The following is a 144,179-nucleotide window of genomic DNA, read 5'->3' on the forward strand; positions in this document are numbered from 1 at the left end:
GGGGGCAGCAACCTAAGTATATTGATTGGCACACCACTTTTGCCTTCAAAGAGTTTGACCCTAGTTGGAAATTAAAGTTACAACTTTAGATTACATTAAATATTATAAATACAAGCGTTGTAGGAGGGTTTAGAAAACTGAGTTCTGGAGACATGACCGACGTTTCTGGAATTACAATCTTGAAAGCTAGTGGGTCTGAACATGCGCAGTGCGAACAAGCACCCAAGTACTTTTGCCAAACATTGTATAAATACTGATAACGTCAGGAACTCATTTTTTTTTGCTTTATCTAGTACTTTCTCCACTCTTTAGAGCACAAAGGGGAGATCGTTGCTTGATAGCAAATTTTTTATTAAATCTACAATTTTTAGAAAGGCCACTGAAATTTAAACTTGGCGAATTTTCCACTCGTGACTTCCTTGTTTCGCCTGTAGCCAGTGAAAGTTGTTATAATTCCTTATGAAACGAATTTTCTCTTGTATTGATTTTAGCAACATCTCACACTCAAAAGTCACCTCGTTTTCTTAATACCAACAACAGAAGGAATGCAGAAAGCCTGAAAAATAACCTGCCAGCTCTGATCCTGGACTCGTATTTACCCGTAAGCAAGATGGAGGGCTGCTTTGCACTTGCGCAGAAGGAAAGCTGGGCGGGGAGTTCCGGCGCGCCGGGTTACGCTCCAGGCAACGATTGGCGCCGCTGGGGGTGAGAGGCGGAACCGGAAGCGCCCGTGTTTTGGGACTCAGCTGGTTGATTCCCGGCTTTTTCCAGCGCCTTACTTCCAGCGGTAGGCTCTCCTTTTGCAGAGGTGCAATGGGGGAAGCGGAGAAGTTTCACTATATCTACAGTTGTGACTTGGATATCAACGTGCAGCTTAAGATGTAAGAGAATCTGGGCACAGGGACTGGCATTGCTGAAATTTAGAGACGGGTAGGCAGGGACCTATGGGTTAGGGAGAGAGGGTGGTTAGTAGTCTGAAGGCCGTCTTGGGGCCAGCTGGGAGGGTTGTGGCCGGGGTTGCGAAGGAAAACGGGAGCGTGGACAGGGGTGCTGTAGAGGAAGGATTTGAGGACGTGCTTTCTGGGAGAAGGACAGCTATTAAGAATAAACCCTTAAGTCTCACGGTGTTTTACTTTCTTAAAAGCAATTTGGTGTGCCCAGCAACTTTTGAGGGATTATCCAGTTTTACGTATGAAGAAATCAAGTCTCCCTAAAGTCGTCCCCCAGTTAATGGGAAGATCTTTGCTTTAGAACGGGGCTTGAAGGTGCAGCGCAGGCTGCAGTTATGGAGAGGTAGACACAGTTAGGTATAGATGCTGAAAATGAGATGACCACGTGGATGTACAGTAGTATTAGAAGCACTGAAAGTGGTAGAGGGTTGGGAAGAATCTTTGGACCGTCTGACATTGTTTCGCCAGGGAAATCGGGAATGAGTCAAAGAGGGTGCCAGTTACGAAGAAGATAGACAACAGCCTTGAAGGAGAATCTTAGGGCATCACTAAAGGCCAAGGGCATGACATCTTGAGTAAGAATAATGGAACTGAGGTGGGGCACAGGTAGGACGGAGTTGGAAATTATGTCCATTTTAAGACAGTTTTAGAGGAGTATTTTATATGCAAAAGTTATCACAAATTATTAATCACAACAGCATTCATGATGAGTCAATATTCCACAAATGCTTCTCAGGCAAAAGGCTGCATACCTGCAATAAATACATTTTCTCAGTTGTCAGGTGCACCTGAAAATTAATTTACTATTCATTTTGGATGATGGTAAAAATAATATGTCAACAACCATACTGTCCATTTTTAAAAATACTTTATATACCCAGTTAAAGTAATTTCTACATCATACTCCTCTAGATGTGTGTGCAGGACCTATATGCCATCTTCTGGTACAGGGCTTTCCATCAGTTTCATTCCTCCCACTATTTCTTGGACATATGAGTGTATTTTTGAAACCTTTGAACATTAAATGGAAAGAAAATGGTCCATTATTAACATACTACCTTGAATATTTTGAAGCAAAGATAGAGCATTAATCAGAAACTTAGTAAAATTTACTACTATTATTTAGCTTCTCAGATTATTGGGTTGGGGGACTGGAAATATCAATGTAGAATCGTAAAAATCAGGGAGTAGTAAATTCTTTAATTCTGTTTATTCTCTCCATGGCATCTTAATCTATTTCTATGGTTTTAGTAATGACCTGCACTTTGATGTCTCTTTTCTTAGTACCATAATTGAATACCAAACTGCCCACAGGACACATACACTTTGCATGTCCCAAAGCATTAAACTTTAAAAGTAACTTGTCCAAAATTGAACACCTCATTAGACTTCCCCTCTGGACTTCCTGTATTGTCTCACCCTACTTTGCTGATGGTCAAAGCATTCACTGCGTTTGTTCAGACAGGGAATTTTGCATTGTACAGACACTGTCTCTTAACTTCTCTGTTTGATCATTCACAAGTTGTCTTGAACCTAACTTGCTAAATATCTTTTCTACCCCACTTCTTTAGCCTTATCCTCCTACCTTTTCCTGTCTAAGTTTGACTGAAAATCAAACTAATCTTGCCTTTGGTTCCACCTCTCCATTATGTTCTTATACTCCTGTCAAAGGTTTCATAAATACAAATTAGACTGTATTTATTATCACTTCAGGTAATTCAATTAACAGTTTCAGATATTCATTGTGTAAGGCACTGGACTGAATTTGGTGGCCACTTAGCTTCATTGTCCCCCTACTTTTAACTCTAGCTTCTTCTCGACATGAGCCTTATGCTTTTGCTATACGAAACACCTTGCAGTTTCTCAGACCTACCATCTTTCTCTTTGCCGTTGTACAAGACCTGTCCACAAAGTATCCAGCCATGTAATATGAAAAGTGGAGACACTGAAGAAGATAAAGATATAAGAAACATTATGCATAGGGCAATGATGCCTCAGTCTCCTTCAAAGTAGGCGCCTTGGGACCTCGCACGGTTCTCCTAATTGCCATCAGCTGCCCCATAGTATTTTTCTGAATCTCATCGATGGTCTGAAATCGCTTCTGTTTCAAAGGTGATTTTAATTTTGGGAAAAGCCAGAAGTCACAGGGTGCCAAATCTGGGCTATAAGGGGGCTGACTCACCTGGGTGATTTTGTTTTTCCGAGAAAACTCTACATGAGATGTGATGCATGAGTGGGTAGTGTTGTCATGGTGAAGTTGCCAGTCACTGGTTGTCTATAGCTGTGACCTTTTTAATCATCCAAGTAGTTTCCTCAGAGGAATGTTCAAACTTAACATAAAACTTGCAGATTTTGTTGCTGTACTTGCTCAGTCATTTTGAATGGTGGCCACACAGTGCACATGCTCACTCAGTGGAACCTACCACCCCACGGACTAGTACAGTGAAGTCGTCATTGTACATGCATGTGCATTCCAGTCCACTCTCCTGGCTGCCAGGTCACATCGATGTTGCACAGACTGTTCTTGATACATTAACAGTGGCTGGACTTTTTCTGGACAGACCATGTATATGCTGCTGTTTTTTGTTTTTTGTTTGTTTTCTGGTATGACTCCCTACCTTTTTGCCTTTCGTTTTTCAGATATTGTTCAGGCTCACTTCAGACATCTTTCTGGGACTCAGAGTCCCCAGCTCCAGTATCTTTCTGTGGTGGGAAGAGTTGGCTTTGGCCTTTTCTGCCTGGGGTTTTAGTCTCATCTCTGTTACTTGGTGATCCCTGATCTCTGAGTCTCTGCTTCATCATTTATAAAACGAGCATATGGTGAAAAATAAATAAGAAAGAGTACATAAAGCGCTCAGTACAATATCTGACACAATCTTGATTTCCAGTTGACGTTTCTACCTCTTTTATCGTTTTCTGGGTTTATCTTTAATGGTTTATAACACTGTATTTTTTAATTTAAATAAATGATCAGATAATACATCTATATAGAAAAAAATGAAAAAGAATATGCAGTTAAAAGTAAATTTTCTCCACAGAAGCAAGGACTTAGCATTTTCTTGTAATGTGGTGTTGTTTATCTTATCTTTCATTTCTGGGCCTCTGTGCCTAGTACAGAAATAGTTTGAAAGTGTAGATAAATAAGTGCTCAGTTTGGAATTAATAAAAATGAAATCAAAGCCTGGAAAGCGGGTGATGTCTAGAAGGTAGACTAAGAGTTAATGATAGGGTTTAAAGTTAAGAAGATAGAGGAATATGTTGATAAAGATAGAAATGATTTTAGGGAAAGATACCTTTATTACATGTAAAAGTAACTTTAATGTCATATACAGGAAAATGTTTAGGTCGGGGTCCCCCAACCTCTGGGCTACACACTTGGTGCTGGTCCAGGCCTGTTAGGAACGGGGCCGCACAGCGTGAGGTGAGATTGCATGTAATGCGCTCAGATCATCCCGAAACCATCCCCCCAACCCCAGTCTGGAAAAATTGTCTTCCACGAAACCAGTCCCTGGTGCCAAAAAGGCTGGCTGCTGGTTTAAGTAATATAAATTTGTTATAATAGCCATAAAGTCTTTAGTGTTTGTTATCTATGTGCTTTGTCTGAACATTATTGTTTTATGCTTCCAGAGGCAGTTTGGAAGGCAAGAGAGAACAAAAGAGTTACAAAGCTGTTCTAGAAGACCCGATGTTGAAGTTTTCAGGACTGTACCAAGAGACGTGCTCTGACCTTTATGTTACTTGTCAAGTTTTCGCAGAAGGGAAGCCTCTGGCCTTGCCAGTGAGAACATCTTACAAGGCATTTAGTACAAGATGGAAGTAAGTCGTTGTCTTGCATATGGTGGGTTCCAGACTATTCTTCCGCTTCTTTATATGTGTTGTTAACTATGTTTGGTAGTGGTTACAGGGAACCTTAAAAAAATTCTTTAATATTTAGAAGCATTGGTTGTATAGTTTAAAGCAGTGACCTACTCACATAGGATAAACTATTAAACGTAATTAAGATGGAAGTGAGTTTGTTTCTATTTAGTATATTGACATGTTTTTATACGAACTTGATTGATTGACAAAATGACCCAATCAAAACCACATGTAGCATCTTTAAATTCTATGTTCTATGTCTTTGAACACAGAAGCACTTCTTGATGGTCTTAAATGTTGTCCAGTCAGATGTTTGGAGCTCCAGTTTGTAAAGAGAGATCTACTGTCATCTGTTCAGATCATATTTTTGTTACACAAAACTTTTTTTAAGTTCATGGTTTATTGAGCATGGCACATTAGCAAACCATTGTCAGGATGCAAGGTAAATACAAAGGAATGTGAAGTTCCTGATTTTCTAGAACAATACTATGGGTCCTTATTTAACCTCTTGATACTTCCTTTTGATAGGTTACCTAGGGCAGTTTTAATGCTCTGTCTGTGCTATTCAGTACCCTGGTAGGCTAGCTGCCCCTGCTCCAGGAAAGAGCTTATGCTCACAGTGTTCATGGGAGGTAAGGTGTGGCCACGCAGACTGCCAGGCTCTGCTGTTAAGGGTATAGCCCCAAGTTTACCTAGTGGGACCCAGCAGGCTGGAGGGGTTTTTCAGAGAGCAGAAGCCTGAGCTCTGGTAATTGGCTGCATTGAATCCAGCTCCTTAAATGGTGTAATTTCTTCAGTAGTCTTTTTGTGAATAGACATTCACACACAGAAGTATATGTTTGTACATATATTTGTTACTCTGGACATTTTCAGACCCATTGAAGTAGAGAGAATAATATAGTGAATTTCCAAGGCTCCATCACCTAGCTTTCATAATTATTAACTCAAGGCCAGTTTTGTTTTTTCTATACCCACCATTGTTTTAAAGCAAATTCCGAATGTATTTTCCTAATTGCAGATATTTTTGTATATCTCTTTATAAAACATAGCTACAGGATCATCATTACACCTAAAACAACAGACAACAAATTTCTTCATTGTAGCAGAAGTGAGTTTGTGAGTTTGAATAGTGAATTCATTCAAAATTTATCCAAGTTTATTCTATCATATTTTATCCTGTCCTGTCCTATAATGAGATAGTGCATAGTGAAGGATATCTGTACTTTCTTTAGTTACGTTTAAGGTAAAACTCTAATTGTAGATGTGGAATTCTGCAAATTTTCAGGTTTTATACATGAAAATTATTCTGTAGGCAAGTGATTAAAATTTTTTTTAAAAAAATTATGTCTTTTCCTATAATGGATTTTAAATGGCTTTAGAGAGAAGCATGTACTAACAGTCTAATATAGCTTAAAAATTAGAACGTCAAGATTTAGGAGTACACTAATCAGACAAGAGAATTAGTACAATGGTGTTTGAGGGGGGAGGTGCGTGTTGGGGATCAGACCGTCCAGAATCCAGCTTTATGACTGTGCAGTGTTGTGAAAGCTGCCGGTTGAATTTAGTGTTGAACTTAAGAAAGGTTGGGAAGGGGATGGTGGAGAACAAAATGGTGTTCAGAACACACAGCTTTTTGATGTCTGACGAGATCTTTCCAGAATTTCTAAAATATCTAGAGCAGTTTGCAAGCTATTTTTGTAGCTGCAGATTCGTTTTCTTCTAGAGAATTCTCCTGAAGCAGCCCAGCATATAAAACAGGTTAAAGAACAGTCGCTTTGATTAAAAGTGTAGGAGGCCTTGTTGGAATGCAGAAGACTTAAAAAAGGCAGATCCTTCCATGGTCGTATGTATCGTCTCTGTCCCAGGACAGAAAATGGAGTGAGAATCTTCACAGTTCACTTTGGATGCTGGCTGACTTTTCTGTCTGACTTTAGCAGTGTTACCTCTGTGGTTTGTTCACTGGCAGAAGCTGATACTGCTTAGTATTTACCTTTTTAGCCTGGCCCACCAAATGGTGAGTAATTAAATAAATTCATTTAGTTCCTCAAGCTTATCTGTTTTGGAGAATGGCATTTTTAGGCATGTGATTTATCTTTCCAAGATCTCTATAGAAGAAAAGGATTTTATGGCTTTGATTCTCCTTTAAATTGATGGCCATATCTAATTTTCCTGTAGGTCTTTGAACTTATGTGGCGGGTATAAATGATTTGTCCTTTAAGCTTTTGAAAGTTCTATTCAATTTCTTACCGATAACACATGTATTTGACCTAGACTGGTATGTGCCCCTTTGCAAATTGTTCTGAGTAAACAATACTTTTGAGAAAAGAGAGGGACAATTCTGTGTATCTGTTGGGTATTACTTTGTGTATTGTTTGCATACTTTTCTTTTTCTTTTTTTGCATAGTTTTCTTTTGGAATTTTAAAACCCAGCTGTGGATTAAGGGAGTTGAAATTATCAAATACATACGGTGTGAAGTTTTAATACAGAAGGAAACTTGCAGAGATAAATAAAGAGCAAAAAAAAAAGAGTTATTTTGTCATTACTGTACATTAAGAACAAATGTTCCTTAGGGAAAATGTGTATACAAACATGCATTATAAGCATTAAAAAACCAATATCTAGGCATTATCAGTATTAATGAAATAACTTGAGGAAGAGAAAAACCTCAGCTCAAAAAATGTTACATCTGTCCAGAGCTGTCCCGTAACTTCATATTACAAAGGCAGTAGATCATCCACTTCCGTCTTTTCAAGGTTTTGGTTGTTTTCTGCTTTGTTGAGGTACATTATAGGACCCTGTTATCCTCAGCAATGTTTTGAACGTAATGTGAGTAATTCTGATTTTTTTTTCATGCTATAAAACCTGTGTTCTGGGGAATGCTTATAGAAAAATCACAGTTTGGTTCAAAACAAGTTTGCTTATAAACAGGTTCAAGTGTTTTCCCAGGTTATTATTAGCCATTATCATCTCTCATGTGTTTTAGTGATAATTGTCTGAGTGTTTTGATTAAAGGCCTTACCAGTGTTATGTTTTATGAACTTTATTTTTTCAAAAAATTTTTTTCATGTGTTCTGTATTTAAAATTGAAATTGCCTAGAGCAAAATTAAGGTAACTATCAATATTTTTTGTAATGTTAACTTAATCTTTTGGGATATTTTCTCTGGCTGAACCTTCTCATATGGTTTGCTAATTTAAAATAAAATTATGCATATGTTAACCTTATTTCCATAGCTGGAATGAGTGGCTAAAACTGCCTGTGAAGTACCCTGACCTGCCCAGGAATGCCCAAGTGGCCCTGACTGTATGGGATGTGTATGGACCAGGAAAGGCAGTGCCTGTCGGTGGGACAACAGTGTCACTCTTTGGAAAATACGGGTGAGCATTCTACTCTCCCAATCTATAGAGATGTTGTCATTTTCTGGTCCTTTTCTTTCTGGGAAGCTTCCGTAGTTTGTGCCCAGTCAGGTTCTCCTTGCTGGCACAGTAAAGAATTACATATTAGCAAATCTGTTAGCATGCAAGCAAAGTTTCTTAGTGATACCTTCTCATGGCAGAAGAGTAGGCCTTGCCGAGGTGGGGGTGAGAGGCGTAGGCCTCAGTGGCAACAAGCAAGGACAGCAAGAGCAAGTGGGGGAAGCATCAGGCCCTTTGTCCGGAGGAAGTGTACAGTTGGTGGGATGGCGGTGGAAAAGTCACATATTGATTGGTGGGTAAATGTGGTACCAGTTTCCCCTGGGGGACGTGATTTCCCAAATGTAGGTATGTAGGGGGGTCTGTTAGCCCAGATTCTTATCTCGTTCTGAACACCATTTGTTCATTTTGTTGTAAAGCAGATATATGACAGGAGGCAGTTAAAGTTGGGGCAGTTACTCAAAGCTATTTATGGGCTCTCTCTGTCAGCATTAGGGACACCTATGTGAAACAGATAGTGACCAGAGGTTGGCAATTAGCCAAAGCTGTTTAATGAACAAACTTCTTTAGGCTCTGAGGACCTCTTCCTCTTCCCCCTTCTAGACCTTGGGATGAAAGCACACTTTCAAAGGCTTTCTCCCACATAGTGGAAACCATACATAGAACTTCAAGGACTCTCCTCCTCCCATGCTAGCATGGTATTTCCTGTGATGTTGGATCACCTGGCAATATTATCAGACCAGGCTTGGTACTGCTGAGTCAGTGGGTGAGACGTGTCTCCCCCCTCTTCCCTGCCTTGGTTTACTATCTATCCTACCTAACAGTACATTGTTCTGTCATTCTAGAGACTGAATTTGACGCATTTCCTATAAGATAGGCAAATAGATTAATAAAGAAACACAATTATGGTATTTTGCTTTTAGTGATTGGTAATGTGATTCCCATTAGAAAATAGTCACTGGAAATTAGTGTCTTGCTTTCAGGAAAAAATGCTGTATGGTATATACTGTAATGGCTTTGTTTTTTTCTGCTTTGTTATAATAGTGATAAAAAGGGTAATAAGCAGGGTTAAAAAGCACTAATTTGCTAATAATGGTAGTGATTATGAAAGAAAAGTTGTTAGCACAGTTTCTAAAAATTTATGAATAATAGAAGTTTATTGTGGAAAAAACAAAACCGTATTTCTATCACTTATCTTCTGGAATAGAGGAATTGCTTTTGATCTTTAGAGAATTATTGATATTCTGTTATTCTTTCTGTGCATGTTAAGTGGAATTTTTCTTTAAAGAACTCCATAAAGATCATTTATCAAGTATTGAATTACTTTATATACACTTCCTGTAGGAAAGACAGGTGTATGTTTTATTTTTTCAACTTTGCTTTGTTATAAGAGTGTGGTAGTGAAAGGTGGTTTTTCACTACCTGGTAACCTGATGGTTTTGGGGTTTTGTCTTTAAGTTTTGTCATGAGCTTTTAGTCTTAAGCACGTTTGAAATATTTCCATTGCCATCTTTATTCTCTGTAATGCTCGGTAGGAGCCCCTTCAAGTCCAGCCCATGTCCTTTTGACAGCACCCCAGTGATCATTGGTAGCTTTGTGCTTTCTGGTAGACAAGCTATTCCAGACTTGTTGGCAGTTTTCTGCCCCAGACCTGATTTTCTTCCACCTTCCATTAAAAATCATGCCATGCGCTTCCATATCCTCATGACTTAGGGAAACAGTAGTTTCCTTAAATGCTTCTTAAGCAATGAAATAATATCAGATGCTCCCCAGTTGTTCCCTAAATAGTTCTGGTATGGACTTAGTAGGTTTTAAATAGTGGTCCTCAAAGCATCTATAGTTGCATTATAGTGTTGGGAATCTTGTAATCAGCCCTTGCTATCTGCAAGTATCTGTTTTTCATACTTGAGTCAGTGTGAAGCAGTACTTCTTGAATAATAATGTTATTAATAATTGAAAAACCATATCTGTTAGGATATGGCTAGAATAACTGATGGCTCTCATTTTGAAAATCTAGCTTGTGAGACTCCTAAGTAGGTAAGGAATGGATTGATCATTAGATTGGATTGGCAAAGAACCATAGGCAAGCTGCTGATTTCTCCTGCAGATGTCTTTTCCAAATGTGAATTCTGAAGTCAGGGCAGTTGCTGCTGTGGTGGCTTGGCACGGGGAGCTGGAGCAGCGGCGGCAGCTGTTGCTGGGGCCTCCGCTGGCGTCTGAAGTGGGGCCTGCTGTGCTGTTTCTTTTGTCTTGCCTGCTTGGCTTTAATTTCCCAAGTGGACGTGATGCTCTTGAGCATCTTCTGGCTTGCCTCCTGGAGGCTGTGTAACTCTACAAAGTTTCCATTAGTGTCAGAAAATAATATGTTTACTTGATCATTTGAGTCACTTGCTGTCACCCCTGCCCTCCATGTCCCTTGTCCTTAAATCTTCTCTCCAGATCTGTCCCAAGGCACCTAAATCATTTAGTAAACTGACTTCCTGCCAAATGTACTTATTTTTGATTTAGTCAAGTTCAGCCAGTCGGAGTAGTCACTGGAGTGTAGGGAGGTGGAGAAAAGGGAGGGAGACCTTCTGAGGCTTCTGAAGGTAAATTTAAGGATATTCATTTGAAGTGATGTTGTTACCTCAGTTTCTTAGAGACTATGCCTGATGTTGGATCTATATCTCATTTGAATTGGAAGGAAATGAACTTTCTGAAAGGCTTGTGTATGTGCTTTTTTTGTAATGCAACTTTTATTTTTGATCTTGAACGTGGCAAATACTAAAAATTTTGGTTCTTCACAGCCAGTCAGTACATTTGTATTGGGCTTACAAGTAAAGCTTTTGCAGACGTGGTTGCTGCGTATTACCTGTTTATTGCCCACCTTGGAGACTTTGCAACAGAGATGGTCTTTAATCTTATTTTGCTCAGGAGCTTCTAACAATCTTTTACAGTTCCCAAACTAAATGTTTAGGGCATCATTACTTTGTACAATGTTTAGTAAAAATCCTCTTTGTTACTCCAGAAAAATCTATGAAGAAATTTTCCATTAGTCAGAACATGATAATAACAGTTTTAAAGATTCATGTAAAACTTTTACAGTTAAGTGCAATGTTTTTAAAGGTTGGAAAAGTGTGTGTGTATATATATATACAACATGTACCTTATTTTTAAAAATGTTTAATGACAGTGTGCAAAGTGCTTTGGACTTGCCTATTCTTTGGCAGCTTGCTTTTTCAGCTTTAGGGGATACTATTTGAGTAGACTTTATGTTGACTGAGTGGGTTTTTTTTGTTTTTTTTTTAAATATATTTTATTGATTATACCATTACAGTTGTTCTATTCCCCCCCTTCATTCCCCTCCACCCACACACTCCCTCCCCCACCATTCTCCCCCCCTTAGTTTATAACCACATGTCTCAAGTTCTTTAGATTCTGTATTTCCCCCACTATTCTCGCCCTCCCCCCTATCTATTTTCTACCTACCCTCTATGCTATTTTCTGTGCCTTCTCCCCCCTTGTCCTCCTCCCACTCCCCTGTTGCTAACCCTCCATGTGTTCTTCATTTCTATGGTTCCACTCCTGATCTAGCTGTCCTCTTGGTTTGCTTTTGTTTTAGGTGTGGTTGTTAATAACTGTGAGATTGCTGTCCTTTCACTGTTAATATTTTTCATCTTCTTTTTCTTATATAAGTCCCTTTAGCATTTCATATAATAAGGGCTTGGTGATGATGAACTCCTTGAACTTGCCCTTATCTGAGAAGCACTTTATCTGTCCTTCCATTCTAAATGAAAGTTTTGCTGGATAAAGCAATCTTGGCTGTAGGTCTTTGGATTTCATGACTTGGAATACTTCTTTCCAGCCCCTTCTTGCCTGTAAGGTCTCTATTGAGAAATCCACTGACAGTCTGATGGGTACTCCTTTGTAGGTGATTGTCCCCTTATCCCTTGATGCTTCTAGGATTCTCTCCTTCATTTTAGTCTTGGCTAATGTAATTATGATGTGCCTTGGTGTGTTCCTTCTTGGGTCCAGCTTCTTTGGGACTTGGCTTCCTGGTTTCCTGGAAGTCTATTTCCTTTCCCAGACTGGGGAAGTTCTCCTTTATTATTTGTTCAAATACGTTTTCCACTGGTGGCTGTTTCTTTCCCCCTTCTGGTACCCCTATAATCCGGATGTTGGAACGTTTAAAGATGTCCTGGAGGTTCCTAAGCCTCTCCTCATTTTTTTGAATTCTCATTTCTTCGTTCCTTTCTGCTTGGATGTTTCGTTCTTCCTTCGGATCCATTCCATTGATTTGAGTCCCAGTTTCCTTTCCATCACTATTGGTTTCCTGGACATCTCCCTTCATTTCAATTAGTTTAGCCTTCATATGTTCCTCTAATTTGTGACTATAATCTCCCAGTTCTGTGAGCATCCTGATAAATAGTGTCTTGAATTGTGCTTCTGAGAGGCTGGCAATTTGTCAGTCACTTAGAGTTATCGGCTCTGGGACTTTGAGTTCTTCTTGCGCCATCTTTTGGGCTGTTCGTGCCTGTTATGTAGCAGGATGGGAGCCCTAGGTGTTCACCAGAGCAGGGCAACTCAGTCGCTGGGTTGTGATGCTGTATGTGGGGGCGGGGTTAACGAGGAGCAATGGCGTCCTGTCTGCCGCCTCCTGCTGCGGCCCCACAGGTGCTGCAGCTGCCACTTTCACTGGGCCCACGCGTTTCGTCCCACTGCACTCGAGTGTGCCACCGCCGTCAGCCCTCGCCCCCTGGGGCCTGCATGGTCCGTCTCACTGTGCGCGAATGTGCGACCGTGGTCAGTCTGCCCTGCACCCCAACTGGTTCCGGGCTGTCTGCGGGCCTAGGTCGGGGGACCTGTCCTGCCTGACCCTGTTCGCTGCTGGCTCTGCCCCTCTTACCATCCCCGTTGAACGGTTAGTGGTTGTCGGACTTCCGTATAATTCAGTTTTCTATTTTGTGGCTGTGTCTTTGTTCTCCAAACCTTTGTTGTATTCAAACTGGGTTGTGGGAGAAGGCACAGGGTTTCCACCTATGCCTCCATCTTGGCGGAAGTCCGTTGACTGAATGGTTTTGTTAAAACAAAAACACTGAAACAGGGAGGACACGCTAACAGAAAACTCCATTTACCTTTAACCCCCTCTGTAAAACAAAACAAAGAAGCTTAATGGTAGTGTGTCTAAAAAAGGGTAGCTGTCATGAGTCCCTCAATGAGTTTGTTCAGCTTGTATTCTGGATCTTCTTGGTCGTTTTTTGAAGGAAACATGACAATCAAAGGTCATTACTTGTTTCACTTTAAAGTAGGATCACCAAGATCAGGTAGAATTTCTCACTATAGGTTTTGTAGACGTGGGAATTTTCCCCATATGGATCCACTATTTTATTTCCTATTAGACATTGCTCTTATAGAAAACAGGAAAAGAGTCAACCTGTGCCTAGTGAAAGGGGTAATAGTTAGCATTTACTGAATACCCATTTGGTGGCAGTTAACACTGTATGTACTTCTTACTTGTGCTGATTGATTTATTTTTCTAACAGCCCTATGAGATACAGGTACTCTTCACAGTCACACGTTATAGTTGAGGAGGCTGAGGCACAGAGCAGTGAAGCAGTTTACCCACGGTCACATGGGTAGTAGATGGCACAACTGGGCGTTGGACCCCAACAGTTGGATGGGACGGCTTACTATGCCGACTCATCACCTAAAGCAGACAGTTACGTAATTATTTAGATTTTGTTTCCGTTGTAAATACGACATTTTTTCACTGGGCAGGAATCTGGTCTCTGTTACTTCTAAGATCTCCACTGAAGTGTTGAGGGTGTGTGGTCTATTATTGATCTCTCTGTTTGTCCAGTCTACCCTTAGAATCTCTGTAATAGTTCTGACTGCTTGGAGGAGGAAAGAATGGCATGTGAAAAACAGCGTTTTACATGGATCAAAGTTGCTTAGTTGCTTTACAACCCACTGGAGGTTTAAAACTTGGCAGAAGAGACACGTATTTCCTAGCATGAGATTCTCTGTTTAGGAATCTAACACTTCCTATAATGAACGGCATTAATTTACTTCTACCCTGAACTTTCTCTTTTTGCCTAGCATGTTTCGCCAAGGGATGCATGATTTGAAAGTCTGGCCTAATGTAGAAGCAGATGGATCAGAACCCACGAAAACTCCTGGCAGAACAAGTAGCACCGTCTCGGAGGATCAGATGAGCCGCCTTGCCAAGGTGAAAAGAACTGTTGGAATAGGTGGAAAGCTCTGAATGATGTCTGTTGTAGTATAAATTAACATGATCATTTCGGTCATATTATTTTTTAATTTAGATTTAATTTTTTAATAGTTTTATTGAAATATTTATGTGTCATAAAACTCACTCTTGGAAAGTGTACAGAGCATTGAGTTTTGGTAGATTGACAGAGTTTCACCATCATCACCACTATTTAATGTCAGGGCATTTTCATGAAAAATGTAATCGTGTACCCGTTAGCAGTCATTCCTTACTCCCTCCTCCCTTCAGCTACGGGCAACTACTAATCTGCTTTCTGTCTTCATGGATTTTCCCGTTCTGGATATTTCATATAAATGGAATTGTATATTATAGGGCCTTTTGTGTCTGTAATTCCATCAGATTTGAAAATGTGGAGCTTTTGGTGATATTTTCAAGATGACCACCAACATTTTTTGTGACATAGTCTTGAAGATGCCAAGCATTACATGCTAGAGATTCTTCATGTCTGGAAGTGAAGGTTCCATTTACTATTAGTTAATCTAGTTTTGTAAGCAGACTGAGTTACTACCTTTTCGCCTCAAAGTTGTTTTAACGAAGTGTTTTCATTTAGGAATACAAAAGCTAAGCTCAAATCTGTGCTTAAATCAGAACAATGCAGCTTATTTTATCAAAATCTTTTCACAAAGCATTATGCTAAATAGATCCTTTTACAATCCTTAAAAGACTTTCTTTTCATTCTTACGCGTAATTTTTCTTTGCGATCTTACTAGTATAGATGACCCTTTCATGTGAGAAGAAAGTTTTGATCCCAAGAATTTTGCAGCTTGTTGGCTCAACCCTATATATGGAAGAAATATTAATTATAGAGAATAAGTACTTGTATTGACTAAGCTTTGTGCTTCAACCTAAAGGTTTTGCTGTGAAGTTCATTCTGTGTCTTTTTGTATAGTTCTGTTATGGAAAAATGATGTCATGGCTTTCTAACCAAATCACTATTACCACCATCCTCCTCTGTAATTAAATAAATGAAATGTAATTCTCAATTCAGCTGCTTATTCTAAGATTTTATTTACATTCTTACGTGGAATATAGGAAGGTTCTCAAACTTTTCACATGTCTATCTACTTTTTAAGGTTTTATCTGAGTGGTGAGCTTTCATTTAATGTGCTCTATGACTTTTATAAATCTTGAATAGTTAATAGAAATTTTGTAGCATGAATTAAAGAAGCAAACACTCTTAAATGGCTTTATTAGAACAGCATTATGATTCATATTATGGTTAAAATACTAAGTTTGAGGGGGAATGGGCAGAGTGAAGAAATAGAATGATATATAGTTGTATGGTTTATCCATTTGCTTCTCATTAAATGAATTATTTAGGTTTCTGTTCATATGTTTTTAATTTTTCCCAATTATTTTTGATGAAAGGGTCAAAAAAATTTTATGGTGACTTACTATGACTTCTTTCAGTTGCAATGTATACAGCATTGGAATTTGTTTGAACTGGACTTCTAGCTTCCTAATGTAGCAAAGTGTCATAGCACACATTTCTCATTTTTACCTTTTAAATTTTATAGTTGGAAAACAGATCTGTGACTTGATAATGATCAGCTCTTAATGACTGATGAATAACCCTTAAAAATCGTGTGGCTTCGTAGTTATTTTTTTGTTATCAGCGCACATTTGCAACTCTAGAAACGACGACTGAACATGCACACTACATGAGGGATTAGGAAGAGGCCTTCTTCACCCTTTTGTTAATTAGCAGCTATCACCATCAGCAATCTGCATTTTTTATACTTGAGAGTATGGCGAGTTGGGCCCTCCTTTTTTCAAGAGAGAGTTATTGAAATGTATATGCTGCCTGCATTGCCCAGAGTGATTAACTGTTTTCAGGTCAGTCTTTATGTATCGGTTTCTAAATTTTTAAAATAAGACTGAAAATTAATGAGAATATGCATCTTCTAGTCTTTATGATGCTAATTGGAGATGAGCATTTTTCAAAGGTCTTTGTCCCTAAAAGAATCATGCTTTTTACTTGAGTGGAGACTTCAGAGCTTGCTATACTGTGACAGCTTGCATTTCTGTTAACTCGTGTTCCCCAGAAATTAAATGGAAACTGTTAAAACCAGTGATCACATTTCTCAAAGGGAAGAATGCATCATGTTTGCAGCATTGTTGAAGTAACTGCTCCTTCTTTGGAAGAAGCTTTTTATTTCTTGGCACTTTGGGCCAGTCACATTCTTCTCTAAGCAACAGTTGGCATGTTCTTTGAGGTTGCAAACCTGAGATATCCCTACTGCCATCGAAGAAGAATGGGTTTTAAAAGTGATGTCTTAGGTTTGATGAAAGTGGGGGCTCAGACACTTGGGAGCACTGCGCAGTGGGAAGAGCACTGTAGTGTGAGTCAGCGATTTGCTATCCTGCTGACTCAGGAAAAATTGCTCATGTGCCTGTAAAATCCGAAATTCAGAATGAATGATTTCTCAGGTTCTACGTAGCTGTGCATATCCTGTGATTCTACAAGCGCTGAAATAGTAGATCATTGGGATTATTCATCTACCTGGATTTTACCTTAATAGAGAATGAACCTGTGGTCGTGAGTTTGCATTTGTGAATGTGTTGTGTTCGCGTCACTTTTTTTCTTCAATGACTATGCCTGCAGCGAAGTGTTACTCGGGGCCTGTCTAATGTGAGAGCTGCGGCTGTGCGCTCAGATTTTGTCGTTGTTGTTACTGGATGAGCGCCTGCTTCCTCCCTTGAATTTTTCAGACTGGATTCCTGAGCCTGTTTGCCTTGCCTTGTACCAAAGAAGGTGTGCTTTGGTGTTTGTTGTGGTCTTAATGTCCACACTTATCATAAAGAGGATATACTTCGCTATTTGTTATGTTCTGAAATTAAAATTACTCTTTTGCTTAAAACTGTGCCAGAATAGCTCTCTTTTTCCTCCATCACTGTCACTCACCTTTCCTCCCCCACCTCACATGTTTCTGGTTCTACGTTAAAAGATTTGTTCGGTTAGATTACTATTTTCTTCAGCAAAACATTTGAAACTTGTTTTTACTATAACATACTTTTAAAAACTGGGAAAGAATTTATAGACTCATGTTTGTATTTTCATATAATAGGAATAGAAAATTTCAATGTAAAACTCCTGTTTTTCAAGAAATGAATGAATGAGTATTCAAAAAGATGAGGTTTAAGTGGTTAGGCGGAATGGTTTATTTTTTGTTGCACTTTGATTTTCCAGCCAGTGAACTTACTGTGATGGTTTCTAATTGTTGAGAAGGAAGTTGGCTTAAGCATAAAAAGGTATACATAAATCTTAATAGTAGGACAGCACAGTTACCATGGATTGTACCCATGAGCCAAAGTAAATAGCAGAGTGACAGTTTTCAAGCCGCAGTATTAGAAATGCTGAAGTCTTGGCTGCCTGGGGACGACGGGACAAGAGGACTGGGAAATAAAGGTGAGCTGTTTAAATGGCCTTTAGAAAGGTGAGCCACGTAATTATTAAACAGGCCTCTGAAACCCAAGCTAGGTTAAATATTCTTATTCTGCTGTGTGGCTCAGCTAGGAAAGTAGAATTATAACTGCAATTTGACTGAAGTTTAAAAACCTTATTTCTAGGTTTAACATTTTAAAAAATCAAGTCCTTTCAGAAGAATTTTGGTGGAATTAACCTCTAATGATTTGACATCATTTTGCAAACGTGTAGTTTTTCTTTGAGGAAAAATGAGTGTGAAAAAGGGAACAATTGAATATTTTATGTAATTGGATTTCTTAGACTTAGTAGGGAACAGGAAGAAGTAGATGTACTAAAATATACTCTTTTCCCCTGTCTTCCTCATTATCTTCTCTTTTCCATCTCTAAATTTCCCTAATTAATTTTTAGTGATATAGTATTTTTTTGTTTGAATTTATTTGTGAAAATAATCAAAGGACAGATTTCTGGGGCATTTATTACACTTCCATTGTCTATGACCCAGCCTTTTAATGATTGTGGCCTTGAGCAAATTTGCCCATTGTTCCCATCTGCTCTGTTTTTCAGCTTGTCATATTTTAAGAATTTTATGACTAGGATGCATATCCACCTGGGGCTTTGGATGTGACTACCAAGCTTTAGTGTTTGATTTATATTTCAATCCATGCCTTTAGACATGAAAGGTTAGTACAAAAGCATGCTTCTTTACTGTCTCCTTTTCATTTTAGCATCTCTGCTTGATGCCTTTGGAATGTGCTTTAGTTTCTGTCAATTTGATTAAGTGGCGGCAAAGAGAGAGTAACGACTACGTGAAAAATGTTTTGTGGTCTGAGTGACGCAGATAGGTTAGGGAATGTTGAACCGTGCGTGGGTATTGGGACAGTGAAGTGCTGGTAAGATGTAATGTTCTAGACTGAGCTTCCAACTGCCTGCATGGGGTCGCTGTGGTTCAGGGGCCTTGGGTGGATAGGAGTAGGAACTAGATTTTTCCAATTCATCCAAGAATAACTTATGTCTTGAGAACAGGTTCATGTCAATCAATTCAAAGGGTTATTTATAATCTAGAGCTGTAGTGTTTAAGATAATAGTCACAAATCACATATGGCAATTCAAGTTTCAGTTAATTGAAACTAAAAAAAATTCAGAACTTTATGTTACCATAATTATTTTGCCATATCACGTTTCAGGTGCTCAGTACCCATAAGTCCCTTGCAGCTACTTGTTGGACAGTGCGAATATGGAATGTTCTCGTTATTCCTGAGAGTTCAGTTAGATGGCACTGGTCTAGAGCGCTAGTTTACTAATTTGTAATGGATGAGTCACCGTATCATTGCCTTCCTGGTAGTCACAATACTTGCATCAGCTGTCTAGAACAGTTTCCAAGGTACCTTGGAAATTAAATTAGTCTTCAGGAGATTGTTGATTTCTTAGTGAGCTGTGAAGGAACTAGAAAGTTTTGTGGGATATTTCTCTCATTTGGAGGGAAATCTTAAAAGAAGAGGACTTTCTCTCTTGACATTATCTTTCTAGTTGCAGGATTACGTGAATATGCTAGCCACACCACATCTTTTGAATAAACATTGACAAATTATCATGTTCACAAACAATTTTTTAAAGTTGAGAGTAAGGTAGCAAGAAATTTTTTTTGTCACATAATTTAGTGAAGTGGGATTGAGACTCCTAGAGTTAAATTATTGTATAGTACTATTTGACCTGCTGAAACATTTGCCCTTGAAAGAAAATACTTTGCACTGAATGCGTTGCATTGAATGAGTACTTGTCTTGAGGCGTTAATTAGAGTTCACTGAGATTTTTAGTTTTAGGATGTGGACAAGCCCTCTTACTCTCCGCCATCATCACCTGCTATATGCGGAAGGCACACTTTTAAATGTTGGAAACAAAGTGTATTACCAGGTTCACGCTGTCATTAGTAGTAGTAACATTATGAGGAATAATAACTTAATAGAATAATAACTTAATAATAAGCATCTTGCGTGTATAAAGTGCTTTAATACCTAATCTAGTGCTTTAGCATAGATTGAGAAGTAAAATGGAGAAATGGTTAAAATCATGGCTTTGGAGACCATTTCTCATTCAGATTCCAGTTGTGTCTCTTGCTTAAATGTGAAAAATCATTTAATTTATGTGGTTCTTCAGTTGGATCTATTTGAAGGGCCTTGGAAGAAATAATTTGAGAGCAGTTATGTTAGTACCTGGTTTTTATTTCAGATGGTGAAGTTACATTAATCAAATGGGCTTTTACTTTTTCAGTTTTTATTATGAGGTAAGATCACTTTAGTTAGCTTATCTTAAATGCTGACTTCGATGGTTTTCTCAACAGATTTTTGCACAATGAATTGTTTTTAAAAGAGCTTTAGTATTTAAATAACATTATTTTTTCTCATTATAAAGATAGTATACATCTTCTATCATGGTAGAACCTTGTTGAAGTAGAAAAACTATAAAAATCACCTCTGACCCTTTACCCAGAAATAACCATCATTTAGTATTTTAATTGACATGCTTTCCGTAAATTAATGTGTTATAATGAATGTATTTATAGATACTTTTAAATTGGGATCATATTGTGTGTGTTTAATTGAATCCTGCTTTCACACTTAATGGTGTCTTGAAATTGTTTCAGGTCATTTAGGATACAGCAGATCCTCCAATGATGCCATTTTCTTGCAATGTTGATCAGATGCCATAGGAACTTAACTCTTGTTCGTATCAGTTAGCCTATGGTAACAGTGGTTTTGTTACAGATCACGTTGCTTACAGTCACTGAACCTATCAAGAATGTTAAGTGAGGAGTTACTGTACTAATACAACATGTTTGTAAAGACCTCAGGATTTTGCATAGCATAGAGATACCATAATTCACTTCATCAGTCCTCAGTGGTTGGATATTCAAAATGTTTGCAATTCTGTGCTTGGTAAAGCCATTGACCACTTTACATTTTCTATTGGTTTGGAAATTTAAAAAAAAAATGAGACTTGGTTCTTTTGAGTTGTTTTTAGATAACTTATTTGACTTGCTCCTATACTGTATAAAGAAGTTATCAGACGTAGTTTTATAAGTGGTATCTGGGTGCTTTAAATCAGAATCTAACTTTTGTATATATATCTCTGACTTTTTATATTCATAAGTTATATATTTCTGTTTTCATCTTGTTTTCACAGCTGGATATTAAACTCCTTAAGCAATTATGTCATTAGTTAATATGCAAACAAAAGTAATCCACCTTTCACAGCATCAGTGAATTTGGGCCACATTATCTGACTTTGCGTGGTAAATACATGGTCATTGATGTCTTTTGTAAAGACAGAGTAGCATATGAATATGGGAGAAACTGGCTGAGGAGCATTTGTAAAGCAAGGGTCATTTCTGTTCAGTTTCATTTGCTTCTCTACAGATTCCTGGGCAGACTTGAAGTGGTAAACATTGAGTTTTTCAGTGTTTCTCACCCTCTCCTTTACCCCATCAGGCTTTTTAAGTGTAATGTCTACAATAAAGAAAAATTTAGATCCTGAGGACCTCAAGAAAGTTGATTACCAGTAAGCATCTCATGTATGTATAGAACTTCCTACTTTCCACCTTTGAAGAGAACTTGATTTATTTAGTTAAATGTTTACTGAGGTCTATTATGCTGATTTTTCTTTAATGCCTGGGCACATCATGCTGACAGACAAGCTCCTCTGCCTGGAAGATTTCATCTTGTATGTTTGGCTGATTCCTTATCCTTTAAGCCTCCACTCAAATGTCACATGCCTGAGAGGCCTTCCCAAGACCCCCGTTAATTTCTGTCACAACACTCTGTTCACTGCTTTCATACTGTTTCATTTTTAGTGACTCGTTTAGGCATTTACCATGAAAGTGACTTATTCCCTCCTAATTTAAAGTTTTGTGAGGGCAGGCTACCTCCTTTTTACGTTTTTGATTATCCAGAGCACAGGTCCTGATGGAAGTTTGAAACTTGCAACTAAGTATTACATATTTATGTTGAGAGTACAGGCATACCTTGCAGATGTTGCAGGTTCGATTCTAGAGCACGGCAATAAAGACAGTTTGTTCTTTGTTTTTGCTGGTGAAGGGTTTTGCCTTCAGTTTGTAAGAACCCACATCTGAGTTACAGTAAAGCGAAGTGCGATGAATTGAGGTATGTCTCCATGTAGATACTAGGGAAAAGGGCAGAGTGGTTCTTTTTCCAGCTTCCTGTTTTCAGTCTCACATCCCTCTCCCATCAGTTCCCCCAAGCTCTTGAGCAGAAATTCCAAATGCACAAACACTTGTTTTCCATCCTGTCACCTTTCCACGTTAAAATGACTTTCAGTACATGCAAGTATTCACTGAATAAATAAATGCTCGATTTTGTCAGCCATTCATAGCTCTAGCACCCAAGAACCTTATAGTCCAATAGGACAGATGTGAATAAGGAGCAGTGAGTTGTGAGTCGTGGTGATCATGGAAATCTCTCTGTTCCCAGGGGTCACTGTTTGGTTTGACATCTGTTTTCCTTGCTGTTCGTAGCCTATATCCAGTGTAGAAAGTTGGTCTACTTGTAATTCTGACCCCGGTGCTTTTATTTAACACCTGCTAATCTGTGACATTTTTCTTGGCCTCTCATTAAATCTGATAGTACACCATTGTGTTTCAGCCATTTGCCTAGGCATGTTGTTATTTGTTCTTACAGATTATTCTAGTTAAGTAGCTTTTAAAACCTCTTGCTGTTTAGTTCTCGGAGAAGTTAGAGCTCAGTGACTATGTTACTATGTCTGTTACTGTGGGCTTCTCCTTCAAGCTCTACGTGGCTCTTCGTGAATCTGTGGGAACCTGTGCTCCTTGAAGAAGAGAGAATGACACTGTCTGATTGACCCACCTTCTTCCTGGGGTGGGTCCCCTGGTGAGGACAGTTCTTCACATGCAGCTTGAAACAGATTGTACTAGTTTTACCCTGCTGTTTAACAAAATGCACATTTTCTCTCTTGAAAGATTTCGGTCACTGACATTTCAGACCCAAAAGGAAATATATATTGTTAAAGTTCATTTTGGTCTTTATTATCCGTAGACATTCCCAGCCCGGAGAGAACTAGAAGCTGCTCAGGACTGATGAAAACACCCCCGTCTGTGTACAGTGTCATCAGCACCATAGGAGATGAAGTGACACAGATTATTGGGCTAATTATACTGGCTGCTCACAATTTACACAGTGCTTTATATAGTTCAATACATTTTTTATAAATTTTAGTAAAATATTTTCACCCAATATTTAATTATTTAATCAGCATTAAGTCATAAAAGTGAAAGCCTTTATGGTTTGAGGAACTGAAAAGGGTGGAGGGAGTGTAGTATGTCAGGTGGAGAACTGTCGGATATTGTTTTGGAGAGGGAGGCAAGGGCCAATCATTTAGGAATCATGGTAGCTAATTCTTGACTTTCCCTGCTGACCAAGGTCCAGCCAAGAGATGACTCCATTCTCTTTGCCCTTTTGCGACAGAGCAGTCAGTTATATTGTATGCTTGGACTTCCCAATAAGTACACGCTCTGCTTCTTAGTCTCCAAAGATGGTCCTCAGTGAAACACGCCTCCCGATACTCACATCATTCTGTATTTGATCTTCACTAGCCCTGTGACTCACGTTAACCACCGTGGTGCAGCTGGAGTGATGCTGTGCCTGTTTCTTAAGAGAGCTTGACAACTTCTGGTTTTGCACTTTGGGGAACAACGAGCTACCATGTAAAAGGTCCCACTGCTATGTTGGAAAGACCCCTTGGAGAGGGAGCAACACTGGGAGTACCAGCAGAAACAGAAAGGCCCACCACCCTGGTTTCCTAGCTGAGCCCACTCTTTTAAACAAAGGTGTTAGGAATGTGAGTAAAGCTTCAGTCACCAAGTGACAGCAGTTTCATGAGAGACTGTTATGCCAGTAGAAAAAAAATCCAAACGTCCCTCAAAAAATAACCTCGTGACTTCTCCAAGAGTTGTGAGAAATAATGAGATGAATGTTGTTTTGAGGCACTGAGGTTTGGGTGCTTTATTATGCAGTAGTGGGTAATAGCACAGGTGGCTAGGGGACATGTCGAGTGGTAACTCTCCAGCCCTGCAGAAAGTATAAAATTAATTCAAGTAGAGAAATAGTAATATTAATTCAAGTCTAGAAATTCTGCTCTTAGTGTCAGGAGTCTGGTGCAGGAGGCAGATTTGTAAACAGTCATAGCACGAGGCGTACCTCTCATTTTGCAGCTGATTTTGCATTCAGCTGCGCTGCACTGATCTTTCCCTGCCGGGGTTTATTAATATTCCTTTCCCTTTGATTGCAGTATTTTATAGTGTGTGTGTGCTGTAGTGTACTTACAGTGCCCAGTGTTGATGGGCATTCACATTCTTTTATGTATAAATTTTCAGTATTGCAAATAGCGATGCACAAATGGGACCCTACCCAGGACCATTTAAACTTCTCCAAAGTGGCTTTGCCAGTTGATGATTCCACTGTCCTGACCGTATGTTCTTTGGTTGCTATTAATAAGATTGAGAATGGTCGCCTAGCATTCATATAGGAAAGCTAGAAATATGGTATACAGGAAGTAATGTGTGTTAGCAACAAACATGGATTCTGGGACAAGTGAAAATGACTTTTCAAGCATGTTTAGGTGGCAAATTGTGGGCATTTAACATTTTTAAAAAATTGTTTGTGTTTAAGAAAACACAATGATGACTCACTCACCCAGTTTGTCTTATCCTGATACTGTGCATGGTTTCTGTGTGTATATGGGAATGTGTCAAATGTGGAGGTGACATAACCACTGTGGAGCAGTTTCAGGTTCACAGCAACGTCTAGAGGAAGGTACGGAGATGTCCTGTACACTTGCCCCCAGGTATGCATAGCTTCTCCCACTTTCAGCATTCCCCACCAGAGGGCGCATTGGTTACAGCTGATGAGCCCACGCCGACGCACCATTATCACTCAGTGTCCCCAGTTTATTCCAGAGTTCACTCCTTGTGCTGTACGATCTGTGGGCTCAGACACATGTAAAATGACATGTACCCATCACCATGGTGTCATGCAAAGCAGCTTTAGGGTCCTAAAAATCTTCTGTGCTTCCCCTATTCAATCTTCCTTCCCCTCTTAACCTTGAGCTACCAGGTATCTTTTTATTGCTTCTATGGCTTTATCTTTTTCTGAATGTCATAGAGTTGGGATTATACAGTGTGTAGCTTTTTCAGATAGGTAGAATTCCTTCACTTAGTAACATGCATTTAAGGTTCCTCCATGGCTTTTCTTTTTTTTCTTCTCCATGTCTTTTTGTGGTTTGGTAGCTCATTTCATTTTAGTGCTAAATAATATTCCATTGTCTGGATGGAGCACAGTATCCATTCATCTACTGAAGGACATCTTAGTTGTTTCCAATTTTTTTCAATTATGCATAAACATGTATATGTGGGCTTTGTGTGGACAAAATTTTTTAACTTATTTTGATAAATATCAAGGAGTGCAATGCCTGAATCATATAGTAAAATTATGTTTAGTTTTGTAGGAAACCGTCACAAAATTGTTGTACCAGTTTACATTCCTATCAGCAGTGAATAAGAGTTTCTATCCCACACCCTCACCTGCATTTAGTATTGTCAGTATTTCAGCTTTGGGCTATTCTAATAGATGTCTAGGGATATCTTGTTTTAATGTGCATTTGTCTGAATCATATGATGTGGAATTCCTTTTCATATGCAGTTTGTCATCTGTATATCTTCTTTGGTGAGTTGTCTATTAAGGATCTGTTATTTAATCCAGTTATTATTATTATTATTATTATTATTATTGAGTTTTAATAGTTCTTTATATATTTTAGATAGCAGTCCTTTATTAAATGTGTCTTTTGCAAGTATTTCCTCAGTGGCTTGTCTTTATCTCTTGGCAGTGTCTTTTATAGAGCAAAAGTTTTTAATTTTAATGAAGCCCAACTTAATCAATGATTTATTTCATGGATCACGTCTGTGGCATTGCATCTAAAAAGTCATCACTACGTCCAAAGTCATCTAGGTTTTCTTCTCTGTTATCTTATTGGAAGTTTATAGTTTTGCATTATACATTTATGTCTGTGGTTCATTTTTAGTTAGCATTTGAAGGGTGTAAGTCCTGTTTCTTGATTCTTTTTTTTTTCTGCATGGATGTCTAGTTAGTCCATTTGTTGAAGGTGCTCTCTGCTCCACTGTATTATCTCTGCTTTGTCAAAGATCAGTTGGCTATATTTATGTCAGTCTGTTTCCGGAATATCTATTCTGTTCCATTAATATATTTGTCTGTTCTTTTGCCAGTGCCAACTTTTCTCGATTATCATAGCTTTATAATAATAATTCTTGGTGTTGGGTAGTCACCCCCCCCCAGTTTTGTTCCTCTCCTTCCATGTTTTGTTGACTGTCGTGGATCTTTTGCCTCTCCACATAAATTTTAAAATCGTGTTGTTATCTACAAAATAACTTGCTGGGATTTTCATTGAGATGATGTTAAATCTGTAGATCAGGTTGGGACAAAACGAGATCTTAGCAGTCTTGAGTCTTCCTATCTATGAACTGAAATATCTCTCCATTTGTTTAGGTTTTTCATTTTGTTTTTCGGAGTCTTGAGTTTTCCTCATATAGATATTTTATATATCTTGTTAGATATATACCAATTTTATTTTTGTGGGTGTTAATATAAATAATGCTTTAAAAATAAGGGTTTGATTGAGATGCCATTTACATCATTTATATACCTCTGTGTTTTTAATTTCTAATTCCAGTTGTTTATTGCTGGTACACAGGAAAGTAATTGACTTTTGTGTATTAACCTTGTATTCTGCAACCTTGCTATAATTGCTATTAGTTCTGGGAGAGTTTTTCAAATATTCTTTCATATTTTCATCATAGATGGTCATATCATCTGTGAGCAAAGACAGTTTTATCTCTTTCTTCCCAATCTCTCTTATTGTATTAGTTAGTTCCTTCTGTATGGTGCTGAGAGGGAGTGATGGGCATCACTGTTGTCTCCCTCCTTTCTGCGAGATCTGTGTTAAAGTTTTTTGCTATGTTTGTTCTGCAGCTCACCAAAGCTCATCGACAAGGACACATGGTGAAAGTGGATTGGCTGGACAGATTGACGTTTAGAGAAATTGAAATGATAAATGAGGTGGGTTGTATCCCCTTTTTAAAAGATTTTATTTACTTATTTATTTTTAGAGAGAGGGGAGGGAGAAGGAGAGGAAAAGAAAGATAGATGTGCGAGAGAAACATGGATCAGTTGACTCTTGAATGTCACTAACCGAGGCCCTGGCCTGCTACCCAGATGTGCCCTGACCGGGGATCAAACCGGTGGACAACACCCGATCCACTGAGCCACTCCAGTTAGGACTTCCTTTTTCAAAATTTCCAAATATTTTTTTCTCAAGTATCTAAATCAAGAAGAATTGTTTATTGCCAGGTTTCTCACTGATGTGATGTTTTGGGGATACCATGTAGTTTAGGAGTTCTGTGCTAATAAGTGGAAAACGTGGGGTATCTACCTTTCTTTTATCTTAATGTTATGTCCAGCCATAAAGTAGGTGATGAATACTTTAAGTGTACTAAACATATAAGTGAAGCCTGTGGGAGTTCGATGCCTCACTTGTGTGTTCTCTCTCCCTCCATATGGCAGCTCATGTTCAAGTTCAAGTCAGTATTAGATAAATCTATCAATAGTGCTACCTCTTCACTTCAGTTACCATAAATCACCTTTAGCAAGTCCTCTCCCTGATGAAGATACTTCTTATGTCCTGCATGTAGGACTCTGTACCCTTAATAAAGTTGCATGGTTCAAGTATTTATTTCTTGATCCTGTGTATTAATCTAGAATATGGTTAATTAAAAATGACTTCGGTGAACCTTTCTAAAAGTTGGAATGTAGTTTGTTTTCTTTTTTATCTATTTACACTGAAATACTAGTTGTTTGACCTAATATTTGGCATTAGAGAACATAAAGAACAATTATGTGAATCACATTAAGAAAGAGGATTATTAATTTTGTGATGTGCCTAACTTATAGAGACCATCACAGATCACTGTTCTTTAAAAAGTTTTGAGGAGATAGAGAAATTATTTTATTTTTACAGTGAACACTTGTAAATGTTATATTCTGGTATCCTTTAAAAAAAGCCAAATTAGTGGTGTTTAACACCATTTATATTTGATATGAATGCTGGGCATCTTTTCTAAATTTATTTATAGCACATTCTCATATTTTCACATTGGAAGAAAAATGTCCTGTTTTGAATTTTTATAATAGTCACATTTTAAAAATAGTTTAATCAAAATGCTTTGCTATTATTATTTTTTCTTTAACTAGTTTCCCATGTGATAGAAAAAGTAATGTTAGGGCTCCTTTGCCCAGCCTTTCCCACATTGCCCACCCCAGCTCATTAAAAGATAGGATACCATTACTTACCATGGTGGACTGTGATATGCTTTATAAAGCTGAACAACTTAAGTGACCTGTTTAGATTTTTCTGTGGTTTTATACATATAGATTTAAAACCATTTTAAAAGGTGTGTTGGGTCGAGACTAATCATCCTTTTAGACTTCATTTGATTTTCACTTTTTTAACATAGTATTTGTTGTTGTTTTTTAAGGGACAAATATATACACAGAATGAGATTTTTTTTATGTTGAGAAGGAAGTAACTGTTTCCCAGTATATTTAAAAAACTGGCCCTGAGTGGTGTGGCTTAGCGGATTGAGTGTTGGCCTGCGAACCAAAAGGTCAGTAGTTTGATTCCCAGTCAAGAGCACATGCCTGGTACCGGCGGGTTCCTAGTTGGGTTGTGTGAGAGACAACCGATTCAATGTATCTCTTGCACATTGATGTTTCTCTCCCTCCCTTCCCTTCTCTCTAAGAGTAAATAAATAAAATCTTAAAACTAATTAAAATTTTACAAATGACTGCACATAATCTCAAGACCATTTATAAATTTTGAAAAACATATAAAGGTTATATCTGTTAAGCTTAAAAGGCCTTAGTACTTAAGTTATAAACTTTGCTTTAGTTTTCGTCACACTTATATGAACTGTTATAGTTAGATTAATCATATGGTTTAAGGGTGAGCTGTTCTTTACCTGAAATTGTAAAAGTATAAAACATTTTTATTTTTGAAGTTAAATAGTTCTTATGCAATGTATATAAAAACACTATCAAGATTTTATGTAATAAAATCCAAACTTCTGAATAAACCAACAATGTCATTAAGTTTTAGGAGTTGTAAGTGGCTGGTAGACACTACTGGATGAAAGCATAGTGCTGTATGTAAGATGGTAGAGCTGTATAAAACAGTGCATTTATAATCATGAAATGAAAATGTGTTACATTTGAACTTGTACCTGATAGGTCCATGTGTAACTAACTGAATTGGGAATAATGATACATACTTATCCTTTAAGAGAATATTAAAGATGATTATTTTTCATAGAAATCCTCTTCTTTTTCAGAGTGAAAAACGAAGTTCAAATTTCATGTACCTGATGGTTGAGTTTCGGTGTGTCAAGTGTGACGATAAGGAATATGGTATTGTTTATTATGAAAAGGTATTTGCCTCGGGACTGTTACAGTCTCTAAAGTAGAGGAGGGGGAAATGTTAAAAAAGATTATTGCTGTGCCTGTTTTGATGAATTATTTGGTTGTAGGAGAGGATCGGACAGCTGTCATCAGCAGCTGTTTATGTATGCACAAATCAAGTCACATAGATACAACAATATTACAAAAGCCAATCATTTGTAGAATGTAGTTCTGGGTTACAGAATATGCAAGAGATTAAATTTTTTTTAATTTTTCTGAAAATTGGCGAGAGGATATTAAAGCAATAGCTTTATTAACAGTTAATATTCATTCGAAAAATAAAAATTGAGGATCTTGTTTTTTAAGTGGTAAGCTATTGAAAGTAAAGGATTGTTTATTTGTATATATATGAGGAGGTCTGTCCAGAAAGTTTCTAGCTGTATCCTATGAAAAACAGAGGCATTCATCGAAGAAGATACAAGAAATATTACGCATAAGACAATGATGCCTCAGTCCCCTTCAAAATAGGCACCTTGGGACCTCACACAGTTCTCCCAGTTGCCATTTGCTGCCCCATAGTATTTTCTTGAATCTTATCAATGATCTGAAATCTCTTCCCTTTCAAAAGTTATTCCAGTTTTTGGAAAAGCCAGAGGTCGCAGGGCGGCATATCTGGGCTGTAGGGGTGCTGAGTCACCTGGGTGATTTGATAGTTTGCCAAAAACCTCTGCATGAAACGTGATGCAAGAGCAGGTGTGTTCTCATAATGAAGCTGCCAATCACCAGTTGCCCATAGCTGTGGCCTTCTGAATCGACTGAATAACTTCCATGGAGGAATGTTCAAGGTATCTCACCGAAGTGATGTTTTGGGTTTTTAATTTTTGTGTTTTTAACACAAAATTTAATGCAGATTCCTTGCTCTGCTCACTCATTTTGAACGCCACATCCATGCAGTACATGGGCTCACTCAGTGGCATCTACCACCCCCACGGAGTAGTACAGTGAAGTCATCATCGTTCATGTATGTGCATTCCAGTCCACTCTCCTTGACTGCCAGGTTACATTGATGTCATGGAGGTGTTCTCGTAATATTAACAATGGTTGGACTTTTACTGGACAAGATAATAAAATTTTGTATGTACACATATAGAGTACTGAAATTTTATATGCGATCCAACCATATATACGTTTATGAAACCCTTCACAAATCTGCATTTATTTGTACAGTATGTACAGAATTAAGAAATTATGTTATCAGGCTAAGTGATAACACATATGGTTCTGCCCCCCCACGGTTTGCTCGCTGTGCTAAGGGCGGGGAATGCTCGACATGCAGCTGCCGGAAGTGTCTGTGCCTCGAGTGCTCGCCGCAGTTTGTATGACAACTAATGTTGCATAGTTCAAAACAGGGTAAACCAGGTCCCTGCTGGTTTTGTAGAAACCCTTAGACAGGCTCTGAAATCAGTGCGAATGAGGACAGACTTTGATTCATGGCATCACTGAGTAATGCGTTCTCTAGCGTGTGGCCAAGCTTATAGGCAGTGCATTTGTTCATTAGACGCAGCATTTTAAGTCGCATTTTAACTTTAGTGTGATTTGTTAAAGTCACAAGTGATTTTAAAATACATTTATAACTACAAATTATTATTTGAAGGGTGTTTTCATAATGCAAGTATAGGGTTTGTACAGTTAATTTATTACCACTTTTTTGGTATTTCTCAAGTTAATATTTGCATTTTTCTCTTGAGCTTATATCATTTCCTTTTAGTAAACGATAAAGAGACATTCATTTCTTTCAGCTTTTTTATTTTATAAGTGATATTTCCTGGTGAAAAAAAAGGAGCTAGAAAGGTAGACTAATGTTGTTCATTAATTTATTAGAATTTGTGACACGAGTGATTCAGAAGATGAACAGCCGGGTGTGGGAGAGCGAGGCTGAGGTAGTGCTCCCCGAGCCCAGGGTCTGGGTAACCCCCTTGCCGGTGGGGGTTGGACCCAGGAAGAGGGTGGTAGGACCTGGAGCGGGAGGTCAGGCCGCGCCTGCCAAACCAAGCAGAGAGGAAGGAAGACTGGTGTTAGGAAAACGACCTTGTAAAGAAAGGGAAATGTAGGGGAGCGAAATTTGCCACCAATACATTTTAATAAAATTATGTTTTACCTTTTGTACCATATGTAATTTCATGAAAAGCAGTAGTCCCCGCCCATATGGAGCTTATATTGCAAAAAACATGCTAATGGAGGTGACAATTTGTAACATTGAAGATGTGAAGGATCTTTCAAAAGACACTTCTGATTATAAATGAAATAACAACAGAATAGAAATTAGAAGAATTTTGAGTGATTTTGGAAAGGTTCTTGCCCTCTTTCTACTGCTTCTTGAGCGATTGCCCGTAAATTAATGCCTGCGTACCTACCCTGTCATATTTCCACTTCGTGTGAAGGCTGCTGGGCCAGTGCGTTGAATCTAATGGAAATAGAGTTTCCTGTCACCTGTCTTTTGTGACAGATCGCCTTAGTGAAGATTACTTGTCACAGTGGGGCTGATGAATGTGTTTGCTGTTGTTGCGACCGAGAATCAGCCTGTTCAACAGCAGCCGTGGGAATTTGTGGTTTTCTCTTAAGACGCAATTACTGCACTGAAGTCAAGTCACAGTGCTTCCCCTTTTCCGTCTCCTGGTTTTGTTGCGCATATCTAAACTGGAAAAGGGAGTAGCATGTGGAAACTCAGGAGAACTTGAGTCTAGGTGTACACTTGTGAGGAAATGAATTTCGACCTTAATTAGTTTAGCCTTTTCTGGTATGTATGCAGTGACATTTTATTATGCTGAATTACCTTTCTTGCCTGAATTGGATAAAAATAAAAGTCACCACTCTTCAAAAATGATAATACCGACAACCCAAGACAGCTTTATTTCTTAAGAAATGATAGACGGATTCTCATTATTCAGATTCACGTGGAAGCAGTGTTTCCGAGTCTAAGCTGTGTATAAACTTAAGCAGCATTAACCGCATTCTTAAAATTCTGCTTCTGTGAGTGGAGCTCATTTGTGACAATTTGAAGTTACCAACATCTACTTAATAGTTTTTGCAAGGGATGTAACATACCCATTGTAACATAATTAGTTCTGTGGTTTCTTATTCTGAATTTAACAATTAGGACACGTTATTTTTGACCTACTGTCATTATAAACACAGTTTAAAAAAAAGACAAAAACCATCTGCTGATTTCCAGACCTCATATCTCTAAAACTATATTATAAATTTTTATTGTCAGATTTTACTTTTCTTAAAATATTTCATCAGCAATAAAAGGTAAAAAATAATGTATTCTAAAATATAGTTGAAAGAAGATTAATTTTTGAAAGAAAGGAATGATGTTCATTAAATAGAATTAAAAAACATTGGAGTATACATTATTATGTTGTTACAGAACCGAGGTCCAAGGCGGGGGCAATTATTTGGCCCACCCAGGGATGCCAAAAACTGTTACAGAACAAAGCCCCCCCCCCCCAACTGCCCAGGATGGTATACTAATACTGAAAGGACCCCCTACTGGGCTTGACTATCTGTCGCCAATAGGAAAGACATCTCTCAATGCCAGAGATTTGTGAAAAGGAAAGGAAAGGTTTATTTAAGGCTATACAGACTTAAAGTAGTGACCCAGTCTCTCCTTTAAAATATCAAAGTCCTTTTGGATACCCACAGAAACCCACAGTGCTTCCTTCTCCCCCTGCCCTAATTTGGGGTACCGTAACTCAGAAAAAGAAGCACACGTCCATGTTATAGGCCACTGGCACCGTCAGGTGTGTGTCACCGTCTGGTGTGTCACCGTCCAGGCAGGATCTCTGATTAATCCAAAACCCTGTGGCACTTTCTCATGCCTTACTGGTAAAGAGCTCTTTCACCCTCCTTCCAGACAAAGTCTCTCCTGCTTCCCAGGCCACGAGACCAAAGGGAGCACCCCAAAGCCATGTGGTCCTCTTCTACCAAAGCTGTGGGGGTCCCCACTCTGGCCAGAAGTACATGGTTCTTCTTCTCTCCACCAAAGCTGTGGAGAGGGGGGGCGTCACCACTCTGGCCAAAAGCCGAGTGGCGATTCTCTGCTAAAGCCGCATGGTGATTCTCTCTTACATGTCTGCAGGGTCCCCACTCTGCCAGAAGTGCCTGTCTCTCTCCTCAATGGCTGCCAAGTCTGGGTTTTTAATCCCCGAGCCAGTCCTGCTGTGCAGCCCCGTTTCCGACTCCTACAATTGGCTACACTAGCCAGCACACCCGTATCCTTCCAGCTTTACCAGGCTGCCGTTGTGAGTCTGTGCAGGTGTGGCCTTATGTCACGGAGCCTAACTTTTCCAAGCTCCCATGCAGGCATTGTAACTCGGGGACCTGCCCCCCAGTTACATCTTGTGGGGGAGGTCCCCTTCCATCCCCCTGGCTCAAAGCATGGCCACAGCTATTTAACATGTCCATGAAACCAGTTAAAGGTTATAGATATGTTAAATGGCTGTGGCTGAACAAAACAGCTCTCAATGGCCCTGCTCCCTTTGTCCCTTCCCCCAACTCACACCTGTGGTGGGGAAGGGGTGAGGGCATCTTACATGTCTTTCTAATATTTGCTAGACACCTAGAGTTCTGGACCCCATTCCAAATCCCTTTTTGGGGTCATCCCTTTCTGGNCAGCTATTTAACATGTCCATGAAACCAGTTAAAGGTTATAGATATGTTAAACGGCTGTGGCTGTACAAAACAGCTCTCAATGGCCCTGCTCCCTTTGTCCCTTCCCCCAACTCACACCTGTGGTGGGGAAGGGGTGAGGGCATCTTACATGTCTTTCTAATATTTGCTAGACACCTAGAGTTCTGGACCCCATTCCAAATCCCTTTTTGGGGTCATCCCTTTCTGGACCCCTCTTGGCTGCACCCTGTTACATGTGTTGCCTCTTACCAGTTGGTTAAATTTTAACTTGTCTATCTATTTATTTATTTTAATTTATTGCACTGTAACACAGGATGGTGATGAATCATCTCCAATTTTAACAAGCTTTGAGATAGTGAAAGTTCCTGACCCTCAGATGTCTATGGTGAGTTACTGTCAAATCACTCCAGAGTGATTATTACTTAGATTGATATGCATTTTCATTTTAAAAAGTGTATCTGTAAAGTACCTCAGCTATCTAAAAGTGATTGTAACCTACTTCAGCTGTCTGGAATCAAGTTCAGATGGGATTTTTACAAGAAGTATTAACATGTAAGAACAAGGTCAGGATGGTGCCATGGGGGGAAACCACTGTATTCGGGTTATTGAGAGAGTGAGGGGAGGTGGTCATGGAGTGAGCGCTGTCGGGGACAGGTCTCGGCAGGCCTCAGTGTCACCGCGTGGTTGGTTCCACACTACTGCAATGAGGCAAATGTCGCAGCAAAGCAAGTCATGCAGACTTTTTGGTTCCCCACCTCTGCTAGCTTCAGGCTTTTCTTTTACAGCTTCCTCACCTCTTTCAACTTTCATAGAGTTGAAGAGAGTTAGGGCCTTGCTCTGGATTAGACTTTGGTATAAGGAAATGTTGTGGCTGGTTTGATCTTCTGTCCAGTCCACTAAAACTCTGTATCAGCAATAAGGCTGCTACTGCTTTCTTATCACTTGTGTGTTCACTACTGTAGCCCTTTTAATAATGTTTTTCAAGAACTTTCCCTTCACATTCGCAACTTAGCTACCAGGTGTAAGATGCCTGGCTTTTGGCCTCTCTCAGCTTTTGACATGTCCTCCTCACTAAGCTTAATCTTTTCTGGCTTTCAATTTAAAGTGAGGGTGTGTGACTCTTCTTTTCATTTAAACTCCTAGAGGCTGTTGTATGGTTATTAATTGACCTAACTTCAATATTATTGTGCTGCAGGGAAGAGGGAGGCCCGAGGAGAGGGGGAGAGACAAGGAAGAGCTGCCCAGGGGGCAGTCAGAACACACACATTTATCCCTGAAGTTCGAGGTCTTGAATGTGTCTGTGTGTGGTACCCCGAAACAATGGCAGTAGCTGCATCAGACATCACTGACCACAGAGCACCGTAGCAAATACAACAGTGACAAAAAGTGTGAAATACTGGGAGAATTACTAAAATGTAACACAGAGGCACAAAGTAGGCAGATGCTATTAGAAAATGGTGCCTACAGACTTATTTGACTCAGGGTTGCTACAGACCTTTAGTTAGTTTAAAAATGCAGTATCTGGGAAATTCAGTAAAGTGAAAACGCCTGTATGTGAAGGATTGTCATCATACATAAGGGTACTTGGTTTATACCAGGATGTGATAGGATCAGTGGATGAAAATTGAGGGGGACTGGGTTAGTTGCAAAACACGGAGGGTCATTGTGGTTATTAGAAGGGTTCAGTTTGAGCCGTGGTGTCTCGATTTCCAGATGCCTCCCTGTTGAATTTGTGAGATGATAGCTCTTTCGTGGATGTGAACAGTAAGAATGGGGGGGATCCTTTTAACAGCATAGTAGATATTTTGATATTCATACTTAGAACTCATGTACATCACTCTAAACCATTTCATTCTTTATGCATTTCTAATTAGATTAGTTACCTTGCTAATTAGGCCAAAATAGGTTGAAAGGAGCACAATGGAAGATTTGAAAACACAATGACTAAGGTAAATGCAGATCATTGAAGCCAAGAGGTAATGGCTGATGACCCAACATCAGAAGAAAAGGTAGATACGGAAAGAGAGTTTAAAAGGTTAGTAAAAAAGGTCACTTTTGGGAATCTTAGACAAAAACACCCTAAATGCCTTCATGGAGCCTATTCACGACATAATAAAATCGAGTCAGTAGATCTTCATTTGAAATTGAATTTTCATGATAAAATCAGATTGTACTTTGCATTCTGGATAGTTGAAACACGTGAGTGGGGGTAGCCTGTGGTTACCTTCAGAGTGGCCAAGAATAAACAAGTTTTGTCAAACTGGCATCTTAAGTGTTACTTCTGTGTCACTCCTGCCAAGGTGTCAGGTAGACGAGATGTCTGTATATCGAGTGTGTTCTTTTCTAAACAAAATCTCAACAATTATAGCTTAAACATTATAGATGATGTAATCATTTTTTAAAACAAAGAACTAAGGCTCCTGTTAAATTTTTTTTAATTTTTTAAAAATTTTTAAATGAAGCAAGCAGGCACAAAAGAGAAGTTTTTTTTTTAAAAAAAAGCAATTACTCTCCTCACCCTCTGTGCTCAAAAAAGTCAGTTCAGTTTGAAGCCGTGATTACTTAGTAAAAAGAGGAGTATATTTTGACACAATACCTGGACTGCCACTGAGCTGGTGTACCGGGTCTCAAACAGAACGGACTATGAATCTTCTATAACTTCAGGTGTAGCACTTGCACTTGCACTTGCACAGACAGATTGGTGGAACCGATTAAAAAGCCCAGAAGTAGATCTAAGTAAATATGAGTATGAAGGTTAGTATATGATAAAAGTGGCATTTTCTTCCTGAAGCATAGTGCTGGGGAACTGATTAGCCATTTGGAAAAGATAAAATTAGATCCATACGTCATATATCCCATTCATAAGGAAAAATTCCATATGAATCAGGGATTTAAGTGTTAAACATGAAACTGTACTGGTACTTTACCTTGGTGTGGGGAAGAAAACTTTCTAATGATGGCTCAAATCCAGAGGCAGGGAAAGGTATGATTAATAAATTTGACTGCATTAAAAAAATTGACCACATAACAGAAACACCAAAAACAAAGCCAAAAGACGATCGATAAATTGGGAGAAACTCTGCGACTTACATCACAGACAAAGGGGCACATATGTAATATAAGGAGAACTATGAAAAACTAAAGAACAAAGGTCCAGAAAGCCAGTTGAAAATTAGGCAAAAAACATGAACAGACAATTTGCAAATGCAAAAACAAAATAAAAAGTCTCTTAAGCAAAGACAGTATGTTTAAAACAAATTATTTCAGCCATAGGTAAAAGAATCAAAACCAAGTAAGTATATTTAATGAAATAGGGTCATTGTCCCTACCCTCAAGTTACCACTGGAAGTTAAACTGCTAAGATGATGGTACTACAAGGCATCGCAAGGTGTTGGTAGCCGATTGGAAGAGGTGACGCATTAGTCTGGGCTGTCAGGGAAGTGCTTAGAGAGAAGGAGTGTTTGAGCGGAGAGAGGGTATACAAACCTTGCTACCTGGGGGATGGGGGCAGGTGTTTGAAAGAGCGGGGATGGCATGTGCGTGTTACGGCACGCGTGAAGTGTAGAACAAGCTTAGTCTCCTCATCTCAGAATGGTGATGTATTTTGAAAACATAGGAGACTAAAGTTGTAACTGAAATAAAACATTAAGTATGGTAAAATGATCTTAGGTAACTATTTACTTTTCTATTTCTAACTGGCTTTTGAAACTTCCCTTTGGTGATGTTTACATTGTTGATTAATATTTTTAAATATTTAATAGGAGAACCTGGTTGAGAGTAAACATCACAAACTTGCCCGGAGTTTAAGAAGTGGACCTTCTGACCATGATCTCAAACCTAATGCTGCCACAAGAGATCAACTAAATGTAAGAATTTCTAAACTATTAATGTAAAAATAATTAAATGAGTATTTTGGTTACAAGTTGTGATACCACTTCACTTAAATGTGATTCACATGTTTTTTCCCCCAATTTAATGAACCCAGAGTAATTTCAAAAATTGCAAATTTCTGTCGTTTTATTATTATTTGGGGGCCTTCAGTAAGTGTGTTTGTCCTGCAGACAGACATGGCGCTGTTAGAAACTGGCCCCGGGTATGCAGCCGAGGGGGTGTTGGTGTGCACACTGTGTCGCTGTGCGGCTGACTCGACAGGAGAAACATTTATTGTTCAGACTATTCCTGTTTGAGGGGGGAGGTTGTAGCTAGTTTGGTTGAATTAAGTTAGCTCTGTTGATACATTCTTTCATACAGAGTTTGAGTTTTTCATCTTATCTTTTTCTCCCCTTTACAACCTAGTAGTAATCCTTTTCAGACTGGTAGGTATGGTAAACTGAAGCCATACTAGGCTACGTGCACATTCTTCTTGGCTCTATAGTAGTTCTAGAATAGAAGTATTTAGATCAATGAAAAGTGTTAAGTGAAATGGAAATATATAGGAAGAACGTTTGACAAAAGTAGTTCTTCTTTTTCTTGGTTGCAGATCATTGTGAGTTATCCACCAACCAAGCAGCTTACATATGAAGAACAAGATCTTGTTTGGAAGTTTAGATACTACCTTACTAACCAAGAAAAAGTAAGTTTCTTCAATGTTCACATGTCAAATTATCTACCAAGTTTGTCGCTGATGAAGATGAGGCAAAACTGTGAGAGAAATAGAGTTCTTGTCACAGAACAATATGTATGACACTCCATTTTACAGAATTACAGAGAGCGCCACACAAAGGCATGTGCGCCTCCTGTTGATGTGTGGACAGCAACCGAACAGGTTGGGTCAGAGAGGCGCGGGTTTAGAGTCTGGCCCTCCACCTTCTTACTAGGCAAGGTGAGGCGGAGAGCTTTGGAAACGTGGTCTCCTCCATTCTTTACAGGTGAGCTAATGCAGGTGAATAACCTGGCCGAAGAGTAGGTTCAGAGTAAATGTTGATTTGCTTTTTTCTTCTCCTCTCTTTGAGCCTGGGTTCACTGGCAAAATGTCTGCATCATTATAGGAAATACAGAACCTAGAGCAGTGTGACCGGGGAGAACATGAGGAATGTAATCTGAAACTTGTAAATTGAGTTGGTAGAGTGACCGCCCGCTTGGAGTGTAGGATGAGACTAGGTCAGAACTAGATACTTGCTTTCCACAGTGAAACCGTGGATTTGAAGAGGCTGAATTGTGATGAGGGACTCAGCTAAACTGGGTTGAGTCTGCAGACTTGGTTTGGTTCTTAGTGCTGCCACCAAGAAGCTTTTTACTGCAGGCAGGTATTTCACCTGTCTAAGCTTTAATTTCCTCACGTATAATGAGTTGATTAAATAATAGTGAACATCAAGTTTCTTCCACTTCTTAAAATAGTCTGTGAATTCTTAGAACGTTTCAGGGTTCAAGGACTAACTCTGAAGTGCAATACTAACAGTCAGTGTCTGTTAAATAGCCGTTCACGACATGGGTCTTCGTATCCCGCAGCCACCTCCCAGTGTTGGTATCGTCGCTGCTGTTCCGCGGGTGAGGACAGTTGCAGCTGAGATTAGGGAACCTGTGCAGAATCCCAGAGTTCATCAGTGCTGCTCCTTGATGTGCTCACCTTCGTGAGTTCAAATGAAGGTAGTCAGTGAAGACAGAAAAGGGGATTGGAGAGAAAATACGTACGTATTTGCAGCATTGTACACACGCGTTGGCAGGGATTAGGAAATGCCCTGGGGGCAAAACAGAGAAGCATCAGGACAATTATACCTTTCAGAAAGCTATTCTGTATTTATGTGAGAATGAATGTGTTTTACAGTCTCATGATTTGGTCTTTAGCTGCTTTAACTTGTTTTTCTGAAACAGTAATATTTTCTTAACCACAAAAATAAAGATAAAAATCCAGCGGCAACTCATCTTCACTCTTTAGCTTTTCCTCTTTATCTTTTATTGAGGCCTTTGAAAATTTGTTGTAGTCAGATATCCATAATAAGAATAAGAGAAGAATCTTCAATTTACTACAGCTTTGAGTGTTGTTTTCTCTGTCACAAAAAAGGAAATAGTCATTGGTAGAATCACAGGGTTGTGATTTTGTGTTTAAAAATTTTGATTTAGGATATGATACTCTGTTAAATGAAGAATAACGCTGGTCGCAGAAATTGCCTTGAATGCAGCAGTCTTGTCTAAAATACACAGCAAGAAATTGGATTGAACTGTTAGAATGTATAGACTCAAGGAGCATGGAATAAATTTACAGAGCAGAACTGCCTTAGACAGAAAGGCTTACAAGAAAAATTGTTTGTTTAAAAAGTAGTCACTTCCTACTGAAATTCAATTACTTCTAGGTATGTGTAAAAGAAATAAAATGCTCAAGTGATATTAAGTGTGTGACAAGTTTCATTTAACTAGTTCATTTCAAGTTTTCAGAAAGTGGCTGATGGAACTTTAATTCTCAGGACATATTACAGGGTTCTTTTGATCACTTGGGTCTAGTGAACAGTATTTTTTAATGTTAGGAAGCACTTTTTAATATATTGGCCTTGATGTGACCAGAGAAATTATTCACACAGCCACATTTGTATCTTTGCAATAATTTTAAATGGCTCTCGTAGAAAACGAATGCACTTGGACCCTGGTCCCTTAATTTGTTTTTCTCGGTGTCAGTTCCCAGGAGCAGTGCTTTAGGTGAGTTGGCGCTTGGGCCCTGAGGCTGAAAAGATTTTTCTGGAGAGAAAGCTGCTCATAAAACAGATTGGTGGAAATTGCTTCTTACAAAGTTTTACTTATTTATTTTTTAATTAAATTTGGCCTTTCCACCTATTTTTTTCCTACATGGCTGTGTGCCAGGGCCTGCTGGCAAACACAGCCTTCAGTACTTCGGTCGAGAACTCTCTAGTTTAAACTCTTTGCACTAAAAAGTTCACGGTAATAGCTTTGTCCAACAAAACCAGTAAAATTTATGGAGTATTTTAAAATTCATCATTCGTAGCTTTAAAGAAGTGACTCATTTTTATAGAACCCAAAATGTGAATATTGTAACCTTTCAGAACCAGCTTTTACCATGGAAATGGCCTTTTTCTTCTTATAAAAATATTAACTAAAAGATTACTGGTATACTTACTTAATGCCTTTTCACTGTGTTTGGGGAAAGTGTGGTAGGAAGAGCCCTACATGTGAGGGTGAGAGTGACACTCTGCATGGGTTCAAGAGGCTGCCGCTGGGCTTGCTGCCAGGACAGTGACATCAGGACTGCCAGGTCACGGTCTGGTTTTGTCTCCTGACAAGAAGTTGTTGGTGAACCACAAGGGGGAGGAATTCACTTCAGCAAGCATTTGTTTTCAACTCTTGGCCTAGTATTATTTGGAAGTCTGGGCTTAAGATATCATTTCTCTGTCTTCATATAAACCTAAACTGTTTCAGGGAAATATCATTTATAAAGACAATCAGAATGGAGAAGTGGAAGATAGTAGATTGAGGGTTATTCTCTAGTAAATATTGAGGTAGCCACTGTAATAGAAATGTGGAGTAAAACAAGGTCAGTGGGCTGTGTTATGAAGCAGTTTTCACAGAGCAAAGACTGGTCTTAACAATTTGAGTAAGCTTTTGTGGTATTTTTTATTTGGTGATTATGTCTCATGGGAGAGAAAAGCAAGAGTTAGGCACTGTGTTAGGTTTAGAGGCAGTCTCTGAACCTTCATGAATGGATAGAAAGGGGGAAAGATGGAGTCCGTTTGTGGTGAGCCTTGAATTCTGTGCTCAGGGGTTGGGTTTCACTGGCAGTAGAAAACCACTAGAGCAACAGAATGTGTCTTTACAAGAGATGTTTTGAGGAAGACAAACCAGGGCAGATTGGAGCAAAGCTGAGGGTGGGGAAAAAAGGGACGTAATTACAACATTCAGTGTGCTGGTTTTAAAATGGGAAGTATTCTTGTGGGACTAGCCCCTTAGCTCTTGGAGTCTGCGGTGATTCCAGGGAGTTAGTGCCAGGGTTGAGTTCCGCTGTAGGACACCTGCTGGGTGTCCTCCGAGAATTAGGGGCTGAATGGTGTGGCAAACCCACATGTTTGTATCAGATGTGTCTTCGGTAGAGAAATAGGTTTCCCTTTAACAATAAAGTGGAAGTTTCTAAGAACTGAGTTGGTAGAAGTTAAAATTAGAAGTGTGTATGGTAAATACAGTGTATTCAACTCTAATGGGATTGTGCTTAGGATTGGATTTAGAATAGGAGGTACCAGTGAGGTGATTCTAAGATCAAAGGGAGGTAAACAAAAATATTTATTGCTGTTAATGTAAAACATGGTAATGAATGCAGCAATGTTAACATTTAACTTGGATTCAATGTCAGATATAAAATAACAATAATATTGGACAATAAAATTAACACATCAAGAATTTATTATGTATAAGTTACTGTCTTAGAAATTTATTTTTAAATTAAATTTGGCCTCTCCACCTATTTTTTTCCTACATGACTGTGTAGGGGCATGCTGGCAAACACAACTTTCAGTGCTTCGGTTGAAAACTCAACCGATAAATTAGTTAAATTCAATAACTAATTTAATTGTCACCAAAAGCTTAGGAGATAAGTTCCTTAAAACTTGGATAATATGCTCCAGCTAATATTTGGAGCCAGGCATTAGGATTTGAACCCCAGCACACTGGCTCTAAAGCTGTGTGTGCGCTCTAGTTATCTGTGGAGGCTCTAGGGATGACATTGCATTTGAATGCTGAACCTTTACATAGGATTTAAGACGAAGTATCATTAGTACTGCTATTTTCAGATTCCTATACTTTTATCTCCCTCATTCCTCTTGTCTCTTTCTTCATTCTGCTCTCTCCTTGTTCACGTTTGTAGCACTGAGCATTGTAAAGCTGTGGCATTGGTTCTATCATGCCCAAAGTTTCTTGGCAGTAGTGTATGTCGTAAATCGTACTAATAAGTCTATAAGACTGAGAATCTTGGAGCTAGATCGTTACGGTTATTGAACTGAGGGTATCGGCATGCTGCAAGATTTGCTTATAGTAAGCACACAGCCACGTGTTTCTATTACTGCTGCTGATGTGCTATGAAGTGGAGAACCTTTTGCTGTGGTTATTTAAGAAGGATTACTTTGTTCCCACATTCAACCTAGAAATACATTTTAGAAGTGAGAACAATTGCGTGGATTGTTACTAGGGCCAAAGTTTGTGTTCTTCCATGGACATGGAACACGGTATGAGCAGTGCACAGCGTGTGCAGGAGAAACGGGTCGCTGTCCTTGGGGATGCAGGGCAGTCGTGGAGATCAGGCTGTCCTCAAAGGCGTTCAGCAGGAAGAAGAGCGGCATTTAAATGACGGTGGTAAGATCGAGGCAACTACTAAAGGAAGAGCCGAAAGTGCGGGAAACTTCCAGAATCGTTGAACTGTTGACAAGTATGCACCTTTCTTTAAAGAGCGTTTATTAGCCATGAGTGATGTTTTCCAAGGCAATGTACTTAACTGACAGTCTGGTGAAAACTTCAGGATGCCACCTGTGTAAAGAAGTGAGGTTCCGGAAGGATGCCACAGACAGCTAAGTGAAATCATAAAGTATTTGCTACTGCTTCTGTGTTTGTTTGTTTGTTTTTATTCTTGTTTCTGTGGAGTCTGTATTGGATTGTCTTTTTAAATACTTACTTTGTGAAGAGAGACAGAATAATTTTTTTTGTCTTCACGCCTGTGAGCATCGAGGAAACCCAGAGACTGGAGAAGTATTCAGGAGTGGGGTTAGTAGTTCCTCGTGTGCTTTGGACCTTTTCATTCATTGGCTCCTTTTTGTCACGCCTAAATGCTGTAAAGTGAAGGCACCTCAGAGTTTGTAAGACATACATGCTTCAACTGTTTCCAGGCCACAGGATTTTAAAGTAACAAATGTGTATTGAAGAAAAGCCAAAGGAAATTTTAGAATTTACAGTGCTATGAAAGTAGTTTGGTCTGTGAAGTTATAGGCATATAGGCATCATGCATTTTCCTCGTTCTGCGCTGCATTGTTTTTCTGGGATAGAATGTGAACCCTTAGTGTTTACATAAGGAGTCTCTTGTTTACTCTTTGTCTCTTCCATCTGGACCGCCTGGAACTCTGCCTAGCCATCCTTGACCTCCCCTACCCCAGGTAATAGGCTGTTGTTTCTAACTTAAAAATCTTTCCTGATCTTAGGCTCTGACAAAGTTCTTGAAATGTGTTAATTGGGATCTACCTCAGGAGGCCAAACAGGCTTTGGAACTTCTGGGCAAGTGGAAGCCAATGGACGTGGAGGACTCCTTGGAACTGCTGTCCTCCCATTACACCAACCCAACAGTGAGGTGCTACGCCGTGGCCCGGCTGAGGCAGGCAGATGACGAGGTGCGTTACTGTTCCTCATTCCTCTTCGGGTGCCGTTTAGACTAGAGCCTGTTGTAGAGTCTGAGTGTGTGTGTGTAAGAAAGGAGGGGTGGGGAGGTTTTTTTAGAGGGAAGAGGATATACTAGGTGTGTTTTCAGAAGTAAAATTAAAATATCCTCCAGGGACTCCTCGGTGAAATGAAAATTTACTTCCTGATCTGTTTCATGATAGGACAATCTCTCCCAGGACATTTCGCCGGCAGCAGAGCTTGCATCGCTCTGTCTGGAAACAGGAATTCTAATGAAAAATGGCTTCTTGCAGCACCAGCTGGGGAATAATTCAGATCCCTCTATTAGTCAGTATACAACAAGCCATATTTAATGGTAGCCTTGAAAAGCCCTTGTGGCCTTTAAAGCATAGAGATGCCTGAGCATCTTGCTCTCCTTCAAACTCCTTTAAACTTGCACTTGCTGACAATTATATGTAGATTTCTGAGGACGGTTTTGAATCCTCTGCAGAGCAAAGATCTCAGACTTTATATGGGCTATTTTTATGCACCAAAGGCCACTAGGAAGGAGGAAGATTCTGTGTGGTCACAAACTATTGCTGGATTTTGAATTTTAGTAATTCAGAATACTTCTAAAAATTTTAGTATTTTTTTCACTTATTAGTTTTTATAGGGTGAATGTGCTCTCAAACATAACCTAACCTGCTAGCCTGCAGGGCTTATCGGGTATGGGATAACTCTTCTCAAGTCTGTATGTATATAGGAATGCTGGTCCCACAGAACAGCTATTGTCAGAGACCTTTATTGAAAAGTAATTAAATCTTTTTGAATTTGTAATGGTGTTTGAATTACAAGAAGCAACACAGCGTTTATTAAGATTGATATTTGTACATACGTATTATAGCAGAATGTCAACACTGACGTAAGTGGTGGGCTGGGTGCTCACACGTAAGTCACCCATCCTGAACAGCTGTGACTCATAGGCCTTCTCGTTTCGTCTGTAACATTTCTCGCCGTCTTCCCCGTTCCCTGCCCTCCATTAGATTACTTGGAGGACAATTTCAGATGTATGATTTTATCAGAACGGGATGTTATTTACCCTCCTGTCAAAGAGCAATCGTAAGCAATGTGTTTCATCATATTACCTTCTTCTTCCTAATTGTGTTTACTGTAGCACAAGTAAAAAATGTATTTCAATATTTATTTGAAATATCAAAATATTTATTTTGAAATTCATTAGAAATTTCACTCAAGTCATTAATTCTCTCTCGCTGTTTGACACGAGTCACAGAATTCAGATGAAGGCCTCTGGGGTATAGTCAACTCAGTCCCTCAGGGTGGGTTCAGAATTTAAATAGAAAAATTGTAAATCATTCATGACTGTCTGGCTTAGTTCCTTCAAGCTTAGAGGCTAAGTGTTTGTGTCTGGAGTCATCAGTGCTTGTGTAGATACTGAGCTATTTCTAGACCATTTTGTAGCTTTAGTTGTGACGTAGAGGATAGAAATATTGTATGCATCCGAAACTGCAAAGTGTGGTTCAGTTATTGAGTGTTTGTTTTTTGAGGTTTTAAAGATTCAGCATAACTGGTATGTGCTTAAGTTAGCTCATGATTTCTCCTCTGAATTTAGTTAAGTAATAAATTACATTTACTCAGCTAAAAAAACTCTTTAATTCTGTTACTACTGGTTTGTTAGATGTACTGTATATTAAGATCTGAATTTTGCCTTTTTTCTGACTCAGTATAGCTATATATGTCTTTGGGAACACTGTGTACAGGAGTGGGCAGAAGTAGGTTTGTATGGAAAATAATACGATAAATAATAATGCAGGAATAAACTGTGTTTTGCTTACATACAGCTGCCAGCTTACTTTTGCCCACCCCTGTATTATTCTCACCTCAGTTTCCTATCCAATTAAAAGAGACAGAATAGTTGCTTGTGTCACTTGATAATTATGAAGAAAAAAATTATGTGGGGCAAAGTTTTGAAGTGTATTTATGCACATGTCCATAAAGATTGCACATTTATATTATGTCAGTTTTACTCTGAAATCATGCAAATTGTGTCTTTCATTTATAATTGGTTTAAAATTTCCCCTTGACTTTTGCTGTATCTATGGAGTACATTATAGTTTATAAACTTCAAAAAAAATTGGTATTAAAAACGATGATAGAACCATAAATCATAGCATCAAAAAGTACATCAAAGGTCATCATGTCTAAATATCCGCACCTTGGACAACTGGATGTTTCATGTGTGGACAGTTGGCCTAAGGCCTCGAACGTGCCGCAGCCTCTCCCGTAGCGGTGCCTCCCTCCGCCTGTGTTTCTGCAGGGCCCCGCTGTCTTTCTCTGTCCGTCCTTCCAGCTGGAGCGCAGGGCTCGCTGCCTCTGAGAAGCTTCCCTTAGCCGTCTCAGGAGCAAGCAGCATTTGCGCTGGTTTCTGTTTAGTGCCCGCAGTATTTGGTTTATTCCTTTGCTGTGACGTTAAATTTTTTTCTCTGATTTACTCTGCTTTTTAATTGTGAAAGAAATAATGTAGGACCCACTCCTGCAACAATTTCTTACCTCCAGAAGGGTCGCACTCCTATATCAATGTTTTCATATATTCCCGTGCTGTGCAAATTACAAGCATATGTATGTATGTACAGTATATGTACTTTTTATAAATTAATATAAATATGTATATCCTATGAATATATTGTTAGAAACTTGCCTCACTCTTACCAGTATAATCTTGGACACTTTCTCACTATCAACACATGCATTTGGTATCTGTAAAGTCTGGAAACAGACTAATGAATATAAAGTCAAATGATGTCGAAGTCATGTGTAATTTGTAAAAAAACAAACAAACTGTGTTTCTAGATTTTATGAATACCTGGAAATCTACTTATATACTTTTTGCACATTTATTCTTCTCAAGAATTTAAAAATAATTTTGTCATTTTCTTAAAACTCCACCAAAATCTTAAGTAAAATTACATTTAAAAAGTTTTTTTAAAGATTTTATTCATTTATTTTTAGAGGGGAAGGGAAGGAGAGAGGAAGAGAAACATCAGTGTATGGTTGCCTCTCGTATGTCCCCCTCTGGGAACTGGCCTGCAACCCAGGCACGTGCCCTGACTGGGAATCAAACCGCGATCCTCTGGCTCACAGGCCTGTGCTCAATTCACTGAGCTACAGCAGCCAGGGCTAAAATTTTATATTAATTAAGGAAAATTTGGTATATTTATAATACTAAATCTTTCCTCTTGGAGATAGGATTTTTTAAAATTTGGCTGTGATTTTATAAAAATTTAACATGTTTTTTTAATTAGGTTTATTCAGTGACAGTTATTGTTATGAATTACTTTACCCATTTTATATCTTATTTTTGTTAGTTAAATGGAAAGCTGTGTTTTTGTTTAATATTTGTATTTTACCTTGTTGGTTTAGTGGTTTATCTCATTAGTTCTAATAGGTGTTAGGTGGGTTCCTGTTTTTTGTCTGTGTAGCATCATACTATCTGAAAGACATCAGTATATAGTATAGATATGGAATCTATGCTTATAGTTTTTCTAATACTATACTAGCTGTACATTTGTAAAATAAATCTTAATCTTTTAATACCTTTCTGAATTTGACTTGCTAATATTCTACTTAGGAAATTTTTAAAAAATATTTTATGTAATTTTAGAGAGTAGAAGGAAGGGAGAAAGAGAGGGAGAAAAACATCAATGTGTGGCTGCCTCTCATGTGTCCCCTATGGGGACCTGGCCTGTAGCCCAGGCATATGCCCTAGACTGGGATTCGAACTGGTAACCCTTCGGTACTCAATCCACTGAGCCACACCAGCCAGAGCTACTAAGAAGATTTTTAAAAACACATTTTTTTATTGCTGTGTGGCTCAAAAGGAGAGATTCCCTATTAGAATGTGAGAAGGAAGTAGCATTTGAGAGGAATTGAAGGAAGAATAGAATTTTCACAGTTGGACAAGAGTTTACATTCCAAGTGAGGAGAGCAATGTGAGCAGAGTCAAGGTGATTGAAAAGTGCAGGAAAAATAGAAAGTATTTCACTTTAACAGGTATGTGGGTTGTATGTAGCTATGAGTCAGGATCCAAACCCATGTCTCTGACCGTAAATGTAGAGTTATCCTCACTTCGGTACGAAATGAGAAGTCAGGGAGTGATTTTGATTGAAGACTTTGCATTCGCACCCCGAAACATTACAGTTAACTTTTTCTTGAGAAAAATGGTGATCACTATCTAGATAATATTTCATAGCTCTTGGGAAATTCTTCCTGAATTGTCTGAGATAGAAACCCGATTTCTTTTTTTCTTTGTTTCACTTGTATGCTGTGTCCTTCATGCTTGAAGGAACTTGATGTTTTTCAAGATGGGACTGTATAATGAGCAAACAGTCTTTGTATTTTCTGTTGAAGTTAATTCATTTCCATACAAATGAAGGGAAGTGTAGTTTGAATATAGAATACCAGATGACCAACAGATCAGATGGTGATGAGTTACTTAAAAAGAGTAAAGTTTTGTCTGAATTTCTCCTTCCTGGGGAATTTAATAACAAGGCTGCTTTTTAAATTTCATATGATAAGTCTTTTCTGCAATTAGGAAAGTACAATACACCCAGTGATACAATCAGCAACATTTCCAAAGCATGCCTTGGTAATGAAGACTCTCAGTGCAACTGAATTACTTCTACCTCCTAAGAAGGTTACCTGTCATTGAATATATAAATCAATTTTCTGTTACGTAATTCACTTTTTTTTCTTAGAAAAAGCATGGAACCATACCTATTGCTGTTAGATGCCATAAATTTTAAATAAAACAGTAGTAAATCAGATGTTTATTGCTCCAATTAAAATAGTTTTTAGAAACCACAGTACACTGTAGAGGTACTTTGTACACTCACTTGATTTCCCTGGCCATTGACATCGATTAATGTATTTGAATAGGAAATCAATAAGCCAGTTCAGCACTCATTTAATTTTCTTGTGAAAAAATCCTTTAGTGGTGAAATCCTGGGTATTACTCTGTTAGTATTTGGCTAATGATAAAAATTTTGGGTATATCAATGTAAGAAAACAGTAGTGAGAAAACATATTATGGTATTAAGGGAGGGGAAATAGGTTGTTGGAAAGTGGTCTCTGTCCCCTTGGAGTTTATAATACAGTGGGAAAGGCAAAGAGCAAAGCAAGTAACTACAAATGCTATCGGTACATTACAGACAGGAAAGGGAAGGGGGCCTCGTGACGCCTTTACAGGAGGGTGACCTGGTTTGTGGGCTGAAGGGACAAAATTGAATTGGTAGTTACACGTTCAGAGGAGCTGACTGGGTGAGTGACAGTTGGAACTGGAAGATAATAGGTACTTGAAAAAGTCATCGGGAAGGGCTAGGAACTACATTTACAGAGTGGGACAGGAAATATTTCTATCCTAAATATTAAACCTAAAGAGTATTTTTACGTCAGGGGAACACTCAGAAAAGTAAAACCTATGTTATCGATGTTTATAGACCTAATTATCCAATTGATAGTCAATAGACATATGGGAAATTTAGGCTTTGGGATTTTCTTCAGATTGTTATTGGGAGTTGTTGGGAAAGTAATATTTTGCTTAACCACAAATGTTAAAATATCTATTTTGTAGGACTTGACGAAGCAACCCAAATTCTTTAAAACTTGAGTTTTCAGGAAAATAAAAAGAATGCCAGGTTTTTAAAAATCCTAACCAGAAAAGATTATGAAACAAAGCCTTAAAAAACTTGGAAATTTGGAGTTGCTTGTGTGATCTTAGGTGTAAAACACTGTTACATGATTTACAGCTGTAAAAGGGATCCTGTCTTAGTTTCTTAGTTGAATGTGAACCGTCTCAGTCCTTTTCTTGCTTGGTTTTCGCTTTTCGCTTTGCTTTGTGATACTGCTTTAAACCAGGCATTTACTGGCCACGTACTCTGTGCCAGGCTCTTCTTTTAACTGATTAAATCTTCGTACCTCATCTCTGATGCTTGTGTGATTATGTCCGTTTTCTGGATGAGCACCCAGTGAGACGCCAGGAGGTTAGGTACCCCAGTGACCGGTCAAAGGTAACACAGCCGGTAAGTGATTAAGTGAATCGTTAGCTTGGTATTTAGGAGTAAACTGTGTCTGTAACACACTGCATTTGTTTTTCTAATATTACCTTCTTTTTTGTTTGTTTTCCAGGACTTGTTGATGTACCTATTACAGCTGGTCCAGGCTCTCAAATATGAAAATTTTGACGATATAAAGAATGGATTGGAACCTACCAAGAAAGATAGTCAGGGCTCATTGTCGGAGAGCGGGTCAAGTGCTGGAATAGACTCTGCAGAAATCGATAGGTATGAGCGTCCGGGGAGACCGCGTGGTCAGGTCTGACAGTGTCCCTCCTTCTCAGACTGTCTTCTTTCATTTTCCCCAGGTGGGCCCAGTCCTAGTTGGTACTGAGTTTGAGGCTTTACCAGTGAATATGTGCATTCACAAAACACAGGGCAATGTTTGCAGGCTCTGAAGTCAAACTGCCTGAATTAAAATCTTAACTCTGCCACTTACTATCTGTGTACATTTGTGTAAGTTCCATATTCTCTCCATGGCCCCAATTACTCATCTTAAAAATGGGGATATAAATAATAACTGATCCTTAAGGGTTGTTGAAAGATCAAATGAGTTAATACACATATAGCATTTAGGAAAGCATCTGACATACAGTGCTCAGTGAGTGGTTTGTTTGTTTTTTTTTAAGATTTTATTTATTTATCTTTAGAGGGAAAGGGAAGGAGAGAGGTAGAGAAATATCAGTGTACAGTTGCCTCTCATGTGTCCCCTTCTAGGAATTGGCCTGCAACCCAGGCATGTGCCCTGACAGGGAATCGAATCAGTGAGTGTTAAATACTGTTTGTTATTAGTGCAAAAATAAAATGAAGGACAGGGCACCTCAGCAAACTCCAGTATTTTATTGTAAATTATATTTTTTAGTAGTTATACTAAGGGAATGGCATATTACTCTAGTTAAATCAGCAGGTAGCAATAATTAACAGTTAAGAACTAACCTCTTCAGCAGACACTGTGAAGTGTCTACATGAATCACAGTAATCCACTGAGCTGGTATTCATACCCCGTGTTTAGGTGTCAAAGACGTAAGTAGGAGATAAGTAAGTGGCCCAAACTCTGTATAACTTGCAGATGGTGGAGTTGACTCCAGATTCCCTGCTCTTTATACTTTGCCATTGTGCTTTCTATAAAAATAATAAGATTTTTGAGATGAAGAGGAACATTTGGGTGAGAACTTTGAGGCCCAGTGGTATCAAGTGTTTTGTGACAGGTCACGAGAGTTGTCAAGGACCAAATGAAATCTGGAAGTCCGAATCTCAGAATCAGTCCAATTATTTCAGTTATCACATGGGTTCAAGATTGTATTTCTTTTTTAAATATATTTTATTGATTATACCATTACAGTTGTTCTATTCCCCCCCCTTCATTCCCCTCCACCCGCACACTCCTTCCCCCACCATTCTCCCCACCTTAGTTTATAACCACGTGTCTCAAGTTCTTTAGATTCCCTATTTCCCCCACTATTCTTGCCCTCCCCCCTATCTATTTTCTACCTACCCTCTATGCTATTTTCTGTGCCTTCTCCCCCCTTGTCCTCCTCCCACTCCCCTGTTGCTAACCCTCCATGTGTTCTTCATTTCTATGGTTCCACTCCTGATCTAGCTGTCCTCTTGGTTTGCTTTTGTTTTAGGTGTGGTTGTTAATAACTGTGAGATTGCTGTCCTTTCACTGTTCATATTTTTCATCTTCTTTTTCTTATATAAGTCCCTTTAGCATTTCATATAATAAGGGCTTGGTGATGATGAACTCCTTGAACTTGACCTTATCTGAGAAGCACTTTATCTGTCCTTCCATTCTAAATGAAAGTTTTGCTGGATAAAGCAATCTTGGCTGTAGGTCTTTGGATTTCATGACTTGGAATACTTCTTTCCAGCCCCTTCTTGCCTGTAAGGTCTCTTTTGAGAAATCCGCTGACAGTCTGATGGGTACTCCTTTGTAGGTGACTGTCCCCTTATCTCTTGATGCTTCTAGGATTCTCTCCTTCATTTTAGTCTTGGCTAATGTAATTATGATGTGCCTTGGTGTGTTCCTTCTTGGGTCCAACTTCTTTGGGACTCTCTGAGCTTCCTGGATTTCCTGGAAGTCTATTTCCTTTGCCAGACTGGGGAAGTTCTCCTTTATTATTTGTTCAAATAAGTTTTCCACTGGTGGCTGTTTCTTTCCCCCTTCTGGTACCCCTATAATCCGGATGTTGGAATGTTTAAAGATGTCCTGGAGGTTCCTAAGCCTCTCCTCATTGTTTTGAATTCTCATTTCTTCATTCCTTTCTGGTTGGATGTTTTGTTCTTCCTTCTGTTCCATTCCATTGATTTGAGTCCCAGTTTCCTTTCTATCACTATTGGTTTCCTGGACATCTCCCTTCATTTCAATTAGTTTAGCCTTCATATGTTCCTCTAATTTGTGATTATAATCTACCAGTTCTGTGAGCATCCTGATAAACAGTGTTTTGAACTGTGCTTCTGAGAGGCTGGCAATTTCTCAGTCGCTGAGAGTTATTGACTCTGGGACTTTGAGTTCTTCTTGCGCCATCTTTTGGGCTGTTCGTGCCTGTTCTGTAGCAGGATCGGAGCCCTAGGTGTTCACTAGAGCAGGGCAACTAAGTCGCTGGGTTGTGAGACTGTATGTGGGGGCGGGGTCAACGAGGAACTATGGCGTCCCGTCTGCCGCCGCGGCCCCCACCGGCGCCGCAGCCACCACCGTCACCAGGCCCACGCGTTTCGTTCCACTGCACGCGAGTGTGCCACCACCGTCAGCCCTCCACCCCTGGGTTTGCCCCCTGGGGCCTGCGTGGTCCATCTCACTGTGCGCGAATGTGCGACCGCGGTCAGTCTGCCCCGCACCCTGACTGGATCCGGGCTGCCTTCGCGCCTAGGTCGGGGGATCTGTTCTTCCCCACCCAGCTCTGCTGCTGGTTCCGTCCCTCTTACCGTCCCGGTTGAATGGTTCGTCGTCGTCGGACTTCCGTATAATTCAGTTTTCTGTTTTGTGGCTGTGTCTTTGTTCTCCAAACCTTTGTTGTATTCAAACTTGGTTGTGGGAGAAGGCACAGTGTTTCCACCTATGCCTCCATCTTGGCGGAAGTCTCCTCAAGATTGTATTTCTGAATTTTTTTTTGATAATGCTGTTTTTGTCTTTTGTGTTTTATTTGGGGGAGAACTGAAAAACAGTAGAAAGCAATTTTTTTCTTCCCTAGGCCACACTTTATATTTTTGTTGTTAAGAGACCCCTTGCGTGTTCTCCTCCTGTCCAGTGGAGGCCTTCAGTCTGTAGTCACACTCACTTACCCTCCTCCTTACTTCATGCCACACAGGATGGTGTTTAGGAGTCTGCTTAAGATTTTAGGGTAGGGGCCCTGGCTGGTGTAGCTCAGTGGATTGAGCGCAGGCCTGCGAACCAGACGATCGCGGTTCGATTCCCAGTCAGGGCACATGCTTGGGTTGCAGGCCAGTTCCCAGCAGGGGTCAGTTCCCTGCAGGGGATGCACCAGAAGCAACCATACATTGATGTTTCCTTCCCCTCTCCTTCCCTTCCCCTCTAAAGATAAATAAATAAAATATTAAAAAAAAAAGATTTTAGGGTAGGGTATAAACTGTAACCCAATATTTCCCAAATCATGGTTTGCTCGTCACTAATTTGTATATTTTTTTAAAGATAATCAAGTAGGTAGGGGTGGTCTTTTGGACAGATTTAAGAAATGCTGAAATGCTCATTTAAAGTAAAGTGGGCTTAAAAAAGTATGCTGTCAATATGCAGACTTGCACATACATCCCCTACATTCTTCCCTACATTCTTCCCTACATTCTCCCCTACGCTCTTCCCTACATTCTTTGACTGTGGAGCTTCGTTTCCAACGAGCAATATGACTAGTGTAGCACAGAACACACTTTAGGAAGTTACACATTACCCTGACACAGTTGAGGTGAACTGTGCTTTAAAAAAAAGTGTGTCTTCTCTTCCATACAGAATATTTTGCATATCAGTGACATCTCCTATTACTTTTTCAGCTCCCAAATTATAACCAGTCCTCTGCCTCCAGTGTCTTCTCCTCCTCCTGCATCTAAAACGAAGGAAGGTTCAGACAGTGAAAATTTGGAGGTGAGTACAGAGCTTTTCAAGTTTCCTGGAGGCAAAATCCTACCAGATACACAATTTATGGTGGTTTTTAAAATACTGATTTTGATTAATAAACCAAATATTGCAAACTTTATTAAATAACTTGTTTTATGATGCATATTTATGACTTTTCCTCTCAGCAAAAAGTGCCAGATGATCATCAATTTGAGGCATTTTATCGGTGCTTTGGGTATATAAATGGATTCATGTGCAATGTGAAAATAAACTGGCTTCAATCTTTTATTAAAGAAACTCAGAATATTTGTTGTTAACATATCCATGAATGTTACTGTAATTGGTGGTGTTGGTGATTACATTGTGGAAATGTATGACTTTGATTCTGAGGCTAATACATTACAAAACTGTTTCTAACTCATAGAAGAATTAAATCCTTTTAGATAAATAGGCTAACTTTTGAGGTAAAACAGGACTATTTGTTTGGCTGGTGCTGCTCTGAAACGTGTATTTGGAACTGCGTTTGCAGAAGCATTAGTGTGTTCTGTTGAATTTCTAAGGCTTCTAATTTGAGAAAAATCCTCCTGTTTAAAACACATTTGACATTAGAAAGGTCAGTTGATTTTTTTAACGTATTCGATATACCTATTACATTTAGTTAAAATGTATAAGTTACTGTTGCTGATTGAAAAACTCTTGTTTTCACTAGCAACTGTTAACCAGAGTTTGTATGCTGTCTTAACCTTTTGGTGTAATAGAAAATACCGAAACAGGACTTTTAAACTACAGGGTCCTAGGATGCTTGGCGGGGCCCTCTAAACAACCACTCAGCTCCACGTTAGTTGTTTTGCCCTTGCAGAGAGCTAAGGTGCTGATGAATTGATTCAGTAATTCACTCGTTCACACTTATTTTTTGAGCTGTTATTATTTACCAGAAATTATTTCTAGGTCCTGGGGATGGTATAATGATAATCTTTGTTTTCATATGACTTACATTCTTGTGTTTGGGCAGATGATAGTCAGTAATATTTATATATAATGTAAGAGATAATACTTATTTTCTGTAGAGAAAAATTAATCAGAGAAGGATAACAGGGAGTGTTAGGGTCGGGTTAGTTGCAATTTCAAAAAGATTAGTCAGTAAAGGCGTGTCTAGGGAAGTACCATCTTTATAAATATGAGGCAGGGGAGGAAACAGCCGTGTGGTAATCTGGGAAGAGCATTTCAGGCACAGGGAGCAGCGAGGATGGAGGCCCTAAGCCCAGAGCTTAAGTGTTGACCTGGCTCTGTGGACTGAGCACATGTGACCATGGCAAAAGAATGACTGAGAGAAAGAGCAGGAGACAGTCATGCTGGGCCCTCTAGGCCGTGGTCTCAAATGACTTCTACTTGGAAGTCCTTGAAACAACCCAGTGAGATTTATTGGTGGCTTGAACCAGTGTGGTTTACATTGAAAATGGTAAAGAGGTGACTGGATTCTGAAATCCAGTGTTTAGAATAGAGTTTTGCATGCTACCTATCACTCAACATTTTTAGGCTAAAAATAAAAATAGGCTTTATATACTTTTTGAGATGTTATTTATTTTTTAGAGAGGGGGAAGGGAGTGAGAAAGATAGGAAGAGAAACATCAATGTGCTAGAGAAACATTTATTGGTTGCCTCTCACACTCCCCCCAGCTGGGGCCTCAGCCGGGAACTAAACCTGTGACCCTTTGGTTCACAAGCTGGTGCTCAATCCACTGAACCACCAGCCAGGGAAGTTTTTATATATTTCCAATACTGTATTTCTGTTTTGACTGATGATCATTTCTGTTTATGTATCACTGACTCTGCCGTTTAAGTTGTTTTACCTTTTTTCAGCTCAATAGTTCCTTACTGGGTGCAGGTAATCCAAGCTATTCCAGAAATCAGTAGGATTATTATTATTATTATGTTAAAATATTTTATTATTTATGCTTTTACAATTGTCCCAATTTTCCCCCCTTTACTCCCTTCCACCAGTTAGTTGCACCCCTCTTCCCTTTCCCCTTCCTCGGATAGACCGATAATACGGCGACCGCAGGTATCACCTTTAAGCTATCTGTAAGCAGTTTTTAGGGATATCAGGGTGATACCCAGCAAAGCTGAATTCCCTCTTGTTATCTTTACAGATAACTTTCTTGTCTCCTCCCCCACACCTGAGGAGTGTCTGTCTTGATTGCTTAACTTTTCCTTCCCTGTTTCTCTTGGAGTTTCAGGAAACCACTAAGCATGTTTGGCCAAATGTTGAAAAATAGAAACTCAGTTAAGCTCATTGCCCAAATATGGTCGTTTTTCATAAATTCCATGGAATCTTGAATAGAGGGCATATTCCCCACTTTTGGAGTACATCATTGTTTATATGTCACTTGAGTAAGCTTCTGTACCCTTCCTGATTTTTTTTAATGCCTTGATCTGTTAAAGAATTAGGATAAAATTCTTCCTTATATAATGGTGAAATTATCAAATTCTCTCTATATTTCTGTAGGTGTTTGCTTTAAATACTTTGAGGCTATTTTGTAGGGACGTTCAAGTAATGAATCTTTTCTTACTGTTTAGTAGCCCTCTTTATATCTAGTTATGATTTTTGTCTTAAAGTCTGATTTCTCTGATATTAATAGAGCTTTGTATTGATTAGTATTCACTGCTATGCTTTTTAGTTCTTTCCTTTCAATATTTTGTGCCTTTATTTTTTAGGTTTTTCTCTTAAAAATGTATTACTAGCTTTTATTGTTTTAGTCAAGTTTAACACTCTTGTCTTTTAACTAGAATTTTTTACCCCATTTATTTTTATTGTTATTAGAATTATAGTTGTATTATTTCATTATGTGGTACTTTTAATTTTTTATATCTTTTTTTTTTCTTTTCTGTGTTTGGCTGGATCTCTTCCTTCCATCTCTACCCCCAGCTTAGGGATCTATATCAATTCTTTTGCTGGTTATCATAGACATTTTAATATCTATTCTTAACTTTAAGTCACATAATCAGTATCGCCCTTTTCTAAAACTGTACTCTACTTGTATGTAATTTTTATTCATTGATTTAGTTCTATCTTATTTAAACTCTAAATTGGATAATATAATTGTTCACAATCAGTAATTATTTAGAGGCACTTACTTGTATCCTTATTCACCATTTTTAGTATCTCTGAACTTCATTATGAGATCATTTTTGCCTAAAGAACATTGTTTTGTTTTAAAATTTTAAAATATTGTTCATCCAAAATGAGTTAAAAATTTTACAGTATGTGTTTTCTGTTTCACAACTGTTTTTAAATGTAAGACTTCCCTATTTATGCTATGTAAATAATTTTTAATGAAAAAAACATAGTGTCAAATACATGTTTTCTATTTAAATTTTACATCACTGTATGAAAGTATAGTATCTTTCTCTTATATAGTCAAAGAAAAACGTTAGGCCTAGATTCATTCTGCTTGTTAAATTCATGGATTCAACATTACATACTGGCTTTATAATTGAGGAGTTTTCTTACTGGGCTCTTACATGTAGCACTTTTATACCAAAGTGCTCAGGTTTTTAGCTCTGAAATTGGAGGTAAGATTCTTGCCACCTCTGAAAGTACTGACATGTCTGCTTTGTAATAACAACCTCTTATTAGCTCTACTTTAACTTTCGTAAGTACCACTATTGCATCGAAACTTCTAATGCATCGATTTCTACCCTTTGTTTATCAGCCCCCTTTAATATTTGCTTTTCTCTGAATATAGCTTTTATTCCATGCCACATTATTTCGATCATTCTTTTATTAATACTTTCAGTTCTCCCAGTCTCCAGATGACAGTCTGCCTCAGCCTTAATATAAACAAGTAGAGACCACTAGGCAAAAATTGCCCCAACTTCTCGTCACCAGATTTCCAGACATGACTCGCTTCCCGTCCTCTCTTTATGTTTTCTTACCCAGCAGAAAAATAACTCTCTCTAAAGGTATGCTGTCTTCTTTTCCTGGTAGAAGTGTTCAAATATGTGTTAATATCTCCCATCTTAAACATTCAGAAAGGAAAACACAAAACAGATTCTTCCTTGACACCCCACCCCTCGAAATAGCACCTTATTTTTTTACTTCCCTTCGTGATCGAGTTTCTCCCAGGAGTTCTTTGCACCCTGACTCTCTCCTTCCTTTCCACTTGTCTTCGGGTCTTTAGCACACTGTTCTGGCTTCGCACCACATCACTATGTTAAAACGTACTTTGCTAAACTCAAAAAGGACCTTGATGTTTGTGGTTGTACGTAGTTTTTCATTCGTCTCAGCAGTGTTCAGCAAAGTAAACCACTCCCTCAAAAAACTCGCTGCTCTTGTGGTTTACACAACTGCACACATCCCTTTGCTGTTCCTTCTCTTTCCTTTGCACTTTTTCTCCACTGCTCGATACCTGAATGTTCCTCGGGGTCTTCTTCTATTCTCAATGTATACCCTTGCCCTAGGAAGTAATGAGAAATGTAAATTTATATTTCTAGTGCATTTCTCTCACCTGAAGTTTGAGATTCATATATCCAAACGATCAACTTAATTGATGCCCCTTGCATATCTGACAGTCATTTCAAAATATAACTCCCTTTCCCCACACTCTTGCCCATTTTCATCTGTGATGTAGCAAATCAACCCATTAATTTGGGAGTCACTGCCAATTCCATTTTTTTCCTTCTTCCTCTTTATCAGCAATTCCTAGTAATTATACTTCTGATGTATTTTAAAAATCTGTCTACTTTATCCACTTTCACCATTCAGTCTTCTAAACTTCTGATGTCAGGGCTGTAACTGAAGTCATTTTCATAAAATGTAAATCGGGTCATCTCACTCTCTTAAGACTTTTTGTTGAGTATCCATTGCTTTGAAAAAGAAATCATACTCAGTACTTTGACCCTAAAGGTCTTGCACAGCCTGTCCTTTACCCGTCTTTTCAGCCTCTTGTACTTAGAGCCCACTCTGTTCTAGCCACATTGGGCCTTTGTAAAGAAACAGTGTCATTTTGGTCTCGCCTAAATATCAGAGCCGCAGTGCCTTTGCTCACTTCCCAATCTGTATTATTTCTGTGACCGTTTTGTGTAACGTCTGTCTTCTACACTAAATGTTAAGCTTTCAGTAGACGAGGAACCCTGAACCATGGCACCCTTACCTCTTAGTATAGCCTGGGTGAGAATAAATATTTGATGGAGGGGTAGAGGGATACATGGATGCCTGGAATCAGATCTGTGACCTAAGATGTTTAGATGAAAACTGATGGGCCGATGTAGATTCTCTCTTATTTTCTCCTTGCTAATAGCAGATGGTAATTTAACATATAAACATTTCTTTGAATTCTTTCAGCAAGATCTCTGCACCTTCTTGATATCAAGAGCCTGCAAAAACTCAACACTGGCTAATTATTTATACTGGTATGTGAGAATAATTTTTTTGTTTATTTTCTTACCAATCTTGAGAACATTTTCCCCCTACGCTATAAACATATAAAGTCAGTTTAAATTAAGATATGAGCAGTCATACCTTATATATCTAGCAAGCTGTTTTCCTTACAGTTGTGTTCATGGAAATGTTTGTTAGCACCACTGTTTCTCTTCCTTTTACTAACTTTTCCAGCATCTAAGATGAAATTGGGTAAAGTAATGGGATTTTTTCAATTTGGTATCTGTTTGCTTTTTGTGTTATCTAAGCAGTTTGATACTTCCCACACCCTTACCAGTGTGTATTTCTCACTATTTACAAAAAACATTGGAATCACACAGAAATGAGGAGTGGGGATTTGAAGTTATTTATTTTATAGATGAAACTGAGGCAGAGGCATGAAATGATTGAACTTGATACAACCAGCACTAGGATTAGATCAGTTTTCTAGTACTTTGCCATTTGAAGAGTATTTTCAGTGACCTTTTCTCATCTGTCCCTGTGCAGTTAAGTAGGGCAAGCATAAATACCTGTGTTTTACGGGTCTCTCGAGTTGAAGGAAAGAAACTAAGGCACAGGGAGGCTACTTGACTGTTTGAGACACAATTAATATGAAGCATGGCTCCCTTTATCTGTCACAGAATTCTACATTGTAAAGGGCGAGAAACTTAAGCCACAGGGAAATATTGTAGTTCAATTAAAAAAACTAGCAGTGTGATTAAACACCATGACAAGGAAGCCTTTCCCGGTTTTACCGGGGACAAGCCAGCTGCTCAGCCCCACCTGGAGCCCGCTGTACATCGGGGAGAACATTGAGAACTTCTTGACATATGTGATATTTTTTAACCATTGAAGTGATTTCTGATCGTGTCTTACTGCTCAATTTACTATGTTTACCTAAACAGTACAAGTGAGTAGATACTCATTCTGAAAGCGCATTATTTTTTGAGAAAAAAATGAAGCATTTTGAGCTCAATAACAACATTTTTTTTAAATGCTTTTTTGTTTTGCACTGATTTTTAAAAAAATGTCCAATTGGTCAGATTAAGCCTTAACTTCATTCTCGCACTTTCCAGACCTACTGTTATTGTAGATACTGTCCCAGTAGCCAGTAAATAGGTAACTGAATGAAAGGGCTCTTTACAAACACAGGTTTATGTCCTTTACATAAACAACAAATTGTTTAGTTGCAGCCTTTACGGTTCTCTTTACAAATAATAAAACTGCTATCAGTTATCTTAACTAAATCTGTCATTTTTACCCCCTTTGGGCCCTGTGGTTTTTTTCTTCCTGTTGGCCTTAGTGGGAAGAAAAATAGTTCTTGCTTTTACTTTAGCAGTTCAATGTAATAAAACGATATTTCCCTCACAGTAAATTTCAGTATGCCTTTGAAAATGTGCCCACAAAATTTCTTGGCTGGTTGTTAATCACCATTTTTACTTTGAAATATTTACTTGGAAGTTCTCATATTACCAAAATAGCGACTATTTCCTTTTAATGCGGCCTTTTGCTTCCTAATGTTCTCCATATTCCAGTCTGAATTCTTAACTGCATGTCTGCTCACTGGTGTTATGAAAAATATTTTCTCATGCAAATGTAGGTAAATATTTAAAAGGATATAAAAAATATGGGCATGTTGTCGTGTTTTTGAGTAAGTTCTTGTAAGCATCTTAGGTATTTTAAATTTATATTTTATATTATATCATTTACTAAGAATTTCTTTATAGGTATTTTTATTTTGCAAAAATATTTTCTGGCTCAGAATTTGTAGTCTAGAGTAGTTACTATTATAAGAGCTCTGTGGATATACTGATTTGTGGTGTTTTAAAATTATGTATTCTTTAGATTTGACTGTAGAACAGATTTCACTGTAAGACACAAAATAAGCTGTGATAGAATCTTTGATCTCTTATTTCAAGTAGGAAGAGATTTCAAACAATTCTGAAAGCAACTGAACAGTAGGAAATCTAATAGATGAGCAATTTCTAACAAGACAACAGTTTCTGTTCAGAAAGGCCAATTTGTTCTCTTCGTAGATAATAAACAAAGCGCAGCGCCAGCTCCCAGTCTTATAAACATTCCATCAAACTTAGATTTGATTTGTGGTTTTCCACTGTATCTCTGATTTATTGAAGCAATAGTGTGTTGTGTCTATTCTCTGAGGAGTAATTGTTTTTCCCATATTTACAGTCTGCATATTACATACTCAGAAATACTTGTGGGGGGAAAGCTATTGATGTGGACTTCTGACTTTGGTAGACAGTGATTTTGTGACTCTAGGTGTGGATATGGGAGATAATTTCAAATAGTTGGTTAACAATGATTATTCTCTCCCTTTGAGTAGTGATAGAATAGTATAAAGGTATTAATCAAATGTAACAATTTAAATGTCACTGTAAGCTTAGTCTATTATAGCAAATGCATTAAGATACAAATTTTAATTGATTGTTCTGTTTTCTTTGAACATTTTGAATTTCCTTTTTCATTTGTTCCCTTTCCAGTGATTCAAATGGGATTTTGCTGTAGCTGAATCCTTCGGGGCCTGTTGTTGTGCAGACAGTCCTCATAAAATGAATAGTGTCAACCTTTTAAGCCACAGAGGGGAGTAGTCTGGGATCTGTAAAGTGTCAGGCATCAAGATCTATAAATTTCTATAAGTTTCAGTGTTTTATTTTTACAGCTGTTCCAACGTGTTGAAATTAAAAGTAAACTTTGGATGCTTTGACATGTTTTTCAGTAACATTTACGACCTTTCAAAGTAATAAAGTTTATCTACCCCACAAAACAAAATCACCAGGAAACAGGTAGCCCACTGATACCATCTTACAAGTGGGTGCCCGACAGTTTGTGGGCCTTTCTGCTTTGAGATGACAGATGACAAGGGAATACCTTGGAATGCTCTGTGGAATCTAGCTTTCAACTCTGAACGAGAATGGAGAAGTGATTCCAATCTATATTTCTTGCCTTGATTTAAATGTTTCCTTCATATTTGGAAATGGCACTGCTATTTTCATTCTCTTTGACACAGAACGTTGGCTTGAGCGACTTTGAGAGAGTGTGATACTCAAACCTGTATCCTGAGCGTGGGTCTGTACTGTCAGTCACTCCGACTCTGTAGCCACTGTGGTTACCCGATGGTCAGGAAAACCTGAGCAGAGCAAAGGAGCCTGTGCAATGTGGTCACCTGTGTTGCTCATTTGGAAATACGTTTGTTGCATAAACACACAGGAAAATATGACGAAGGTAGTGAGGTCATACAGATAGTCAAGGATTTTAAAGGGAGAAGGATATAGATTGGATTTGAACAGGGCCATATTGACAGTTTTATAGTTTTGAATTACTGTCTGGCATTCTTAGGTGGTGTCCTGAAATGACCAAACATTGTGGTTGCTGTGAATAGGAAATAAGAGTTTATCTTAACTGTTCTTAGCCTATTCACCTAGAACAGAGCTGTCCAATGAAACTTTCTGCAATGCTGGAAGTAATTTACAATGTTGCGTATATGTTCCCTGAGCAGTTGAAATGTATATAGTATGACCGAGAAACTGACTTTTTAATTTAATTTAATCGTAATTACTTTTATTTTAACTAGTCATATGTTTCCTGTGACTCTAGAAAGCTTTCTTGATTCGAGAATGCCTTCTTGAATTTTGGGTTTAGAACTCTTGTTGGGAATGTGAGGTGGTGCATGTAGTGTCATAGTGTAGTTCCTCTTACCTCTTTACAGAAAATTCTGGGTTATAAAACTGGGAACTATTTCTGTCAGGTAGTGATAAGATAAAATGATCCACACAAGGTGTGTGAAAGGCTGCGGCTATTCTAGGAGAAGAAGGGGGTTGTTAAGCCTCTGGAGACTTCCTGAAGGAGATAGATGTGTCGGAAGGATGGGTTGGCCGTGTGACGGCGGAGTTAGGAGGGGGTTTCTGGACAGTTCTGCAGCGTGACCCAAAGCACGGATGGCCATTAGGGGGTCGACCGGACTGGAGTGTGAATGCGGACAGTTGGGCGTGGAGCAAGTATGAACCAGGAGTTTGGGCCAGAAACTTTTAAAATAGTGGAAAAGAGGGAGCCATTGATGCTTTTGTAAATATAAGTGGGACATGATAAAGGTAGTTTAAAAAAGAAAAATTTAGAGTGATTGTATTGGGCAATATGGAGGTTTCTTTTCGGAGGTGAAGAGGCCAGGTGAGAGAGGTCTGCTGGTGGAATCCAGACGGGCTGGCTGTGCAGAACCATCGTAAGAGGCATTTTGTAGGGAGGAGGCAGCAGGGCCTGATGACAAGTGGAGGATGGGTGGGGGGTGTGAGCGAGGTTTGGCTCCCAGTGCGCAGACCACAGATTGCACACAAAGTGTCGGTGACAGCTTTAGTTAGAACTCGTGCTCTCTGGTTTGTTTACAACCTCATCTCTCTTTTCCTATATTCAGAAGATGATGCATACGTTTATATTCCCACCTGACCTTTGAGAAAACTTGCATTTACAAATCCTGCTACATGAGAATTCACAGCCCAGGTGCCTGGAATATTCGTATTATCTTCAGTAGGGATAGGAAAATAACTCATTTAGTATGGTAATCTCAGTTTTATGCAGATTTGTTGAAAAATGACAAGCAATGCCTTTGAAAGGAGGCCTGCTGCTTGAAAATTAGGGTTGGTGAACGTAGAAGCAGGCCGCCTAATGAAATAGAAAATTAAACTGTGGGTGTGTTAAAAGGAATATATATTCATATTTGAAAATTATCAACTTTGCGATAATGGTTAAACCCATGAGATTAGAGTCATGTATTCAGTCAACAATAATATATTAAATATTATGAGCTGGGCATGAAAGTGTAGAGGGTACAGTGTGAACCAGCAGGTAAGCTCTTGGCTCTCATGAAATTTACCTTCTACATGGCCAAACATAACTTGTTCCCAGAAATAGTACAAAGGAAATAGGTGCCTGTGACTTGAGATTTGTGAACCACTATCAGTGAACAAGGTTGAAAAGTTTCATGTAGCCTTTAAAATAAAACAATATGATAAGAATGAGCTTCATAAAGCCGAAAGAATTCTGACCTAGAGGCCTAGACTCCTGTGTTCTGATTTTAGCTCTAAAGTTAACTAATTGTACCACTATGGGCAAGACATAACCCCTCTTAAGTTTCACTGTTGATAAAACCAGCAGGTTGTTCCAGATCTGTGATTTTCAAACTGTGGGTTTGGCCAAAAAGTTTGTTTAGTTTTTTCCAAACTAGGACTCTAGAAGCATTTAGTTGTCTTTAACTTCCCTTCAAACAATTTCATTAGGTTGTATTGTGACAGCTATATCAGAGTGCAATAGAGAAGGTGAATTTTTGTGTAGCCATTTTAATATTAAAGATGGAAGAAGGTACAAACATTTTTAGTGTATTATACTTTCATATTTCAAAAAAGGAAAAATGCAACTAAAACACAAAGATTTGTGCTGTGTATGGAGAAGGTGCTGTGACTGATCCAATATGTCAAAAGTGGTTTGCGAAGTTTTGTGGTACTATTGATATTTGGCCAAATAATTCTTTGCTGTGGGGCTGTCTTAGTCATTAGAAGATGTTTAGCAGCACCCCTGGCCTCTACCCACTAGAAGCCAATAGTGAGAGACAGCCAATATACTCAAAATATCCAAATCAATAAAAAATAAAAACAGTTTGCATGACATTGAAATAACCTGGTAACCAAGGAGAGTGGACTGGGATGCACATGAGTGTACAATGACAATTTCACTGTTATGGTCAGTGAGGATTGTAGACACCACTGAATGGGCCTGTGTACTGTGTGGCCGTCACATTCAAGATGACTGAGCTAATAAAGCAACACACGTGCGTCAAATTTTGCATTAAGCTTGAACATTCCTCTGTGGAAACTATTCATACGATTCAGAAGGATTTCGGGGACCCTGCAATGAGTGCAGTGTAAAGAGAAGTGTGGCATAAACAATCACAGATGGTCGAGAATCTGTTGAAAGTGACACACGTTCTGGAAGAACAAGCAGAACACTTGAGTAGGTTGAGTGTGTAGAGGCTGCAGTCAACAAAGATCTAGATGCTAGTCTGGGAATTCCAGAAACTAATATGTCCATGATTTTGATGCAGGATCTTGGCATGAAACATGTTGTGGCAAAATTTATATTGCAGCTTCTGCTACCAAAGCAGAAGGAACATTGTACTTTAATTGCTAATGACATGATTTAAACCACTATCAATGAACCATATTTCCTCAAGAAGGTCATCACTTTGTAGGGGACTGAGGCGTCATAGTCCTACGTGCAGTGTTTCTTATATCTGATATCTTCTTCAATAAATGTCTCTGTTTTTCATAGTACATGGTTGGATGTTTTCTGGAAAGACCTTGTACATTACAATCCATTGAAATCAACTTAAAGGTTTACAGTCTAGCATTTGTCATTTAAAGAAAAAAATGGGAAACTGATTTTGTGGTATGGACCTGTGTGCATTTATATGGCCATGTGTACAGAGTTGTGGTGGGACCTCGGAGCACTACTAGTGGGATTGCTGATTGGTGCGGCCACTATAGGAAACATTGTGGAGGTTTGTCAAAAAAACTACTTCTGGGTATTTATCCAAAAATCAAAAACACTAATTAGAAAAGATATATGCACCCCTGTGTTCATTATGTTATTTACAGTAGCTAAGATATGGAAGCAGCCAAGATGTTCATCAACAGATGAATGGATTCAGAAATTGTTTATCTGTAGAGATAGAGACAGAGACACAGACACAATGGAATATTACTAGGCCACAAAAAGAACGAATCTTTCCTATTTGCAATACATGGATAAATTTATAGCAGGGGTCCCCAATCCCCAGTGCTTGGACCAGTACCTTTCTGTGGCCTGTTAGGAACCTGGCCTCCAGGGAAGCTTGCCTGAGCTCCTCCACCTGTCTCCACCCATTCCTCTCCCCCATCCCCAGCCCACACAGCAGGAGGTGAGAGGTGGTGAGCAATTGAAGCTTGCCTGAGGAGCTCCACTTCCTGACCCCGTGCCTCAGCTCCATCTCTTGCTCCCTCCAACCCCCATCCTTGGAAAAACTGGTGCCGGCAAGGTTGGCAACTGCTGACTTAGAGAGTATTATGCTAGGTGAACTAAGTCAAAGAAAGACAAACACCAAAGAAAGACAAAAACATATGATTTCATTTCTATGTGAAATCCAAAGGTCAAAACAAGTGAGCCAGCAAAACAGACTCATAGATACAGAGACTACACTGACAACTGGCAGGGGGGAAGAGGATGGAGGGATGGGTGAAAAAGGTGAGGGGGATTATGAGGTACCAATGTCCAGTTATAAATGTCGTAGGGATGCACTCTTCAGCTCAGGGAATATAGGCATTAATACTGAAGTACTGTACGGTGGTGTGTTGCTAGAATTGTCATCGTGATCACTTTGTTGAATTGCTGTGCTGTACACTTGAAACAAATCTAGTACACTGTGTTGACTATACTTTAAAAAAAAACCAGAAACATTGGAGTAGAGGAGCTCTAAAATGCAATCTTTGAGTATTGCTTATATGATTGATTAATATCTTTATCTCTCTAGGACCACAATGTTGTTATGATAGAAAAATTTAAGGTTATATATAGACTCTTGAGAAATGGGGAGTTTGGAAGGGAAAGGAAAACTCAATTTCAAATTTTATTCATCTTTCAGAAAAATGTTAATGAAGGAAATACCTTCAGATGGTAACGTGGATTGTGTAAATATTCTTGATCTTGAGTTACTTGGTAGAGGTGTGAGCTTAGATGATTTCTGAAGGTATGAAGGCTGTGTGTCAGCGATTCTCAACCTCTTTCAATCTTGTGGCATGGGCAAACTAACTACCATAATTCTGCAGCACACCAAAAATATATTTTTTGCTGATTAGACAAAAAAAATAGGTATAATTTTGATTTTCATTTACACCAGATGACTTATTGTTGTGTTGGCTGTTGCCATATTTTTATTTACAGTCTAAGGGAAAAGAGGTCAGTGCCCCTGACCAAATAGGTACTGCATGTTTTAAAATTTCTTGTGGCACACCAGTTGAAAATTAATGCTGTCTATACTTTATTAAAAAATAGAAAATGTTTTGATACCAAAATTTTTAGAAAATCTAGGGTATTGTGCACCTTAAAACACTACTGTTACTGATTTACCTTTTGTAGATAGTTGTATGTGTTGTTCTATTTCTGCTTTTAAAGAGTGATGATAACACATCTCATTTCTCCCACTTAATTATTTGTGCAAATGTGAATTAATCTCTTAATGGAAAGGCATAAATGTTTACAAAATGAATCTGAGCTTCATTTCACATCATCTGTATGACTGAACGTATTTTTAAGGTATGTGATAGTGGAATGTGAAGATCAAGATACTCAGCAGAGAGATCCAAAGACTCATGAGATGTACTTGAATGTAATGAGACGATTCAGCCAAGCTTTGCTGAAGGTAATCATTTAATGTAGGGATTGACAAACCGTGAATGGCCCAAATATAACCTATTGCCTCTTTTGGTATGTCCTCTGAACTAAAAATGGTTTTTATATTTTCAAATGGTTGAAAAAAGTCAAAAGAAAAATAATATTTTGTTGTGATAGAGGAAAATTATGTAAAATTCAAACTTCAGTGTTAATAAGTAAAGTGGTACTGGGACCTAGTCATGCTTTTTGTTTCCATATTGTTTATGGGCAGTTTTGCTCCACGGTAGCAATTGAACAGTTGGACCCCAGAGGTCAACAGGACTAAAGAATTTATTTATTGGCCCTTTATGGAAAGTTTGTTGATCCCTGATTTAATGAAGTAAACTTATCCATGGAACAAAAAAACCTCAAAGCTTTGCCTTTTTATTTCTAGCTCTGTTTACTATTATTATTTTCAAAACTAGTCACATTCCTAGAATTTGGCAGTGGTTTTATTACAGCTAATGGTCCTACTGCAGATACGTTGTATGTAACATATATTTTCCTTTATTAAACAATTTTTAGAGGTAAGTAAAGCCACTTTTTTCTTGGTGTTTATGTGACTCTTAAAGCAGTGTCACAGTTCAGCCAGCAGAGGGTGTGTGGACAAAAAGAAAGCTCACATTAATCTGTGGTTTATGGAAATATTTCACTTGATAGCATCTTTTATCTTTGTTTAATGCTTCATGTTATTAAATATTTAAAGCATCTCTCATTGAACTCTTGGAGACTAAACTTTTATGTAGCTCTCAGAGCTCAGATTGTCTCTACATCAAACTGATTAGCAAATAAGCAGTTAGTTGGTCCTCCTCTCTAATCCTCAATCCTGTCACTTGCATTTGTCACTTTGAAGAACTCTCAGTTCCTCTGAACTCAAACTTTCTCATCTTCAAAATGAGGGTACTGATATTTGCCCAGCTATAAATATTAGAAGATTAAATGAGAAAAGGTATTTTATAATATATTATGAACTAGAAATCTCTAACCTAAGTCTTTATAGCATTTTGTTCTTATGACTTTTATTAAGCAAGCATGCAATACATTGCTGTTTGAGGACTTTACCCTTTTGGGGTATATTTTTAGTTTTTGGAGATAATATTGTTTCTTCCATATCCTTAGCAAATTTCTGAAGACATAAATAAGTGTCCAGATATTTATTGAATCAATGAGTGAATGCATTTTGGGAGAATGAATTCTATCTTGTCACATGGTTATATGTGGAAAAAAGTGCTGTTTTTGGTAGACTCTGGTATTTGCTGAAGACTCATTTCAACTATAGAAGAGTTGCTTGTGTTTAAGATAACAGGAAGAGTTAGTAGTATTTAACTAGGATAACAGGTTTCTCATTTCCGAATCAAGATAATAAATCTTTTTCAGTTACAGTTTGTATTGAAGTTAGAGGCTGTTAGAATAAATGAAGATTGCCCATGCTATTAAAGAGACCCTGGTCATTATGCTACGTACAACTGATTTTCCTTTCTGGTGAATCCCTTCAGGGTGATAAGTCGGTCAGAGTGATGCGCTCTTTGCTGGCGGCACAGCAGACGTTTGTGGACCGGCTGGTGCATCTAATGAAGGCGGTGCAGCGTGAAAGCGGGAATCGTAAGAAGAAGGTAAACCTGTAGGCTTTGCTTTCTGTTCATGACTAATAGTGTCTTGGTATCATAAAATTCTGAGGTTTGGTTCTTTCCTTTTGGATTGATACCTTTTATCAAAATCTTACATAATTTATACACCAAAATAAATTTAAGGTGGATAAAAGACTTAAATATAAGCTGTGAAACCATTAAAGTCCTAGAGGAGAGCATTGGCAGGAAAATCTCAGATATTTCATGCAGCAACATTTTTACTGATATGTCCCCTAGAGCAAGGGACATAAAGGAAAGAATAAACAAATGGGATCTCATCAAAATAAAAAGCTTCTGCATGGCTAAAGAAAACAGTATTAAAATAAAAAGCAAACCAACTATAAGGGAAAACATATTTGCCAATGATACCTCAGACAAGGGTTTAATCTCCAATAAAATATACAAAGAACTTACACAACTCCACTCTGAGAAGACAAGCAATCCAATTAAAAAGTGGGCAAAGGACTTGAACAGACACTTCTCCAAGGAGGACATACAGAGGATCCAGAGACACATGAAAAGATGCTCAATATTGCTGGCTGTCAGAGAGATGCAAATTAGAACCAGAATGAGATACCACTTTACACCTATCAAAATGGCCATCATAAACAAAGCAACAAACAACAAATGTTGGAGAGGTTGTGGGGAAAAGGGAACCCTAGTTCACTGTTGGTGGGACTGCAGACTGGTACAACCACTATGGAAAACAGTATGGAATTTTTCTAAGAAAACTAAAAATGAATTTGTCTTTTGACCCAGCAATTCCACTGCTAGGATTATATCCTAAGAACCCTGAAACACCACTCCCAAAGAACCTATGCACCCCAATGTTCATAGCAGCACAATTTACAATAGCCAAGAGTTGGAAGCAAGCTAGGAGTCCATCAGTAAATAAATGGATCAAAAAACTATGGTACATTTACACAATGGAATTCTATGCAGCAGAAAGAAAGAAGGAGCTCCTACCCTTTGCAATAGCATGGGTGGAACTGGAAAGTATTATGCTGAGTGAAATAAGCCAGGTAGTGAAAGACAAATACCATATGATCTCACCTTTAACAGGAATGTAAAAAACAAAACAAACAAACAAACAAAATATAAACAAAGACACTGAAATAGAGAACAGGCTGACAGGGACCAGAGGGGAGGGAATTTCAGGGGAAAACAGGAAGCATTTACAGGAACAAGTATAAAGGACACATGGACAAAAACTAAGGGGGGTGGAAATGGGAGGGAGGTGGGGAGCACTGTAGGGAGTGGGCTGAGATGGGAGTAAAAGACAGAGAACTGTACTTGAACAATAAGTAAATAAAATTATTTTAAAAAATTTTACGTAATTCTAGAAATAGGAACACTTAAAAGTACTGATTATGTATGAGATACTGTTTTATTATGCATTTATGTATATTGATTTAATCCTCACAGCAACCCTGTTACTTAGGTATTGGTATCCCAATTGAAAGGAGAAGTAGGAATAGAGAGGTTGTATTAACTTGTCCAGTGTTCTTAGCAAGTGTTGGCCCTGGGATTGGTACCCAGACCTCTGAGTCCATATTTTTATCTACAGTGTTTTAATTGGCTCTTATTTTAGAGTCTTGGCATCCTAGAATAGAGTCCATTTGACATGGAAAGGACCTCTAGGGGTCATTTTGATTGAAATCCTTCAGTAAAAATGAAGGTTTAGAGTGACTAGCTGTACCTGCATCGGCTTTGAGTCTGTTTCCAGGGCTGGTACATTGATCTTTCTCTCAGCAGTGAGGTTTCTGCTTGATGAGAACAGATGGGTATCTCTTCTTCACATGTCATTTTTTCCCTAACCAATAGCCTAAATTGTGAAGGACTCGCTTGATGCCTTCTCTTTACCCAATCCCGGGAGAGACAGGTCTTTCTCAGTGCCCTTGGTTAAACAACAAACACATGTTACTATTGCTCTCCAGGCTGTGAGGTGTGGGTGGGGGAAGGAAAGCAAAAACACTGAGTTGGAGCTCAGAGGTAGGGATCAGGCCTGAGGAGAGCTGCTAGGAGAGATATGTACATGGGATAATGTTGACAGGGTTAAGAGGGAGAAAACAGGATAAAGAGAAATGGGTTTTAATGTGTCAAATGAGTAAAACAAATGATACTGTTGTTGCTGTCCTCTTTCCGTCTGGACCTCTAGTTTAGGAGACACTCTTATTAGAAGAGGCCTCTGAGGGGATGTTTTGAGTTCTAATAAAAATAAATGTTCCACTGATGGTTATTAAAAGGTGAAGCTTTTAAAGTCCCTACCCTGATGGAGCTTACATTCCTATTGGAGGAAAAAGTAAAATCAGTAAGTAAGACGTATAGTATGCAACATACAAGGTCGTGTGCTGTGGAGAAAAAGAAAGCAGGAAACGGAATCGGAAGGGCTGGGTTCTTCTCAGTAGAACTTTGGTCAGGGAAGGCTGCACTGAGAAGTCGACATTTGAACGAAGCCCTGAAGCAGGTGAGGGAACAAACCATGCAAATATCTAGGGAAGACTCCTCCAGCCAGAGGAACAGCGGGAACAAGGGCTCTGGTGTCCCTGCTGGGAACACCAGCTCCGGGAAGTAGTGTGACGTGCTTGAGACACAGGAAGAAGCCCAGCGTTCTTAGAGCAAAAAGGGTGTAGGGAAGAGTAGTGGGCGATGAGGACAGAGGACAGAAGTACCAGGGAGGCGGATGGAGCGGAGCCGTGGGAGCCGCTGTAAGAACTTTACTTGGACGTTCAGTAAGAATGGAAGCTGTTGAAGGTTTGGGCAGAGGGTGGTGAGAGTTGACTCTGTAGCAGCAGCACTCTGGTCTGTTGCTTAAGAAACTGCACGAAGCAGAGGGCGAAGGACAGGAACAGTCGGGAGGCTATTGTAGGAGTAGAGATGAGAAATGGGGGTGGCTTGGACCCCCGGCTTGTAGCGGTCGAGGTGGCCCAGCTGGATTTCTCACCCTTCTTATATTATTTGATTTCTGATTTTGATTGTTTATTAGCTCCCCAGCTAGAAATTGGTTATGATAGGGTCACTGGGAATTCAGGTTAGTCGATGTTACTTTAATGCTAGTATATATCTGTGGGTGCGTTTGGTCAGGAAGATTCACTGATTGATTTTGGTAGGGGATACATAAAAAATTCGAACCAGTCTTCAGTTGACTTTAACTTTCCATGATTCAACAGGAGTATTGGGCTATTACTAAGGGGAAAGAATTTAATTTTGCATCTTGGTGGTCCTGGAAACATTTCTGAACTTCCATCCCACCGACTCCAGAGTTCTCTCTGTTGAGGTGTACGTCCTTTCAGTGGTATTCCGGTTGGAGTGTTCAATGCTGCTGGGACTGATGGGTCAAGCTTTCCCCCCCGTAAGAACAAGCTCACCTGTTCAAAAAATGCTTGACTGTCACAGCATTCAAAGGAAGTCAATTGTTCTTTTGAAATTGAATAGCAAATATGATGTTGCTAAATGACGAAGTTAGTTCAGTGTGACTTGAAATCTTGACTCGATGCAGTGTGTGTGGGAGCTGAAGAAAATAAATAATGATAACCTTAGGAAAAGTTTGATCTGAGTCAGGGAACAGTAAAAGGTGGGGTCCAAGTTTTTTGCTTAATATTCGGTCATGCAAAAATTAAGCTTCAGGTGCAATTAGTTTCTCTTTGTGGTTTCACAAATCCTTTGAAAACAGAAATCGAATCTTTAAGTCTGGCTTAAATATATTCCTGATTCTTGGCTGCAGCAAGAGAAACGTATTTCCTGACCCTGGGAGAGTCCAGCTCGTCAGAGTCAAAGGGTTCCTCCTTTTAGAGTGTGCTGCGGCTGTCCGCCGGGTTGTGCGCGCTGTGTCTCACATACACGCTGTCTGCTTTATGTCACTTTGCACGAGTTTTTGTGGTACTTTGCAGGTATTTTAAAGTTGACGGAATCCATCTTTATGTCTTTACTGTGTTTTATAAACTACTTTTTATTTTAACCTAATTAATCCTTTCTGACTTGTTCCCCTAGAATGAGAGACTACAAGCATTGCTTGGAGACAGTGAAAAGATGAACTTGTCAGATATGGAAGTTATCCCATTGCCTTTAGAACCCCAGGTGAAAATTAGAGGAATAATCCCAGAAACAGCTACACTGTTCAAGGTAATTGTGGTAGATCTTCAACGTCTGTGACGGAGACCTTGTTCTTCAAAACTGGAACAGAAATGCTACTTAGAAAATTATTCCATCTCAGTTAATACCTGTAATTTTATTTGATTTAGTAAATGCTAGAAAAAAAAAAGGTTCCCTTTATTTTGATTTTAAGATCTTGTATTACCAGTAGGCATTAAAGTATAAAATGTGCAAAACATTTTTATATATCTGGGTTGTCTTAATCTTTAATTTTTTAACTATTAATCAGAGCCACGCCTACTTTTTTCCATGTGAGCTTTTTAAAAAAATTAAGTTGAAAAAATGACTTACCCGTTTAGTTCATAAGTTCACATCTTAGATAGGAGTCCCAGTTAACCTTTTTAAACATTTCTCAACCTCTCCATTCCTATGACTTAAAATTTTGCTAAATAATTTAAAGTAGTACAGTAATTCTCTTTAGTCCTTAAGAGCACGCTAGGCGTTTCTTTTGGCTAGCTGCTGCTTGGGCAGTTACAAACAGCCAGCGATGACAGCTGTCTTCAGCAGCTGGGCCAAAGAATGGAGCGTTGTTCCTGTGAAGCACCCTTGTCTGCCAGGCATCATAATGAAAGGTCTCTGTGAGACGTGGTGTCTTAGGTTTTGTTGTTCTAGGGATGGAAAGGCATACGCTGCACTGACATGTTACTTTGCATTAGATAGGAAAGGGCTCACAGAACAACGACTTAGACTTATAAAAAGGGGTTCATGACAGTAAGAAATAATTCAGCCCTGGCTGGGTTGCTCAGTTGGTTCAGTGTTGTCCCAACACGCCAGGGTTGCGGGTTCATTCCCCCGTCACGGCTCACACAATAATGCATCAGTGAAATCGTAAATAAGTGCAACAACAAATTTGTATTTCTCTCTCTCGTCCCTAATTCCCTCTGTCTCTCTCTCGTCTCCTCCCTCTCCCCTTCCTCTCTCTCTTTAAAATCAATCGATAAATTTAAAAAATTTTTAAAAATGAAATAGTTCAGATTTCTTTAAGGCTGCTTTTAAAGGCAAAATATTTCAACATTCTTGAAAATCCTGGGTTAAAGTTTAGGGTTAATGGTTCTCACATAGTAATTATGCTTAGTCATTTTGTGTCATGAAGACCTCGTATACGTTAGGGAGTTAACCATAGGCGTGTGTCCCCTGCCCGCTCTGCACAGTTCAGGGTCGTCCATGGATTCTTACTGTCCTCGTATGTGCTCCTTAGAGCTGAGAAGGTTATGGGCCCAGTGTTGGGTGTTTTTAAAGAGTATTTTGTAGGCCTTAGCTCAAGAGCCAAAGCGTGGTCTTCCCATGGAGTGAACCCTAAGGAGTTGGGAGTAGTATTGGTGTCCCGTGGATGTCACCTGCTGGCTGAGATTTCACGTGAGATCTCAACTCCAGAATCAGATCTGCGTCCGAAAAGGGAAACGACTGCAGAGCTCCTCTTGCCCAGTACTTACCTTGAGGAAGACCGCTTCCAGCTAATTCTTCTTGACCTTTTGTAAACTAGGGCCCACGGTGATTCATAAAGTACATTTTTCCCTGGGGTGATAAAAGGGCACTCCAGATTTAAGATAATTTGAAATTCAGAGTTGGAATTTACTAGTTTATATGTTCAAAACATACATATTTTGAAGCATTTTTGATGCCTTTTCCCCTAGTATTTTGTAAGAAAGTTTTTAAACTTACAGTAAAATTGAAATAATTTATGGTACTGTAAATAACTGTATACCTACCACTTTGATTCTGTTATTAACATTTTGTTGTAAATGCTTTGTTACACATTTCTTCGTTCCTCTGAGTGACACTTTGTGCTGTTATTTCTCATGGCCTGTGTAATTTAAGGTTATTATCATTTGTTTTTCTTATTCATCAGACTCATTTCTTTTATTTTGAGTATTATAAATTTCTCCAAGTTTCTGTCTTATATAATTTCTTCACAGGAATCAAAACCAATAGGGCATATTCCTCAAAACGTTTTTTTGAACTTTTACCTCCTAAGTGGTAGTTTCAGGCTGCTGTTCTATCTGAGGTTTTGTTTCTAAAGAGAATTTAAGTATATGTTGATTTTTAAACATGCCCCTAAACTAAGCCAGATTTCATTTAATTAAGGGAAGGATTCTGGAGAAAACATGTAGTTATGCCTGAGTAAAAGATAAAGGTATTTGAGATCACCCTTCATTTTGTAGTAGAGTAATTTAAGTCTCAAAGCTGCAAAGCTGGTCAGACACCTGCCATTAGAAGCCAGGGCTCTTGACTCTTTGTCAGGTGCATTTTCATGCTGTACTGTGTTACCTCATTTACTCCAGTATGTCTCTAATAAGACCAGTCATCGTGGAGAACGGTTACAGAATGTCTGCTCTTTGTCAAGCCCAGCGCCAGACTGACGAACCTCTCCAGTTTTAAATTGACTTAGCACCTCTGGAGAGGAGCCGGGTCAGTGGGTGTGTGCAAGGCCATCCAGCTCTGGTGGAGCCTGGATTCCTGACCGGGACCCACTTCGAGCTGGTGCCCCTCAGGCCCTGTACTCTGATGACTAGCTAGGCCATTGTTTTCTCCAGGGCGCCCTAGTGCGTCTTGCTGCCAGCCCCTCTTGTTTCTCAGGTCCCCTTTACCTGTTCAGTTGTCCTACATGCCAGCATTGTATTCTGTGGATAGTAAATTTCACACATTAATTTATATTCAGATTTGAATACAGTATTATTTATTTCCAGAGCGCCCTTATGCCCGCGCAGTTATTCTTTAAGACAGAAGATGGAGGCAAATACCCAGTTATATTTAAGCACGGGGACGACTTACGCCAAGATCAACTTATTCTTCAAATCATTTCACTCATGGACAAGGTGAACATAACCTTATGTTGGTGTGGAACAGTACTTGATTTTAGAAAACTGGTTTAGCACATACACAGTATTTGGACACAGGACATTTTTGTTACCTTCAGGTACAGTACAGAAAGTTGAGCAGTCTCCACATGACCTTGATCAAATTTGGCTGTTTTTATACACTGCAAAGTGGCTTTTGTGATGAGTATAAAATGAAACGGCATGTGTTTCTTTTCATAAAAACTTTTTCCCAATTAAGTTTATTCAATGTTGTATTTAGTAATTTCTTTCCTCTTAGTTAACTGGATTTTCTTTTTTAAATCCATCCCTACCCCTGGATTTTAAAGGAATATATTTGCTCTTATTTCTTTTTCTCTGAGTCTAAACTACTTATATGTAGGAAAAAAACTGTGTAAATTAGTAGGAGGAACTCTGCTGTTCATTGAGAACTACTGACACTGATTTAGAGTCAGATGAAAATTTGGCATACCATCCAGTAAGTGCTTAATAAATTTATTTTGGTGATGAAAATTAAATTAACTAAATAGTTTAATTAAACCTTAATTTAGGTCCACTTCCTTAATCTCTTAAACTGCTATAATAAATGCCTGTCAAATTGTTTCATAACAGTCTTTCCATTTAGTTAATATATTTTGTCTTTTGATCCAAAGCTTCTACGGAAAGAAAATCTGGATTTGAAGTTAACACCCTATAAAGTTTTAGCCACGAGTACAAAACATGGTAAGTTGATTTACAGAGTGATTGTTTATTTTGATGTCCAGTGAATATATTTTTCATTTTCGATTGAAGTTGTTAAAATGTTAAACATGGAACTCATTTGTAGCACCAAACACCAGCTGGGCTGGCCTGCCTGCCTTTCTTCTTCTCTCCCTCCCTTTGAAATCATTAAACATCATATTTGGAAGAAAAAATAAAGCCTTTATAAAGTGTTTCTTTGCATTCAGAATTATTTATAATTCACAGCAGTTTCTTACATGGTGACCTGTGTCCCAAGTCATCATTTCAAAGTTACTATGACCAGAGTGGCTTTGTACTGTGCTCTGCTTATAATAGCCACTAATTAACTAAATTCTTAATGTAGAATCTATAGCATCCACATCCTTTTGAAATTGAATAACCTCTGGAAGTTTGGAAGAAGAGTCTGCAGGAATGCTAGCTTAATGCCTGTTGTGAATTCTGTAGTCTTGTTACTCTTAGAGCTTCTTATCAGTAAGTACCCTAGAGAAACAGTATCTTTCAGGTCTCCTGCCCTTCCCCAGGCCACTCCCAAATCTTTTGATAGTTTAATTCCTCTTCACATTTTTCTCTTAGAATGATCTTATTAAAACTATAAAAGTATGCTCTTTGACTATCCTGCTTAAATTCATTTACTAACTTTCATTTGCTCTTGGGACAAAGACTGAAAGGCTTCAGCTTAGTTGTGGCGTGAATGAAGGCACAGTGTGACAAGTCTCCTGCACCTGTGTCGGGAGCCTCTCTTGCCGCTCTCCCCCTCGACTCCTAGCCCTTTGCTACTCTGACCAGCTTCCAGTTTCTCCAGTGCACTGCGGTCTTTTCAGCCATGAGGCCTTCACATATGCAGTGTTCATGATCTTTAACATTCTTTCCTCCACAGCTTCACCTGTTAACTATCACTGCCCTTCCAAACGTGGCTCAGAGCGTCAGATGCCCTCTGATCCCTACACTGTTCCCTTTCACAGTACCCTTTTGTGTGTGGTATTTATCCCAATAAAACCTGCAAGCTTGTATGATTTGTGAAGGCAGGGTCAAGGTGCTAGGTTTTACCTGGGAAAGTTCTTGCTGCATAGTAGAGAAACAATAAAAATCTTAAGCAAATTAATGATGCCTATTTCATGTTTATGATAGAGTAATGAATGAAACATTTCATATTCTAAAGCAGTATCCAGTCTTCTGATTTGTACACAAATAGCTATGATGTAAGGCTCACCAAAACCAGATCAGGATTATTTATGATCCTGCGACATCGTTTCCTTCATTCGACTTTGATTTATTTCACATATTTGTTGTTGTACTCTCATTGTTCCCAGATTTTTGTCCTTCATGTTCCCCAGTATACCATATCCTCCCTGCTCTTTTTCATAGTTTAAAGCATTTATACTTTCTTCTGTTATTTCCAGTAAAGGGCAGAGATGGAGTATTAAACACAAAAAGCTAATGAGCATAATATAAGTGCAGGGGCAGATGGTAGATATTACACAATTTCAGATTTGTTAAAGTGATTTTAAATGTGGAATGGAATACTTTTAATTGATGGGTTAAAAAATACTACATGACACAGAAAGAAGACATTTTTATGCCAGAGTTAAGAAGCTTGGCTTTCTTAAACCTCTGCATTCCTTTGTATTCCTTAAATCTCTTAAATCTCCTTAAATCTTTGTGTTCCTTATGTGCAGTAGTAGAAATTGGCCTAAGAGAAACATACAGATTAAGTCAGCCTAATTTTCTAAAAAAGTTTTGCTGTAATTCCTTTGAGATAAAACTCCAGTATAAACATATAAACTGAAATAGTGTTTCTCAGACCTTTTTCATTTTGGTATATACTGTATACATTTGCAGATGAAGGTTATTCTTAGCAGAACCTCTATTTTTATTGCTTAACCAATAACTCTGCTTAAGGCAATGCACATATTTCCCTGTAGGCTTCATGCAGTTTATCCAGTCAGTTCCTGTTGCCGAAGTTCTTGATACAGAAGGAAGCATCCAGGTACAGTAGCTATTTAAAGATTTATGCAGTTCATGAATATATTCTTGTTACAAAAATTTCAGTCTTTATAAAAATAACTTAAAAATGAAAGTCTCCTTTTATCACCACTTTTTTCCAAGTGCTGTTTTGTTTCCTCACAAGTAAACAGTGCTGACAGTTGGAAATTCTTACACATTAGGACATACAGATGCTCAAATCCATAAACATTGCCCAGCACACGATAAATCAGTAGTTAATTGGTGGTACAGATTAAAGATGTCTTAAAATTTCTGGCTGTATTTCAAAGAATGGAAATACTATAATTTACCCATTAATGAACACTTCGGTTCTTCCCAGTTTTTGTTTAAAATAGTGCAATGGTGGTATTCTTGTTCCTGTGTGTTTTGCACAATTATTTTTTAAGGCCCCTCTCCTACTCTTCCAGCCGTCTTGCTCTCATTTGATACAAGAAAAGACAAGTAGATTCTAGGACTCAACCATGTTTATCTTTGGAATTTTTTTTACATTTTGTTTACATGGATTAGTTCTATTACACCTTAATGGTTTATTTTTGTTATCTTTTATTTATGTTTCTTTTTTCCTATGCAAATAAAATGTTTATGATTCTCACAGAATAACTGATTTGCCTGAGATGAAAGATGATACAACAGGGCTTGACAGAGGACATTTGCTACAGTGTTTTTGTATTTTTCAGTTTGGAGTATCCTAGTAATTCAACACAGAATTTAGGTCTGCAGAAAAGCGTTACTCTGATTTCTTGACAGAGCAAATGGCTATTCTGTTCTTCTGTTAGGGGTGCAGTTACATGCAGTGGTTAAAAAGCTCAGTCAGAACATCAAACTGCCTGGGCTTGAAGTTTGGCTATGCAGCGGTCCAGCTATTAATATAGTGACTGCTTAACCCTTTGCAGGAAGAGTTAACATAGCAGGCCAAGGCTGCTGCCTTTAAAGGGCCTGATTGATTACAAGGTCTTTTGCTGGTATCAGGGAGTTTGGCTTTCAGTGTGCTCCTCTGTTCCATAGCTGAAAACAGGTCCACTGTGCCTACTCTGTATAAATACAATTTATAGCAAACAGCCTGCTTTCCTTTAAAAATTTTGATAGTTGCTAGACAGAGGGTACCTTTTGCTCTAATAAACCTTAATTGTACTACAGTTGTGTGTTGAGTCTGTGACTCCATCTAACAAATCAAACCTATCAGGTCTGGGAACACTCCAATATACCCTTCAAGCCTCAGATTTTTCATCTGTAAATTTTGGCTAAAAATTAGTAGTACCTACCTCTAGGATTATTCCAGCGATTACATGAAATGTATGCAGAGCATTAATATAGGTTCTAACTGAAATATTTGTTCAATAAAGTTATCAACTGCTGCATTGCTGTGTGCAGTTATGCATTTATAAAATAATGATGGTTTGCCTGTTGATTCTTGGTTCAGGCTGGATCCATGTATTAGTTTAACTGGGCCATAGGTTGTTTTTATCTTGAACTTTGATAGCCAAAAAGTGTTTTCCATAATAGTTGTGTTTCACATGTTTCTTTTTGCTATGTGTCTTTTCCTAATCTTCTTATTGTCAGACTTCTGAGTTTTTGTTTTTATTGTGGTTTTAGTTTGCACTCCCTGATTACCCACAAGGTTGGACATTTTCAAATAAGTGTATAGATGATTTGTGTATTCTGTGAAGTGATTGCTTACCTTCTTTGTCCATTTCTTGTTGGGTTCTTTGTCTTTTCTGTATTGATTTATAGTAGTTCTTTGCATATTCTAGATAAAGATCCTATGTCAAATGTACAGGGTATTCATAAAAGCTGAAAATATAAGATAAACTTATTTTTTAAAGGATATGTTTTATAAACTCTGTTTTTAAGTGGATAGGTCTAGTTGGTAGTCTGAAAAACTACATTAAATGCACTATTTTCCTCCGTTGTTTTCAGACTCTCCCGACACTAATGCATTTATTGTGACCCTATGATTCTTTTGTTCTAGCAAAATCTAGCTTATATTTACCTGTTCATCAATTGCAGCTGAATTCTGAGAATTCTTAGCACTTGCATTATAGTTACTGAAAAGTTCGCTTATAATTTCATTGAGCTTCTTAATGGTGACTGTTTCAGTAGCTGTGCTTAAAAGGCACAGTTGTCCTATGGCATCCTTGAGGGATTGGTCCCAGGACCCCAAGCACACCCAAATCCTCGGATGCTCAAGTCCCTTATGTAAAATGGCACAGTATTTTCAAAGACCTTGTGCATGCTCTCCTATATACTTGAAATCATCTCTAGATAATTATAATACAATGGATAATAATAACTACAATGGAAATAGTTATTACACTGTATTGTTGAGGGAATAATGATAAGGGGAAAAGTCTGTACATTTCAGTACAGATGTAACCATAGTGCGCCCAACTCTGTTTCTGGTCTGCTGCTGGTTGAATCCATGCATGTGTAACTCATAGATACCAAGGGCTGACTAGAATGAAAAAATAGCAGCTCATGTTCATTTTCAGGAGAATGTGTACATTTAAAAAAAAAAACAAAACCTCATGTTCACCCTCAGGAGAAAGGTGAAACACAGTAATATATGTTAACTATTGGGATAGAGCAGTAAATTTATTTTCTTTTCTTTAATGTTTTCACTGGGTTATGGAAGTAGCAGCATATACATGTTGTTTTTTCTTTATTTTAACAGTTTGTAAGCATCATAATAGACTTATTCCTGAGGAATATACTTCCTAAAATTCACATTTTATAATTACTGACTGAATTTAAATCAGACGTCTATGATCATTATTCACAGTTTTGAAATGGCTAATGTATTACTTTTTTAATATGTAAATACTATCTTTTCAGAACTTTTTTAGAAAATACGCACCAAGTGACAATGGGCCCTATGGGATCAGTGCTGAGGTTATGGACACTTACGTTAAAAGCTGTGGTAAGTTTTACAAATAATTATTTCCCATTGATACACTCGAATGAGGGAAAGTGGGCTATTCTGCGATTGCCACAATCACACACATTTAGAGTATGTTAAGAAGATACTGGCTCAGTGCCTTCAGGCGGCTGTAACAAAATACTGGGACTGGGTGTCTTTTAAACAGCAGAAATTTGTTTCTCACGGTTCTGGAGCTGCAGTTTTGAACATGGGTGCTGGCGTGGTCAGCCGAGGGCCTTCTTTAGATCAAAGACTTCTTGTGTACCGTGCGGTGAGAGGAGAGAGGCCGGGAGTCTGTGGTATCTCTTTTGTAAGAGTGCTAACCCCATTCGTGAGGGCTCCACCCCATTCCCGCAGTACCCCCCAACAGTCCCACCCTCTGACACCATTCCTTTGGGCATTAGGATTCCACCAGGTAGATTTGGGGGAGATATAAAAATGCTCTATAAGAAGATGGATATATATAAAATGCTGATAAAAGAAGTCATTAATGTTTTTGATTAATAGTAATGATGAGGTATAAATCCTACTTAGTCTTTAATAGATATAGTCACTTAACAATTTAAAAATTGCAAGTTATTTCTTCCTGGAAGCTGTTAATTGTTCCTTAGATTTTCCCTGTGTTTGAGTAAATGAAATTAAGTAGACGGCCAAAGAAGTTGCAGTTCGCAATAGGTATGCTGTAGATAAACCAAGAGCTCAGATACCAGCATTGTGTTGTGAGGGCGCCTCTTACGGTGTTTTAGGTTAGCACTCACGGTCCATTCCTGGAAATGAGCCGCAGCGTGCCACAGCATTAGTTCCTGCTAACCGTTTATGCCTGTCCTCGCGAAGTTTGCATTCTAGAGAATTATTTTTTCACTTTTTTAAGTTTCTTTTTTTTAAACAACTAGATTGTTTAAGGGAGGTTTCACGGGGGAATTAACACTAGATTTGAGCCCTGAGTGTTAATATGGTATATGTTATTGCTGTTTTACATAAATATGTATTTTATGTTTATGTCCGTGTGTCTACCCGTACTTGAGCAGTCAAACCTGAGGGGAGCCAGTAGAGGGCAATAGAGGGCAAGTGGGTATATAACAACTATGTTTAAACTTTCATATCTTTTTATGGTTTATGAATTGATTTGTTATACACGACATTTTATTTTTTTAAAGATTTTATTTATTTATTTTTAGAGAAGGGGAAAGGGAGGGAGAAAGAGAGGGAGAGAAACATCAACGTGTGGTTGCCTCTCACATGACCCCCACTAGGGACCTGGCCTGCAACCCAGGCATGTGCCCTGACCGGGAATTGAACTGGCAACCCTTTGCTTCACAGCCCATGCTCAACCCACTGAGCTACACCAGCCAGGGCTGTTATACACGACGTTTTTAATTATGAACAATGCTTCTATGAAGTAGCATTCCAGGTTATTTTGAACCCCATTATTTATTCCCAAATTTATGTTTGATGATACATTTTTAGCTGAGAAGTATAAATAAAGTAAGTTTCTAGGAAATTTGCAAACACTGAAATAAAATATTTGTCTATTAGAATCCTTTATGTTTTTAATTCATATTTTCAGTGAAGGAGCATATGTTGCATATAACTGTCTTTCCCATAAAATGATTGTGTGCTCATGGTCGGATTTAAAGACTAAAAGCACTGATTGAAATGTTCGAAAAAGTGTTTTTCTTCTCTTACTCTCCCTTGCTCTCTCATTCTGTATTTTTTTTCTCCTCTTCCTCCCTCCCTTCTTGCTTTCCTTTCTTCCTTTGGCCTTTTTTCTTCTTTCCTTTTTTTCTCAGACCTTCAGGTCTGTGTTTTCTGTGCTCTAAAACAATTATGTATCATCAATGGACTTGACTAGGTGATAGATCCATCACTCACAAGACAAGTAGTCAAAAACAAGACAGTTGTTTTTCAATGAGGCATGTCAGTTGAATCACCTGTACATGACCTTTCTGAGGCTTGGGCTTCTCTGAGCTGGGTTCCCAGAGGAAGTACTCTAGGAGACAGGTGTGGGAAGTGTTGGTTTCTGAAGGCTGGGCGGGCAAGTTGGTGCTTTGTCACTTACGTCATATTCTGTTGGTTGAAGCAGTCACAGAGCCTGCCTGGGTTCATGGGGAAGGAACGTGGTTCCCGCCTTGAGTGCAAAGAGTGCTGAAAAGTGTGTGGCCATCTGTAATTCACCACGCCTTGTGCTCAATCCCGTATTAAATGAGATAGTTCTCAGGCCCTTAAACAATTACTTTCTTTTTACTTGACTTTCAGATAGTTACTGTCAACTTTTTAAATCATAAATCTATTTAATAAAGGAATGTTTACTTTTTCTATTTGAAATATGTACACACAATCTGTAAATATTGACTAAAATTTGAAAATCCTGCTCAGTAAAATTATCAGAACAATACATTATGGATTCACACAAATGAATCTAGGAAATGTAGTCTTTTACCTAGGCTCAGTCTTGCCCCATAAATCCCGGTTTGGTTTTGTCTTAAGGAAGAAGCATAGATAGAAATAGAAATTACGTAGGCAAACTAGTAGTCCCTCTCATATTACAGACTGTATTTGCGAATCACTGATTTGTTACAATTAAGTAAAAATTTTTAGCAAATTAGTGATATGATTATAAGCATTTTTTTAATAATGGCATGTGATTCTCTATTCATTCTCTAGATATAGATATATTTTGAAATATATAATTTTATCTATAATTAGAATATTGTTATTTATTCTAAATAAATATACTTTAGCTTAAATATCTTGTTGAGTATTTCACCTATCAAAATAGCTGCTTTGAGGGGGAGGAATTATACAGTGCAAAAATGGCATGAGCCAGGACATCAGGGTCAAACTTAGATTCAAATCTGAGCCCATTATATTTGAACAGGATTAATTTGGCCATTAACAGGTGGTCTCATCATTTTTGTACATATTGGCTGAAATGAACAGTTTTTGTAAATGCTGTATAGTCATAATGTATTTTTGCAAGTCATATTTGTTGTCAGGTTATTAATGGGAGAAGTATATAATATATGTATTATATATTAATGTCATTTATTTTGAAGCATAAAATATATATAATACATATAAAATATAAAACTAGAAGCACATACACACACATGTGTTTTTGTGTGTATACACATATGTATACATACATAACATACACACATATGCATATGCTTCAAGTTTTGTTCGAGCATTTTCAACACATGCCAAGTTTCCAGACTCTTTGAGAGAGAACAAAGAGAGGACAAAGCTAGAGGCAGTGACTCTGCCCCTGGCCCTGGACAGCTTATTTATCTTAATACTTTAAATAAGATTATGGTGTACATTTCATAAATGTCTTTACCACTTAAGTGAATTAACTTTTTTTCTCTCCACTGGTACTTCAAGATTGTTTCTCTAAAGTTTTTTTGTGTGTGTTTTGTTTTTTGGGGCCCTGCATTTTCTTTTTTCCCCCTGTAGTCAGCGTGGTTGTGGGATGATTGACTTCGTTATGTGCATTTCTGGAGACAGTTCTTTCTCACTGTCATCTTTGACGTGTCCAGTTTTATACGAGAAACAATAGACCTGAAACCTGATCTCACTTTTAATACAACTGGCTCTTATAATTTGACAAAAGTATTTTTCTTGCTGCAAATAGTAATTTCTTTTCAGGTTCAAGTGAAAACTCTTAAAGAGTCAAAGTTTATCAATTTAATTTGAGAATTTGGGTGAAAATGAAAAAGTAGGAATCAAATGGAAATTACAGTAGCACAAATTGTTTTTATATTCAGTGTTCCGTATAACCTGGTTTGCATGTGTTTTTCACAGTTTTGTTTTTCTGCTTTTTTTTTAATTGTTGTTGCAGCTGGATATTGTGTGATTACGTATATCCTTGGAGTTGGAGACAGGCACTTGGATAACCTCTTGCTGACAAAGACAGGTAACGTATAATGTCTACTAGTAGATAGATAATACATTTTACATACATTTTATATACATTTACATTTTTTATCTTGCAATTTACTTAGTGGCAAAATAATATGAGTAAGTGAAACTAAATGATAGATTCTTAAAAGCCCGTTAAGTGGTCCCTTGGGAGGACATCTAAGGGAAACTTCCATCCCGGATGGGAAGTGCTTTAGCAGCATCCTCCTGATGCTTTTGCAGCCTGCGCGGTCCTCGTGTGGACAGCTCACGATAGCTCAAGCAGCCCAGCTTCTGTACAGCTCTTACGAAAAACTCTCACGAAACTTAGTTAGTTAGTTTCAAACCAAAATACACAACCACTTACTTGATCTCCTGATTACATGGGTAGTTGTAAAAGTTGTCCCCTCCCTCCACTACCAGCTGAAACCTGCTCTTCACCTCGTTTTCCTGTCATCTCAGTACATAGTCTTCTCCACCTAGTTGTTTAAACACCAAACTGAGGAGACATTTTTACTACTACTCTTGCCCTTGGCCTCATCACACGTATTCAACCTATCAGCAATCATGCCTGCTCCTCATCTCCGAAATAGAGCAAGGGGTTACACGTTTTCTACATTTCCACTGTCTTGACCCCATTTGCAATCATCATCTTGCCCACACTATTTGAGTGAACTCTAACTGTTTACCATGACTCCGCCGTGACGTGCCCACTCTGACCAGTCTGCGTGTCTGAATGTCAGACCACGCCTGCCTCTTCCTGGGAAGTTCTTCTTTCAGATCGCTGCAAATCTGACTTTGGTTAGTAAGTCTCAGTTCTAATGGTATTTCCTTAAGAGAAGCCTCTTCTAATTTTTCAATGTGAAATAGCATGTACCTGCCATGCACCCTTGCCCATTACTCTATTTATTATTGTTTTTTTCTTTATATTACTCATCACTAGCTGAAGTTCCTTTTTTATATAATTCAATACACATTCATGGAGCACCTACTATGGGCCATGTATTGTTGCAGGTGCTGGGGATACCATAGTAAATAGAACAGACAGAAATCCTGACCCTAGTGGGGCTTGCTGATTTCTTGTCATCTGTCCCCACTGAAGAAGGCTCCATGAGAGCAGGGACCTGGTGCCTCCTGTGTGCCACTGTGCCCCCAGAGCCTTCAACAACACCTGGCTGTTGGGCTCAGCAAATCAGGGCTTAATTATCTGCTCTTCTGTGGAGCCTTCTCTTCCCTGGGCTAAGTAATTTAAGTGTTTTCAGCCTTCCTCAGAAAATACATTTGAAATTATTTTTTAAAATGGTCTCTCAGGTAAGAACATTTTTTGTTTTGTTAATATTTCTCCAAATTGTGATACAAAGAATTTACATACTACATTATATGTAGTATAATTATTAATAGATAATCCTGTTAATATGCATAATCTGGGGTTTCTCCTATTCAGTTTTAAATTATTAAGTCATCTAGATATAAGAATCATCTAGGTAGCATTTGCCTGTGGGAACCATGCCTGTTCCAAGGTCAGTTAGTCACTTTGATAACCAGGAGTGAAGGAATGTAATCAGATTGTGCTGGAAGTCCTCACCTAATTTGCTAGTTTAACAAAGGCTGTTTATAACATGTCCTGGTGTGTTTTTGAGACAGTGTGCTTTGAGAGCATCCTCGCTCTGAAGAAGTTTTCCTGTTGGGTTCCCTTAGCGCTTTTTGGTTGACTCTTTTAACCATGCTTGTCAAGCTACCAAAGTGATTTCCTGAGTTTCTATGGTTTAATCATTTTATAACCACAGTGGCTGTTTAATATATAGTGTGTATGTATGATATTATATTTTCAGACCTTGGGGTCTTTTTATTGATAAATGATAGACTTTTTCTGTTGGTCCTTAGGAACTGCTCTCTTGTGTACGTGTGTGTGTGTTTGGGAATATTTTAAAAGTACGATTTGGAAAGGGAAGTCTGCCTAATCTTCCGTCCTAGGTCATAGTTGTTGGCTTAATGGAAACTGAACTACAAACTTCCAGAGACAGAAGCTCTAACTTCTTGTTATCAGCTTTCCACTGGAGGGTGCTTCAGAATTGCCATTGAAAATAAGACTTTCCTTCAAATGTGCTCGATAAGAGGCATTCTCTTTTTAAAAACAGCATTTTTTTTAGTTATTTCTTCTTTTAATTGTGTCATCCAGGTGCATCACACAGTTAATATTTTAAGCCTTCCTCACTAGGGTGGTAAATATTTTCAATTTTCAAGTTTAACTTGAATAAAGTTATATAAGAAAAGTCTGCTTATGTCAAGGCAAATATGCATTATATGTTAAGATATAATGTGTTCTTCAACTTTTAAAAACTTGTAATGATTTATTTTAAGATATTTGTATCTTCAGTCATCTTTTACTAATAGTCCGTATATTTCAAAGCTGTTTCGAGCCGTATTAATTACATATGTGTTATAAGTCGAGTTTGTATAGTTTACAACTATTACGTATTCAAAGTGCCTTTTAGGTTCACTGCGGGAAGTACCTTTCAAAGCTTGTAGTTAAACATGCCTTGAACACCATGGTGCGTCTTCTGTATATTTTGGGTCCCTTATACCTTCCATACAGACTGTAATATATTCAATATTTAGAACTTTAGATTTTATGTAATTGTACAATCTGTCAATGTTAGTGAAATCTTTTCTTTTTTTTTAAATAAATAAAAGTAAGATTTCTCCCATTCTTCAAAATGTAACACCTTTTTTCTTCTGTTCTTCTCATTTGCCAGTCTGGGCAGGTTTAAAAGCTGTGACCCTGCTTTGATTTGGCATTGTAATCAGAGTCCCACCAGTCAGCCATGTCCAGTTCTCTGGTATGAGAGGTGTAGTAGAGAGAAGGGGTGGTCCCAGGTTTCATGTCACGGTGGGGGGCAGCTTTTGGGGACTCGCTCCCAATACATTGTTCTACCCTGTAACTGTAGGCAAGGACAGAAAAGAGTCAGACAGAGAAGTTTAGGAGTATGTGGAGAAAATGCCTCGCTGCATATAGAGAATTTTAAAACCTATACAATGTCAATTTAAGAAAACGTAAAATATGAGTCTCAGTTACAGATATCCAAGGTGGCCATGCCTTTTTTGGTTTTGGTTGCTTTCAGCTTGGCTGACGTTTCTGCAGCTTGTGCAGCAGAGGGCGCTGTGTATCCACCACAAATGTAAAGCTCCCTAAATTCCTTTGTCAGTGTATGTCATGTGGTCAATAACTGAGCAGATTTGGAGTGCAATGTGTTTGCCTTTTAATGTATTACTATAGCATAATTTGAGCAAGAAATTTTAAAATTTAAGCAGTGATATGGGATTGAAAAAAATGTGAATTTTTTTCAGAGTTGGTGTCCTTTGAGGAAACTTGAAATTTATTTAGAATAATCATCTGTGGCAGGACCCAAATGAAATATGATCTGGTTTTTTTTTGGAAACTNGTCTCAGTTACAGATATCCAAGGTGGCCATGCCTTTTTTGGTTTTGGTTGCTTTCAGCTTGGCTGACGTTTCTGCAGCTTGTGCAGCAGAGGGCGCTGTGTATCCACCACAAATGTAAAGCTCCCTAAATTCCTTTGTCAGTGTATTGTCATGTGGTCAATAACTGAGCAGATTTGGAGTGCAATGTTTGCCTTTTAATGTATTACTATAGCACAATTTGAGCAAGAAATTTTAAAATTTAAGCAGTGATATGGGATTGAAAAAAATGTGAATTTTTTTCAGAGTTGGTGTCCTTTGAGAAAACTTGAAATTTATTTAGAATAATCATCTGTGGCAGGACCCAAATGAAATATGATCTGGTTTTTTTTTGCAACTCTTTGGAGAAAAGTTTATTTTTGTTTTTAGTTTTGAGATTTTGAGGGGTGGGGGGAATGGCCAGTATGACTGAAAAACTCATTCATTGTTTATGATATACAGCCTTTGTAATAGAATTAAAATACAAAATTAATATGTAAATAACTGAAAAACACTCACAAATGATAACAAGCAGCTCAGTGTCTGTAGTGTCAGGAAGTTAGCTGTAGCTGTAGGGAGGCCCTTCTAGTCCGGATTTAGGGCTTGTACAGTGAGAGGGACGTGGCTCTTCTGTCTGCCTGGGCGTGTTAAGAGTGATGCCTTTTGAGCCCATCAGAGTACTCAAAATTAAAAAATGTCATTCTTAATTCTGATCTTAAAAACTTTAAATATATTCCCTACCCTGGTCTTCTTTGTCATTTTTTAATTTTTATGTGAAATCAATTCACTTCCTTTTTTAACTCTTAGGAACAGTCTTGCGTTGTAATTGTATAAGTTAACATGTCAGGCTCAAAGTCAAAGTCAAAATCTTTGGGTTTAAATTGCCCCTCCACCATGGGTGACTTTGGGTAAGTTATAATCTGTGACTCAGTCTTTTCTTCTGAGTGTGCAGATAGTGACAGAACCTCTCTTCTAGTGGTGTTGTGAGAGTTGGATTAGATACATCATGGAATTTTCTAAGGTCCTGAGCACATAGTAAACAGTTCTCAAGGGATAGTGATTCTTACAGTCTTTTCTTTGCTTACTTGTTCCACCTTCAGGAAGAAAGAATGGTTTCCAATTTTGACTTATGTAGCTAATATTTGAAATCACAATTTTAGAGATAAGAAAATAATTCATTTTAAAAATCCCTTATTTTCCCCACTGTAAAATCCAAACTTTTTACATTACCACCTTCCAAGTTTTCTTTTCAGTGTCTATTTTAGGAGAACAGAAATGCTTATAAAGGAGAAGTAGTCAGTTTGATCATTGATTTTGATGTTATCCTTTGTGTGTTTTAATGTAAAGCTCGATATCTTAAGATATATATTATATTTAGTTGTTTGGTTTTCCCTCATGACATAATGCAGTTGTTTATAATGTTCAAAATGTTCTTAAATGGAAGGAACTTCGTTACTATTCAAGTGGTGGTGCCTTCTCAGCTCTTTGTATTTATGTTACTCAGTTTGGTAGGTTTACATGCTGCAGAATCTAACACTATAGACTTAATTTCTTAATGTTCTTACTTTCTGGGAAACAAGAGAAAGGGATATAAAAACTTTTATGTATTTTTTTCTTTTTTAAATTTTATTTATTTATCTTCAGAGGGAAGGAGAGAGGGAGAGAAATATCCATGTATGGTTGCCTCTCATGTGTCCCCTGCCGGGAACTGGCCTGCAACCCAGACGTGTGCCCTGACTGGGAATTGACTCGCAATCCTTTGGTTTTCAGGCTCACGCTCAATCCACTGAGCTACACCAGCCAGGGCAAAAAAAAAAAAAAAAAAAACCTTTTATGTATTTAGTAAGCATCCAGTATGTTGTTTTAGAATGAATAAATGAACTAGTTTTTTTAATGCCATTTTTATCCATTTTTAGCATTCCCAGAAAAATCTGTTCCTTGTCTAAACTTTATTATCCAGTTTGATTGTTTTTTCTCAGTTAATGTGTACAAAAAAGAGCCAAACATAAGACTTTTCCTTTTTATCCATAATGGATTTTTTAGTCTATTGATTATTACTCTAGATAATAATCTAGATAAATAATGAGAAGGACTTGTCTTCATGTGAATTGTTTTCATTTTAGACATTATTTGAAATCTGGTCTTTAAAAAATTTCGTCAATATTCAGAATCAAGAAGTTTTCTCATGGTCATTGAAAACAAAATGTTAATGGTTTCTGTATGTGTGCTCTTTTTAAAAGTTTGTTTTACAAGAAAAACTTTTTTGTTCTCATTAGAAGTAACAAAAAATGATAAGGTAGTATGTACTGTGTGCGCCTGAGGAGCTAGAAATCACTTCGTGGAGAAGGTAACAGGCCGGGTGATGAAGAAGGTGTTGGGTGTTTGTGCAGCGCAAAGGCAGAAAGCACACGTGCTAGCAGAAGCCTGGGAAGCTGAAGTGATGCCTTTGCCACCAACACCCCCGTAGGCTGGTTAGGTTAACGTGAGGTCCGACTGCGGAGGGAGACCAGTCCACCTCTGTTTGGATCACCTCTCAGTGGCAAAGGCAGAATAGTCATTGAAGTAAACTGTAGATGCACACGTTAAAATTTCTTTAGGTAAGGTTTTTATATCGTGTGTATTTCTTAACACTGGATAGACACTGTTTTTCTTTGCAGAGAATAATTTGGGGGAAGGTTACATTTTAATGTGTTTTAAAGCATTCAAGTTCCACCATTAACTGGCAGCAGTCAACTGGATTATTAAAGTTTAGACATTTCAAAGTGACCCCTTGAGTTAAAAAAATGTTTGAAATTTTAACAAAACGAGGTTGAACAACACAGGGAAACTGTAAACGTTAGCCTTGAATGTGAGTTTTAGTTCCTTTAGGTGATTCGTCTTGCCACTGTCCCTCCACGGTGACCTTAGGGAAGTTGAGAGTTGTGTTAGTGTGAAGCGGAAGTCCTCCAGTGTCAGCCTGGTGGGACTCCGTGTCCTTGTTACCTGGAGAGCAGGTTCACACGAGTTACACACAGGTTGCTGGGCTCGAGCCTCGGCGTGCCTGACTCACTGGGCGTGGCAGGGCCTGAGACTTTGTTACATCCACAGTTATCTGAGAAGGCCATGGAAATGCTTCTCCCCTCTTCTTTTACCTCAATCGGGTATCCTGACAGTTAGAGAGGAGACGCGGCCTGGAGAGCCCGCTGTCTCTTACTAACCAGACGCACTGCACAGTGAAAGGCAGTGCTACCCTTCTCACTAACTTATGGTTTTGTTTTAGGAAACAGTTACCACTCATAAAAAACACATTGTGTTGAAATGTCGGCTAATTAATTAAGAGATTCTGAGACCAAAACATTTTAGAATTGCTCATTCAAGACCATTATTTTTCATCTTCGTGGGGTTACCGTGTTTGCTTTAAACATTTAATATTCCTTTCAGGGAAAAACTTCATGGCATTATTGACTATAAGGAAAATGAAAATATAGAACATTTAAAATGTTGTTTTTCTTGAATGATAATAGACTGTCTAATCAGATGCACTTGAGTAGACATGGTATGTCCCTTTGTCATTAGCACGCTTTTGTCTCTATTCATAAGCCATCTTAACAGTTGAATGTGAAATGATAATAAGTTGTGTGAAACAGCAGATCATTGAAATGGTTACAGTCATCTGTACTTATCTGTGTCTTATTGTTCTTTGTTACTCAGAATTGATTATTGAAATGTACTTAATCACCACTGTTCTTTTAACTGTGAGAACTAATTCTAACCAAGTGCAGCATAAGGGTTTACCTGGTAAGTGGAAGTGCAGGTATAGGGAGCATTGTCAATTCCAGGAATACAGCTTTCATTAAGTCACACAGTAGCCCTTTGCCACCCTCTTTATTCTAGGTTTTATGTTAGGGCAACAGGGAACACATGATATTCACGTAAGAAATAAAGTCATTTTGTGGGAAAAGAGTAACGTCTTGGGAAAGTAACAGGAAGAATTTTTGAATTTAGGAATTTTGTGAGATTTTGAAAAAAATAAGTCGGATTATAGAAAATGGAAGGAGAGAGATAAAAGGGGATTAAGCAGAGGTGTGAAAAATGAAATAATTAGAATTGTGAGATTGGTCACATTTAATTATTGGATAGCCAAAATGGAAATTTTAAAAACTCTGCTATTAAATACTATTAATTTTAGTAGAATTTGTTCCCTTTAACCCAAGAATGGCAAATGTCTTGAACTACAATTTTAGAAATAACTGCTTGTCGCTTGTGTAAATAATAGGACAGTCTAACTCCTGTTATCCCATGCGTTACAAGTCCGGGACTTAGGAGATAACTGCAATCAACATTAATTTCATGAAGTACATTTTAAAATCCTTATGCATTTCATCTACAGATATTAACTTTAAAATAGCCATTTCCCTTGCTATGTAAGACGATACCTTTTCTTGAAACATTAATAGCCTCTTTTCAAAGGACATGACTCTGTGAACCTGCAAAGCATAATGATGGCTTCACTGGTAGATACAGAATCTTTGATGCCTTATAATTAAGCAGTAATGCTGTTCTTTGAGAGTTTTCTTATGAGAAGGATAGCAGTACACTCTGCATTTGTAAGCAGCGATGCATAGCTGACATTGGAATTCCAGTAGAACCTGTAATGCACTGAAGAAAAGTGGGGCTGGATCTCCTGTTAAAAACTCAGAGCCCATTAAAAACGTCGTGTGATGGCTGATACCATTTGGTACTAGGGTGCCGAGTGATTCATTAAGGGTGGCAATTTTGAATCAAACATTGGTCAGATAGGTTATCTGATCAAGTGCTGAGTATCATTAAGAGTCATATTCATAACAAAACATTATCTGTACCTATAACATGAGGGTAGAATGATATTTGTCTAACAAGGCAGAAAATAATTTGGAACTCACAAATGAGAATAAAGCATGAAACGAAGTGCTTACCGTAGCTTAGTTGGACAGATACCTGCAGGGTGGGACAGAAGTAGGGTTACGACTGTGAGCACATGAAACGCAGAGTTTATTCTCATCTTATTGTGTGTCACTGTATTATTTTCCGTGCGAACACTTGTACACCTACTTTTGCCTCACCTTGTCTTTAGTTGAAAGGCAATGAAATCCCGATCGTGCACTTTTCACCATATCTTGAAAAATTCAGTGATAGCTTATTCACTTGAACCTGAAGAGAGTAGGCGATGACGCTTTCCCAGTGAGTACTGCATTTGATCACATGTTACTCTGGAACTGGTTTTTCACGTTTTTGGAATCATGGACTTCACCTGAAAATGTGATGAACTCTCTGGATTTCCCCCCAAATTGATTTTCATTGTGTTTAGAGACCTCTGGGGCCTGTGATTGAAAAAGTGCTTTTCAATCATGAATAATACAGAGAACTGTTGTAAATAGAAATGAAACCCCATGTTGACATACTGTATTTTATAATCTTCGATATGTACTACATAAAACCCAATGTTAACTTCCCGTACATCTAGTCTTACATATCTGGAAAATAAAAAAGATTTCAGAATGAAGTCATGTTACAAACTTGGAGGGCACCTATGCTACAGATAGTATAGTGTGAGTTTGAGATCACAGTGCTGTTCATATCATTCCCTGTGTGAATATCCTTAATACTTTATTTGAACTGTTTCGTAATCTCCACTGCTTAGGATGCTGTCCTGTAATTTCAAGGGAGAGCTAATTCTGCTTCTGTTAGTGTTGGCTGACAGCAGTTGAAGTTGCCTTGCTGTTTGGTACGAGCTCAGTCAAAAAGACTGAAATAACACAGCAGTATGAATAGCGAGGTCGCAGTGTCCAGGTGACCCAGATTTGGCCAGAATCTGGGTTTTTATTCTAGATATTCATGAAAAGGAAGACAGGGTTTTTTTAGAAACAAATTATTATAAGAATTCTCAGGTTTCTAGAAGAAAATTTCTTACATCAACAATGTTATTAGAAGTTGCTTAAGCTGTGAATGTGAATTTGAGATGTGATTGGTTAAATTAATGCAGAATAGGCACATTGAATGCCCCTGTCGTATCCTAGGCTTCAGAACTATAAAAAATAAATAAAACAAGATTTTTTATTATAAGACTCTTAATGGTTCTTTAACAGTTTCGTGTGGAGAAGAAAGATAAGTGAATCACTTTAATGTACACTTAGCTAAGGTGTTTTAAAGGAACTAGATGTATGCCTATTTTATACCTTCCTATAAATCACAAGATGCTCTATGCATTCTGTGGGGAATCATTCTGTAAAGGGAACGATCACGTTCTTGCATCCCTGGTGTAGGGGTTTAGGCGGCGGCTCCAGGGCTTGTCTTCGTGGGCATTGCGGCTGCGTTCAGCTCCTGGCAGACATGAGTACTCTGCTGTGTTCTTAGTCTGTGGCTGATGAGTGACATAGATTCATTGGAAGGGGTTCAGGTGACGCTAATAATAGAATGTGAAATTTAAGGAATTTTTTTTCGTGGGGGCCGCTGGGGTGAGGATTGTTGTAAGTCTAAGGAAGGCTTTGTTTTAGGAATGTTTCAGAGAAATGGCCTTCTGCTTAAACTTCTGCATGAGAAATTTGCTGCAAGACATTTATTTATGCTGATACTGTAAAAAAAAAAGTTCTTCCGTCTTTGTCAACTTTGTGGTGATCTCAAAGAGAGATTTAAATTTTTAATATTACTATGTGATGATTTTAAGCCCAATTTTATATGAATGAATGTAGGCTACTCCAAAGCCTGGGATTAGAGGGTCAACAATCTACTAGACTTCATCATGAACTTGTATTCTGTATGCAGACCTACTGCTTTACCAGTTGTACGTCACGTCCCCTTCCTAGTCCCTTAAGATGGTTATGGAAACGTACGGGTTTCTTATCGACACCTAGGCAAACTCTTCCACATAGACTTCGGATATATCTTGGGTCGGGACCCGAAGCCTCTCCCCCCTCCGATGAAGCTGAACAAAGAAATGGTGGAAGGAATGGGAGGCACGCAGAGTGAGCAGTACCAGGAGTTCCGCAAACAGTGCTACACGGCTTTTCTCCACCTTCGAAGGTAAGGCGATTTGCTTGACGTAGAGAATTTTTGTAAATTCATTTCATAGAGCGAAAAAATAGAGTTGCTCAAATGTATACCATCTTTAGCATCACTCTTTTAGAATGACACAGGCAGCAGTATGTTCTATTGGACGTCTGGTGTCTATTTTGACGGACAGTCTGAGGTTAAAGGAAAAAGAATTTCTTGCTTTCCACTATCTGATTACTAAGTCCCACCAAACGGGGCTGGCATTACCCGAGATCAGGCAAACACTTCAAAATTAATGGGTTGAAATCATTTTAATAAAATATATTCTGGTTTTGACAGTGCTGGGATAGAGAAAATGTTAAGGAACTTGCTATCATTCCCATCTCCCAGAGGCCAGCCTTGAAGTGTTATAGTCACCATGTTGGGTTATTCTCTGCCTGCCTGGCTGACTTCCTACTTCTCTCTCAGTGACTTCCTACTTCTTTGTCAGTGAAGCATTTAGCTCATTCAGGGTGATACTAATACAGTCATTTTTATTGTTTGGCACCTTTATCAGCCTTAGTTTTGTTGGCTCTTCAGGATCAGTCAGAAGTTTGTTAAGTGAATGCAGGATAAACATTACATATGATTTCTGTCTCTTAACACCTCATCAGTCATTTTGCTTTTAAAAAAATGTTGGTTTTTCTCTATTCATTCTTTTTCCTCCAGTACCACTATCTGCTTCCTTAATCTAGTTTACTTAGGACTGAATGTCATATATAATCAGGAAAAAAATAAAAGTCATATTTGTTAATAAATTCAGGACATGGCTGTGATGATAGTCAGAAATGACAGGATCACTTGACTAACTCCATTTTCAACCTAACTATGCAGAATATTCTTAGTCCAGCAGAAAATCCATTCTCCGGTGACATACCACATACTCTCTTCCAGGAGAAAAGGCAGCCTGTACATAGTGAGTTGCCTCTGAATATGAGCTCGATCTTGACTTGCTTGTGAGCTCCTTTACTCATATCATATAGTGCTTAGAGCCTAGACACCCAGCTATGTTTACGGAATGCAACCTTCAGTATTTTTATGAGGCACCTCTCCCCACCGAATTTCTGCTGGGCACATCTGGAGTGAGACATTACCTCTGACAGACATTACCTCTGTTCCAAGGTAATGTCGTTGCTTCTGATAGCAGGAGAATGGTTATCCTGTATTAATCAGGGTTTTGTTTGTTTGGTTTAGTTTTAGAGAGGGGAAAGGGAGGGAGGGGGGGAGAGAGAGAAACATCAGTGTGTGGTTGTCTCTCGTGTGTCCCTCACTGGAGACTGGGCTTATAACCCAGTCATGTGTCCTGACTGAGAATCAAATCAGTGACACTTTGGTTCACAGGCCAGCACTCAGTCCACTGAGCCACACCAGCCAGGGCATTACTCAGTTTTAACTTTGCATTCACTCAGGAAGCCAGCAGGCCTTCATCGTCATCTTAGTCTCTAACACGTCATGAACTCTAACATGCATCTTACAGACGGCCACGTTGTTTATCCTTTGGCTGGCAGAGTGGCTGAATTTTACTTTTCCGAAGTGCTGAAGAAATAATGAGAAGACCACTGTTCTTGTGATTTGCCTGGAGATGCAGAACCACGTTCAGAAAGATGAGAATTCCACTTTAATATCTGTGATTTTAAATCTATCATAGTCAAAGCCCACAGGAAACCAGATGGAACCTTGGCAATCTCAGTGAGGGGACAGACAACAGGATATGAGACAACAAGTAGAAAAATGTCAAAGGTGCTCTAACCTACTGAGAGCAGAAGAAAAACGATATGCTTTATAAACTGTCATTTATGGTGGATTAGTATCAACTCAGTAGAATGAGAAAAAAGAGGCAAGTCATTAATGTGGAGCCAAAGTTAACTTTTCTCACTATTAAGAGAAATCACAGAGATTAAATAATTTTATGTTAAGTCTTCATGAAAATTATTTTATTTTCCATTTTTAAAAATTTTAGTGTACTTCAGGTAAAATTAGCTGGACCCCAGTATTTTTTATTGTTGTTCAAGTACAGTTCTCTCCATTTTCACCCCACCAATATTTTGATCAACATTTATTTTTTAACATATTTTAGAAAATGGTTCAGTTAATAAAAATTCCCTTTAGAACATAAGAATTGGCCTGATGATAGTCAAAAGTTTGGAGCTCAGGTTATTTGACACATTTACTATTAGGGTTTGCAACTGTGACCAACCATCTTCTCTTGGTGTCTTTTGTTGATTGCTGATCAGTTTCTGCAACAATCATTGAATAACAGTGGACCACACACACACAGAGAGCAGTCTGTTTTGAACTACGTTCTGAATGGTTACAATTGTGCAGATGTCAGAACACATTTTATGGTGTGATTTTCATGTAACAAAATGTATTATCTCTTTTATGTATCAATACATTGCACCAGTAAATAATTGGTAAATTTATTTTTTAATATTCTCGATGGAAAGAAACAGTAATAATGCTAAAACATTTTGAATTGTAAGTATTCGAGCAAAACATAACTCATTCTCCTAGCCCATGTTTGTGCCAGACACTGAAGATGCAAAGGTGGCCTCAACTTTTCAGTAAAAATCCTGAAATTAGGCGTGCATTTAACCATGTCAAGGAGAGTTCTTCCATTGTCTTCATGGTGTTTTTGCCTAGACACCAAACAGCAGTGAATTTATTGATTATGCTTCCTTTCATCATTAACGTCGTCGTTTTTCCTCTTTGAAGCAGAACATTTATTTAAAAGAAAAACAAAAAGCCTTTTTTGTAGGATTCCGCTCTGATGTTTGTTGCATTCAAACTAGATAGATTGTATAAGAAATAGACCTGAAACACTAAAAACCTTGCTCGATGTACTTAATGCATTTCTGTTTTTAGCACTGAAGGTTTTCACTGACGCATGTAGACCATCTTTGTCTAACCTGAAACGTGGTGGTCGGCATGAACTTGGGTAAAAGAAAGAGTGCATTTGCCCAGAACACTGTACTCGGTCGTTCCTTTTTAAAAAATTAAATTATGTCATCTCCATCCTTATATCTTTGTCTAGACTTGATTTTGTACACTTTTTCACTTTATCATTTTTTCAGACTTATCGTTGTATATTTCTTGTGATGGTTTTACAGATTTCTAGTGACCTTTACATCTGTTGTGGGGGAGCAGGACACTGAATGACCGATACACACTGTGTGTTTTGGGTCACTGTGTTCTGTCTTCAGTGGGAAATGCAGGCCAGTGGCAGCAGATGTACAGCGTTCATTCAGTAAAGGCAGTGGCTTATAGACCACACAGGTACTGGATGTATAAGGTTCTTACACAACATCCTGTTTTATGTTTATTTACACTCTCTTCCCCTTTGCTATGATATTAGAAGCATGAGTGGTTAAATTTAAACCAGTATATAATCCACAACATGACATTTGCCTCTTAAACGGAGAAACGCATTGCACGTAGATAAGGGCGACATTTTCACGTAGGTCCTGGCTGCCCATCGGGATCACCGGGGGGACCAGCGGGGGTGGTCATTCTGGGCCCCATCAGATTTAATTGGTCTGGGACTGGGCCCAGGCACTGATAGTTTCACGAAGTTTCCCAGGTGCACCTAATGGGCAGGCAGGTTTGAGAACCTCTAAAACAGGGGTGTCAATCTCATTTTCACCGGGGGCCACATCAGCCTCGTGGTTGCCTTCAAAGAGCCGAATGTAATTTCAACTCCTTAACAGTTATGGAGCAGTTACATTTATGCAGTCCTAAAATTATTTGACCTTCGAATGTGGCCTCAAGGCTGATGTGGCCCCCAGTGAAAATGAGTTTGACACCCCAGCTCTAAAATACCCTTTAAAAATTGAGTCTCATATTCCCCTCTGTGCTACTCTGTTAGACTCCCGAGATTCCCGTATGGCCAGATTGGAGAAAATGTGTGTAATCGATAAAGCAGAGTATGAGTGAGTGAGGCTTTATTGAAAAAGCGTCTTTTTTTTTTTCATAACCTAATATGGAGCAGTTGGCTGTCCTCTGCTGACCCTTTGGGCCTCAAACCCCTCCCAGGTGGAGCCTTTATTTCTATGTCCTGCACAACCACTGAGCTTAGAGAGGGGCTTTGTGCCCTTCTTGCCCCCTGTTGCCACTTCCCAACTGTTTTCTTTCCTTACCATTTTTTTCTTTTTTCTTAAAGAAGAAAAGCTGTCCCACACACACCATGAGATCACACCATCAAATATACAACCTCCGCCCCGCCCCTGAGCACGTTTGTCTGAGAGTTGTGGTTGTCGCTGGCTGTGGGGAGGGTGGGGATGTTGCTGAATGCGGCACTGCCGCCCTGCTCCTTCACTGTCCTTCACTGCGCAGCTGCTGTAAGAGGATCTCGCTGTCTCCACCCACTCGCCTACTGTCCTTCCTTCAGCCTTCGCTACCTAGTGAGGCTCCCAGGCCTGCTCTGCCTTTGAAACTAACTTTACAAAGCTCAGCTGGTACACCTCTATGAATTCCAGTTGCCGTTTTGCTCCTAGCATCTTTGACGTAGTTGACCCCGTCTTTGTTTCTAAAACCTTTCTAATAGTTCGTGCAGCCCACTCTGTTTCCTTTTTTCCTTGACTGGCCACTTCCCCTTCTCTGCTGATTTCCTCTTCTGGCTCCTTCCACCTATTGAACTGTCTAGAACCTCACTTATCAGTATAAGTGTCTGGACCTTTTTTCCATCTAACTCCCTCCTTAAGAATTTTTATCCAGACCTAATTAGAAGATTACGTCAAAATAGAAATTCTCGTTATAGTTGCTTTTGGTTTTCATAGGCAATATAAAATTCAAAAATGATGATAAAATAAGGAATTTGAGGTTTATATGGCTGTAAGTTTTCACTTATTGTTGCAGTGCCAGTATTAAATAGTTTTTATGTAACAAGTGCTGCTTTTTTATATTACGGATACGCAGGTGGCTGGAATAAAGGTTCTGCATCTCCCAAATCCTCACCTCCACCCGCTAGAGAAGACAGTGTGAGGCAGTTTTGTTGACACGGTTCCCGAGACCAGATAAAAGCCATCATTGCCTGAAACCAAAGCTTTCTTTACTCACTTCCATCTCCAGAGTCAAACCTGAACCTCCTGTATGGTGGTGCTAAGGGCCCCCAAGAGTGTACTCTTCAAGAAGAGAGTGTTCTGGGACAGGAGGTGGACTGGGCCCTGGGTACCCTTTATTCTCCCTTTCCCCACAAGGCTCCCCCTCTGGAAATGAACATTTAGAATAGTAACATTTCTTCTCTTTGTTTGGAGTGAGATGAAAAGTCTGAGGATTGGTGAGGATAAACCATTAGTCCCTGTCGGGTCAGCATAACCCAAAGATGGCATTACTTAAGTACCTTGCCCATTTTTTATACAGTAGGGCACTAGCTGTTTCCTCCTTCATTTAGCATTGCTTACATTCAGACCAGTTGCTATAGTTTCTAAAATGGTGATTAGTGCCCCTAGAGGACACTCCTAATTGATTAGTGGGACGGCAGTGTTTCTCTTTCATTCATTTACCTGTGGCACTGAGGTAGTCTTAAAGTGGCAGATTCCTGTCATCACTTAGCAAAGACAGATGTTTCATCGCTTAGTAAGATGCTGAGTTAGGTATAAGCTGGATTCTCCTTAGACCCTATCAAAAAGAATGTGCTCTATAAAAACACTGGGAACAGTTTGTTCCATGGCGTGGGACCCGGGAATGGTGTTCTGTCAAGGCCCCAGAGTGAGATAATTTTTTCAAGGCTTCCTTCTCATTGAGACACCTAATGAGTGGTCTCACATTCTGTTTTCCACGGGAGTGATAGAAACTGTTTCAGAGATCCAGGCACCACCATTTCTAGGAGTATCCTTGGTAAGAGAAGAAATGCAAAGTTCTAATGCATTGCTATTTTTTTCTTCCCCATTCTCCTGTAGGTATTCAAATCTGATTTTGAACTTATTTTCCTTGATGGTGGATGCAAACATTCCAGATATTGCTCTTGAACCAGATAAAACTGTGAAAAAGGTAATTTGTGTTCATCCTTGGATATTGCAGTCTCCTTTTATGAGTAAAAGGTGTTAGGGTTTTAACAACCCATTTGCCCTTTTGTTCCGGCCCCTAGATTCTCAAGTAACACAAATTAGCAAGGAGACCTTGTGTATAATTTTTCATATTTTAGAATACAGCAGCCTCTCAAGTCCTCTGCGGCCAACCCCGTCCTTTTCTGTGTTCACACCCCCTGCCCCATGAATAAGTCCCTGTGTTTAGAGAGAAGGCTTCCTACCACAGCCCTTACTCTTCACCCTGAAAAGCTTAGCTCTTCCTTCTCATTCCTAATAGGATACCTGATTCCTGGGGCTCCCGGGTTAAGCATGCTAAGGATCATAAACAAATTATTCCAATATTTTATAGGAGAAAATAGCCATTCTTTATCCTTCCCATTCATACCTGTGGTTACAGAGATTTCTTACTCTATCGGAAGAGTAGAGACTGGCTTTTTTACTCAGCCTGCAAAGAGAAGATCAAAGGAAAACAGTTACTCAGAACTGTGTAACCCTGAGTTTTCAGCAAGAGATGGGAGGAAGGGTAATGGATTTGAAGGTTTTTGTCCAAGTTGATTTCTGACTCTTGCTTTGTTGAGACAGAGAAGGCACTTTATTTACTCAAAGATAACATGAGATGACCTTAAGTATTAGTATGATTATCAACATTGAACTTCAAAGAAGGACAGTGCAGTTTTTCCACTTGTCGAACTTTAAAGTGACTGAAGGGCAGTAGCAGTGTCGGAGACGGGATTTCTCTGGAGGGCGAGAACAGTGCCTGGCCCCGAGGGCCCCACCTCTGCCGTGACTGCTCCTGTCCGTTATTAGAAAGAACCCCTTGGGGACTGAACATTGTCTTAGCCCTTTCAGACGGCTACACCAAAATGCCAGAGGCTGGGTGGCTTCCGAACAACAGAAATTCATTTTGGAGGTTCTGGAGCCTGGGAAGTTGATACCGGAGTGGCCTGTGTGATCAAGGGAGGGGCCCTTTGAGGTCGGAGGCCTCTTGTGCCTCCCGTGGTCTGGGGGCTCTTTCATAAGAGCCCCAGTCCCGTTCACAAGAAGCCCACCCTCAGGACCTGGGTGCCTCTGAGAGACTCCCCTCGCCACACATCAGCATGGGCACTCAAACACGGATGACGCTAATCCTTTTTACCTAATTTTGTAAGCTTTTGGCAAACAGTCAGAGGGATTTTAATTTAGGTATTGGGCCATTTAAGAAAACTGTGCTCTTATTAGGGTTTTATTTATTATTTTATTCAGCAATCACAGTTTCAATAACCACCTTTATTCCTTCTTAGGAAGTAGACTACTCACCACCCTAGCTTTTAGCATGGTGTATCTTGTCATTTTATTAATTTATTTTATTGACTAAAGCTCATTTATCAAGAAATAATAATTGGTTGATGAAAACGTACTTAACCATAATTGATGCCTGCCCCAAGATTTCATTTTTTTTCTTTTACATTGCTGTATTTTGGTTCTCTTTAGCTGTTTACTTTAAACCCATTTATCTCTGTCGTGTGTCCACCGTTCCCTGGCTTCACCAGTGTTCGGAAACTGTTTCTGAAAATTCCAACAGTATTTGCCACGCTGGGTCTTCCAACTTCTTCTGCTGACTAAGTTGTATTGTTCTTGTTCTTACTAGATCTTCATCCCATCTCAGTTTCTCTTTTAGAAAATCGTGATTTTATTATGACAGTGCCCTTTTGTTACCAGCCATCTCTGTGGCACTGGTTTTTAACGTACAAAACAAGTTACCTGGTAAAGAAAAAAGCACGTTCATTACTCATTTTTCTTTAGACTAGTACTCCCAAGCTGTTCGTTCTACTAAAGTACATCCTGAAAACAACTACTTCACCATATTTTCCCCAAAAGTGTATTTCAGAAAAATTTTCTTTGTTTTCTTTTGTTTTGTCAAGAATGTGATATAATCACTTACACCATAAAGTGACAGTAAATTCATAATAATATTGGGAAGTTATACTGAAAGGCTAAAATTTGTTTCACGCTGGTTGGCTTTTTGAAGAAGCAGATTTTTATACTTTGGTGAAATAACAGTAGTGAATTATTACTACTTGGGAAAATTTTTTGTTCACCTCATGAAGGGAAGCCAGGTAGAGAAATGGACTAGCATTTTTGAGGTGAAATCTTCAGAAAGGTACAGGTCACTCAAATTATTTGAGTCATCATAACAAAGCGCAAAAATATTTTGCTGTTTCTGTAAGTTATTTTAATACATTAAATTTGTTTAATTTTGGAAACTGATTATTTATACATGGAATCTATATTTTTGTTCATCAGATTTATGTCTTAGAAACTCAGTTGCCCAAGAATGTGAGGTGGGTCACCATCTAAAACCTGTAATTGTAATCACACGTCAGCGAGTCACGGCGGTTGGTTGGTGCTGTCGGAAGCTTGTTCAGACGTTGCAGTTCAGTAAGAATTTAGGCAGAGTTATCCAAGTAGTCTGGTAGAAGTAACACATATTGATAAAAGCAACATTTTATAGTTCTACTATAACTAAAGCATAGTGGACAGACTAATTCTAACAATGAGCAGACTGATTATAATAGTTTTTTTGATATTTTTATAGGAAACATGATTAAGTCATCAAAATACAAATGGTCATATAAGAAACACCCATTAACAAGCACCCTTATTTAACAACTATAATTTCACCTCGCTATATCCATTTCACAATGAATAACAGGAAAAATGTAAAGGGGACTGTTGGTAAATATGATAATTTGAAACTCAGTTCTAAATTTGAAATGTAAGAAGATAAAGCACACTTTAAAAGAACAGTTTTTTACCTTCAGTAAACTTCCACAGTCACATGAACCATATCCAGAACTCCTTATAAATGATGAATTACTTCTTAGGCATAGAAATAGCTCATAATATAGTGTAGTGCCCATATCAGCTTAATTCTGTCTCTTCAACCATGTCTTCTTTCCAAAATGCATGACCGGTAGGTTCAGGATAAGTTCCGTCTGGACCTGTCGGACGAAGAGGCGGTGCACTACATGCAGAGTCTGATCGACGAGAGCGTCCACGCTGTGTTTGCCGCAGTGGTGGAGCAGATTCACAAGTTTGCTCAGGTGGGTTCCCCGAGGGCAGAGGGGCCACCTCCGCTTCTCCACGTGCTGCCCCAGAGTCCTCCGGCCCAGAGCCACGCTTTCTTGTGCCAACTGATATCTCGTCTGGGCTTTTTTGTTTGGTTGGTGGTTGGTTGGTTCGTTGGTTGGTTTGTTTTTTGGTCAAGGCTTTTTCACATCTCAAACCAGCCAGCTGATGTGAGCATGTTCCATGCACAACTAGTCATAAAACATTCCACTTAATTTTCTCAGTGGGAGGTAAAATTGTGTAGTGAATCGTGGTGTCAACATTGGTGTCCCATACTTTTGTGGTCATTATAAACCTTTGCTTAGAATGATTTTGGGTTTAGTAGAGGCCTTGGCAAATGAGACTTCATCACTTGTTAGTTTTCGGTGAACAGTGAAGTTCTGGGAAACAATTTCGGAGCTGAGAAAAGCAATGCATACCACACCCTGAAAAGGTCTGGCTATAGACTTACTGTTAGCAAAATCTTTCATAAAAATGTCGGACTGAGGGAAGACCTTTTCATACTAGCTAATGATGATAAACCTTAGATATAAAACCTGTCTTAATTATAAATTTCACAATGAGGATCATGAAAATGGATAGCAAACAAGAAAAACAAGCCTCTTCCCTCTCCTACACCTTCTCATGCCTCCTTGTGAACCCCTTCCTGACCTCTTAACACAGTTAATAGTGGTTTTCCTAATTTCCCAGCCTCAAAGCCTGTCTGCTTGGACTTCTTCTTCACCCAGCATGCAGTGTCACCAAGCCCATTTGGGTCTTCAGTCATGCCTTTAATTATCCTTTTCTGTCATTTTCTCACTGCTAATATTCTAACCTACAGAAGGCCCCCAGGTTATGATGGCTCGACTAAACACTTCAACTTTATGATGCTGCGAAAGTGATACCCACTCAGTAGAAACCGTACTTGGAATGGTGAATTTTGATCTTTTCCTGGGCTAGCAGATAGTCTAACCATACAGTACTCTAGCCCCAGCTGCTGGTCACCTGCATGGCACCTGGCTTCCCAAAGAGACCAGGAAAGCAGGAACAAAATGCCTCCTGAAGCAAGTCACAAAGTCAGGCCAGGTTCACAGGGAGGAGAACAAGACTCTGCCTCCTGATGGGAGGAGTGGGTGCATGTGCAAAGGAGGGGACTTTGGCGTGTCATCTTTGGAGACTTAGCAGTTACTCATCCAACCTGCTCCAGCCTGGGGTCTTTGCTTTGGAGTTCCATCAATTGAACTGCTGGTCTGGTTTGGAAACTCTGTTGTCAGCTTGCATAAGGTTGCATGATTTGCTTCGCTAGCTAGATCTAAGACTAGAAGCACCATTCTTGCTTCATTCTGTATTAAAAATAAAGGAGAGGAGGAGCTTGATAAAAAAAAAAGGGACCATACAGTTATTTGGAGAGGTAGTAATAAAGGGGCCTTGGCTTGCCAGTATCTCTGGACCTCAGTGTCCACATTTGTAAAGTGATTGATAGCAAGGTAAAATTTAACCTGATGTCAGACATGCACAAAAGGTCATTGCCTTCCATATATAAAGCTAATATTGACCACCACAGACTGAATAAAGGAAATCCCTTCCCCAATAGTTAAATTATGAAGTTGTTCAGAAATGAGAGTTATGCCTTGTACCTTTTCATATTCACAGAGAAGATGTGAATATGAATTATGAATTAGTAATAGAGATTGTCATACTCTTACATTAGACATGGGAAAGGTCATTTTATAACCATTAACTAATAGATGATTATATTTCTTGGGAGGAAGCATTAAGTCCATTTGCTAGAGTACAGTTACTAAAATAGATAAGATAGAGAAATTTTTAATGACTTTAGCCTCATTTTTACAAATTCCTGTGGACTAGGATATATTCTTGAAAACAGAGTAATGGACAAAAACAAGACAATGATAACGAGCATACAAGTTCAGAGCAGACACCTCTCTGATTCCAGCTACTTAAGGACCATCATTGTTCTAGACCGTAACTGGAGTTTTAATGCAACGTGGATATTTGTGCACATACACTTTTTCAGATAGCTCAGCTCTCCATTTTGTAACATCTGAGACGATAGCCTCTATTTATTTGAACTTTCTACTTCATATCCTGCTTCCCCACTCTTCAATGTCATATAATTCTCACTATAACCATCGAAGTGAGTTTTAGCATTATCTTCTTTTATAAATGAGAAGACTAAACCACAAATAAAATTGTTTTGCCCTGGCTGGTGTGGCTCAGTGGATTGAGCACAGGCCTGCGAACCAAAAAGTCACCTGCACACGCCTGGGTTGCAGTCCAGGTCCCCAGTTAAGGGCATGGAAGAGGCAACCAATCATTTCTCTCACTTTCTCCTTCCTTTCCCCTCTCTTGCAAAATAAAGTAATAAAATATTTTTTAAAATGTTGCCTAGTATAACAAATACAGATATTGTTTACCAGAATCTCCTTTATCCTAAGAAATGAACTTGAAAATGCTCATGTTATTTTTTAGCTTTTCTTAAAGTTATTACCTGTGCCCATAATACTGTGCCACTGAAACACTGTCAAAATAAGAGTAACCTACGGATGGTAAATTTCATCCAAGCTTGATTAGATTTTGAAGGGTACAAAGAGATACTAAATAACATCTTAGCTTCACCTAAGTCTGACCAAAGTATGAAATTAGAGAAATACCTGGTTTTTAACTAATCTCCGAAGTTTATTTTCTTTTTGAAACTCATATTCCTATATATATTTTCTGAGTATTGATACTAATTAAATCACATGCACACTCAAATCTGATGACCAACATCTTTTTCACTCATAGCATTTATTTTAAGGATGCATGTTGCCCGTTGATTTTTGCTAATTTTGGTGTCTTCCTGTTAATGACTATGGATTATAGAACTCAGTTTTTTAAAAAATGGAGGTGGCCCTGGCTGGCGCAGGTCGGTGGATTGAGCACGGGCCTGCGAACCAGACGATCGTGGTTCGATTCCCAGTCAGGGCACATGCCTGGGTTGCAGGCCAGTTCCCAGCAGGGGATGCAGGAGAAGCAACCATACGTTGATGTTTCTCTTCCTCTCTCCTTCCCCTCTAAAGATAAATAAATAAAATATAAAAAAAATAAAAAATAAAAAATGGAGGTGGACTGATACAGGTGTTAACAAAAGTCATAGTTGTTTCGGTGTAAACGAACCAATATTCTAAAACACAACTTAAAAACTGCCAGATCCAACTATTACTTGACACACTGAAGTTTATTTTACTTCCTTCCACCATGCCATTCCCTGGAAAGGGTAGAGATCAAACACTGCAATATTTGCTACCTAGCAACACCCTATTAGTAGAACAAATTTTCCGTTGAAAAACACTTTTATTTGGGTCACTGTGTCTGAAATGACATCATCAGAAGTCTTCTCCCTGCTGAAATGGTCTTTAATGGGCTTTCTAGCCTTTCCGGTGCAGAAAGGTAGAGATCACACAGTTTGGGTCACTAATAGCTCTAAAACCGGGGCTCTCACACTGCAGCCCGTTTCTTCTTCCCTGTTTCTGCTTTTGCCTGCCTGTCTCTCCTCCCTGATTGATGGCAGAAGTCTGGAGAATGGGGTTATGGTTCCCATCCATCATAGTCCACATTAAATCTAATTAACTAAGTGAATCTTGGTAGACTAACCAGGGTTACAGATGTGTTTTTCCAGACTTGAGCATAAAAATATAAGAACAGATTAGGTTCAGGAAGTTTACTTAAGATGCTAAGAAGTCATCACTGCTGTCCCTTTGGCAAGAATACTTGCTTAGCCCTGCGGTATTCAAGAAGGAAAAGCACAGGGGGCACCTGAGTGTGTAGTCACATCTTATGTTTTCGTAACTGAAGAGGATTTATATATACTTGGGGGTATTTAAAATAAACAATGAAAGAGGGAAAGGGGTGTGGCTACTTTGCCTGACATTCCCTCTGAAGAGCGTGTGTCCTCTACTGAAGGTGTGAGGAGCTCTGCCTCTGAAGGCAGTCAGACCCCTGGGGGCTCCCGTGACAGGACACCTCCCCATGCTCAGTGCGACTCCAGTGTCACTGGTTCTCGTTTTTATACACAGTGGCCTCTAAGGGCAAGTCATCTGCCCCATCTCCTACTCAAAGAAGCGGGGTTTTTGTTTGTTTGGTCTTTGCCATCAGTACTATGCTAGGAGGAAAAGCTCCTGTTTTCCACTTTTTGAGGACTGACTGTCTCTAGTGTTTTGCCTTCTGAAGAGCTTTTAGTTTTGTTTATTTATATTCCTGTGTTACATGCACCCAATGTAGGATGTTTGAAAGGCATAGATGCAAAAGATGCCATCATTTCTGAGTTTCACCATATAGCCCTTATTTTACCATCAGGAATAAAGAACAGCCGTGTAAAATATTTCATTGAACAAAACAAAATGCATTGGATTCTACGGAAGAAATTCTTCTGCTCTAAAACCAAATGCTTTTTAATTTAGTACACAATTTTCTAAAGAGCCCAGTGATTCCCAGACCAGTGGCTTAAATAAATAACATAAAACAGCCTATCATATAAAACTGTTTGTATCATTTTCTCTTGATCTGTTTCTAATGTATTCCAATTACCCTGGGAGGAATAAGAACAGCAGCAGCAAAGAAGCAGTAGTATTCGTAATAATAACAGCATCTTCAACACTTAAATGTGCCAGGAATTACATAAAATGTGTTTTCTGTATCACCTCCTTGAGTCCTCACACCTGTGAAGTAGATGCACCACCAGGCCCGTTTTACAGGCGAGAAAACTGAGGCTTAGACATGATTAGATAACTTGGGCAAGTTCTCAAGATCAACTGGTGACAAAAGCCAGATTCAAACTCAAACCCTGGATTGTAGAAATAGACGGTAGCTTATAAATGTTTAATTCTACATCTAAGATTTGTTAGATATGAATAAATTTTATTGTGAATAGCTTGTTTTTAAAAGTATCCTTGTAAATTTTAAGTGCAATCCTTTAATCCTTAGTTTTTAAACCAGCCGTGCAAAGAGCCAATAGAGCCTGCTGTAAAAGGAAGCACTGGAAACAGTTAACCTGAGACGAACGTGGTAAATAGGGGCAGACATGTTGTTTTGCAGGCTGACCCAGCCCGTCTTGAGTTTCGCTGACCCGCGTGAGCTCTCCTGTTGCACTGTGGCCGGCGCCATGTGCGGCCGATGTGTTGAGGTCTTAAATCAGTTAGACATTGTGACAGCAACAGTCAGCAGAATGCCCCATAATTTTTCAGCTAAAATGTCCTGCAGTTTATTTTTCTTCTACATAAGTTTAATTTCCTTAACTTCGCTAAAGAAAGTTTGCAAGCACTTACCTGTAATCCATGGTAAGATTTGCCCGTTTGCTTTGATGACTACTTTTAATAAGGTTAGTTGCTCTGCTGCTGTTTTCCTGGCCCCCTGTCACATCAGACCCTCTTGTATAAATAAATCCTTCAGATGCACAGGGCGTTGAACAAGTAGGACTGAGTCTGCTGCATAGTGTCCCTAGTGTTTTTTCTTTTTTGCACAGACATGCACTTCGAAGTGTCTAGGAACTTTATTAGAGTCATCTGCTCAGTAGCAGCAGCGTTTCTCTCACACAGGCGTACACATACTTCTGTGGGTTTTCATTGTTTCCAGGGCTTTTAGACTTTCTGACATGACAGTGACAGTTCTCCACAATTTGACTTAAACCTGAAATTTTAACTTTTATCTTCTCCCACCAGCAATCAGAAAGAACCTTCTTTGTAGCTCTGATGACCTGTCCACGTGACAGCTCCCCATACCCAGCAGTATCCCTGCCCTGGGACCACCCCCCCACCAAGCAGCATCTGTGCTCTTTGCCTGGGATGAGTCCCCACCCATTTGCCCATGCGCGTGTGTGTGTGTGTGTGTTGTGACTCTCTCCGTATGTACACATTTTGTGTTCGGGAACTCGGAGTCTCTCACAGAAGCTGATTCCTGTCACAGAATAGGCAGCAGTTAAGTGTAAGCGGTTTCTCTCATACTGCCTTTAAGAAAACACTTAAACAACTTATATGTTACATTTCTTCTACTAGCATTAAAAATAAATCTTACCATACTCTTTAATTTGCATCAAGTTAAAGTCAGCATCTTTCACATTTTTACACATACACACATGTGCGCACACAAACACATTTGTCAGTGAGGGGTTTTTCTTTAGAGTAATAATGAGGTGAAGTTCATAGGCACAAAGGTTTGTTACACAGAAACAACATCCTTAATTCCTCTGAGATAGGGCCAGCATATGTGGCATTGAACAAGAAGGCACAAAGGCGTGGGTGACCCAGGGTCTCTTCACAGAGTGCTCAGAGTTGTCCCTGCTGAATGGGTGGGTGACTGGTAGCATCTCTCTGTGCTACAGATGACTCTTAACTGTCGCTGGTTGTTTCTGCACTGAATAGCACTCAAAAGTAATAGGTAGTAGTCTTCTATCAGTTTCACTGAATGCGAACTTTGAGAAATGCTAGTAATGAAGGGGTGAAGTGTCATACTTCTATGTAAACTTCCTCAGAGATAAGAGTGAGGGCACCTACCCCAGTGTTCATAGCAACACAATTTACAATAGGCAAGTGTTGGAAGCAACCTAGGTGCCCATCGGTAAATGAGTGGATCAAAAAACTATGGTACATTTACACGATGGAATTCTATGCCGCAGAAAGAAAGAAGGAGCTCCTACCTTTTGCAACAGCATGGATAGAATTGGAAAGCATTATGCTGAGTGAAATAAGCCAGGCGGTGAAAGACAAATACCACATGGTCTCACCTTTAACAGGAACCTAAACAACTAAACAAACAAACAAGCAAAATATAACCAAAGACACTGAAACAGAGAACAGGATGGCAGTGACCAAAGGGGAGAGGGGAGGGAATTTCAGGGGAAAAGGGGAAGGATTTACAGAAACAAGTATGAAGGACACATGGTCAAAAACTAGGGAGGGTGGAATTGGGAGGCAGGGGGGTGGGGGTGGGTGGGCTGGGATGGGAGTAAAAGCCAGAAAACTGTACATGAACAACAATTAAAATTTAAAAAAATAGGGTGCCTAGCACAAAATAGGTGCTATAAATGTGGATTTATTTTCTTTCTACTTGATATTTGAGTATTGAGAACTGTTAATGTGTTAGCACCTAAATAACTCTTGACCGGGTCTGTCCTATTCTATCAGGACTGCTTCTTTTGATTTTCTTCCAGACCTTTTCTGTAGTGAAGTGGTTGTGGAGAAGTAACTGTGTGTGGAATGAACGACAGGTTTTCACGGCCTCTCTAAAATTGTTGCACCAAGAACTCAGCACACTTCTCAAAACATTACCTATCACCACAGAATTCAGTGGGAAGTTAGCTGTGTCATGATGATAGGGTCATGCAAACATTCCTTCTCTAAAACACGTCTTCATAAAACTGTTTTTCAAGCCAAGTCTCAGGAATCTTGTACATTGTGGTTAATTGGAATCCTCTTCATAGCACTCAGTAAATTAATTTTTTCACTTTTTTTTTAGTAGAAGATTGTTTTCAAAAGGACTGGCTTTAGCTAAGGGCTTTATTTTTCCTATAAAAGAAACGCGTGATCATCTCTAAGCATTTTATAAAACTATAGACTATTGTTTATCTTTTTTTGTGAGTGATGAAGCTAATTATTTTTTTGTTTGTTTATTTGCTGTTAATTTTTGTAGTACTGGAGAAAATGAAACTGGGTTTTGACCCATCAAGATGTCTGGCTGTGAAGAAAACTACCTTGGAAGCAACCTGTGTCTAATGAAGATTTCAGAATAACAAGCAAGAAAGAACGTTTAATCTTCAAGACACCATATATCCTAAATGTCATGTGGTGTCTGAATTCCTTGGACGCCATTGTGTAAATGTGGTCTTGAAGGGGTTTGTTTTGAAATACTGTATATATTTATTTTCACATGTACACATTGTTAAGATATTCATTTTGTCTAATAAATACTGGTTTGATTTGTTTGTTTGTTTTATTTTGGGTTGGTTTTTTTTTTAACTATAGTACATAATTCTCCTAGGTTGTAAATACATAAAACTGGGTATAAAAATATAGCCATATCTGGATAACTGGCCAAAAGGTAGCATAGTGGCACCTTTTAGTATTGAGTATGATATTTTTACATATATGTATAAGCATAAATTGTCTTCCTACAATGGAATTTTTTATGTAACCTTAGCCTTTAAACGCCCTTTGAAATAGCTCCCCATGACCTGTTAATGTAATGTATCCTCTCTGATTTAACCAAATGATTTTTTTGTTTTTTGAGACTAGGACTCCCTTGGATCTGTCTAGCTTTCTTGCCTCACACACCTGGGACAAAGGAATGCACACGAATGAAAAGAGCAACTCAGGAGTAATCTTTGCAGATTAATATGCTGCATGGTCACGTGACTGCTTTGGAAGGAAGAGAATATCTCATTCTCTTGGTGCTGAAAAATACGAAATATTAAATGACAGAAAATATTAAGAAGGTTAACTTAAAACCCCCTTTGAGGGAATACCATTACTTATAATGTTTACTTGCCACCAAATTCTCATCTGTGAGTTTGCCTCTTCAATGGGGTTACCAGCTGGAAGGGAAGCATACGATTAGGAGACATCCTAAAAGCATATGGTATGTGATTTCTAGAAAACACCTGCAGGTTAGAAGAATTGTAAAGATGAGCAAACCTTTGCAAATCTTCATTAGCAAGTTTATGCCCAAAGCAATTGGCAAACTCCATCCTCTATCTTACCTTTTCCTTGCTTCACAATTTACACCATTTTTTTGTCCAGAAGCTTTTTAATCCGTCTATTTTCATTGCTTTAGTTCTGTTTCTGTTGGTACCAACAAAAAGTCTTGGAGCAACCCTGTTGAAAGTGACTTCTCCAACCTTCTGAATTCTTGTAATTCTTAGTTACAGCTTTTGAATGGGCATTTAGTAAAATGGGTCATTTTTGTCATACTTGCGTCTCCTATAGAGATTGGCGAACTTTTTCTGTATAGGATCAAAATGGTAAATATTTTTAGCTTTGAAAGGCATTGATCTTGGTCACGACGATTCAACTCTTTTGTTATGGTGAAAAAGCAGCCACAGAGACATGGAAACAGATGGCAAGGCTGGACTCGACCCAACAGTCTTAACTTTCTGACCCCCGTTGGTATTATTCTAAGGCAAAACTATGTTATGTAACTCATCGTTATAAACTCCACATAACACTTTGCATGAATAGCAACATGTTTATAGTAGAGCTTTATAAGAAATTTTAATTTTTTTTATTCATTTATCTTTAAAGGGGAAGGGAAGGAGAGAGGGAGAGAAATATCAATGTATCGTTCGTTGCCTCTCATGCGTCCCCTGCTGGGACCTGGCCTGCAACCCAGGCATGTGGCCTGACTAGGAATTGAACTGGCAGCCCTTTGGTTTGCAGGCCTATGTTCAATCCACTGAGCTACCCCAGCCAGGGCAAGACTTAGTATTTTTTTAAATATTTTATTTATTTATTTTCAGAGAGAGGGGAAGGGAACGAGAGAGGGAGAGATATCAATGTGTGGTTGCCTCTCATGTGTCCCCCACTGGGAACTGGCCTACAACCTAGGCATGTGCCCTGACTGAGAATTGAACTTCGATCCTTTGCTTCACAGGCCCGCACTCAATCCACTGAGCTATACCAGCCAGGGCAAGACTTAGTATTTTTTAATAGATAAATCTCAAAAATGACATGGACTTTCTATAGTTAAATAGAAAACATACTTTGGTTTTCTAATATGAATAATTTGATATATTAATACTTTACCATAAAGAATGCATACCACCCAGATAGGATCCTAGAACTAAAAAGAGAGATTAGCTAAAAACTAAAGAAACCTAAATAAAGTAAAGAGTTTATATAAAAGTACAAGGCAGTTACTTTATAGAAAATGCCATAGTTTGGCGAGTTTTCTTTCAGGATCACTCATTTTTGCTAAGAATACCAAAGAAGTAATGCTGTGTTCTCAAGCCATCTTATGAGAGGGCACATGCTGTCAATTTATTCTGTTTCTGGTGGTGGCACCTTTTATTACTTGGTTCAAATCATTTTCCCCAACTGTTTCCAGCCTAAAGTTAGTTCATTTGTATTTGAGGCTCGTAAACCAATGAGCAATTCATGTGTTTTATGAAGAAATATTTTGAAACTATGTAAATATCCTGTTCTTTTTTTTTCTTTACCACACTTTTACCCACCAATTTTAGCATAGATTGATGATTCTTGCCTGAATCAAGTATTACTATGGTGAAAGCCAAATGGCAATTTAAAAAAATACAGTATTCTTTCTATACTTGTTAGTGTTCTGATATAAGGCAGAGCTCTCCTTTCACCATTACTTATTCATTTTTATTAGTATGGATGCTGCGGATAATGTTATAAATGCATTCCGGTTGTCACCTCCTTTGACGGTAAAATTGCCCAGAAGTGGCATGCATTCAGTCTGACACTGAGTGCACGCCAATTCAGTCTCCTGACACCCCCGGGCTCTTCTCCCTGGCCCTGGAGTCGGCCTTCTCCAAAGAGTCCTGGTGGGTTTTTTTCCCCCCTGGTTCGATTTTACAAGATAACTCCCCAAATAAAGTGTCTGATTTTTCTGAAAAGTAGAAGTTAATACAGCATCCTGATGTTGCAATTGTAAACATGGGGTTGGGGGGTATGGGTAGAAATCAGCTCAAAGTAGGTATAGGAAACCCATATGTGAATGAACATAGAATTCGTCTATTTCTTAAATTCCCAATTTTAGATCATCACCACCGCCATCTGCCCTAAGATCATCGGGACTAATTTTATCGAGCCCTTTATCTCATTTTCTGTGAGTCACCACAAAACCCAGACCTCTGAGTCATCCCCTTCCTTCCCAAGCCTCTGCACAGCCCCGGTCTCCCAACCTTGTCACCCTGGCGGCATCATCAACAGAATCTGTGCGTATCAAAAGTTTACCTTCTGTGCTGGAAAACTAGATATCACACACATTTTTTTTTACCTGTTTTCTTTTTAAAAGAAAAACCAAGCAACATAGTTTCAGGAATTCAGTAGAGTCAACTTAAAAAAAAAATCTCAAAACATAATACCCAGTGTCTGTATATAATCTTCAGCCCCATTTGCTACAAAGCACTAAGTAAACACAATTATGTTCATAATTATGACCTTTGCAAGACTACAATCATTGCAACCAAAGATGCTTAGTTAACTTGCCTAATATTGAAAGTTTTTTACAATATTTAGCTCAGTAAATTTTAAAATAAGTAAAAATAGTTAATTCTCAGTTAAGAGCTTCAGTTAGAAACTTCACCAACTTTAGTTAATTTTAGTCTCAGTAAACTGGCTTTTTGATCAAACATTCTCTTTTGAATCTAATAAAGCGGTCTGAGTTTGCCATTTAAAAAAAAAAAAGTTGAACGTAAACTTAGCATACAAAACTGCAATTGTCACTATTAGATGTCTACCGGAGAGAAATGTAAACACGTCCACATAAAAACTTGTACACATGCCCTGGCTACGAGCTCAGTTGTTTCGAGCATCGTCTGGATATACCACGGTTGTGGGTTCACTCCCTGGTTAGGGCACATATAAGGATCAACCAACGAGTATCCCTAAGAGAATGCATTTCTCTCAATTCAATAAATAAAAATTTTTAAAAAACACCTTGTACACAAATGTTCCTACCATGATTCATAAAAACCCCCGAAGTAGAACAATCCAAACATCCATCAGCTGGTAAATGGCTAAATAAAATAGGACACATTCATACAGTGGGATCTAGTCAGCAATTAAAGAAGAAAACGACTTACACTGCAACAATATGGATAAACCTGAACAATATTAATGCTAAGTAAAAACCAGACACAATCGGCTACCTATTCCAAGCTTCCATTTCCAGAAAAGGAAAATCTTCAAAGGCAGGAAGCCCATTAGAGGTTGCCAGGGGCTGGGGGTGAAAACAGCCATTGATGGAAAAGGGACACCACTGTCCAGCAAGGAATTACCGGCTTTCTGTCTTACTGGAGGCAGGCAGCTGGAGCTGGAGACTCGGGAAGACCCCGTGGCCCGGTCCCCACTGCCAGTGAGGCAGCCGGAAGAGGCGGTTCCAGGATGACTCCCACCTGGGCAGGGATTCCACCTGGTCTCCACCGGCCTTAGCTTGGGTTGGTCAGGAGTCTCCACCTTCCCCCGCGCTGTATGTGCTTGCCCGGTTGTGGGCCTCAGAGCTCTGGCAGAGGCCACCTCCTCCTGCACTGAGTTCCCGCCCCATGGGGAGGCCGACACTGTGCGTTCCGCAGGCTGACCACCTCCTGGGCCAGGCCTGGGGCGAGGAGGGAGAGAAGTGGAGCCGCATGGCCCCTGCACGTGGGTGCAGCGAGCCCCTTACCGGCGTGCCTGCTTCAACCCCTTTGGCCAAGGAGACTTAGGTCCTGAAAGACGGTAGGATGTTTTATTTAAGTCAGTACATTTTTGGAGACATGGACACTTCAGTTCAGAAAAGTCTCTTCTCTGAAAAATAGAGCAGGAAGCAGAAGTCAAACAAAAGACAAAGCCCAGGATACAAGCAGACAGCTACGAACTTTTGAGCAGTTTTCTTGAGGACTTTCTCCCCTGGCGTGGAGTGAGGGAGTACCACTTCCTTCACCTTAAGGAAAGGAACATCTCCTGGAACATCGGGCTCCCCTCCAAAGGTAACCCCCCCTTTCTGTCCATTTATATACAGCAGGTGGGGGGGGCGGTGGATTGGCAGTGCTAAATGCCAGTTCTGATAAACTGATGCTTAAGTTTGCATAGAGAAAGCCAAACTGGTGTTCTAGGACTGGTTGCTTTTTCTTGGTTCGGATGAGGAATTGGCCTCCCATCCCAAATGTTCTGGGAGTTTCCAGGGGTTCTCTGCTGTGTTCTAGGGTCGCTGCCACAGCAGTCACCGTCCACTGCCCGGTGGGGGTTCCAGCTTGTCTTTCGTTAGGGAAAAGCCACACACACATGCTGCCCCAGCCGAATGAGCCCCGGATATCTGGTGGACATGGGTATGGGCACCTAACTCAAATTTCCTTACAAGCGTCTCTCAGAATCCAAAATCTGCTCAGAGCTCATTCTCGAATGTTACTCCACATCCCTGTGAGAACGTTCATGTGCTGGTACCACAACCAAGTGACGCCCTTCTGTCGTAGCCACACGTGGTGCTGGCAGTTGTACCAGAGTCTCAGTGTGAAGTCACTCAGACATTAGTGTCATCCTATTTAGTGTGTCACAGAATGAGGGTCCCAGAGAATGCAATTAATAGCATGGAAAGCAAGGTGATGACTGCGTGGGTGAGGGGAGGTAGAATAGGGTATAGGGGATATAAATTTAAAAAAGAAAATAGCATCGTGGCAAGATATTTTTTCATTCTGCTCCTCCTACCTCGCCAGCTACTCTTCCTCTCTCCTTTGTAGACTTCTTCTCCTCTGATCAACGTCTAAATGTCCAACCACTGCAGTGCTTGGGGTTGGGGTGCTTTGTTCTTTCTACCCGCCCTCTCACAGGCGGTCTCCACCAACCCTGTGGGGTTAAATGCCACCTATGTGCTGATGGCCAGGGCCAGGTTCATGGGTGTGCTACTTGTGTGGTTAGTTGCACAAGACTCAATGTGCAGCAGAACTTAATGCTCTGCTGTTGCTGTGTTAAAAGCCTTCATAATTTCATCATTGAGTTGGTGTTTCTGTAAGTGAAGTCTGATGGGGCAGTGGAGCATGTACCAGAGGCAAGAAGATACCCTCCATACATCCTTGCTACTCTGTTAACATCAACAGTGCCCCGTGAGCACAGAATTCTGGTGGGGCCACAGTCAGTGATGCTCAGTCAGTGAGACGCAAAGAGTACAAGATAATGGTGTTACATCTGTGACGGAAAGTGGGGACACTGTTTCCAAGAGGCGTCACTTTCCACTTGAACCAGAACAGATAGAAGATAAAGGGGTTCCATAAACACAAACAGCCAGCAAACCCTGAGCACATCCTGAAATGTCAGGAAGTTCTGTACGTGTGCATGCGTGCATGCGTGTGTGCTGAAGAGGCAGGGATGATAACAAGAAAGCCGAGGCCAACCTAGTGCACAGAAGTGCCCACTAAGAGGCTTCTCTTTTTGTACACCTATGTATTTGACTGAGATATAATTTTCCTATAACATTTTGTAATGTTAAATTGTGCAATGCATTGCACATTTATATATTGTAATAGGATTATTACAGTGGTATTAGCTGACACCTTTTTTATACCATATATTTATAACTTCTATTTCGTGTGAGGAGTTGGGATTTAGTCTTGTAGGGGAACTCACTCAGAGATGCAATATGTCTCCAGCAGTAATGTTGGACTCTGTGTGTTTGACCTCCTGTGACTGTTTAACTCTCTGTAGCTTCAGGCGTGGCTGGCTTCCTGGAAAGCGGGATGCTGTTCAAAGGTAACTGTCAGGCCCCAAGAAGGAAGTTAATGCATGTATAGAGTGTGGATAACTAACTGTCTGCTGTTGCCTGTAAACTTAGAAATGTGCTGTTCTTCCTGGTGGTCTGTGGGACTGCCCACCAAATGGTTTTACTGTTTAACCCCCCATAGAAAAGGGGCCCTGTCCTGAGAGGGACAAGCAGCTCCTTGGCTTGTGTGTGTGCAAGTTTCTCCTGTTAAATCTCTTATGAATTTCAATAAGGCTACATGTTAGCTCCTCAAAATCAATCTTTTATTTAGTCTTTTGGGGCTTTCTCCCAACAGTCTCCTAGTAACTTTGACTTTTATAATACAGTATTGTTAACCATATAATCACCCTGTCATGCGTTAGATCTCCAGAACTTACTCTTTTTCTACTAGTACGTTTGCACCATTTGACCTTCGTCTCCCCAATTCCACATTACTCACTGCACATCCCCGAGATCCCCAAGAGAAGAAAACAGTGCAGGGAGTGATCTTAGGGAATGTTACTGAGAGAACCTAATCCGAGTACTAGAAAATGGCCATTGTATTTGGTTAAGTAGAATTATCTTTATCTCCTATTAGAATGCAAATTTCTTGAAGGCAGGTGGATAAAATGATCAATTGATGTGGAAACGTAGAGACAGGCTGGAACGGTCTTGGAGTGAAGGATTGGTGAGGACTGGGGACGGATTGTATAAAATGGTTTTCTGACTATTGAAGGAGCAAGGAAGTGAGGGGACCGGTTATAAAGGATGTTGGGTAGAGGGATGATTTTTTTTAATCCTCACCTGAGGACATTTTTTCATTGCTTCTAGAGAGAGAAGGATCATGTGAGAAAGAAACATCCACTGGTTGCCTCCCATCTGGGCCAGAAAAGGGGTTTTTATCTGCAACCCTTCGGTCCTGGGACCACGCTCCAACCACCTACAGGGCACCAGCCAGGGCGAGGGAGTTTCACTTGGAGTTTTCATTTTTCCAGTGCAATAGTAGGGACGGTGATTGGCTGGCAGTGAGAGAGGAAGAAATGTGGGACAGGTTTGGAAGACATTACATTGGTTATATTGTGAACCTGTTGTGAAAAAACTATAACGAGGTCGGTTGATTTGTCTCTCACCTCACGTAATTTCAATTATGAGTGTGTTGGGAACTTTTAACACCTACTCTCATAGCAACTTTCAAATATACAGCACACTATAGTCACCGCGCTGTACATTACATCCCAGAACACTCATCTCCTAACGGGAAGTTACTGCCTTCACCCATTCCCCCACCTCTGGCAAATACCATTCTACTCTTTCCATAAATTTGCTTTTGGATTCCACATGTAAGTGAGATCATACAGAATTTGTCTCTCTCTGACTTATTTCACTTAGCATAATGCCTTCAAGATCCATCCATGTTGTTGTAAATTTGATTCTTATTATGGTGAATAATACTTAGTTTTATATATGTGTACACCATTTTTTAAATACATTCATCTGCCTGTGGACACTTGGGTTGTTTCCAAGTCTTGGTTGTTGTAAATAATACTACGGTGAAGATGGAGATGTAGGTATTTCTACGAGATAGTGATTTCACTTGCTTGGATATGTACCCAAAAGTGGAATTACTAAATCATAGGTTAGTTCTACTTTAATATTTTGAGGAATCTCCATATGATTTTCATGGTAGCTGTACCATGTTACATTCCCACGAAGAGTGTAAAAGAGTTCCCATTTTTCCATATCTTCACTAACATTTGTTATCGCTTGTCTTTTTCATAATAGCCATTCTAACATGCGTGAGGTGATACCTCATTGTGTTTTTTATTTGCATTTCCCTGACGGTTAGTAATGTTGAACATCCTTTCCTGTACCTGTTAGATGTGTGAATTTTTTTTGAAAATGTTATTCAAGTCCTTTGCCCATTTTCAGAATCAGATTATTTGTTTTCTGATATTGTGTTCTTTATATATTTTGGACAGTAACTCCTTATCAGATACATATGTGGTTTGCAAATATCTTTGCCTAAACTTTAGGTTGTCTGCTAATTTTCTTAATCATTTATTTTGCTGCGCAGAGCTTTTTTAGATGATGTAGTCCCATTTACTGATTTTTGCTTTTGTTGCTTGCACTCTTGGTCATACAAAAAAAATCATTGCCAAGACTAATGTCAGGGAGCTTTTTCCTTATGTTTTCTTGGAGGAGTGTTGTGATCTCGGGTCTTATGTTTTAGTTTTTCATCCATTTTGAGTTACATATTGTGAGTGATGTAATTGAGGGGTCCAGTTTCAGTCTTCTGTATGTAAATATCCAGTTTCCCCAGCGCCGTTTATTGAAGAGACTATCTTTTCCCCATTGAGTATTCTTGCCTCCCTTGTAAAATCCTGGTTGACTGTATATGCCTGGATAGTCATGTATGACCTGGATGGTTGTTTCTGGGTTCTTTTTTTTTTTTTAACTTTTTTTTTAAGATTTTATTTATTTATTTATCTTCAGAGGGGAAGGAGAGAGGGAGAGAAACATCAATGTACGGTTGCCTTTTGTGCGTCCCCTGCTGGTAGTTAGCCTGCAAGGAACCGGCCTGCAACCCAGGCATGTGCCCTGACTGGGAATCGAACCTCGATCGTCTGGTTCGCAGGCCCGCGCTCAATCCACTGAGCTATGCCAGCCAGGGCTGTTTCTGGGTTCTTGTTGCTGTCCGCTGGCCTATGTATCTCCAGTACCAGCCTTTGTAATAAGATACTTTTAAATCAAGAAGAGTGATGCTTCCAGCTTTGTTTGTTTTCAAGATTGCTTTGAATCTTTGGAATCTTTTGTGCTCCCATATGAATATGAGGGCTTTTTTTTCATTTGTGTGAAAAATTGCATTGGAATTTTGAAAGAGATTGCATTGAATCTATAGATGGCTTTGAGTAGCATGGACATCTTAACAACTTTATTTTTTCTGATCCATAAACATGAGACAGCTTTCCGTGTAGTTGTGCCATCTTCAATTTCTTTCCTTAATATCTTACAGTTTTTAGCATACAGATCTTTGACCTCCTTGGTTAAATTTATTCCTAAGTGTTTTTGATACTACTATGCATGAAATTTTAATTTTTCTAAAGCATTTGATGTTAGTGTGTAGAAACAATTTGTTTCAAAGATACTTTATTTCCTAGAACCCATCATCCTTCCTGGCATTTTTCTTGCTTGTGACTTAACCTAGTTCTAGGCCAGCTCTCTCTCCTATGAGACCATCTCGTCTATTAAAGATTCTTATGCATTTTTTCCCGAACAAAGCAGTAACTCCATCTTGCTCTTCCCCCAAAGTCATGCACTGACCATCTCTTATGCTCTGAGTTTCCTAGACTGGAATCAGACATTAGCTCACTGAGTACTCACCTTACAGCAAGGAATCCATAGAGGCTTTACTTGTAAGTCTCTTCTTAAAACTTAGTTATAGGGCTGGATTTTAGGAGAAGCTGGATCACAGGAGAAACTGACCGAGAAACACAGCTGGGCTTGGAATCGCTTCATCCTTTCAACCCTGAGTGAATGTCCTTGAACTACGTGTTTCTTCTCTCCCCGTTCCTTAGACTGCAGTTCCCCCCGAACAAGCCACTCCAGGACCCTCTAGACATGTGAAATGAGGATAATAATCGTCCCTAACTCCTAGGGTTTTGTGAAGGTTAAATGAGTTAATGTGTGTAAAGCACTTACAGCAGAGCCTGGCACATAGTAATTGCCACACAAGTATCAGCTATTATCATAATTACAGTGTGACTCAGATGAATCCTCTACTTCATCACTCTGGTTCTGTGGTTTGCAGGCAGAGGGGTGGAGGCGGGGATGGGGGTGGAGGTGGGAGAAGCAAAGAACCTTACTTCGGAACAGAAGACGTGGGACTCCTGTGGGTGACTTAAGTACTTTAGGTTTATTAACTGGAAAGGAAGTAGCTAATTAAAAACAGCATTATTGAAATTTCTCTGAACGAGGCCGCGTGAAGACAAAGTGTTGAATTGCCAGCAGTGAAATATGAAAATGCATTCGCTGGATTGAAAGAAGCATTGATGGGTCAATACTGCCTTGTTAAATATGTACAAATGTATACAGTCATTGATCCTTTATTCAGTGAACCAGGGAAACTTTTTTAAAGTCCTAGTTTAGGCCTCAAACAGTGTCTAAATGGCTTGAGGTTGCAATGGGTCTCTGAAGCCCAGGAGGAATTAGCATGGCAACCCCTTACCCCAGGGGCTGTCAGCATCTCCCAGCCAGCAGTTGAGTTTGTCCACTTCAGGCAGTGAGCTGCCCTTGTGTTCTGTGTCTCAAGCTACTGATGCGTGCGAAGTGCGCATACCCAACTCAGGCAGTGCCTGGAGGAGAGGGCTCAGTCAGTGTGCCCATTCGCTCATTCAGCAAACGTTCTATAGGCTTTAGGATTCCCGTGTTTTCCAAATTTTATAAAATTAGCACAGTTTTTACAGTCGAGTAAAAGATATCTCGAGCCTGAACTAATAAGCTCTACACCTGGTTTGATTGTTCTTTCTACATATTTCATGCCTGGTTCCCATCAGCTTCTGCTGGCTTTCCTGTCTGCCTGTCTTGGAGCCTTGTGGACCAGTTCATTCTTCACATGCTCCTTCCGACCTGCTTGCTGGCTGTGCCTCCTCTCTCCCTATAGCTGCATGTAAAACATGGAGGTTCTGCACATTTTAATTGAGTCACATTGATTCCATTGATGTCTTGTCAGATACTCCGGAGCCCAAGGCCTCATGGGCCACACAAGGCAGATCCGAGATGGGCCCTCTGGTCTTTTGACCCCGATTGTTTTCATTCTGACTTGTTTTGGCCTGATACAGTCACGTGGGGAAGGAAAGCCTGAGGGAGGAGAAAAGGAAGGGAACAAGGAGGCGGGAGTAAGAGGTCAGCGCTGAAGAACAAAGGGACTGCAAATTGGGACCCCTCTCCCAAGCACCTTGCTTTCAGAAAGTCAGTGCAGCACCATCCATCATCTCCCAGGGACCCCAGCTCAGGGCTGGCCCGGTCCTAGTGAGATCTGTCAGGGCAGTCACCTGTCAGGTCAATCCTAGGGCCACCTCTGTGCGGTCATCCTGCCTTCCCTCTGTGGGACCTCCCACCGCCTTTCGCGATTCTACATCCCAATTATTTATTAAGGGAACAAAAAGGAACTTGTTGGAGCCCAGGGTTGGAAAGTAGGAAGTTGCCCTGGAGCCGAGATGGGCATTTGCTTGGCAAATGTTTAACCACGTTTTGTGTGGTTGTTTTAAATTTTGTTTGGATTTTTTTGTTGTTGTTGTCCTTAATGAACACATCCAGAGGTGATATGTACCCTAACTGCATTTTCAGAATACTTTTTGATGATTCTGATAAACTGTTGGTTTTTAAAATTTAAATATTAGAGATTCCTTTAATATTTGAGTCTGATTTGTACGCGAAGGTAGGTCCTAGATTGGGGAGTCTGAATAATATATGCAATCTGTAACCATCTGTGGAGCTGAAAATAAAATAGATTGTGTGTGTGCCTAAAAACTCTGTATCCGCATCCTGTGTTGAGAATTTAGTTTTAGCAGAAAGTTGGTGCCTTTATCTGACCTGTCAACATTATAGATGGTAGTGTGTATTTATAAACACATTTGCATATCTTCTATCACATGGGTATTCCTAGTTGACTTGGTGCTCCAGTTTCTGTTTGAAAAATATAGCAGTGTTTGAAATGAAGATGAGAAACTCAGAGGATATTTCTCATGCCAGTCCCAGGTCTCTCTTATACTCGGGATGTATGACCTTTGGGGGTCAATGCTGGATGTAGGCCAATCAGCGAGATCGGAGCCTCCCCCTCTCTTTCCCTTTTGTTATCTCCAGTTTCCAGGACTTGAGTGCATCCTAATTCTCTAAGCTTCATTGTGGGCTCTGCTGTCAACTGATTGGCGTGTAAATGCATCTCCCTTCTACTGAGTTTTAACTGGACATTTTTAAAAACCCAAAGTATCCAAGATTTAAAAAAATACAGTTCTTAAAGAATTTCCACAAAAAAAGCAAACCTGGTTGAAAAAGTGCTTTTGCCTATATTATCTCATTTGGATTTTTCTTTCTGTATTCCAAAAGCCCTATTTGATAAGAAGGACCAATTTTACTATGTGTATTGCAAGGTGATCAAAGTGATACTCAGAGAGGTAAGGGGTTTGAAGGCACAGTAAGCCTCAGTCCCAAGATCTGAGGGTTCATGGTATCTGACTTGAAATGCTTTTCCCTGAGATACAGCACTGTCTCTCTGATGGTAGGGTTGTAGGCAGTAGAAGAGGGAGAGAGATTTTGGGTGGAGAAGCACATTCACGCAGTTGACCCTCTGCTCCTACTTGTCTTGAGGAATAATATTGTAGAGCAGAACCGACTCGCACGCAGTCAGGCAAAATTCAGTTCTTAATCCGGTTCTGCAACACACTGGCTGTGTGGTTTTTGCAAGGTATTCAACATCTCTGACACCCAGTTTCACATTCTGTAAAGTGGAAAAACAATGATGAACTGAGAATTTAAGAGGTGCGTGTAATGTTCCTGGTTTATAGTGAATAACCAACACAGAATTCCTGATTATTCACACTCACACTTGCTTTCTCCTTATTGGGGGCACGAAAAGCTCTGTTATGAGAACTGTTTAGGCTACACATGCATATAGGTGTTTACGCGTGAGTTGGTTTGGGGTTAAAAAGATGGGATTAAAAAGGAAAACTCATCCACTTTAGATAAGCAATGGTTTTTCTATTATGAAATAGCTCATTGATTCCTTCATGTTCTAAGTGGCGATAGAGTGTCATTTCTGCCTAATAATGTCCATCTAGAGGACTCACTTGGGGACTGGAAAACAAACTCAATTCAGTGATCTCAAGAATTGTGACGGGTCTGAGATCTTTAGCTTGCAAGCTAACAAGTTGGTCAGCCAACTTGTTTTCGTTGAAATATACGATATTGAGGACTTCCTACGTACCAGCATCGTTGATGATTTTCACGGTTAGCTAGTGAGCTCCATTCCACAGATGAAGTGTTAAGGCAGTTTAAGCAGGGTCACGTGGGTGATTGGTGGCAGGATCGTACTGAAAGATCTTCAGGTTCTTTATAATCTCACTAAAGAAAGAAAAGTGCACTTTTGATATAGCTCTTTTATCTTCATATAGTAGGAGAAGGGAGGAATGGGTGTAGATGAAACATACAACTGAGAAGCGGGGGCAGAGAAGCTGGGGAAAACATTTGCTTCCCCATTTTATAGTCACCATTTAAGTCATTATTTATACAAAGGGTGCTTGGGGAAAGCTATAAAATAATTAATAGCACAAGGGAGGAACATTTGTATTTCAATTGTCTGCATTTAAGAAACACTTTGCATCTCTGTTCAAGGCTTCAGACAGTGGTCTTGAATATGAATGAGAGGTGGAACTAAAGGAGACCCAGAGGCGAGAAAAGGCAATTAGAGGGCCTCAGACAGGGCTCAGCAGCCCCTGCGGAATCCCGGCAGGACTTTGCCAAGCTAGCTAGAAGTCCGCGAATGCTTTGGTCTGTTTTCTCTCCCTGAGATTAACGTCCCCTTCATGGCCCCCTCTGAGGTTTACCCTCTGAGATTCATGAGAACTGGGCCCATAATTTTCCTTTGTAATTGGCCTGTGTGGGCCACATGGCATACAAAGGTTGTAGGTTATTGGGTCGTAGGCAGTCATTTCATATATTTTAAGAAGCACTAATTAGGTGAACATATGCCACAGTTCTAGGAGGAGAGAAAATCAATAGGGTTCAGCCCAACTTATCTAAATTTACCTTGAGGCTTCTGCTTTCTGTTAGACAAAAATTAACTTTCATCTTTCAAGTGAAGGTATGAACTAATAATAAAGACTTGAAGGCTCTGTGTTACTTTCTCCCTCTCTTTTTTTTTAAACTTCAGCTGAGAAGGTCGACACAGCAAGCACTGTAATCCCCAATTTTATGTAAGAGACTGCTGATGCAGAGTTAAAAGACTTTTCTGAAGCCATTAGCTAATTGCTAGTAAAACTGAGAATTCAAACAAAATGCTGCCACTAGATGGCAATGCCCACTAAGGCCACAGAGCTGGTTTTCTAGTAAGGAAGCCAGAAAGAGTTTTTCCCCTTGTAACTAAGGGGGGAAAGCCCAGTTCTAGGCTCTAGAGTCTAGGCTCTAGACTTCCCTCTGCCCAGCCAGCAGCTACTGTGGCAGGATCACGGGACAGATCTGAGCACGTGTTTCAGAAGCAACATCGCTAAAGCGAATTTCTGAAGATTGGACCGTTTTTTAAAACTTTAATTTACATGAGTAAAAATAGACATGGGTGTTAAGAAAGAAATTTGGCATTCCAGGCAAAATACGGACTTACAAAAACAAGCAGATGAAAGAAAGTCACACCATTTGGTGCAGGTTTTGGTAATAACAGCAAAAAAACTCACAAGAAGAAATATCATCTTGAAACTCCCTTCTCTGTGATTTACAGATATCCAAGAAACGATGTAATGGTATTTGGAATTCCACCTTCTTTAGTTAACATCTCTATTTCAACTTTTCCTTTTTTGAGATTAATTTTATACATATAAATAACTATTGGCCCTGAACCTTTGTTATTGCACTCTTTGTGTCCATTTGCTCTCTGTTGATAGTTTGCAGGGCAAATATTTTTTTCCTGGTTACTGTTGACACTTACTTTTAAAAAAAGAACCTTCTCAAACCCAGAAATTGCTATTCGACAAAGGAGGCATGAACATACAATGGGGTAAAAATAATCTATTCAATAAATGGTGTCGGGGAAAATTAGGCAGATATGAGCAAAAATGAGACTAGGCCACTTTCTTGTACCACGTACAAGAATAGACTCAAAATGGATTAAACACTTAGATGTTAGACTTGAAACCATAAAAATCCAAGAAGAAAACATAAGCATTAAAATCTCAGACATTTTTCATAGCAATATTTTCTCTGACATATTACCTTGGACAAGGGAAATGAAATACAAAATGAACATCAAACTAAAATGTTTTTGCACAGCATTGGAAACCATCAAAGAAATGAAAAGACAACCCACAGAACAGAGGACGTATTTGCCAATGATACATCTGAAAAGTGGTTAGTTTCCAAAATTTATAAAGAATTTTAACAATTCAACAACAAAAACCACCCAAGTAATCCAACTAAAGAATGGGCAAAGGGCCTGAGGAGCTACTTCTCCAAAGAGGACATACAGTTGCCCAATAGACATATAGAAAGATGCTCAACAGCACTAATCGTCAGAGAAATGCAAGTTAAAACCACAATGAGATGTCACCTCGTATCTATCAGAATAGCTATCATCAATAAATCAACAAACATCAAGTGTTAGTGAGGATGTGGAGAAAAGGGGAACCCTAGTGCACTGTTGGTAGGAATGCAGACTGGTGGAAAACTATGGAGTTTCCTCAAAAATTAAATATGGAACCACCTTATGACTCAATGATTCTGCTTCTGGGAATATACCTGAAGAAACTAAAAACACTGATTTGAAAGAATATATGCACCCCTGTGTACATTGCAGTGTTATTTACAATAGTCAAGATTTAGAAGCAGCCCAAGTGCCCATCAGTAGGTGAGTGATTAAAAAAGCTGTGGTAGATTTACACAGTGGAATAGTACTCACCTGTCAGAAAGAAGGAAATCTTATACGGCATGGATGGACCTGGAGAACATTATGCTAAATGAAATAAGCCAGTCGGAGAAATGCGAATATCATTTAATTTCACTTATATGTGAAATCGAATGAGCCAAATAAGCTAGCAAACAAAATAGGAACACTCATAGATACAGAGAACAAACTGATAGCTGTTAGAGGGGAGGGGATTGGGAGCTGGGTGAAAAAGATGAAGGGGTTGAGAAAAAAAGAACAATCTTACAGACACAGATAACAGAATGGTGATTGCCAGAAGGAAAGGCAGGTGCGGGGAGGCAGAAGAGAGTGAAGGAGATAAATAGTGATAGAAGGAGACTTAACTTTGGGTGGTGAACAAGCAATACAATATAGATATGATATATTATAGAGCTGTACACCTGAGACCTATATTATGTTATTAACCAGTGTCACCCCAATTAATTCAATAAAAATTAAAAATAAAAGAAGAGCTTTCTTTGCTTCTTGCTTCTTGCATTCCACTTCTTTCTTCTGGGTGCAGTTTCCTTCTTGTGGAAGTATTATCTCATATAGTTATTTCATGAAGGTTTTGTCAGTAGTTAGCACTTTCAGTTTTTGTATTTTGGAAAAGGTTTTTTATTTTCTACTTTGCTCTTGAGTGATTATTTAATTCCTTATCAAAATCTCACCTGACAGTAATTTCCACACTACTTTGAAGATATTAATCTTTTGTCTTTTGGCATCTTTTATTGCTCAGGACCCATTGTGATTCTCAAATCTCAGAGTTCATAATTTTCATTGATTTCCACTTCATCCTTTCATATTTTCCTTCTTATACTTACATTGTTTCATTTATTTTTTTATAGTGTCTTAAGTTGAAAACTAATGTCATTATTTTTTGGCCTTTTTTTCCTAAACTGGCACTGTAAATTTCTAAATACCACTCCAGTTATGTCCCACACAATTGTATATGTTGCTTTTTCATTTTCATTCAGTTCAAAGTATGTTCTGATTTTTCAATTTTGTCTTTAATCCAAGGGTTGTTTAAAAGTGTATTATTTAGTTTGAAAATATCAATAATGTTTCCAGATATATTTCTGTTATTTATTTCTAATTTAATTCCACTGAAGTCAGAGAATATATTTTTCTTTTTATCATTGCTTTTGAGAAAACTGATTATGATATATGTTGGTTTAATTTTCTCCAGTTCTTGTACTTGGGATGTGTTGACCTTCTTGGATGTGTGAGGTTATAATTTTAATTAAGTTTTAGAGTCATTATTTCTTCAAATTTTTTTTTCTGCTCTATCCCCTAAGGACTCCAATTATGCATTTATTACATTGCTTGAAATTGTTTCCAGCTCACTGATTCTCTTTTTATTTAAATTTTTTTCTTGGCATATTTCCTTTTGGATAGGTTTCATTTCTGTGTTGTCAAGTTTACTAATCTTTTCATTGGCACTGACTAATCTACTGCTAGATACATTCTGTGCATTTTTTGTTGTTCTCAGATGTAGTTTTCAACTCCAGGAGTTTGTTGGGCTTTTATCCACATCCATCGCTCTCTCTTTTTTTTTTTTTTTTTTGCCATGTAGAATACAGTTAACTTTTTTAAATGTTAGTGCTTAATTCTGCTATTTTAGTTTTTGTATTTTCGTTTTGTTTCTTGTTCCTCTGTTGACCTTTCCTAACCTTCTTGTAAGTTATTTAACTTTGTTTAGAATTTTGTTTTCATTTACCTCTAGTATTTTTAATATATTAATATAATGTATATATTTTATTGGTTTCCTTTGGCATTAAAATATACATATGCAATATTTCACAGTCTACTTGTATTGACATTTTACCACTTTCAGCTAGATGTAAGAACATTATTTCCATTTAGTTTCCTTTATATAGCCCACTTTTAAAACATAAATGTCTTTAGTTTCTCTTCTAAAATAAATGAGTACCACATCAGATGATGTTATAATTTGTGCTTTACCCACCAAGTACAACATTAAAAAACTCATATGTGAGGCAGAGTCTATTATATTTCTCCTATTTTTACCCATTGGTTTGTTCTGTCTAACTTTGTTAAGTTCAAGTTTCTTTCTGCTCCATTATCACTTCCTTTATGTTTAGAGAAGTTCCTTTAGTGATTCTTAAGAATAAGCTTGTTGGCAAAAATTTTTCTTAGTTCTGTTTATTCTGAGAGTCACTTAATGTCCTTTTTTATTGCTGAAGGATATTTTCGCTAGTGGTAGAGTTCACTGTTGGTAGACCTCTTTGATTTCAGTAATTGGAAGGTCCATGCTCTTTTTCCCATTTCCTTTTGGCTTCCATGGTTTCAATGAGAAATCTACAGTCATTTGAACAGGTTTTGTCCACTACAGGGAAGACTAACCTCTCAAGAGTTTTTTTTTTTTTTTTTTGCAAGGTCGGGGGACTTTGGATTTTAGTCGTTTCATCGTATTTCCAGGTGACTTCCTTTGCTTTTTAAAAAAAATGTTTGTCTTTATTCTGTGTAGGATTCATGCATTTTCTTAAATTAGTATGTTTATGCTTTTTGGTGAAGATGGGAAAATTAGCCATCATTTCTTTGACTATTTTTTTCAACCCCACACTTTTCCTCTCCTGCAAGTCCAGTGATACAAATGTTAGATTGTTTGTTATTGTTTTAGAAATTCCCGAGGAGCTCTTCATTTTTTTTAATGTCTTTGTCTCCGTTGTTCATTTCGGGTAATTTCTATCAATCTGTTGTCAAGTTTACTCCAATTTATTTTTGAGCCTATCAGTGAGATGTTTTTATTTTTGATATTGTATTTTTTATTTTTATATCTTTGTGTATTTCTTTTTTGCTTGAGATTTTCTAATATTCATTTGTTTCAGGGGTGTTCATAATTGCTAAATGAAAACACTTAATGATGGCTCCTTTAAAATCCTTTTGTCATTCCAAAATTGGAGTTATCTCACTGTTGATATCTATTGGTTGTCTTTTATCATTCAGTTTGTGGTTGTCCTAGTTCTTGGTGTGAAGAGTGGTTTTCAATGACATATTTGACACTTTTGGTGTTATGTTATGAGAGTTCAGATCCTATTTAATTAATTAATTAATTAATTAATTTATTTATTTATTTGGCAGGTAGTTACCCTGTTTAGGTATAGTGTGTAGGTCTAGGTTGGAGATTACATGTTCCATTACCTGCTAGGCCCTGGGGACCCTACCCTGGCGAAGAGGAAGTAGGGTGTGTGATAAGCTTCTGGTTGGGCTCTGAGGACATCTCCCTGGAGAAGGTGAAATATGAACTTGTAACTCCCAGTTGCTGCTGCTTAGGCATGTAAGTCCAGTTCCCTACTTGGTCCTGCCATCACCGCCCCCCCACCCCGTGGGGGATTTGGAGTACCACTATCTTTTCCCACTGGATAGGGGGAAGATGATCAAGCTACCTCCTTGTCCCCACTGAAACTGCAGGAGGGAGGGAATGTGAGGGGTGATTTCATTGGTGTTTGGCTGGAGTAGGGTGAGGATTGTAAAAACAATCTTCTGTTCTGATAGGATGATCTTTTGCAAGTCCTTTGACTAAAGAGAGCAGTTTGTTTTTTTTTTTACCTTTGTGCCTGTTTGGAGTTCAGGACTCAGCCTTCTTCAGTACCAGCTCCCATGAATGGAAGAGAGAAAGAAAAAAAAAAAAGGTTGCCGGTACTTCTTCAGTACCCAGCAACCTCATTGTTATATTGTTCTTTAGGTCTTTGCATTCCTTCTACCTTTCAGAGTCTTTCTATGGTTGTTATATTTGTTATGTCAGGGTTTTGTAGTTGTTTTAATAACTATTATTGATTGTTACAGTTCTGTTAATTATAGGTTCTTTTCAGTTGGTTGATTTTTCTTCTTATATTGAATCAGTGTGTGTGTGTGTTCATGTGTTCATACATTTGGTTTTTTAAAATGAGCTCCTATTTTCTGGTCTCTGTACCAGAACTTCTTTGGCACATGAGCCTTCTGGGACTGCAGCTGAGACTGTTGGGTGAAATACCTACACATGGCCTCTCTCTGTGCCATTAATTATGTAGCTTTTATAGCATGGTGGCCTCAGACTTTTGACGTGGCAGCTCAGAGCTCCAACTGTCCCTGGAGGCTCATGTGGAAGCTGAATCATTTTTTAAGACTTAATCATAGAAGTCACATAATATCACTTCCAACACAGTCATAGGCCTACTCTCATTCAATGATTGGAATAATAGATGGCTCATCTAGCCCTGGCTGGTGTAGCTCAGTGGACTGAACGTGGGCCTGCGAACCACATGATCACAGTTCCATTCCCAATCAGGGCACATGCCTGGGTTGCAGGCCGGTTCCCAGCAGGGGACTCACCAGAAGCAACCATACATTGATATTTCTCTCCTTCTCTCCTTCCCTTCCTCTCTAAAGATAAATAAATAAAATCTTAAAAAAAAATAGATGGCACATCTAAATGAGAAGAGTGCCACTGTTACATTGCAAGAAAAGTCCGTGAGTTGAAGAGGCCATCTCGAAATATCATTTGTCATACATTCTTTAGAAAGTGTATAGAGTTGATTTGGTAAAGGTCTAAGAGATACATACATCTCAGAAATAATAAAATAATGGTGGTTGTTTTAAATTGCTGAATTTTATTAGAGTAACTTATTATATATCAATAAATACCTGAAACATTTACAGGTATTTTTATCTTTGGTCTATCAATTTTAAATATTATCTACTATATATTTTTTATGGTTCTTGACTATTTACCTGTTTGTATCATCAGATCCCTTATTTGCTCTTCCCATCCTTCTGATATAATTTTATATTATCATTTTTGGCCAAATTAATAATTGGATTTACATTCTTATGGCTATACTATACTCTGATTATTCCCTTTCTCACTCTTCATCTTGTTAAGTGAATAAGTTTTGCAAATACCTTGATTTTAGTTTGCTTTGTTTTTTGGTGTGAAACTGTTTCCCTCTCATTCCAGTTGCCTCCAGTACAGTTTTTACACGTATATGATAATGACAGCCCTGAGCAAGCCTATTTGTAATCCAGGATGGAATAAGTATATGAAAATTTGGGGGACCTTGAATGTCTGAAAATATCTTCTTTAGAACTTAGTGTTGGAAACAATCAAAGTTTCTTCATAGCATCTTGGCCTAAGTTTGAGTGGAAATTCTCAGGTTTGGGGCCAAACTGTGGACTGGTATAAGTAGGCACAGCAATACTAGTAGAAAGGGGGTGACTAGTCCCTCATAGTGAGTCTGCAAGAAGGATTACAACTTTCTAGACTAGAGGCTGGGAATGCACATAAACATATTTGTGAGAATGATGTGTGAAATGAAATGAGAGAAACTGGAACACTTGTGCATTGCTGGTGGGAATGCAAAACTGGTTCAGCTGTCATGGAAACTGGTTTGTCAGTTCCTCAAAAAGTTGAAACATTACCATACAGTTCATCAATTTCACTCATAGGTGTTTGTGCTGAAAATTGAAATCAGGTGTTCAAATAAATATTCATAGCAGCACTATTCACAACGGTCAAAAATGGAAAACAACCAATGTCTATCAATGGATAAACCAATGTGGTGTATCCGTACAGTGGAAAGTTACTCAGCCATGAATAGTAACAAAGAACTGATACACGTTCTGTTTGGATGAACCTTATAAACATTATCCTGAGTAAAAGAAGCCAGATGCATAAGGTCACATATTATATGATTCCATTTGTATGAACTATGAGGGGGACCCCAAAATGGAAGTGTCTTCTGGAGGGCGTCCCTCTTGTGCTATGTAATTTCCCCGCTCAGTGAGTGGTCCAGGAACCCGTCTGCATCAGCGTACCAGCTGGCGCTGCTGTGAGAGGCTTTGTTCATGGTCAGTGCTTTTTGTTTTGTTTGGCTTTTGTTTTTTGGAGACTCTCTAAACGTGTTTGCTGATTTCCTGGTGGGTGATTTGCGAGCCCACCTGCCCACACCATGCTGAGTGTTCAGTGGGTTTTGACCAAGAACAGCCAGACCCCTGTGCTCCCCTCCCTTATTCACCCAATCTCAGATCGCACCCAGAGTGGCTTTTGTTGTTGTGTCCCCAGATGAAAAAGCCCTCAAAGGGAAATGTTTTGCCAGCGTGGAAGAGGTGAAGCAAAAAAAAATGACAGAAACACTAAACGACATGAAAATCAATGAGTTCAAAAACTGTTTTGCAGTGGGAAAAATTTCTCAGGAGTATTGCATCCAATGAAGAGGACTTGGAAGGTGACTAAAGTTTAAACATGTAACAATAAATACAGATTTAATAAATAAATTCTGGTCCCCCCCCCCATATATGGAATTGGTAAATGCCTAGACAGCAGATTGCTGATTGCCAGCAGCTAGGGGAAGGGGCGAAGGGGAGAAGCCACTTAATATAATAGATAATGAGGTTTCATTTTGGGGTGGCAAGAATGTTTTGGGAGTAGATAGAAGTGGTGATTGTACAACACCGTGACTGTGCTAAATGCCACTGAATTGTTCACCTTAAAAAGGTTCATTTTGTGTTATTTGAATTTCACAAGCCAATTCTCAATCCTATATTTCTCAAATTGGAAGAGGACTGACTGGCCCCTAAAAATAAGCCTGTAGGAAGCATTGTTACTTTTTAGACTGAGGCCTGGGAAATCACATACATACGTTTGTGAGAACAGTGTGTAAAGTGAGAATATATACATGTATATATATGTATGTGCAAACACACTGTTCTATTTCAACTTTCTAGAAAACTGCTTTGAGTTGTGTGGTGCTTTTATATAATATTTTGGATATCAGAATACTCTAGAAAGATGATGTCTAGATAAATTGTTACTTAGCCATGCATTTATATTTTGTGATAATAATTTAAAATTTGTGATCAAATGAGATAGAATATCTGAGAAAAATGACATTCAAGAATATTAAATACAAGGTATTATCCAGGGATTTCTACACCTAAAATAATGCTTGCCAGATTAATTTAAAAAAGTAAAAACAGAATAAAGGTCATGGAACAAGAGACAAGGTGAAGAAGAACCTGGTATTAGAAGGACTCCCTTTGGCCCGGGCCCGGGGCCTCCTCCAGGGTCTTCTTGTGCCAAGTGAGTATAGTTCTGAAAAGAAACAGAGTGAGCGTGTGGGGCCGAGAAGCCCAGGCCAGCCCAGCGCTGCCCAGCCCAGCAGCAGAGCCGTTATTAAACCGTAGCTCCAGAGCCTCCCAGTTTTATTTTATTGTTTCTGGGATAAGAGTGCTCTGCAGTCCTTAGGCAACTTTCTTTCCAAGCAATTAAATCCCCCATTTTCCCATCTCCGAAGCCACAAAGAGGAAGTAAATAAGACGGGGAGGCAGCGGTGTGGTGGGGGCATCCAGGTTATTTATTACTTTAATAACCTGGGCTCCCCAGCCCGCCTCACACTCCTGTTTCTGTCAAGCTTGCGAGGACAAACGATCACTTAATTGTAGGGTTTGTGGGCCGAGGTGGGCGCCAGCCACCGTTTATCGTCCGGGAAAGGCTGTTAAGTAGGACGATGTGATAGCACCCTGGCTAATACATCATTAAACAGAAATTAAAAGCGGAAAACTTCTAAGTAGCCGCTCTCTAACTTGTATTAACCTCTTAGAGGAGGGGTGGGTTGTGTTGGGAGCTACGGGTGAAGTGGGAGAAGATTTAGTCAGAGAAAGAGGAGAAACAAGAGGGTTTAGCATCATCACGCATGTCCCGGGCCCGGGACTGTGTGGCCCGAGCCTTCTGATCCAGGCAGCCGGTGTCTTGCCTGGGTGTAGAAGGCTGCTGAGCCCTGGCAGTGTATTGTGTCATTTCACCCAACTTTGTTGCCTTCTGAAGTGTATGGGGCACATTACTATTGCCTCAACAGGAGGTGTCCGGGGGTTGGGGACTTGCTTAATCCACACCACCCTGTGAGAGCCCGGATGGGCCCTGAAGGTGGCCACACCTCCTTAGCTGCATGGCATCCCCTTAGGGAACACAGTCTGATCTCTCCCCTCTGCGTGTAACTGAAGAACGTTGGGTAATGGTCAAGCAGCTGATCACTGCTTCCTTCTCACAGCATCACAAGCAAATTCACGGAGCAAGTGAATAATAAGGGAATGGAAATTTCAACTTGCCCTGATTTCCAGTTCTAACGAATCCCTCTGTTTCTGCCTCTCCCTTCTCCCTTTGCTCTTTTAACCTCAGCTTCCTCTGCCGCCCCTTCCTGGTTGTGACTTGATCTGATTCCCGTCTCCACTGCCCCTACCCTGCTCCTCCGAGCCTTCATTTTTGTCTCTTTGATTCCTGTCTGGTCTTTTACTCGTATTTCTCCTTTACACTCTCTCTTCCATTTCTCTGCCTTTCCCCACCATTCCTTCTCTTTCTTCCATTCCAACTTGCGTGGACGTGAATTTGAAGACTAATATATATGTATGTTCAGTACATATTAGTTGTATCAATATATTACTTAGTTCTTAAAAATAGCGTGTATTAGCATTTTATATTTCTCTACGGGAGACAGGCCAAATAAAATTTTTTTTGTATGTAGCTCTTCATTTCTTTATTTATTTTTCTGTGTGGTCAGTAATTCTCAAAGGTGCTTTCCTGCTTCATTATTAGTCTGCATGTAATCTACCCACAAGGATTTTTAGCAAATGGAAGAAAAATGACTCTCAATATATTTCCGATCCTGTAAGATTATCTTCTCAAGCCTATCGTTCTCAAATTGAAACTGAATTTTATTTTCTCGTACTCAGTCCATAGCTGAGAGTGGTGTGTTCTCCTAGTGATGCACTGGAGTAGAGAGCTGAGTGATGGCCCTGTCATCCCAACTCTTCCTTCAGTTGGAATGATGTTTTTCCCCATCGTTGCTCTCTCTCTCTCTCTATTCTTTCATTAAGGAAAAACCTTTCAAAATGTGCAGCCGAGGCAGGGGGAATCCTGCATGTCCTTTCAGTGCCATCTCAGAGAGCTCCTAGCAAATGCACCCAAGGGTCCTCTCCCTCTCTGGAGGAAGGTAACTCTGTTTCGCTTATTATTTATTATTTGATTAGGGCTCAGACTCTTGAACATTGGGTGCTAAATTGTGGAAGATTTATATGTTGCAAATGATTTTTTATTGGGTAGGAAAGATACCTCCAAGCTATGTTTTTATTGTTCTGTTGGGCATCACCAGGTTTCTATCTGGGTTTGCGACCTTTCCCTTTCTTTCCCCTCACTGGCATCTATCAGTTTCTCAGCGCCTTCAAATTGGCTTCACCCTCCCGCTGGTTCCTCATTAATGAGTTAATATATCTTTGACTCATCTCTCCACTCATATGACAGTTAACTTATTGGAAAATGTTCTGGTAGCTTCAAGTTTAGCTCAAGTGACACATGGCACATCTTCCCTTATTACTTTTGCAACATCCATCTCGCCTTTCACAGAGCTTTTTTTGCAATTGATTTAAGTGAGTTAGTGTCTTTTTATTTACAAAAATGTATAGAGACAGGACCTGTGTCGTGTGTTTCTACACCCCATCCTTAACTATCAATGAAAGCAGAGGCAGCCTCCTTAAATGCTTATCGGATTGGCTGGAATTGGTCTGAATCTGTCTCAATTGTTTTCAGCCTCAGGCTGCTAACAATAGCTGCATGGAAAGAAAGCTTTAGCTCTCACAGGATATTAGTTTTTAGAGATCCCAGATTATTGTCTCTTGGGAATATTTACTCTGGCTAGTGTTGCTATCGCTGTTGCTTGTTGCTGTCCATCTCTGGCCCCAATTTTGAGCTTTTCCTGGAATCTCTCGGTAAGCAACAGAGCATATTCAAGTCACCGTGCTTAATGCAAGTAAAATGCCATCCGGGTTCCACCTCCGAGCGGTGGACTGAAACCAGCTGCATTATTCTTCCTCATTTAGGAGTTTCATCCACACTGGGATAGGTGCTGCCTGGGAAGTATAGAAAATGTAACATTTATCCCCTTCTTTTTTTTTTGTTTTCATATGTTGAAATTAATGTGTCATTGTGAGGATTCTAAACAGATGGGGAAAGGTCAAGGTTCCTTTGTTGCTAAGTGTGTTTCCATGGCGACGGCAATATGTGTGTATTATCAGAAAGCATCATTTGTTTGGCTGTGGTGGCTCATTAGAGGAGGGAGGAGCCCCCCCTTTGATGGCTCTGGGTCGTTTATTTCTGTTTTACTTTTCATCTAGCTCTGAGAAACATAGAGATTTGGTGGAAACACAAATAAGCCTGGCATCGGTAGGTGGAATATATCAGAACAGCTCAATACTGCCATACAAATAGCCTAAGCAGTTTAATTGGGACTGTTGAGCCCAGATGAAATAAGCTCCGAGTAACATGAGGCAGCATCCAAACAACCGTATGCCTCGGTTTGGCTTGTCTCAGGGGCTCAGCACTTTCTCCAGCCCCTGCCCTCTCTGTTTTACTTCCTGGTACTTCACCACCAACCCCTGGGCAGGGGGTGGGATTGTTCTTATATATCTGCCACTAAGATGGGCTGATTTAAGACTCTTTTCTGTTTTTTTAAAGATTTTATTTATTTATCTTTAGAAGGGAAGGGAAGGAGAAGAGGAGAGAAGCATCAGTGTATGGTTGCCTCTCGTGAGTCCCCTGTCAGGAACTGGCCTGCAACCCAGGCATGTGCCCTGACTGGGAATCGAACCGCGATTGTGTCATTCGCAGGCCCATGCTCAATCCACTGAGCTACGCCAGCCAGGGCAAGACTCTTTTCTTTTGAGTGTCTTTGGTCATATTCAAAAGAAAAGAAAAAAGCCTGAAGAATTAACAGCAGAAAGTTGCCTCTTCCAGAATTTAAAAATGGAATAACTCTCAGTTAATACCTTCACTTTATACTATGAACACTCTCTCTCCATCTGATAGATGAAAAATAGGTCTGATCCTTCCATTTCTCCTGCCCCGAATTTAGGCTGGGCCACCGCCACGTCAGGCCTGGTTTATTTCTGCAGCTAGCTTACCAGTGTTCTCTGTCTCCTGTTCTTCTCCACTCCACTATGTCCAGCCTACTGCTGCCAGAATTATTTTCCCGAACACTATCGTTGTCTGCTCAGAACAGTGTTCCGTGCTCCACCACTCCCAGGATAAAGAATAAACTCATTAGCTGTCTGTAGAAAGCCGTGCACAAGCCATCTTTATTTTCCATCACCATTAACAGGAAACAGAAAGGCTGGCCTCTTTGCAGCCCTCCCACCGTCCATGTTCACCCCCCTGTGTGCTGCATGCTTTCCCACGCAATCACGCACTCACACCAGCTGGTTTCCTGGTCTGAGATGTGATCTGCTCCTCCCACGTCATCTGGCTAACTTTTTATGTGTTGATTGACTCACCTGTGGCATCTTTGGTAGGCCCCTCCCATGGGACACCCCACCTTACATTGACCTTACCCATGGGCGGGGACAGGACCCATGTCACACTCTTCTCAGTTGTCCTGTTCAAGGCATGTACATTTAACTAAACTAAACCAACTCCAGATTTCTGCTCATGTTATTCTTTGGGAATCTTCTTTTCTCTTAAGTCTCTCCTCCAGCTAGGCCTCCCCGAGGACCTGCTGCGTTCTGTGACTAGCGAGCAACATTTTACCTTCCAGGAACCTGCTTATATATCATGGGGTTTTGGTGAAACCTCACCCAGCTTTCTCCTCCTATTTAATTTTACTACAAATAGTTGGAAGCAGCCAGGAAATTCACAATTGTGTCCCTAGACCCTAACCCTGGCTCTCAATACATGTTTATGGAGTCAATATTATTAATTTTGTTCCTAAGACACATTAAATTTTATTAAATTCTTTTGCCGGAACTATCTCTTTTAATAAAATGAGGTGGTTATGTAGTTAAGGCGTGTAATGTTAACTTTTTTTTTTTTTAATGCATAAAGGATTTGGGATTTACAGCAAATGGGACCTGGCTAAGATCAGCATTAGAAAACAGAAGATGGAGGGTTCAAACTATCATTTTGGACTTAAACTGAATTTTTCTCACTGTTTCCATAGTAAGACAACCAGCAGTCTCCCCGCCCCAGACTGCCTGAGGCCTCAGGGTGATGCTTCCACTCCCCACTAATCCTCCACCGACCCCTTGCTGTTCTGCTGGCTGGCAGGCCCCCCGTTTGACATGTGTGATAGGAGAGAGCTGACATTTGAGAAGTTCCTAGATGGTAGAGGTTTCGTATTTATTATGCAATTCTTACAAACACCTTTGGCTCTACCGATTTATTATCTTTTATTAATTCATGTTATATGTTCTGTAAATTCCTCAGTGAGGAGTGCAGGTTTTTAGTCTCCATTTGCATCAACCAGCATATAAGAGAGGCTGTACTTACATTGTTGCCTTCTGATTCCTGGTGTTTTCCTGAGCCCACACTGTCTAACGAAGGAAGGTAGGGAGTTGCAGCTTCTTGAACCCGAGCAGGTCACATTCTGGTAACACACATTTGAAAAATTCCTTGTATTCACCACCTTTTTGAAATTTCCTGTTTTTTCTTGGGAAACTAACAAGGAACCCCCCAAATACAAAAGTGGAAGATCACCTTTGGGCCAATTTGCTCTTCGTAAAACCAGAAAAGCATGATTCTTTATCAGAAAGTGCAGTTGTTTTTATTCTGGTACACAGCTGTTTCCAAAGCCCCTTTCCTTTGGGGGAAGAGTGTTTCTGGTGTAAACACTGTGTTCTCAGCTAAAAGGCAGCTCCACTGGGGTGAAAGGACGAGGGAGGAGAGGCACGCTCCTGGAAATACCACCTCGGATGTGTTGTTCTGGGACGTGCTTTCTGCCGTGGGCTGTGGTTTGTTCGGTGAGGTTGAGGTTTTGGGGGAAAGCGGATTTCCTCTACCAATGAAAAAGACAGCATGAGATTTGAAAAAAAGGAAAAAGGCAAAGGGCATTTCACAGTTGTTCCGTGTCAGGGAGCTGATGGAAGTCAGGGGTAGGGTGTGTTAGAAGTGTGTGTGCTGTGGCCAGAATCACCCTGCGTGTGGATCTTTCCTGGACTTGGAAGGTCAGTCCACGTGAGTACAAAGGGCTTAAGTCGATCTTAAGTCTAATCGAGTCCCTTGCTTGGACAAGCTTGAGGAACGAGAGAACTCTTGGTGTGATAGCATAATTGAATTAAAAGGCTATAAGAAATTTTAGCAGGCAGCCTTCAGAATTAGGTTTCTCCAACTACTGGTGATAACCCTCTAGTTAGATATGAAATAATTTAAGGATAGCATTTTTAAAAAATTGATAGAACAGAACCAATAACAAAGTGCACCTAGTAGGATTAGGTATTGTTTTAGGAAAATTTTGTTTTAGACTCATACACACATGCAATGTTTGATTTAAAATATATTCATATGTTTCTAATAGTGGATCATGTCAAAATATTTAAAAACTCCTACCCGAGGCTTAAGTTCCATGAGAAGAGGGAAGTTATTTGTTTCATAGGACAATCTGGTGAATGTCCAGTGTCTAGCACAGTACTGCCTCTGTCAAGGTATTTCATCAGTACAGGTTGGCTGATCTAGTCCACCCCTTATATCTTATCATCATGACATTGAGGCCCAGAAAGGTCTAAAGTCACAAAACTGGCTAGTGACAGAAAGTTTTCGGTCCTGGGTCACATTCTGTAATACAGTACCTTCTACTCCACCCTTCAGCAACAGATTCTTGTAGAATTGTCATTGCTTGGCAATTTAAATATTTCCCCTCATAACATGAACCCCCTTGGCAGGGAGTAAGCCCTCTCCTGATCTCCCCAGCCCTTCCTGGGTCTGCCTACTGTC

At 39.1% G+C, this 144,179-nt stretch overlaps 1 protein-coding gene across 1 annotated transcript; it reads left to right on the forward strand.

Annotated features, from left to right (window-relative positions):
• Positions 1-718: 718 nt before the first annotated feature.
• On the forward strand, positions 719-114,296 carry PIK3C3 (phosphatidylinositol 3-kinase catalytic subunit type 3). Its single transcript, XM_037033600.1, has 25 exons — positions 719-881; positions 4,578-4,766; positions 8,042-8,185; positions 14,300-14,429; positions 26,994-27,080; positions 29,408-29,503; positions 34,480-34,551; positions 37,928-38,032; positions 38,647-38,739; positions 44,288-44,473; positions 50,661-50,815; positions 54,590-54,680; positions 59,998-60,065; positions 68,428-68,533; positions 70,041-70,157; positions 74,163-74,294; positions 77,012-77,140; positions 77,794-77,863; positions 79,804-79,868; positions 82,718-82,802; positions 86,644-86,718; positions 97,030-97,198; positions 103,105-103,195; positions 106,191-106,316; positions 114,007-114,296. Exons 1-25 carry the CDS (start codon positions 814-816, stop codon positions 114,019-114,021), a joined length of 2,664 nt encoding a protein of 887 aa, XP_036889495.1. The 5' UTR covers positions 719-813; the 3' UTR covers positions 114,022-114,296.
• The last annotated feature ends 29,883 nt before the right edge of the window (positions 114,297-144,179 follow it).

The sequence above is a fragment of the Sturnira hondurensis genome, unplaced genomic scaffold (genome assembly GCF_014824575.4).
Source record: "Sturnira hondurensis isolate 20B ecotype Veracruz unplaced genomic scaffold, ASM1482457v3 Scaffold0001872, whole genome shotgun sequence".
In the NCBI taxonomy this organism is placed as follows: Eukaryota; Metazoa; Chordata; class Mammalia; order Chiroptera; family Phyllostomidae; genus Sturnira; species Sturnira hondurensis.

Bases quoted from the DNA above. Each gene is read 5' to 3' on its own strand.
- PIK3C3 (XM_037033600.1), top strand. From the start codon at position 814: ATGGGGGAAGCGGAGAAGTTTCACTATATCTACAGTTGTGACTTGGAT. The intron at 8,186-14,299 runs GTGAGCATTCTA...CTTTTTGCCTAG, and splicing joins TCACTCTTTGGAAAATACGG to CATGTTTCGCCAAGGGATGC. The intron at 60,066-68,427 runs GTATGTGAGAAT...CGTATTTTTAAG, and splicing joins CTGGCTAATTATTTATACTG to GTATGTGATAGTGGAATGTG.